General features: G+C 42.1%; 6 protein-coding genes across 8 annotated transcripts in view; 4 read left to right on the forward strand and 2 right to left on the reverse strand.

The window, feature by feature from the left end:
- The first annotated feature begins 1,619 nt into the window (after positions 1-1,619).
- Positions 1,620-15,728, forward strand: LOC113185475 (chemokine-like factor). 2 transcript variants are annotated; one of them, XM_026392637.2, is made up of 4 exons: positions 1,620-1,797; positions 7,966-8,124; positions 12,820-12,915; positions 15,572-15,728. In XM_026392637.2, the coding sequence occupies exons 1-4, from the start codon at positions 1,717-1,719 to the stop codon at positions 15,692-15,694; spliced, it is 459 nt and encodes a 152-aa protein (XP_026248422.1). In that variant the 5' UTR covers positions 1,620-1,716; the 3' UTR covers positions 15,695-15,728. The 2 variants fall into 2 exon arrangements, with proteins under 2 accessions (XP_026248422.1, XP_026248423.1); XM_026392638.2 differs by lacking the exon at positions 7,966-8,124.
- A 488-nt stretch (positions 15,729-16,216) lies between these two features.
- On the forward strand, positions 16,217-40,904 carry LOC144250306 (uncharacterized). Its single transcript, XM_077792824.1, has 4 exons — positions 16,217-16,708; positions 32,063-32,221; positions 39,150-39,248; positions 40,764-40,904. The coding sequence occupies exons 1-4, from the start codon at positions 16,217-16,219 to the stop codon at positions 40,902-40,904; spliced, it is 891 nt and encodes a 296-aa protein (XP_077648950.1).
- A 601-nt stretch (positions 40,905-41,505) lies between these two features.
- Positions 41,506-46,181, forward strand: Cmtm2 (CKLF like MARVEL transmembrane domain containing 2). Its single transcript, XM_026392621.2, has 4 exons — positions 41,506-41,646; positions 41,774-41,932; positions 45,338-45,439; positions 46,051-46,181. The coding sequence occupies exons 1-4, from the start codon at positions 41,506-41,508 to the stop codon at positions 46,153-46,155; spliced, it is 507 nt and encodes a 168-aa protein (XP_026248406.1). The 3' UTR covers positions 46,156-46,181.
- Positions 46,182-51,112: 4,931 nt separating this feature from the next.
- Cmtm3 (CKLF like MARVEL transmembrane domain containing 3) lies at positions 51,113-61,391 on the forward strand. 2 transcript variants are annotated; one of them, XM_077793235.1, is made up of 6 exons: positions 51,113-51,408; positions 51,564-51,763; positions 54,730-54,885; positions 55,766-55,861; positions 56,249-56,369; positions 58,421-61,391. In XM_077793235.1, the coding sequence occupies exons 2-6, from the start codon at positions 51,611-51,613 to the stop codon at positions 58,447-58,449; spliced, it is 555 nt and encodes a 184-aa protein (XP_077649361.1). In that variant the 5' UTR covers positions 51,113-51,408; positions 51,564-51,610; the 3' UTR covers positions 58,450-61,391. The 2 variants fall into 2 exon arrangements, with proteins under 2 accessions (XP_077649361.1, XP_077649362.1); XM_077793236.1 differs by lacking the exon at positions 51,113-51,408 and having other exon boundaries at positions 51,521-51,763.
- A 1,125-nt stretch (positions 61,392-62,516) lies between these two features.
- Cmtm4 (CKLF like MARVEL transmembrane domain containing 4) lies at positions 62,517-119,675 on the reverse strand. Its single transcript, XM_026392646.1, has 5 exons — positions 119,490-119,675; positions 74,681-74,857; positions 68,263-68,361; positions 67,242-67,402; positions 62,517-62,591 (listed from the first exon to the last, which is right to left on the reverse strand). The coding sequence occupies exons 1-5, from the start codon at positions 119,673-119,675 to the stop codon at positions 62,543-62,545; spliced, it is 672 nt and encodes a 223-aa protein (XP_026248431.1). The 3' UTR covers positions 62,517-62,542.
- An 18,025-nt stretch (positions 119,676-137,700) lies between these two features.
- Positions 137,701-142,035, reverse strand: part of Dync1li2 (dynein cytoplasmic 1 light intermediate chain 2) — a 23,672-nt gene continuing 19,337 nt past the window's right edge. The window contains exon 13 of the mRNA XM_026392622.2: positions 137,701-140,673. Coding sequence (XP_026248407.1) covers positions 140,573-140,673 — 101 coding nt within the window. The 3' untranslated portion in view covers positions 137,701-140,572. The remainder of the gene's footprint in view (positions 140,674-142,035) is intronic.

Genomic DNA, 142,035 nt, shown 5'->3' on the forward strand with positions numbered 1-142,035 from the left:
AGGGAGCAGGGGAGTCGGAATTCAGGACAATAAATGTGCTAGATCCCTCAGGAAGGTCCTATCAGTATTCCAATTGGACAGACAAATGGGTATAGGGAAGAAACCTGTAAATCCCACCTATAGTCAGGTAACAAAAATTCAGCCTGGATTTGGGATAGACTGCTTGGTGTTTGTTTGTTTTGTGGTGCTAGGGATTGAACTGCATGCATGCTAGGCAAGCACTTTACCACTGAGCTACATCTGCAACCCTAGACAAGGTATTACAATTGGACCGGCCCAAGCCCAGTAAACACAACTGTTGCCACCCTAGACTATATGAGAGTTTCAGTGGGTAGGTAGTTTTCTCCCTCCTCCAAGTATAGGATCCTGGCAGTCACGCTTGTGCGGAGAGAAAGAAGTCATTTTCAGTCTTAGCCTCTAGATCTGTGACCAGAAAACCACCATCCATCCCATCTTGGGCTTCCTGCCTATCTGCTTTCTATAAATAAATTTCAAGATTAAGGTCAATATTTTTGTGAGTAATTTCATTGGCTTCATTGGAGCATTTCTGGAAAATGGATCTAAGACTGTTCTAGGTATGGAAACACTAGCATCAGTGCGAGGTAAAAGTAAACTATGCAGAACTAACAGACTTACAAACCTAGACTGTGACACCCTGGGAATACAGATAGCATATGAGATCCAGGCCATTAGTTCAGGCTACACAGCTACTGTTTGCCAGACCCTGCAGGGAGAGACACAGACACAGACAGGTCCTTGCTTTTGTGGGATATGTATTATTTTTTTAAACTAATACACAAAAATTGTACCTATTGGGACTGGGATTGTAGCTCAGTGGTAGAGCCCTTGACTCTTATGCTTGAGGCACTGGATTCGATCCTCAGCATCACATAAAAATCAATAAATAAAGATATTGTGTCCATCTACAACTAAATACATTTTTTAATTGTACCTATTTACCAGGTACCATGTGATGTTTCAATACATATATACATTCTGTAGAGTTCAAATCAGTGTAGATTTATCTATTAACATTTATCACCTCTTTGTGGTGAAAACATTCAAAACCCTTTCTTTGAGATTCTTATTTTTAAGCGAAATAGTACATTATCATTCTCTGTAGTCACCATTCGGTGCCACAGAACACCAGAACTTCTTTCTCCTAACTATAACTCGGTACACATTAATCAGTCTTTCCTCACAGGAATCAGCCTTATGATATCAGCTAGAGATAAAGGCTGAGGAGAGAGTGACGGTGACCACTCTGCACAGGGTGATCAAGGGAAATTTTCTCTAAGGAGGTGGCATTTGAGATGCCACAGTCTGCGGAGACACAGCAAGCATTCCTGGGTCACCCTCCCTTGCCTGTCTTCCCCTACCCCAACCCTGTCAGCGCCGGCCTACTGGGAAGCTCCTGGGGAGAGTTATGGTCCTAAGTACCAGGCAGGGCGAAGCGGGCTAACAGGAGGCGGAACCACTTTGTTGCACTCCCAGGTTGGCTTTTGGGCCAGGTCCACCAAGCGGATCGCAAGGCTCCCGTGGAGCGCAGGCGCACGAGTGCGCGGGGGGGGGGGGGGGGGGGGGTGCTGCGCAAGCGCGCGAGGGAGGGAAGCCCCAGAGGGGCGGCGGCCGTTGAGATCCTCTGCGCGAAGCTTGGCGGGGTCGGGTGCTGCGGAGAAGCATCGGAGAAGTGCAGCTGTCAAGTTCGCTGGCGCAATGGAGACCGCCATGCAATTGAAACCAAGACATCGCCCCTTTTGCTGCAGCGTGAAAGGCCACGTGAAGATGCTGAGGCTGGTGAGGGATAAGGCTGGGGACAGGGCGCGGGGCGAAGTGAGTCAGACAGCAAGGGTGCTTAAGGGCCCGGAAGAATGGTCATTAAGTTTACAGTGGAACAACGCCACATTGGTTCCGTCAACTTTGTTTTTATCAAGGTTTCCCAACAAGTAAGGCATTTTGCTCTGCCCTCTAGGGGGAAGGAGTCATAGAGCTCTGCCCTCTCCCGAGAGGGTTGGGGATACAGTCATTAAACAAAGTCCACAGACCAACCTCAATGGCCTACACTTGGACCCCCAAGCCTGCAGATCAGGTGACCAGGGGATGCAGTCATAGCTGTACCACTCAGAAGCCAACAAGATCAGAAAGTTACTTACTGTAAGTCAAACATTTGATGTGATGAAGCTCAAGGCTGATATTGTTCAGAGCAAGGACAAAGACGGAACTTGCCTATTTTAAGGCTTCATACTTACCAGGAGCATTGCAGACAGTTCTGGACAGTGGTTTAGAGGAAATTAATTATCATTTGGAGGGGAGTGGCTGGGCTAGTTAGAGAAGTGGAAACAATCTTAGTTGAAGGAATTCTAGAAAACTCAAGGAAAATGAAAAAAATATTGTTTTAAATTCTAAAGAGTTAACATGGGAGAGGAGGTTGAAATAGTTGAAAGTTACAAGGAAGCAGTTGCACATAGGAAAGAATTTTATATTTGCAAAAGGTCCCAAAGTTAAATGGCCACTTGGGAAGCACTCTATTCCGGGGCAACAAAGATAATATGCACAGAGGAACACTTGGGAAGGATGTTGTAAAGCTTCAGACTTCAGGTGAGTGAATAGAACAAATTGTATATAAGATCATTCCCACACCAAAAGTCTGAGATTCTGAGAAAAACCTATATAATAATACAAATTAAGATGCATATGAGAAGTTCAGGAACCTACACTGGAGTTTTTTTTTTTTTAAGGAGGGGGAGGGAGAGAGGTGGGGGGAGGGAGAGAGGTGGGGGGGGAGGGAGAGAGGTGGAGGGGGGAGGGAGACCTTTGGTTAGGAATAAATAATCAGGTGAAAAGTGACCTGAAGATCTGGAGTGTTGTGCTAGGTACCAAAAGCTCTAGAACACTGAAAGAGGAACAAGTTTCATGAGAAAAGTTTAGTTTTTAACATTATTTCCTTAAGCAAACAATCTGAATATTTAGTGTATTCCAAGTTCTGGGCTAATACCAGGGACAACAAAAATATACCAAGACAAGTCTCTGACTCTTAGGATTCTTCAATTTAGTCGAAGAAACAGCTACAGAGCAAATAACTATATAAAAGGAGATAAGGTAGAGATAGGGTAAAAAGGTAAGGCATCTAACTAAGGAAATAAAGAGAAGTATTAGGAAACTTTTATAAAGCAAATTAGGGTGGGGTCTAAGAGAGCCACCAAGGCATGGAGAAAAAAAAAATATGACTTATACAGCAAATTATGAGAAGTTTTGAATGTTGCCTTATTTATTCATTCAATGGATATTTATTGAATGTATAATCTGTCAGGTACTGTTCCTGGCCCTAGAGAGGTTTCAGTGAACAAAGTAAAAGATCCCTATCTTCATGGAGTTTACATACTGGGGTAGGAGAGCCAGGGAGACAAACACAATAAATTAATCATGTAATATTCTAGGAAGTGATAAGTGCTGTGGAATAAGAGAAAATAAAGCTGGGTAAGGGAGGATACTTGGGTGGGTGGAGGGGAAGGAAGTTTGAAAAGGAAGTTTGCCATAATAAGTTAGTCCTTGTTGAGATGACATCAGAGAGTTGAGGGAGTTATGTGGAGAAGAGTGTTTTAAGTCGGAGGAAAATCCAATAATGGTCCTATGGCAGAAATGTACCTAAGGGGTCAATATTGAGCAAGGTAACAAGTGTACCTTGAGTGGAGTGAAAGGAACACAGTGGAGATGAGAAGGTTTTGAGTAAAGGAGTATATATTTGACTCATTATTTTTTTTCAAATATACTAACAATAAATAGTTTGATGGGAAGAGACGGGTGGGGGGGTTGATGGAGGGTAAAGGTAGAATCAAGAAGGCCATTTAAAGCTTGTTGTGGTATTCTGCACAAGAGATGATGCCACTTGGTGGCTGGTGGTAGCCGAGTAAGTAATAAGAAGTTGTCACATTTGAGTTGGGCGAGGTGGCACACGCCTGTAATCCCAGCAATTCAAGAGGCTGAGGCAGGAGGATTGAGAGTTTAAAGCCAGTCTCAGCAACTTAGAGAGGCTCTAAGCAACTCAGCGAGACCCTGTCTCAAAATAAAAAAATATTTTAAAAAGGGTTCAGTAATTAAGCACCACTGGGTTTAATCCCCAGTGCAAAAAGAAAAAAAAAAAGTAGTCACATTTGAAATATACAAGTTGAGTATCCTTTATCCAAAATGCTCAGGACTAGAAGAGTTTCATACTTTCATATTATTTATATGTAATGAGATATCTCGGGGAAGGGACCCAAGACAAAATTCATTTGTGTTTCGTGTACCTTATGTACATAGCCTGAAGATAATTTTGTATAAAAATTATTAAAAATTTTGTTCATGAAAACAAGTCTGTGCACTCCTTCAGAGATCAGTTGTGGAATTTTCTACTTAAATTAGCAACTCAAAAAGGTTTGGGTTTTGGAGCATTTTAGATTTTCAGATTAGAGATACTCAATATGTATTTTGAAAGTAGTACCTACAAGATTTGCTGATGAACTAGACACAGAGTATGATTAAGAGAGGAATCCAAGATAACACCAAAGTTATCAGAAACTAGAGAAGAAACTAGCAAAGAAGAACTAGAGGGAGCAGTGGGGGGAGGGCAGAAGTAGGAGAAACCAAGAGTATGGTGTCCTGGAATCTAAGTGAACACACTCTCAGGAGGGCATGATCAGCTGCATCAAATACTGATATTAATTCAAGTAAAATGATGACCAAGAAGTAAACTTTGGAATTATCTTGTGGATAAGTTGTAAGACAAGTCTGCTAGAGAAGTAGACAGGAGCTAAATCACAGAATACCTTGAATAGACGATGAGAGTGAGGCTCTGTCTAAAGACCATGTTGAAGGATTTTAAGTAGGTGAGGAAATGCATACACATTTGCATTTTAGAAATTGTACTGTAGCATCTTTGGTAGTTCCAGGAAAGGATGCTGAAGAGCAATAGTTGTAGGAATGAAGAGCAGAGAGTGACAAACAGGTTTAGGCATGAAGTCAACTCAGTTGTCAGGAGTAGGAGCAGGATCTTAGGTGTTTTGGCTTGGATAATAAAGTAGATCGTAGTACCACCAACTGAGGTGATGAATAGAGGAGAGGCAAAAATGAGTTCAGTTTTGGTGAATCCAAGATTCCTGTAAATCTGGTTAGGGTTTCTGAATGTCTAAGTGTGAATTGTGGGCTTTAGAACAAGAACAGAGACTTAGATTTCACAGAGTGGGATGTGGGCCAAATCCAGAGGAATGCCAGCATTTTAAAGAGGTGGGTAAAAGTGGAGGAGCCCACCAAGAGAGAGCCAGTGCAGGAGGCACAAGAACAAGGGAAAGTGACCCCGGGAGCCAGATGAACAGAGAAATAGGCCCTGGATTCCATCCTGAGTAACACAAAAGAAAGAGAAAAAGCGTGTATTAAATTTAATACTTTTGAAATCAGTGATAACAAAGTCAGTTTCCATAGAATACTGAAGAGATTTACAGGAATCTTGAATTCACCAAAATTCAACTCATTTTTGCCTCTCCTCTAATGTTTGAGATGTGAACAGGATATTTAAAAGATAACTGGAAACAAAGGCCACAAGTTTAGGAAAGTGCATCAAGGGAGAACCTAGTGAGACAGAAATTGTATGGAAGTGGGATATTACCAGTGCCAATAACCATGATACATACAATAAGGCCACAGAAGATGGGGACTGAAAAAAATGAGCCTTGATTTTATTTAATTGTTTATTTATATACTTAACAGTATTAGGGATTGAAACCAGGGGCTCTCTACCAGTGAGCTACATCCCTTGCCCCTTTTATTTTTTTGAAATTAGAGTCTCGCTCAGTTGCTCAGGCTGGCCTCAAACTTCTCCTGACTCAGCCTCCCCAGTCACTAGGATCATAGGCATGTACCACCATACCAGGCTTGACCTTGATTTTTATGATCCATGAATTCATTTGAGATGACACATTGCTAAAAGTCATTATAAAGAGTGAAGTAATTTAGTGAAGTAATTTAGTAATTTAGTTATTGGTAGTCAAACTAACCAATTTAGAAATTCAAAGATACTTTGGCACTAATAAAGTAATTGAAAGAATTATGAATAAGTAGCCTATGTAGGCTTAAAGTTAAAAAGAATATGTAAAATGGTACCATCTGGAAGGTATTATAAACATCTAGCCAGGGAAGACTCTTGACTAAACCACTTCCAAGAACACAAAGAGACTTTAGATAGAGCTCTATTTCCTAAGAACTTCATGGCATTGATAGAACTCCCTGGAACTCACCAATTCTTTTCCTTTAATAATTCACCTAATATTGACATATTCTCTATCTTCCTTTGGAAATGAAAAAAAAATTGAATTAGATTAATTATCTTCAGGGGTGTTTTTTCCCCATACTTAAAATGTCCTTAATTCTGTTGGCATTGTGTTTAGTGAGAGAAATCATGTAAAAATGTTCTTTAGTAGTACAAAATATCAAAATGTTTTTTTCTCTGACAACACGTTTTAATCCCCACTGGTATTTTTTCATGTTAACATTCCACTTAAGTTATTACTCAGCAATAAAAGAGAATAAAATCATGGCTTTTGCAGGTAAATGGATGGAGTTAGAGAAGATAATGCTAAGTGAAGTTAGCCAATTCCAAAAACCCAAATGCCGAATGTTTTCTTTGATATGAGGAAGCTGATTCATGGTGGGATAGGGAGGGGGAGCATGGGAGGAATAGACCAACTCTAGATAGGGCAGAGGGGCTGGAGGGGAAGGGAGGAGGCATAGGGTAATTAATGATGGTGGAATATGATGATCATTATATCCAAAGTACATGTATCATGTACCTGTACATGAATTGGTGTGAGTATACTATGTACACAACCAGAGATGAAAAACTGAGCTCTATATATGTAATAAGAATTGTAATGCATTCTGCTGTTATATAAAAATAAATAAAGTTTTAAGAAGATTCCAGATTGCCAACAGTTAAGAAATGATGAGTGAATACTAAGGAATTATAGATAGCCAGTACACAGACATTTTTTTTTTATTGTTGGTCGTTCAAAACATTACATAGTTCTTAATACATCATATTTCACAATTTGATTCAAGTGGGTTATGAACTCCCAATTATACCCCATATACAGATTGCTGAATCACATCAGTTACCCTTCCATTGATTGACAAATTGCCTTTCTAGTGTCTGATGTATTCTGCTGTCTGTCCTATTCTCTACTATCCCCCCTCCCCTCCCCTCCCCTCCCCTCCCCTTTTCTCTCTCTACCCCTTCTACTGTAAATCATTTCTTCGATTTGTATTATCTTACACAGACATTTTTGAGAAGCAAAACAAGTTGTAGAAAACAGAACCGGGATTTCTATAAGGAACAAGATGAAAGGAAAGGGTGTGTGTGTGTTTATTTTAGGAAAACACAACTTAAATTTATTAGGATATCAAGGAAAGGAGCTAGGAGAGGAGGGCAAATTAAAAGCATGAGAGGGAAAGAAGCTATTTGGTGGGAAAAGATGAAGAAAACAGATGTGGGAAACTGTAGTACCAGAAGGACAAGTGAAGCCAGGCACCGAGGTGCATGCCTACGATCTCAGTGACTTAAGACACTGAGGCAGAAGGATGGTAAGTTTAAAGCCACCCTCAGCAACTTAGCGAGACCTCATCTCAAAATTGAAAAAAAAAAGGAGTTGAGGGTGTAGTTCAGTGGTAAAGAGCCCCTGGGTACAATCCTCAGTACTGCAAAAAAAAAAAAAAAAAAAAAAAGTAAGTGGAGTAATTACTTAAAATAAGAGGGCCACCCCTAATCCTCTAAAACACAAAGAGTTTCTGTATTCATACATTTTAGTCATGCTCTTATATGTATGTGTATATGACAGAAGCCTATTTATTTGATCATTGTAGAAATGATCACTTTTACAGCTTAAACTGTATTCAGAAATCATTGAGTAAAGCATGGTTTGTTTGTTTTCCTCCTAGGTAGTAACTGCGACATCGATGACCTTTTTTATCATCGCACAAGCCCCTGAACCATACATTGTCATCACTGGATTTGAAGTCACTGTTATTTTATTTTTCATAATTTTATATATATTTAGACTTGATCGAATGATGAAATGGTTATTTTGGCCTTTGCTTGTAAGTGTTCAGTTTCATCCTTAAGATTTAATTACTTTTTCCTGCCACTGTGACATATTTTAGTAAACTCTGTTGCTTTTTTCTCTTACACCTTTAAGATGGTCTCAGATAGACTCAAGAAAAAGGAACTCTACCTGCTGCTCATGTGCTCTGTACTGTCCTTGGGGGAGGGTCTCTAGGGGATCCTGGGCTGCCACAGAATATAAATTCTCCTCTGCGTTCCATCTACTAGTAGATGTGGCTGGCTTTTCTTTTAAGAGAATTCACTCCAATATGGATCTTCTAAAGAAATTTATATTTAAATTTCTTTAGGATCATGTTAATAAAATTATACAGCACTTTTAATCTTTACTTCCCTTTTAACTGCATGTTGATATGGCCTCAAAATTGGGGAATAGAGATGACAGCAGGTACCTAATATCTATCCTTGTTCATCCCTGGTCACTAAATGAAAAAATCAAACTGTTTGGGGAAGATAAATAAAATACAGTGTTATCTTGCTTGAAAATGTCTATGGGATTTGAAAATATCTATAGTCTTTAATGCCCTTCCCATCTTTGGCTGGACAGGTAGCTGCCATGTCTTTCTCTGCTGTACTTGTCTTGGCCTCTTGGATTCCAGCGTGCTTATATCCAAGCTGGTAACTCCTATTGAGGAGAGAGGACGTTAGAGTTATTCTCTGACTATAAAGGGTAGCTTTTGGGACCACCTTTGAAGGCTAATGATGAGAATCTCAGGCTAATCACAAGCTAAAGAAGTCCCAAACAGGGAGAGCTGGGAAATAGATAGGCTCTTCATAGCCCCTCCCACTTGATCTACACTTCTGAGTTGAACCTGATTGTAGGGAGGTCTAGGAAAAGAGATTACAAGTCTTTTCTCAGATGACCCTCAGTAGCAGAAAGAAGTAAGCTAGATTGTCTAAGGATTTCTCAAGGAGATAAGGAACACTGGTCTACATTTGCTTAAAAGTCATGTAGTTAGTCTTCCTGCTCTGCTTCTCCAGAGTTAATAAAACTGACACATTTTAATATTTATCTCCAAATGCAATAATTTTCTGGAGCTTCTTACATGTCTCAGTAATAAAATTGGAGCCCCAAATTTAACAGAATACACTGAAAGAGTAGCTTAGTAGTCTCCAAGTCTCAGGATCAAACCTTGCCAATGTTGTAATCACTTAGAAATAGTGCTATATGAGCCGGGCACAGTGGCAATAGCCTGTAATCCCAGTGACTCCAGAGGCTGAGTCATGTTCAAAGCCAGCCTCAGCAATTTAGCAAGGCACTTACTCAGTGAGACCCTGTCTCTAAACGAAATATAAAACAGGGCTGGGGATGTGGCTCAGTGGTTGAGCACCCCTGGGTTCAATCCTCAGTACCAAAAAAAAGAAAAAAGAATGAATGCTATATGAGTAGTTAAGCGACTGCTGCATTATGCTTCCCAACTTTTTCTCTGATCTTGATCTAATGAAATAATTCATTCAACAAATGATAAGCACCTGCTAATCCCACACTTTTAAATCTGTTCTCTGATAAAACAAAACACAAATCTTGCGCTTGAAAAACTTTCAATGTAGTCAGAAAGCAAGATAGATGAGAACTCGGTGACTCAGGGCTTGGTCGACATACAGGATGCTGTAGAAGCATCCAGCCAGAAAAGGAGACAATCACAACAGGCTCATGAGGAAATATTGCCTGAGCCAAAGTGGTTAGCAGCAGAGTGCTGGAAGAGAAAGGGGCTTCCTCAGAAGCAGTAACATACTCAAGGGTCTGGGTGGAAAAAGAGCATGACCTCCAGGACCTGCAGGCAGCTCTGAATGGCTGGAGTATCAAGTTGTGATCAAGAAAGTGGGCAGAGGGGGAGGCTTGAGGCAGTAGGGAGTCAGAGCATGCAAGGGTTTCTGTGCCCTGGGCTTTAACCAAAAGGCTGATGGGAGCTTTTCAAGATTTTTAAAAAGAGGTATATGACAAGTTTACAGGTTACCATCATAATCACTGCCACCAGTGTCTATAATGGCTTGAAGAGAAAAAAAAAAAAAACTAGAGGAGATTCTCAAAGACCATTTAAAAGTCTGACATCATAATCTAGGCATGAAAATGATAAAGGCATGAACTAAAGTTACAACTGTACCTAGAAAGGAAAGATGGGTTAATGAGGTAGGATTGATAGGACAGGGGAACGAGGTAGAATACCTGTTGTTTAAATATCTACCTGGAGAAGATATTGAGAGGAAGAATGGGCTTAAGGAAGGGTGGAGAGAGCTGTATGCAACGAGTTTGGGTGCAGAAATGTTGTTTAAGTTGTTTATGGGAAACTTAAATGACAATGTTCACTACAGGTCTGAAGCTTAGAGGGAGGAGCTATAGCTGGGGTTTGGAAGTCATCAACTGCTGATGGTAACTGAGCTTGGCCTGGCCAGATGGGCCTAGAGAGTGTGGAGGGAGCTGAAGGTAAAACTAGGTGGTGAGGAGTGGCCAGGGAAAGGCAGTGTCACAGAAGCCAAGATAGAAAAGCATTTCAAGCAGAAGGGTCACAAAGAAAGTAAGAAAGGTAGGTGCTGAAATATACATATAGTCCTATTCATTCACTGGCTGAATTAATAAAGAGCCCCCTAAAGGCCTTTTCCAGAGCAGTTTGCCCCAAGTTAGGGACAGAGCAGGGAAGGAAAGAAACAGTTGGACCACAGAGGCCACCATGAGTGGAGGCAGTCTGGCCAGGGACATTGAAAGGTTGGCAACAGAATGAAGTCCCTGCAGAGTGGGATGAGAGGCAGAACACAGCTGGAGAATTTGCCAGGGGTCCTTTAACTGCCACTCAACTGAAGGACTCTCTGGTGAAAGATCCCAGGTAACCTGTGGGCGGGGGAAAGGCAACTTTTAAGTACTTGTGCCTTTAGTGATTAGAAGGGTTGTCATCTGCACTTGGATTTCTTATTGTTGCACAGTTGTAGTCCCTGACACAATCTGTAGAGCAGGCCTCCTCTGTTTCCCTCAAGTGTCCCATTATAGAAAGCACACCAACTCAGCCAACCCAGGCCTTGGAGGCTCAAAATTTCTGTGAAATCTTTCTACATATTGATGTTTTGTTTTTAATATGAAAATGATTTTAATTTCCATTAAGGATCATTGATGTCCTGGGGCAGTACACCACTTTTTTCCTGTGATTCTCTGCACTCCATAGAAAATCACTTTTATCCAAAAGCCTTTTATATAGAGACCAAATTGCCCACAGGAGGAAGGGCTACCAGGCTGAAGTAGTAATGTGGCCTTTTACCTTGAATCAAAGCAAAATATTCAGCACACAGGAAAGTTAACCTAGGATAGCCAGTTTCAATATTTCCTGCACATAAGAACTTTCTTGGGCTGGGGATGTGGCTCAAGCGGTAGCGCACTCGCCTAGCATGCGTGCGGCCTGGGTTCGATCCTCAGAACCACATACCAACAAAGATGTAGTGTCCGCCGAGAACTAAAAAATAAATATTAAAAATATTCTCTCTAAAAAAAAAAAAAAAAAGAACTTTCTTCCTGAGTATCTAATCTTATCCTACCCCACCCCCAACAAACCTCTTCCAGCTTTCTTTTGAATAACTACTTTCCTAAGTTATTAGTTTTGACATTTAGTATTCCTGTCTTGATTCCCTCCTGCCTGCTTATCTGCAAACATACATAAACCAGAATAAAGACAAAGTACTTACCCATGTTACCCACACTATATATCCATTCAAAATTGTAAATGGCACATTTTCTTTTTCCTGTATTTGGGGATTGAATCCAGGAGCCCTCTACTACTGAGCTACATCCCGAGCCCTTTTAATTTTTGTTTTGTTTTGTTTTGTTTTTGAGACAGGGTCTTGCTAAATTGACAAGACTGACCTTGAACTTGAAATCCTTGTGCCTCAGGCCTTATGAATCACTTAGGATTGGTCAGGTGCCACCATGCCAGCTAAATTGCACTTCTTAAAACAAAGTTAAGAGTGAAAAGTGCTTTGTGTGGAGAATTTATTAAATGAGTGAGCTATATAAGGCAATATCGTTGGCCAGCCATTGTATACAGATGTATATGGGATTCATCTTGAAAATTACAACTTAAGTACTTATTTGCTGTCTTTAGTTTTATTAGTTTCATTTTATAACAGAGTTGTTTGATATACAATGTAGACTACTCCACATATCTTCTTACATTATTAAAAATGAGCATTACAACTTCCCAGAGTATCTACCCATTCTACCCTAAAACATATAATACATCTCATACTCTCCTAACCAGATGAGTTCTGCTTCCAGTGACATTTATGTTATGTCAAAAAAAAAATAAATAAATGCTAAAGTAGTTAAATGTTTGATGTATTATAGGTAAAGAGAACCACTAGGTGTCATTGTAGACCAAATACTATATAGGTGTCCTTTACTGTAGCACTTTGGCTTCCTGAAAGATATATGCTAAAAAATTTAATAAAATGTAATTTTTGAATTCTTTAAGGAGCTGAGCTTTTTGTTGTTTCTTGATGGACTATTCTCTCTCTCTCTCTCTCTCTCTCTCTCTCTCTCTCTCTCTCTCTCTCTCTTCTTTTTTTGTTGTTCTGGGTGTCACACCACACAAGGTCTTGCACCTGCTAAGCAAGGCCTCAATATTGAGCTACACTCCTATACTTTGGTGGTCCTTTGGTAAAGCTGTATGTATCCTACTCTGTGTTTTTAGGATATTATCAACTCGATAGTAACAACATTATTCATGGTCATCGTATCTGTTTTGGCACTGATACCAGAAACCACAACATGGACAATCTTTGGAGGGGTAAGTAGAGGTCTTCCTAGTTATTTGAAAACCAGAAGTATAGAAAACTGTAATATATTCTTTGGGTTCATAAGCCAATATACGGTGCCTACTGGCTTGATATTCTGTATGAATGAATACATGCCCCGATTCTTTTAACATGAAGAGATATGAGGTTCCTACACAGACTTTATTGGTATAAAGGCTATATCAGACTGAAAAAAAAAAAGCTGGTAGAGTCAGTTTCAATACTTAGCCATGAGAAACCTGATATCAAGCAAAAGAAAAACATGATGAGGTATACAACGAGTCAAAATGCATTCTGCTGTCATATATACCTAATTAGAGTAAATAAATAAATAAATTTTAAAAAAAGAAAAACAGGTTTCGTAGCTCACGTTTTTTTTTAAAAAAAAGATACATATCACTTGTTAAGGTGAGACAGACTGTTCTGATACTTTTTCAGGTGGACTATAATAGATATCCTTATGACAAAGGATGTGGTAGGAAGGCTTGCAATTAAAGGTTAACTTTAACACCACTTGAAGAAAAATAAATCAATTTAATCTGACTTTACCCTAGAAAACAACCAAAATAAAAGAGTCAAGAAATTATATTTCCATCTGAGATTCTTCTGGGGTTCCAAATTATTTGATTTCTAAGTTCTAATCTGGAGAATTGAATTACCAAGTTCTTCTCTCCTGCTTCCTTGTTCTTTCGCAATATGGACCACTTAGAAGAATGGACCCCTCTTAGACAGCCATATATTTCAGAACCCATGGTTTTCACCTCCCTTTGGCCTAAGCAACTTCTGGAGGGACCAGAAATGCTAGAAATGAGGCAACACCATAACAGCAATTTCCCCTAATTGTTTTTTAAGACAATCTTATTATCCCTCTCTAATTGGAAGAAAAACAGCCCAGGCATAGGACTTACATTCATTCGTCTATCTACTTAACTTGTTCATTCATCCTTTAAATGCTGACACAGTAGAGGGCTATGCTACCCCATACAATAGTCACTAGCCAAATGCAGCTACTCAGTACTGGAAATGTGGCTAGTCTGGATTGAGATAAGATGTAAGTATCAAATACACAAAGATTTACTAGCCTGCCCCCCAAATATACTTCATTAATAATTTGATCATATTAACACTATGTTAGATGATAACATTTTAGATATATTGGGCTAAATAAAATATGGCAATAAAGTCAATTTTACTTGTTTACTTTTTTAATGTGGCTCTGGAAAATCTTAATTATGTGGATTATATTGACGACTCACTAGCCCTTTTGAACGGTACTGGGTTAGAGTATGAGCCCTGTTTATCCTCAAATTGCTCAAAGTCTTACCCAGGAGATAGACATGCACATAGCTGCATAAAAGCAGTTGACAGTAATTCTGGGCATAGACAGAAGAAAAAACTGCTTCCCCCTGGCAGTGGAATTGCAGTTTACCTACAATGAGGAGAAGAAAAGGGGAAAGTTTCCAGAGGGAAGAACCAGCAATGTGCATAAATGCCAAAGTCATAAAAGGATTGGCAGCAGGTACTTAGTGTGCTCAGGACCTAGGAGGCAGTGGCTTGAGACTAGGTGGAAAAGGAGACTGCAGGAGTAGGAAAATCAAATTTCCTGGTGGCTGGACAAAGCTGACCTAATGGTATAGAGACAATAACATCTCCCTCCTCCATCCCAGGTGCTAGCTCTCAAATAGCCATCAGAGTATCTAAAGGCCACCTCCTGTTCTATTGGTCCCTTTACCTCAATTTTCTTTCTTTCTTTCTTTCTTTCTTTTTTTTTTTTTTCTTTTTTTTTTTTTTTTGGTACTGAGTACCCCAGGGGCACTTTACCCGTGAAGTACATCCCCATTCCTTTTTTATTTTGAAACAGGGTCACACTAAGTTGCCAAAAGTCTCACTAAATTGCTGAGGATGGTCTCAAACTTTCAATCCTCCTGCCTCAGCCTCCCAAATCTCTACAATTATAGGTGTGCACCACTACTCCTGGCTCAACTTTATTTTCTTAAAGCCTGTTTAGAATCTTACCCCTTTAAGCAGTTGTAGCCCAGCCATTGGGAGTTCACTGAATCATCACTCCAGTTTTCCAATTTTTTTTTTTTAATCACAGTTGTAGTCCCCATGATTTAATCTTGAGCTGGTATTAGCTTTGACACTTTCTGCAGTGGTTTAGCAATAGAGGAGTCAAATAATTGAACACTTGGGATAGAAATGTTGATCGATAACTAAATATGGTCTGTAGGGTTGAAAGGAATACATGCAGGAGCAAGTTGGCAGAAAGACAAGTTGGGTGTGGTAGTGCCTGGCTATAATCCCAACAGCTCCTGAGACTCAAGCAGGAATATCCCAAACTTGAGTTCAGCCTTGGCAACTTAGCAAGAATCTGCCTCAAAGTAAAAAAATTAGAAGGCCCAGGGTTATAGCTCAGTGGTAAAGTGCCACTGGGTTCAATTTCCAGTACAAACAACTTCACTAGTATTTCGGTTCACTTAAATTATCTTTTTCCTTTCTGTAGGCAGAAAAACTTGGTAAAGCCTTTTCCAATTTTAATTTCGAGGGCAGCAGCAGGGAGCAATCTCATCACCCTATCAAAAGGGGAATTCCTTGGGCAGTCCTTGGGTGTGAATGACAGAAGTCAATGAGACCATGTCTTTGTTCCAGGTGTTTGGACTTATCACAGCAGTGTGCTGCCTTGCCGATGGTATCCTGCTTTACCGGAAGCTTTTGTTTAATCCAAGTGGTCCTTACCAGAAAAAGCCTGCTCATGACAGAGAAGTGTTCTAATCTTGTGTTTCTTGTTAGTTGGCAATAAGTATTAAACGTGTTTCTTTATTCCACATATTATCTGCTGTTCTTTTTGAACACTCAGTATGGGAGCTGAAGGGAGAGGTTTCCCAACCCTGTACCCAGCCCGCCTTACTAGAACTCTGTGGGAGTGCCTGGAGCCTGGGGATGGAATCTGGTTTTCCCTGCTTCTGGGTCTGTGCCAGGGAAAGAAGCATCAGGACCCCTCCAAATCGTCTCCAGAACGCTGTTCCTCCCGGGCTGGCCAGCAGCACCCAAGGGTGGGTTTGAAGAGTAGAGATTCTAAGTTTCCATGCTAGGCAGTAGCATCACATCCAGGTGGCAACAAGGGTGGCAGACAGACTCAGCTTGGTGGTGCTCGCGGCAAGAGCCGGGTGCACGCGAGGAGTAGGTGTTCAGCAGCCGTTGGGTTGCGACGCTGGCTCCCAGAGAAAGCTGTGGGGTCAGTGCTGGCCTGAAGTCACAGGGCTAGCCTGACAAGGCCAAGCCTGAGGGCCCATCATGGATCCCCAGGACCCCAAACAGGAGGAGCCTGCAGAACCTGCAGCGGCCCCGGGGTCCCCACAACCACCCGTTCCAGCACCCTCTGCAGACCAGCCTTCTGCAGACCAGCCTTCTACAATCCAGCCTTCTGCATCGGTATCCAAGCCTCCTGAGTCCAAGCCCGAGGTGGCCAAGCGCCCTGCGTCCAAATACCCTGCATCCAAGCGCACTAAAAGAGCCAGAACCTCTGCTCCGTCTGGACGTGCAGAGCCACCGTACCCTGCTCAGGGTCAAGCGCACAGGGCGCCTGAAGATCGCCGCAAACCTACAGAACACCCTCGGACACCACAAGCCCCCCCAAAGAGTCCTGGTAAACCCCCTGTGTCCAGAAGGGCGATGGTAGCTGTTCAGAAGCGTGCAGAGGGCCGAGCTAAAGTCCCGGAGACATTCAGGGACAGCGCCAAGTATTTTTGCTTCTCGCCTACTGGATTGTTGAAGATCCTGAGACTGGTGAGCCGAGAGCTGATGACCTGGCGGGGCGGGATGCAGGCCGCGAGGCCTCAGGGAGTGATGTCCAGGGGTGCCCCCTCGGGAAAGCGTCCATATCCCCTCTGCCACTCTCTTGTATCACCTTACCTTTCCTCCCCACTTCTTGCCCCTTCCACACTTAACACTTACGACTAAATTTGCCCCCTACCTCCTGCCCGTGTCTTTTATATATCTGAGCCTTCCCCTCACAACTGAAATTAGAGAAGCAATGAAGATAATAGAAAATTTGTAAGTTAGCAAACATAAATAATAGGTTTGATTAATGTAAGCATTGTCATTTGAAAGAACTACTGATAGAACTCTGACCAATATAATCCATTAAAAACTGAGCAAGAAGCAGGTGCGGTGGCGCATGCCTGTAATCCCAATGGCTCAGGAGGCTGAGGCAGGAGGATCACAAGTTCAAAGACAGCCTCAGAAAAACCAAAGAGCTAATCAACTCAGTGAGACCCTGTCTCTAAATAAAATACGAAATAGGGCTGAGGATGTAGCTCAGTGGTTGAGTGCGCCTGAGTTCAATCCCCGGTACCACCATCCCCTCTCCCCCCCCCCAAAAAAAAAAAAAAACTGGGGAAGACAGAATATATAAAGTTAGAAAGCAGAAAGAAAATCATCACAAACACTGATGAAAGTGAAAGGATCTATAGGAGATTACAAAGCCAATGGATGTGAATAATTGGATGAAATGGTTGATTTGCTATGAAAATGTAAATTACTCAGACTGATCCCAGAATAGATAAAAATCTAAACAAATATAAACAGAAGAAAATAAGAACCTTATCAAAGTAGTACCTTCCAAAATGAACCAGGCCCAGATATGTTCACAGGTAATCTTTCAGATTTTCATAGACTATAATTCTGATACTACTCAAACTTCTTCAAAGGTTAGAGAAAGAAGAAACACTTCTGAAATGTTTTTACCAAGTCAATTGAACACTGATGTCAAAACCTGATCAAGTTTAGAAAAATAAAACAAAGATCTCACTTGTTCCAAAGCAAAACAATAATATAAATGGGCTGGAGATGTGGGTCAGTGGTAGAGTGCTTGCTTACAGACATAGTGCTGGGTTAGATCCCCAGGAAGACCAATAATAGTAATAGTAATAATAATAATAATTAGCAGAAAATGTTAATCAGTATTAAAAAACATATCACCGGAAGAAACATTAACATGATTCAATATTAGGAATCTATTAACATAATCCACCATGTTACAAGTAATATGAGATAAAATTATGATATTAGATAAAAAATAGGGTTCGGAACACATGACAAAATTTAATATTCCTTTCTGGTTGCCACAAAGGAGGATGAGGAAAAAAGAAGCCAGTAAAGCAGGGAGACATAGGTATTTCATCAACCTTGTAAAAATAAGCATTTCAACCCAAAAGTCAGTATCATCTTTAATTAAACAGCAGAAGTATTCCTATTAAAATGAGGAAGAAAAGGACACCTACTAGCAACAATATTATTCAATATTTTCTCTGGAATCACTAATCATCACAATTGAGAAAAAAGAAATAAGTAAGAACATTTGAGAAGAAGCAGCAAAATATATCATTTCTTTCAGTTGATATGATTGTAAATCTGAAAAACCCCAAATCAATTTTAGAATGTCATAATTTAGGTGACAACTGAGTTAATGAATAAAATAAAAGCTTTTCTGCAAATAACCACCTAAAATATAGAAAATATTTCTTTTCACAACAATAATCAAAAGGATCAAATACCTACAAGCAAATTAAATAAATATGAAATACCTACACAAAGAAAATGTTAAGACTACTGAGAGGAAAAAAAAGAAACACTAAAATAAAGGGAAAGACTTTTCATTTTAATATTCTTTTTTAGTTGTAGATGGACACAATACCTTTATTTTATTTATTTTTATGTGGTGCTGAGGGTCAAACCAGTGCCTTACATGTGATAGGCAAGTGCTTCAGTACTGAGCTACCAGTCTATCCCCAGCCTTTTTTTTTTTAATTCAGGTTTTATTTTTATTTATTTATTTACTTACTTACTTATTTTTGTGGTGCTGGGGATTAAACCCAGGACCTTGTGCATGTAAGGCAAGCATTCTACTAACTGAGCTATATCCCCAGCCCCTATCCTCAGGACTTTTGATCTTTTATTTTAATCAGGGTCTTACTAAATTGCTGAGGCTAATCTCCAGTTTGTAATCCTCTGGAATCACTGGGATTATAGGCACGCACTGCCATGCCAGACCCATACTTGGTTCTTGATTAGGAAGACTGAATTTTGGAATATTTCTAAGTTAGAAGGAATGTGAAATCCCAATCAAAAGACCAGCAGGCTTAGTTTGGGGAACTTGACCAAGATAAAAATGGGAATAAACAGTCCGAAAATGAAAAACAGGAGGAAGACTCGGCCACACAGCATAGGGTGAACTTTCTGATTTTTCAAAAGTACTCAAAGGAGTTGGCGATTTAATGAGAACATTCAGATTCAGGTATATCTGAGAACTTAGCATATGACAAAGATTGGACTTCAGATCCATTGGAAAAACATTGGCATTTCCTAGTCCGTGATGTTGAGATGATCAATAGTTGTTTGGAAAGGAAAAAAAAATAAGGCTCTACCTCACTCTATCAAAATCATACATATTTACTTCACTTTACCAGTATACGTACAGACTTCTTTCTAGAAATATAAACCTGGCAATAGTGATTAATTTTAAGGAGAGAGACCAGGAAACATTCAAGATGGTGGATTAGAAGAAAGTTGTAATTCCAGTTGGTCCAGGGCTTGAGATTCAAGCAGTAGGAATATTGCTTCTCAGCAAGGTGGGTGGAAGAGGGAATTCCCTCAAATTCGATATTAGACAATTGTCACGTCCCACGACTAAACACTCAAGGTCACTCCACGTGAAATGGGCTGGCACAAAATAATCACACAGAAGCAGAGAAATACCTTTTTCTTTGGGTCTTGTGACATCTCCTCTGACCTTAGGGTCTGTGAAAAGAGAAAGAGGAGTACGTGCTGAACCCTTTTATTGGGAAGGAGTCATTCAAATGAGGCAAGGGGTAGGATTACAGGGGAATAGGTGAGTGTAGCTCAACCCCTCCACACACAGGTGATGCCTGCACCTGGAGCCACACTTTGCTATCCGAGCTGGGACAACGCCCATGTCACCACGAAATATAGTGATTGGTCAGAGCCTCCTGCTTCAGGACTGGAATCCCTGGTCATTCAGAACAGCTCCCCACAGACAATCAGAGTCTGTTATAGACTTAAGAAATTTGCATGCCTTGAACAAAGAGCAATAAACAGTACTTTGAAGCCAAGTCAGTTGCAGCAGCAGCAGCAATACTGGTTCACCAAAGAGGGAAGGAATAGCACAGAAACAGCGGATAAAATTGGCACGGAAAACATCTATAGATCAGAAAAGCAGCCTGAACTTTACTGTTTCAAAGGATGCACAGCTAACTGGTGTTTGGAAATTCTTTATTTCTCAACGGGGTGCAGAGAGCTGAGGCAGGAGCCATCTGGAGGCGACCACATTGCAGCAGCTGCTGCTGGAAGAATGATCAGGGCAAACATTGCCCTATTGCCCCAGCAAGTGCCTAATGCATGGCCTAGGGTATATTTACCAGAATGTGAGTGAAACAGGGCACAGAGAAGATTGCACCTGGGGATTCAGGTCAGAAAAATGAAGTCAACGCCAACTCGCTTTCCCTTTGAATCTGGAGGCCCACGTGACCAGCTGAAGAAGGTCAGGAAACTAAATACACAGGGACTGAGCCTAGGAAGGCCATATTTGTGAGCAGCAGAGTGTATGAGAGCTGTGGAAGACTGCTTCCTGCCCTGAGGAGAATTCTTTGGAGGCTCCTGAGCCTCACACTCCCAGCAGAGATCAGCATCTTCCAGGCCCTAGAGGTGTGTTGATGGAATTTCTCCAGAGCAGATAACACCCACCAAAGCCCCTAAGTCCTGGTCAGGCCTAAGTCCCAGTCCTGGAACCCCCCCTCACAGAACTCAGCTGCAGCCTCTCCCTAGGAGTGAATTGAGCTGATATGTCCAGACAAAACTGCAATCAGCAGTATTTCCCAAACCATCCCGCCTTATGCTAGTGAGAAGGGAAGCTGAGAGCTGTTTCAATCAACTTAGGTTTTAGGCCACTCCACCTGGCAGCTCGATGAGCAAGCAACACAAAAAGAGGAAGGGGTTAAACTCTAGCCCTTGCATGTCTCTGTCTCTGTCTCTCTTTCCCCCCATAGTGCAAGAAGAAATGGAAAGAAGGATAATAGGTCATAAGCAGCAACCATCCATCCTTGTCTACTGTTTTGACAACCTCAATGAAGAATTCTTTCATTTTTCATTAATGGTCATCAATATTTATTTTTAGTGTTCTTGCCACACTGATTAGTTCGTAGATACACATACATATTTCTTTTTTCTCCTTCTTATCATTTTTTTATGAGAGTTATTTTTCCTTGTCTTTTGAGGGTTAGGGTTTTGATTTGTTGATCTTGTTTTTGTTTCTCTTTGTTTCTCTTTCTCTCCTTCTTCCACTAACAACCAAATTGTCTTGTTCTCTCTTTCTCTCTCCCTTTGCTTTTCCTGTTTTTATCCTCTTTTTTTAAAGCCAACCCTTTTAGCATCTCTTCTGCATTCTCACTCTTCATATTATGAACATTCTAAACTTCCTTATAAGCCCTACCACATATTCTTTTCTCTTAACTGAATTTTTACCATCCTTTAGAACGATTTGGTTTATGTAACTTACATCCCCACCACTCATATTTTTGCAGTTACTAGCATTGTGCATGACAGAGATGACACCTGTTGTTTACTTTAATGCCAGATCTAGTTCACCATATTTGTGTTTGCTATTGACAATTGCTGACACCACCATTCCTGGTTTTGTGGCAATTAGTGTTGTGAATGTCATAGTGCATACCAGATATTTATTTTGATGTTGTATACTGTTTGCATCCATTGTTACTATTGTTTGTTTCCCCCTTTTCTGTGAGGTGTTGGTAATTTACAGGGAAACTACCCATTCTCAGGGTAGAAACTCTCCTGCTAAACTAAACCCAGCCAAAAGACAATGCACCTTGCTCCACATACAAATTAACCACTCTCAAACTTCAGCTATACTTCAATACAAGAAATTGAAGAAATAAAATCCCCTAGTGACTCAGACCCAAGTAGGAATGGCCTCAGGTCCCACACATGGATATCTACTCCCACAGGGGGAAAAAAAACACAGAGAAAATTAACACAAAGACTGTGAATACCACACCTATGAAATGTTTCAACCTAGACCACTCTAGGACACTTTGGCAAAAGAAAGATGTGCCCTAAAAAGATCCACACAACGAGTGGAAGAAAAATCCATCCCAACAGATGCATAAACCCAACACAGGAATACAAAAAAATATGAAAAAACAAGGCAGCATGACACCACCCTAAGTTTGTAATTTATCAGCTACTTCAAATAGTTTGAATGGATGAAATATCAGCTAAAGAATTCAAAAGTGATTATAAAAATGATCAATGAATTCCAAGAGAACACAGAAAAATAAGGAATTCAATAGAGGTCTTCAATGAGAGATTCAATAAAGAAATGAATACAAAGCAGTTAAAAGTCTCTCTCAGAGAATAGATCATTCTGAAGAATCTCAGACCTAGAAGACAAAGATGGCTGGCCTTGAACATTCAGACAGTATTAAAGAAAATAAATAACCATGACTAGATTATACAAGAACTTCAGAACAACTTAAGAGACCAAATATAAGAATCACTGGAGTTGAAGAGGGTTGTAAGATGCAGGTTAATGGAATGGGTAACCTCCTCAGGGAAATAAAAACAGAAAGTTTTCCAAAACTTGAGAAAAGGATGGACATCCAGATACAGGAACCCCAAATAGACAAGATCAAAAATGAATCACTCCACAACACATTATAATTAAAATGGTTAACATACCAAACAAAGATAGAATTTCAAAAGCGCCTTGAGAGAAAAATGTCACAGGTCAAATTTAAACAAGTCAATCAGAATTACAAAAAGAAAATAGCAGTCAGCCAAGATTAGTGTATCTAACAGAGCTACCTTCCAGAATCAAAGGTGAAAAAATAAAAAAAAAACCTTCCTAGATAAGCAGAAACAAAATGAATGCATATTGACTGAGTCAGCACTGCAGAAAATGCTTAAAGAAATATTTCACAGAGAAGAATTCAAAAACAAGCTCCAGAGCTCGTAAATGAACAAATCTCATTTTAAGGGTAATTAAGCAAATGAGAAACAGGACCACATTAAACATTAGAAAGAAATCAAATATTAGCAGGAACTAATAAACACTTCTCTATAATAACATGAACGTAAATGGTCTCAACTTACCAGTTAGAAGACATAGACTGGCAGAATGATTGGAAAAACAAAATCTAACTATCATATTTGCAAGAGACACACTTTACAGGCAAAGACAGCCATAGGTCAAAAGTTAAAGGATAGAAATTAATATATTATGCAAAGTAGCTACTCTGTATTCAACAAAGCAGACATAAGCCAAAATTAATCAGTAAGAGACAAAGAAGGTAACTTTATATGGGAAAAGGGAATAATCTAACAAGAAAATATAATGCTAGTAAATAATTATGCCCCAAATGTTGGTAAACCTAATTATATAAAAAAAGACACTATTCAAAGACTCAGCTAAACCCCACTACTACAATGATAATAGGTGATTTCAACACAACTTTCTCACTGATAGGTCATCTAAACATAAACTTAGTAAAGCCTCTTTGGACCTGAAAAATATTGTAAATCAAATGGACTTAACAGATATGGATAGAATATTTTATCAAACATCTAAATACACTTTCTTCTCAGTGCTCCATGGAGCCTTCCCCAAAATAGATCATATTTTAGGTCACAAAGAAACTCTTAGCAAATACAAGTAGACATAATTCCTTGCATCTTATTGAATCATAATAGAATGAAATTAGAAACCAACACAAAAAAATCCCTACAAAAACTACATAAACACATGGAGATTGAAAATTCACTTTGAATGATGAACAAGTGATAGAAGAAATTAGGGAAGAAATGTAAAAGTTCTTAGAATGGAACAAGAATAGTGACACAACAAACTGGAACCTGTGGGACACTATAAAGGTGGTTTTTAAAGGAAAGTTTATTGCTATGAGTGTTTACATAAGAAAATCAGAAAGATTCCAAATAAACAAACTAATGATGCATCTCAAGGCCCATGAAAAATAAGAATAAACCAATTCCAAAACCAGTAGGAGGAAGAGAATAAAATCAGAGCCAAAATTAATGAAATTGAGAATAAAAAAATCAACAAAATGAAAGGGTTTGTTCTTTCAAAAGATAAATGAGGGCTGGGGATGTGGCTCAAGCGGTAGCGTGCTCGCCTGGCATGCGTGCGGCCCGGGTTCGATCCTCAGCACCACATACCAACAAAGATGTTGTGTCCGCCGAGAACTAAAAAATAAATATTAAAATTCTCTCTCTCTCTCTCCTCTCTCTCTCTCTCTTTAAAAAAAAAAAAGAAAAAAAAAGAAAAGATAAATGAGATTAATAAAACCTTAACCAAATTAACCAAAAGAAAAAGAAGACTCAATAAAATTAGAAATGAAAAAGGAGGAACCACCACAGACATCACAGAAATCCAGAGGATTATTAGGAACTATTTTGAAAACTTATACACCAATAAATTGGAAAACCTAGAAGAAATGGATACCCTTTTTAGACATATACAACCTACCCAAATTAAATCAAGAGGACATAGAAAACCTGAGCAGACCAATGGCAATTGGCAATGACAGAGAAGCAGTAATAGAAAGTCTTTCAACAAAGAAAAGCCCAGGACCAAAGAAAAGCCCAAGAATTCAGCTGGATTCTCATCTGAATTCTACCAGACCTTTATAGAAGAACTAATTAATGCCAGTGCTCCTCAAATGATTCCATGAAATAGAAAGGAATGGAACACTTTCAAATTTATTCTATGAAGCCAATATCACACTCAAGCCAAAACCAGATAAGGACACATCAAGGAAAGAATACTACAGAACAATATCCCTGATGAACTTAGATGCAAGCATCCTTAATAAAATATTAGCAAATTGTGGGGGAATCCAAGATGGCAGGCTAGAGGGAGGCTGCAATCTGTGTCTCCGGGACCTGGGATTCAAGTAGTGGGAATACTGTATCTCTGTGAGTTATTAGGGGACCCCTGACAGCTGCCTCAGTGTCAGCACAGGACTCCCGACCACTCGTCCACGCAGGTCCTTCAGGTGTCTAAGTAGGACCCCAGCGTTAGTACTCATGCAGGAATTCCAGACACCACTCCCATGTGGACCTCCATCTACCAACGTGGGGCTCCTCCAGTCACCTCCATCTTGGGGCATTGCAACCACCCCCACAGTCCCCTACACATGGTAGCCTGCACCTGGGGACATTGCACTGGGGCAGGTGACAGATGCCAGCCACAATACTGAATGCCATAGAGCTACATCTCTGAACACACTGCTCAATGCCACCACCAAACCCCACCACACATGGCACCCCATTGCTGAAAGTAGCTGTCTCCATCTTGGGACACCTTTATCGCCATTTTTAGTTGGGGCAACTCCCAACTTGGAACACCAGCCAAGGCTTAGAAACACTATCAGGGTACCAAATGTCCCAAACTCCCCCCACTCCCTGGCAGCCACTAACCCAGCACAGTGCCTGCAGCTATGTGGCCAATCTGTAGCTTGCAAAACCAGGTCACAAAACCGGGTACTGAACTACCCAATATAAAACAGCTTTCCATGACAGGTGTGCAGCCCCCAGAGTGCAGCCCACAAAACTCTGGAGAGAAAGGTTCCTGACTAGGAAGTAGAAAGGGAAGGGGTGAGTGAGACACAGTTTAGAGACTAAATTAGAGACCAGGAATTGTGAAGTCTACAGGCAATATAAGGAAATAAGACCAGGCACCCATATCACACAAGTGGGCCCCAAAGGAGATCCTTGAGTGCAGTCTCCCATCAGGGACCAGCAAGTATTATACCCCATCTCCAGGAGCCCTGCACCTAAGACCAACCCTCCCACTCTAATAACCCTCACTATCCTGAGGGTGGAGATACCAGCAAACCACAGACAACCCCACCTATTGGATAACAAGGGAAGCTGGAAAGATTCTGATCTCCAAGAAAAACAATCCTTGTATTTTCCTTGGAAAGTTCTCTCTCTCTCTCTCTCTCTCTCTCTCTCTCTCTCTCTCTCTCTCTCTCATCCCATCCTCACTCCCCCAACATTTGTGAAACCAAGTATTTTTCATGAATTAGGCTACTGAGGACTGGGATGTTTGAATAGCATATTACACTGGTGTTCTATATTCTTTTATCTCCTATTTTTACATTTTTTATTTTTCTTAATATTTATATTTGTTTGTTTGTTGTACTCTACTGTCTTCCCACTTACTTGTATTCCCCAAAATCACTTTCTCTCTCTTCTCCTGCTACTAACCAACTTTTTAAATTCTTCTATCACACGTTCTAAGATCTAATAACTCTATATCCTCACCTCCTACCCCCTCAACATCTCATCCTACACCCCACCCCGGGTTCTTTGTCCCCCATTAGAAACTATAGACCCTTTTGCAAACCTACTGTTTATATTGTAGTTAATAATTGAACTTACCATTTCTGTATATTGAGATAAAACCGTAAACATCTTAAAATAGCATCTATTTGGTTTAAGGTTGTATATTGTTTGTATTGAGATCTGTTCACATTGTTCTCCCCATAAAAGGAGAAGTTTTGGAAACCTGCAGAGACACTTTAAGCCCACAGGGTAAAAACGGTAAGGCCTCAGATCTGCAGTGCTAGAAGGGAAGACACACAAATAACATGAAAAAACAAGGGAAGAAAGTGCCCCTCAAACAAACCAAGATAATACATTATTAGAATCCATGGCCAGCATAACAGAAGAAATGACAGAGAAGGAGTTCAGAATGTACATAATTATGTTCTCTAAATTAAAGTGTGCTATAAGAGAAATAATACAGGCAGCAAAAGATTATTTCAGTAAAGAGCTACATAAGCAAATACAGGAAGCAAAAGATTACCTCAATAAGGAGATAGAGGATCTGAAAACAAACAAACAAAACAGAAATCCTTAAAATGAAAGAAACAATAAACCAAATTAAAATGTCAACAGAATGCATCACCAACAGATTAGACCACTTGGAAGACAGGACCTCAGACAATGAAACAAAATATATAATCTTGAAAAAAATGTTGACCACACAGTGAAGATGGTAAGAAACCATGATCAGAACATTCAAGCATTATGGGATAACATAAAAAGACCAAACTTAAGAATTATTGGGATGGGGAAGGCATAGAATTCCAAACCAAAGGAATGAACAATCTATTCAATGAAATAATATCAGAAATTTTTCCAAACATGAAGAATAAATTGGAAAATCAAATACAAGAGGCTTACAGGACACTAAATATACAAAATCAAACAGATCCACACCAAGACACATTATAATGAAAATGCCTAGCACACAGAATAAGGAGCAAATTTTAAAAGACACAAGAAAAAGCAATCAGATTATATATAGGGGGAAACCAATTAGGATATCTGCAGATTTTTCAACCCAGACCCTGAAAGCTAGAAGATCCTGGAACAGGGCTGGGGTTGTGGCTCAGTGGTAGAGTGCTCACCTACCACGTGCAAGGCACTGGGTTTGATCCACAGAACCACATAAAAATAAATAAATAAAATAAAGGTTAAAAAAGAAGAAGAAGATGATCCTGGAACAACATATACCAAGTTCTACAAGAAAATGGATGCCAAACAAGAATCTTATATCTAGCAAAATTAAGCTTTATATTTGATGACAAAATAAAAACCTTCCATGATAAACAAAAGTTAAAAGAATTTACAACAAGAAATCCTTCATTACAGAACATCCTCAGCAAAATATTCCACAAGGAGGAAACAAAAAACAACAATCAAAATCAGCAAAGGGAGGTATTACACTAAAGGAAATACTAATCAAAGGAGAAACCAAGTCAAGTTAAATACCAAAAATAAACAAATGTGTCCGGGAAAACAAATCATGACTCAATAATAACCCTGAATGTTAATGGCCTAAACTCACCAATCAAAAGACATAGAATGGCAGATTGGATTAAAAAAGACCCAACAATATGCTGCCTTCAAGAGACTCATATCATAGGAAAAGACATCCATAGACTGAAGGTGAAAGGTTGGGAAAGAACATATCACTCACATGGACAGCAGAAACAAGCAGGGGTTTCCATCCTCATACCAAATAAAGTAGACTTCAAGCCAAAGTTAATCAAAAGGAATAAAGAAGGACATTTCATACTGCTTAAGGGAACCATACATCAACAAGATGTCCCAAAATCTCTGGGACACTATGAAGGCAGTACTAAGAGGAAAGTTCATTGCATGGAGTTCATTCCTTAAAAGAAGAAAAAGTCAACAAATAAATGACCTAATATTACATCTCAAAGTCCTAGAAAAAGAACAAATCAACACCAAAAGAAGTAGAAGACAGGAAATAATTAAAATCAGAGCTGAAATCAATTAAATTGAAACAAAAGAAACAATTGAAAAAAAATTGACAAAACAAAAAGTTGGTTCTTTGAAAAAAATAAATAAAATTGATAAACCCTTAGCCATGCTAATGAAGAGAAGGAGAAAGAAAACTCAAATTACTAACATCTGTGAGGAAAAAGGAGATATCATAACGGACACTACAGAAATTCAGAAATAATTATAAATTATTTTGAAAATTTGCACTCCAACAAAATAGAAAATATCAAATGCATCAACAAATTTCTAGAGTCATATGACCTGCCCAAACTGAACCAGGATGATTATACACAAGTTAAACAGATCAATTTCATGCAATGAAATAGAAGATACTTTCAAAAGCCTATCAACCAAGAAAAGCCCAGATAGATACACAGCTGAGTTACACAAGACCTTCAAAGAAGAACTAATACCAATACTCCTCAAATAATTTCATAAAATAGAAAAAGAGGGAACACTTTCAAACTCATTCTATGGGGCCAATATCACCCTGATTCCAAAACCAGACAAAGACACATCAAAGAAAGAAAACTTCAGACCAGTATCTCTAATGAACATAGATACAAAAATTCTCAATAAAATTCTGGCAAATCAAATACAAAAACATATCAAAAAGATCAGGCACCACAATCAGTGAGGTTCGTCTCAGGGATGCAAGGTTGGTTCAATATACGGAATTCAATAAATGTAATTCATCACATCAATAGACTTAAAGATAAGAATCATATGATCATCTCAATAGATGCAGAAAAAGCATTCAACAAAATACAGCACCACTCCATGTTTAAAACACCAGAAAATCTAGGGATAACATATCTCAACATTGTAAAAGCTATCTATACTAAGCCCCAGGCCAACATCATTCTAAATGGAGAACAAAGAAATCAGAAAAACAATTCCATGTACCATGGCCTCCAACAATTAAAGTACCTAGGAATAAATCTAATCAAAAAGGTGAAAGACCTCTTTGATGAAAACTACAGAACATTAAAGAAAGAAATCAAAGAAGACACAAGAAGATGAAAAGATCTGGGTTCATGGATAGGTAGAATTAATATTGTTAAAATGGTCATACTACCAAAAGCAATATACAGATTCAATTCAATTGCATCAAAATACCAATGACATTATTCCTACAACTAGGGGGAAAAAACAGTTCTAAAATTCATTTGGAAGAATAAAAGGCCCAGAATAGCAATTCTAAGGAAAAAAAAAAAAAGGAATGCTGGAGGCATCCCAATGCCTTTCTTCAAATTATACTCCAGAGTTATAATAACAAAAACTGCATGGTGCTATCATGAAAACAGACACATAGAACAATATTACAGAATAGAAGACACGGAGACAAACCCACACAGATATGGTCATCTGATCCTTAACAAAGCTGCCAAAAACATACATTGGAGAAAAGACAAACTTTTTAACTAACAGTGCTAGGGAAACTGGTTATCTGTGATGGTTTAAATATAAGGTGCCAGTTGGGCACAGTAACACATGTCTGTAATCCCAACAGCTGGGAAGTCTAAAGCAGGAGGATCTCAGATTCAAAGCCAGCCTCAGCAACAGGGAAGCACCAAGCAACTCAGTGAAACACTGTTTCTAAATAAAATACAAAATAGGGCTGGGGATGTGGCTTGGTGGTTGAGTGCCCCTGAGTTAAATCCCTGATACCCAGAAGCAAAAAAACAATAAATATGAGGTGTCCCCCAAAAGCTCATATATGAGACAATTCAAGAAAGTTTAGAGGTGAAATGATTAGGTTATGAGAGACTTAACCTAATCAGTGCATTAATCCACTGATAGGGATTAATTGGTGGTAACTATGGACAGGTAGGGGGTGGCTAGAGGAGGTCAGTCATTGGAAGCTTGGCTTTAGGGGTTGTATTTTGTCTCCAGGCAAGTGGACCCCACCCCCTTTCTCTCTTCTTCCTGATGGTCATGTCCTGAGCTACTTTCCCCCTTCATACCCTTCCACCAGGGCAATCGAGTCAGCCATCTATGGAGTCAGCCATCTATGGACTAAGACCTCTGAAACTGTGATCCAAATAAACTTTTCCTTCTCTAGAATTGTTCTCATCAGGGCTTTTGCTCACAGCAGCAAAACATTATCCATATGTAGAAATCAGCTTGAAGTAGATCAAAGATCTAGGAATCAGACCAGAAACAATGCAACTCCTAGAAGAAAACATAGGGTCAACACTCAACAGACAAGCATAGGAAAAGAACTTCTCTATAAGACCCCCAAAGCTCAGGAAATAATGCCAAGATTTAATGAACGGATGGCTTCCAATTTAAAAGCTTCCACAGAGCAAAGAAAACAATGAAGAATGTGAAGATAGAACGGGAAAAATTATTTGCTAGCTACTCTTCTGACAGAGAATTAATATCCAGGATATATAAAGAACCAAAAGAAAATTTCCAAAAAACCCAATTAATAAATGGGCAAATGAACTAAACAGATACTTCTCAAAAGAAGAAATACAAATGGCCAACAAATATATAAAAAATGTTCAACATCATTAGCAATTAGGGCAATGCATATCAAAGTTACACTGAGATTTCATCTCACTCCAGTTAGAATGGCAACCACCGGAATACAGCAATAATAAATGGTGGAGAGGACATGGAGAAGAAGGAAACTTTCATGCGGTTTTTGGAATTATAAAATCATACAACTCCTATGAAGATCAGTATGGAGGTTCCTCAAAGTATGTGGAATGGAACCACCATGTAACCCAGCTTTAATACTTACTACTCCTTGGTATTTATCCTAAAAAGTTAAAGTCATCATACTGTGGCAATACATGCATACCCGTGTTTAAAGCAGCACAATTCACAATAACCAAACTATGGAGCCAGTGTAGGTATCTGTCAATGGACGAATGTAGTATATCTACACAGTGGAGTTCTAGCAGCCATAAAGAAGAATGAAATTATGTCATTTGCAGGAAAATGGATAGAACGTTAGACCATTATATTAAGCAAAATGAGCCAAATTCAAAGAAAGTCACGGGTTGTATGTTTTCTCTCATTATGTGGAAGCTAGAGAAGAAAACGGGAAAGAAAGGGCAGAGGGATCTCATGAAAATTGAAGTGAGACCAGAAAAGTAGAGGAAAGGGACCAGGCGGAGGGAAGAGAGGAGGGGAATGGGAAATACTGAGGAATGAATGGCCAAGTTATATTGTTATGTTACGTGAATGTATGAGGATGTAACAACAAATCTCACCATGACGTACAACTATAATGCACAAATTTAAAAATATGGAAAATAATAAAATAGTAATCAAAAAAAAGAGAGGGAGAGAAACTAGGGTTGGGTAGAGGAGGAGAAAGAAATTGACCTCTTTTTTTTAACCTTTCTATCTTGTGTTCATTTTGATTATTTTCATTTCTTAAAAATATAAGAATTTTTCCAAAAAAAAAAAATGTATGTGCAAAACAATACAGGCAATTGCCATATGATCAGACTTGCATGATTTTTTTCTTTAATATTTATTTTTTAATTGTAGTTGGACACAATACCTTTATTTATTTATTTTTACGTGGTGCTGAGGTTCGAACCCGGGACCTCGCATGTGCTAAGAGAATGCTCTACCACTGAGCCACAACCCCAGCCCCTCAGGCTGACATTCTGACTATTTTGTTGTTATTGTTGTTGTTTTTAAATGGCATGTGCATTTAAAGAAATTCTGTTTCTTTCATTTCAGATTCTCCTCATAGTAGCAGTCGCCTGTTTTGTCTCCGGCAAAGCCCACGAGACATATATAGCAATCACAATTCAGGAAGCCTGCATCGTCCTTGTTTTCATTCTAGTATATGTGGTAACCCTTCAACACTTGCTGGTCTTTTTACATTGGCCTTTATTTGTAAGTGTTCATTTTCATAATTCAAGCATAAGCTTTGCCCTTGGCCCCGAGAGTAAAGGCCCTCCTCAAGGCAAAAACAACAGAGCTTTCTCTCTAGACAAGGACATTAGCTGAGCTACGACAGTGAGGGTGTTGCCCTGGTCCCAGAGGAGAAATCAGCCTAATGCGCAGAAAGGTTCTTCGGACCCCTCTGCCACAGGAAAGCCAACGCCACCCACGCCTACTTTCAGAGTATAAAACCCATCTCTTTAACATACCAAACACATGGTGCTTTGGAGCTCGTCCTCAATGAAATATTTAAGTAGCACATTCAGCAGGTAAACACATTGCTCACCCACTGCTTGTGAACATGGCAGAATTGTAGAAAGTCCTTCAGAAAACCCTGCAAGATCACAGGAATCAACCTTTCTGAGGGTGTTAGAGGTTCATACTTGCCAAGTGGGGAGTTATCCAGAAAAGCTCACTCTGCACACACTCCTTTGGTTGTTCTTCCCAGACTCATGTTCTTTACCGACTGAAAAATTCCTGAAGCTAGTTGGTTGGGTCTCAGACGACAGAGGCAGGTCTAGGTGTCGTCAATGGATCAATGTCCAGAGGTAGTCGTGGATCCTGTTCCTAAACTTGCCCCCTTAATAGCCATGTGATCTTTAGCCTCTGTTTCCCCATCTAAGAGATGTAGAGAGGGAAAGTGTGATGAAAGTAACTACCTCATAGTGTTCCTATAATATTTCAATGTGTGTAGAGCTGGCACAGTAGTTGACACAAAGTACACATTCAATATGAGCGGTTCCAAAAAAAGAAGACCAACCCAATCCACCCATCAGGTGGTTGAAGGCTTTTGTCACTCCATGTTGCACAGTGAACAATCCTGGCTTAGAGCCCACACCTCACTTCCTCATAGCACATTGTTCTAACCTTAAAGTAGGATTGGTTGCTGTTGAACTAAAACTCAAATATTTTCTTCAAATGCATGAGGGGTTTTCTGAAAAGGCTGCTGAGCTTACTCAGCAACAGGAAGCAGACAAAGCAAAATATGAGCAATTTTATTTGGACATTGGAAGACCCTTAGTTATGGAGAGCTATAACCATGGAGAGGTTTCTGTGGGGAAACTAAAATCTCTGTCCATGGAAATTGTCAAGAAGGGAAGGTAAAGTAACCATTTTTGAGCACATACCATGTGCCAGATACTTCTTCCTATATTGCCTTATTTAATTCTCACAACAACCCAGTGAGGATGTGGTCAACCCCCACCCCCATTTAATAGATGAGAAAATTAAAGACATGGAGTTGCCCAAGGTCACGTGTGGGTGCATTGAAACTCACTTTAAAGCCCAGGGCTGTCTGTCTCTAAAGCCCAGACTCTTCCCAGACTTGATGGTTTCTCTAGCTCCATCCTGCCTAACGCCTCCTTAAGGCAAGGAACTCCATGAGACTGTATTTTCCCCTCATCCTCAGTTTCTCTAAATTCTCTCTCTGTATCTTCTCCTGTTTCCTCATGTTTTTCTTGAAATGTGGAGCCAAAGGTGAATCGATTATCCTGCACTGTCAGCTGTAGTCAGGAGGACCAGAGCCCACTGAGAAAAGGATTCACTCAGCCTAGATCTACTGCCATAAAACAGGAGAGCTATTCATGGCCAGCCTGGGCAACTCACAGAGACCTTGCCTATTAAAAATAATTTGGAGAGCTGGAGAGGGTCATGAGACATCAGGGTCCAGGGCCAACGTTCAGGAAGGATCCCAGACAGGCCAGATAGAGGTAGGGTCTCTGGGGATGAACCGTGTCATGTCTCCTCACAGTGATCACAGGGAGCTCACACCAGCTCTCATAGAACTGCAGTCTTTGATCAACTTCAGTAAAGCCAGGTCCCCTTGCCTCATCTGTCTAGAGTACGTGAATCCTCCTTTCTTTGAAGATGGCTATGAGAGTCCAGATTTTGATTCAGAGCCCCTGCTACTCTTCTCTAAGGCACAGGCTAGGGTCATAGCATATAGATATGCCTGGTGAGCTCTCAAAAGCTTCAGAGTGGAGAAACTGTCTTTCCAAGAAGATGGCCCAGTTCTGATGCTCCACTAACTAATCTTGTGTGTACTGAGCAAGCACACAGTTGGTTAGATGGTAAGTGATCTAATTGATTTGGGAGTGCTTAAAGACCCATCAAAAAAAGGACCCAAACTCTCCTATCCGGTCTCTTCCTTTCTAATCTTCCCTTTTGGATTCCATGAGATGTAATATTTGTACATACCCATTTCTCAGGGGATAGGTAGCTACTGCTTGGTAATAATAGGGAGGCCTTGGCCCAGCAGGTAAAGTGCTGGTGTAGTGAGGGGTGTTGGTGCTAGAAGGTGATGACTTGGTACTTCAGACTGTAGGTAGACTTGGAAATGTGTTGACCTTAAGCTGCAGGAATCACTTGGGATCTTGCCACAAGATCAGTACAGGAAGCCACAGAACCTTCAACCTGTTTCATACTGGAACGGTTTTCTGGGCTCTGCACGGGCTCATCGGCCAACAAGAGTCACCCAATACTCGTGGCTGCCACTTCCTTTCAGTCTTTCTTTCCCAGGAAAATAGTTTCATTCCCAGGAGGTAAGATTAGGGTAAGTGGTGATTTCTAACACCAGGGTAGAGTTCCTTGTTTCCCTGTTCTCATTCTTATCTGGCAAAGGACTGAGGATAAAGGTCCCCACCAGGAAGACAGAAAGTCTAACACATCAGGGCTTTAGATCCTCAGCGGGGCAGCTTCAATACTGAATTCAGATACAGGTGGTCTGCTGAGATCTGTGGACTCTGGGATTACAATTTGCCAGGACCACCTTCTGGACAATCTCACACTAAGTCTGAGTTTATCTGCATTTTTTAATAAGTCTGTGCCAGGGACCCTGACACCATGGGGAGGTATCATTTTGAGGGTTATCAACTTTACCTATCATGGTCTCTTGTCATCTGCCAATATAGCCAACAAAAGTATTGTCTTCTGAGTAGCCCTTTTTTAAACATTTCTCTGCTGTCAAAAGTATTACCCAGGATGGTCAGAAAAACTGAGTTCCAGTCAAGGAGATGTTTTTGCCAATAGAAAGCAATTCTTTTTTAAAAAGGAATATAATAAACATAAATTAAAGCCCTATAGAAGTGATGATTCCAAAACTATCTGCAACATCTTCACATTTATAAGAAACAGCATCCACTTTAGAATGTCCCCTTCAGCAGGGCCTGGTTGTATATGCCTGTAATCCCCATGACTCAGGAGGCTAAGATGGGAAGATCAAGTTCAAGGTTACCCTTAGTAACTTAGTGAGACACTCAGCAATTCAGTAATAACCTATCTCAAAATTAAAAATAAAACAGCCTGGGAATGTAGCTGGGTTGTAGAGTGCCCCTGGGTTCAATCCCCTGTAACAGAAAAAAAAATTTTAAAGTAGAATGTCCCTTCAAATAACTTTATTGTAAAACAACAATTTTGGTGATTTCTGGTCAGCTTCTGTCATGTGTTTGGAGAACTCTGGGAGTAAATGAAACCAACAAAAGTTGCCTTTAGTTATTGCTATTGTTTGTAAATTCCTATGGCAAATTCCACATTTTGTAAAACAAATTATAAGTGTTTAAATTTGTTTCTGATATTCAGTGATTTTTAAAAATAAGCATTCAATATTAAAGCATATTTTTTCTTTCCTAGTTACAATTTTACGCAATTTTGTATATCTCAGAGGCTGATTTGGGAGATTTATCTGGAAAATAATAGTCAAGTAGTAAACCTACTTCTCATTTTAGTCAGAGGACACTATTTGAATCAATAGGATATTTGGGAAAAAATGAAAAAGATAATGAGTAAGGACAGCAGCCAGGGAAACCTGAAGTCCTGCAGCACGTGGCTGGGTCCAGCTGCAATCATAGCCCAGCCATCAGGCAGAACACATCTGTCTGTCTGTCCAGATGAGGCCAATAAGGTGGTCTGTGTCTAAGGCAAAGGGAGGAAGATGGTTGATAAGGTGGCCTTGGGCACTGGAGTCAAACTGCTGAGGGTCCTAGCTACTGGCTGGCTCAGCCATCCTTGGGCAAGTTGCTTACCCATCTTTAAATTGGGGATAATAAGAGTTGTTGTGAGAATCAAATGAAAACACGTATTGACAACTTGGCACAATGCATGACACATAGTAAGTGCTCAATAAATGTGAGCTACAGTAGCAAGCTACAAGGCGACTCAGAGTTGTGAGAGACAGTTCAGGACAGTACTTCTTTGTGAGCAGGGACCAGAGCAAATTATTGTGTCCAGTCGTCTACTGAGGAGATAGGACACAGAGTCAAAGATTAGCTGGGCCTAGTCTGTGGCTGGTTTATTTTATATTACTATTATATCATTATTAATGTGCTTTCATCCAAATTCTTAATGATCCTGGACCATGGCTGGTTCATTGGGATTTTTAAAAGTTCACACTCTGCTTCTTAGTTGTAAGCATTCTCATTTGCATCTTTGAACATTTTGGTTAACACAGCCCTCAAGTGCTAAGCCTTCTGCAACACTGTCAACTCTGTGCCTGCTTCAATTAGGCCTACCCACTGTAGGCAGACTTCTCACTTAGCCTGCAGAACCCTACCGGGACTTGCTCTTTCCAGAGGCAAGTCATGTTCCATGATAGAGGTCCTGGCTCACCAACCTCAACAGGAAGAACACCTAGAGTTTGTAGAAAGTTTACTACTGTGCACATTTGGGGGGCAGATGTCAGGAATCCATATTCTGATGCACTCCCACTACCTACTAGAGTCCTATTATCAGATGTTTTCAGATTTGTTATTCCATTTAATCCTCAGATCAATCCAATGATGATTCCCATATTAAATTATCAAATTGGCAGAGGGGCGACAAAACTTGCTCCAAGTCACACATGTAAGAAATGACAGGCCAGAAGAGTTCAACAACAAAAACACTCTCAACTATTTGTTCCATACGTTTTGACCTTCCAGACCCATTCCACAGAAAATGTCAAAAGCGGATTAAAACCAGTCATGGTGGCACATGCCTGTAATCCCAGTGACCCGGGAGACTGAAACAGGAGGATTATAAATTAAGAGGCCAGCCTCAACAACTTAGTGAGGCCTAAGCTACTTAGCAAGACCATGTCTCAAAATAAAAATTGAAAAGGACTGGGGATGTGGCTCAGTGTTTAAGCTCCTCTGGGTTCAATCCCTGCTATCAAAAAAAAAATTAGATACGATACTACACTTTTAGTTTAGGTCTCTGATCAGCGGCAACAGTAAGCTGAGTTCTGTTATTTAATATTAGGCAACTTAATAATCTTCTCTAAGCCTCCTTTATGTTTACTGTAAAATGGGGATCATAATATTATTGACTTTGGAGGCTGCTTTTTGATGGTTAAGTGAGAAAATGACTGGAAAATGCTTGGCACACTGATGAGCTTCATTCGTAACACCCTGATCCCATACACCGAATGGCAGGGCTCCTGTCTCTGTTTGAGCACTAGAATGCTCTACTGCCAGTCAGGCCATCAATAGTTCAAATATTCAAATTAGGTATCTGGGCCATCGGGTGATTTCTAGCACCCCAGGCTTTGGCCCCTACTCACACACGGGTGCCACTGGCTGGTGTTACTTAGCCATGGAAGTGCAACATCTGCTCACACTGCCCTGGCTCACCAACCTCAACAGGAAGAACACCTGGAGTTTGTTCATCCTCACCCTTTCTTTCAGCATACAAAGAGGTAGGTTGAACTATCAGTTCAAGAACTCAATACTGAAATCCAGAATAAAGCCTCGAAGCCCAGAATGGTGGTGCAGGCCTGTAATCCTAGTGGCTGAGGAGGCTGAGAGAGGAGGTCAAAGCCAGCCTCAACAAAAGCAAGGCCTAGCAACTCAGTGAGACCCTGTTTCTCAATAAAATAAAAAATAGGGCTGGGGATGTGGCTCAGTGGTTGAGTGCCCCTGAGTTCAATCCCTGGTACCAAAAAAAAAAAAAAAAAAAACTAAAAGAAACTGCAGATGTGGGGGCAGACAATTCTGGTCACCTCTCAGGAAAGAGCAAAGTCAACATCAAAGCCATTCACTCCAGAAAATCAGTCCTGGTCCTTAGAGGAGTCCACGCATTCTCAGAGCATGTAAACCCAGAGAATGAATGTGACCGCAACTTAAAAAGCATTGAAGATTTAGGAGTAGAATCCAGTCAGTAAAGTGATAATCTAAAATTATACTTCTCCTCCAATATTATTTTTACATTAAAACAAATGTGCTATAAATAGAATGCATACTAGGCATAAGTTTAAAATATTATAAGACTTCAGAAAATCATATTGAGGCAGTGTCAATTTGGGCTAGCCCCTAGACCATTAGGGTTTTTTTTTTAATATATATTTTTTAGTTGTGGTTGGACACAATAACTTTATTTATTTATTTATATGTAGTGCTTTGGATCAAACCCATCGCCTTGCACATGCTAGGTGAGCGCTCTACCACTGAGTCACAACCCCAGCCCCAGACAATTAGTTTTTGTTTTTTTTTAATAATTGTAGATGGACAGAATGCCTTTAATTTATTTGTTAATTTTTATGTGGTGCTGAGGATCGAACTCAGTGCCTCACACATGCTAGGCAAGCGCTTTGCCACTGAGCTACAGCCCCAGCCCCCATTAGGTTTTTTATGCTCACTTTCCTATGCACTTTAAGAAAAGTTGTTGTTGGTGGTGCATTTTTTAATGGTGTTCCAAAAGGAACCCATCTCTGGAAAGTCCCTATCCAAGACAAAATATTACATAAATTCATGTCTCTAGAAAATATAAGAATTTTGCTCTGAGGGTTCTTTTTAATCTCAAAGGGAAAGTGTATAAAAGGCATCATTCTTAGATGTGTAATTGACCAATTTAAATATTTTATGAAATTCCATTTTCATAAAAAGTTGACCATTTTTAACTTGCATTACAGGATCTTATCAACAGTATCATTTCAACTGTATTCCTTTTAGTAGTTGCCATCTTGACAGGGCAAGAAAAGGAAAGAAGGCCATTATTTTATATTGGAGGGGTAAGTAGACTCCATTTGAGATGGGTATTCTAAGACTCTGAAAAAAGGAAACTGGCAGACTATCATTATGCAATTAACAGAACAAAATCCCCACTGCAGTGACTTCTTCAGATGATATAAAGTTACACCAACTCTAAGCTCATGAAAATCACAATCCTAATATGCATTTTTCAAATACAAAAAAAAAAACACCAAGAATTTGCAGAAATCCTTTTGAGAATCATATACACTACTTTTGAAATATTATATAAGATTTTTTTTTGCCTATAAGTAAGACTGACTTTTCTGGGTTAGAGAATTATATTTTAGAAACAGATGAAAAGAGAGATTGTAGCACATTGTCAAAAGTTGAGTAACCCAGCCCCTTCAGGAAGGCACTCCTGCCTCGTGCTCAAGTGCCAGTGGGTGTCATGCACCAGGTTAGGCATGTTCTGACTTCATCTTTACAGACAAAGTTCAATACCTTGCCCTGGGTCACAAGACTGGGACAAACTGGGACTCAAACCCACATCATATGAGAGAACACAAGAAATGGCGCGTAAAGGCTTGGAAGATGGGGGTGGGTGGGACTTTGGTTCAAGGAGTTAAACAATGGGGACAGAAATTAATCCAGAGGGGAAGGAAAGAGTTTAAATTCTTTTAATTTATTCCACCATCAATAAAAAATTTGTCAATACCACTGGATTATGTGAAACCACAGCTCAGTGCTGATAGTAGGGCCCTGTCACCCTGGGGAGCTCACACATGAGCAGAGGCAAGACCTACCAAGTAAACTTCATTAAGCATCCAGGGATCAAGTAATCAAGTGATCATGAAAATAAACATCCAGTTCTATTGCCCTGGTCCCCATCTACTAACTCAGCGACTAAGTCTTGCAGGGGTTCCTACCCATTGTTGTCTAAGTATCAGTAGCCCAACACACACACACACACACACACACACACACACACACGCTCCTCCTTGCTCCAGCCTTGTTCACCTTCCATTTATCCCATGACCACTGCAAGTGGGTTTTTCTGAGTTTCAAGCCTTTTTCTCACCAGACTCTGCATGGGGGCAACCTCAAGTCTGACTCTTCTCTCAGAGGTTTGGCCTCACCACATTCAGGAGATTTCAGTCTAGTGCCTGGGTTCTTTTCTTCCCAATTGGGTCCCTTGGGCACCCCATTTTGCTCTTGCAAACAGAACAAGAATTTTTTCTACTGAGACCTTCTCAGAAGTCCCCCCCCCCCAACCCCTGCAAGAGTTTCCCTGGTGCTTTCCTGATGCCTCAAGGCATGAAAGTTGTAAAGGTGGGGGGATGGGGGCGGGAGTGTTACACTCTGGCAGCAAAATCACCATTTCCAACATCCCCATCTGGAAGAAAGGCAGGGCAGGCAGCGAAAGGGAGGATGGAGGTTACAGGAGACCCCTCTCAACAGCTCCTGCCCTGAGGTTGGGAGAGCCTTGAGGGGTTGGCGCTGAGCTGCAAAGTAACCCAATTTTCCCTTCCCTCCTGTGGTCTTGTGTCTAACAGGTCTTCTGTCTGGTAGCGGCAATCGTGTGCCTCATCGATGCATTGGTGGTCACCAAGGAGATGAGGACTGCCATGAAAAAGGCTGCCAAAGTCAAATTCGTGCTTCCTAAAGCCAAGAAACCCACGCCCCAAGCGAGCTGAAGGTCGTGCCAGCACCTTCGCGGATCCACCCGTTTGTGTCTGTGTGTAACCACTCCCTCCGTGCTACTCCTGAGCTCACACACTGTCATCCAATCCGGCCTCCACGTGAACATAAAATCAGGACTGCTAAGTCGGAGGCACTTCTGCCTCTTGGTGTTGCCTTGTGTGAAAGTTCTGTGCATGGTATTGCGCCGGCGGAGCCCCCAGCCCCGGAGGCTGCGAGGAGGGGCGTGGCCCCAGGGTTCCTGCCTACCGGGGCCCCAAGGCACCAGCGAGCGGCGCCCACAGACCTGGGACTGCCTGGCAAAGTCTGGCTAGGAGGAAAGTTCCTCCCTGAAGTGGGACCCAGTGGAGGCTCCTGCGTGGAGGGTGGACGGATGTGGCCGCCGCCGAGTGGGTGCGACCTGTGCAGGGCCACGCGGTGAGGCAGGCGGGCGCGCGCGGAAAGGGCGCAGGCGTTGGTTTTCGCTGATGAAGGCAGTTAGCTAAGCTGGGGGCGCCCCGAGAGGTCAGTAGCACCAGACTCTCCAACAGGTCCGACCTGGCCACGGACTGCAGGAGAGGTTAGCAGGCCGCGAGAAGGCGAGGGCCCCTGCCAAAGATGGCTGATAAAGCCAAGAAGCCAGAGCCCGCGGATGAAGTGGGTACCAGGACCGGATTTACCCGCTACAAATGGGAAGTGAAACGCAGCAACAAAGAGTTCTGGCGCTCAGGGCACGCAGTGGTCAAGTTAATAAGTGTGGTGAGACGGACCGTGGTTCTAAGATCAGGGATGGGGAGGAGGAAGAGCTGGCTGCAGGGGTCCTCCGAGGGGCTCGGGAGTCAGGGACAGCCCTCTGCAGCTGCTCATGTATATTTTTTCCACGCAGATCTGCCTGTTCATATCACTGGCATACTTCAACGCAGCCACGGCGCATCCTGCCTTGACTCTCATCATCACCTTGGAGGTGTTCATCTTTTTCTTCTTCATTATCGTATACAGCTTTGCCATCCAAAGATACCTGGTTTTCATCTTGTGGCCAGTTTCTGTAAGTGAGGGGCAGTGGGAAAGGCCGGGTTGGTGTGCCCTTCCTATGTCTTTGTTAGCAACTGGAAAGTGACTGAACAGAACAGCCTCACCTCGCTGGCTCGTGCTCAGAACCTAGATGCGGTCCAGGCAGGGGCAGCTAGGCAGGTGGGGAAAAGCTAGGCAGAAAATGCTCCCCCCAACCAAGCTGTGTGTGTTGGGGTGGGTGGTGTAGGGAGGGGACTCTTATTGCCAGTCAAAAGCTTCTCTGTTTTTGAAGGAAGCAAAGATGTAACAACCAGCTCTTCCTCCTAATACGTTTGCTGGCATACACTGATTGGGAAGATCATTGCAGAATTCAAAGAATAAAATCAACCAACTTGTAAGTTAATAAGATAAAATGAGAATTTCTTTAAAATATCACTTCTAAAGCAGCCTTACATCTCCTGTGAGTATTCCCATGGAGGATGTTGAGTTCAGAAGGCTGTCAGCCCAAAGCAGTCCCCTAACTGCTGGGCATCTACTCAGCCTGTTTCCTCATCTATAACATGAAGACAATAATAATCCTTGTGGGGCGGGTGTGGCAGCACACACCTGTAATCCCAGGAACTTGGGAGGCAGAGGCAGGGGGATCACAAGTTCAAGGCCAGCCTGGGCAACTTAGTGAGACCCATCTCATTCATAAATAAATAGGCTGAGGATGTAGCTCAGTGGTAGAGCACCCCTGGATTCAATCCCCAGTTCCACCAAATAAATAAATGAACCTGCCAAAAAGTAAGTGACTTACGTAAAAATTATAAAATTTTTATTAATGGATCATCAAAGATAAACCTAGATAAATGGAGAAATACATCACATTCACAGGTGTGAAGAGTTGCTATCATAAAGATGACAATTCAATTCAGAACTTAATAGGAATTTTCATGGAACTTTACCAGGCAATTCTAAAACTCTTAGGGAAGAATTAAAAGAATTATAAGGGATGGATTTGCCCAACAAGACCTCAGATTTCTTAGCTCAGGGACTGATAAAAAAAATCTAATAGGATTGTTAGAGCCCAAATTTTTGTGTCCTCTCCAAATTCATATGCCAAGGACCTAATTCCTAGTGTGGCTATACTTGGAGATGGGGCCTCTAAGGAAGTAATTAAGATTAAAAGTGATAAGGTAGGGACCCTGATCCCATAGGATTCATATACTTGTAAGTAGAGACATCAGATTGTTTTCTCTCTCTCTCTCTCTCTCTCTCTCTCTCTCTCTCTCTCTCTCTCTCTCTCCCCCCCCCCCATTTTCAATGCACACCAATTAGTGAAGAAAGGTTATATGAAGACATAGGGAAAAAGTCATCTCCAGCCAGGAAGAGCCTTTGCCAGAAACCAATTTTAGCACCTTAATCAGGGACTTCTAGCCTCTAGAGCTATAAGAAAATAAATGTCTGCTTTTTAAGCCACCCAGTCTGTGGTATTTTCTTATGGCAGCCTGAGCAGAGTAATACAGAAATAGAAAAGAGAACTTAGACTCCATTATATGGTGGCTTGATATGTGACAGAGGTGGCATTACAAAACCGTTGAACAGAATAGTCATCAAGTGTTCCTGGGAGTACTGCGGGAGATAGGAAGAGAGAGGGACAGTCTATGTATCCCTTACAATTAAAACTTTACAACAGAAGACATAAAAATTTTAAAACAAACCATATACAAATAGGACAAGGGATGTGAAGAGGAGGTCCACATACCTAAAACATGTGTTTTTCTAATATTATTTTAATATTCATTAGTGACCAAAGGCATCAAAATTAAAATAGCATGGAGGCACCATTTCAATTTATCAGATTGGCAAATATATTAATAATCCAGATGATCCTGGGTGTTGGCAAGGACATGGGAGACAGGAGCATGGGAGACAGGAGCTGTTACTCATGGCTGGTGCAAGTGTAAACGCCACTAGCACTTCAGAGACAAAGCTTGGTAAAACCTAGCTAAGGAGGTTGGCAGGGGTAGGTGGGGTGCACAGACAAGGGGGATTATCATTGCAGCAGAGTTTGGAAGAAGGATTTTTTTAAAAGGTAGAAACAAACTCTCTATTGGTTCATTCCTACAGTAAACTACATCAGCTAACAGTGATAAATATGTTTCTCAATATGGATAAATCTTAAAAACTTTAAAAAGCAAGTGTCTGCTGGGCATGGTAATCCCAGCAGTTCAAGAGGCTGAGGTAGGAGGATTGTGAGTTCAAAGCCAGCCTCAGCAATGGCAGGATACTAAACAACTCAGTGAGACCTTGTCTCTAAATACAATACAAAATAGGGCTGGGGATGTGGCTTAGTGGTTGAGTGCCCCTGAGTTAATCCTCAGTAACAAAAATAATTAAATAAAAAGCAAGTGTCAGAAAATATGCTACCTTTATTTAAACTTTTGAAACACAAAATATATTGTTTATGAATATATAATATGTAGGAATATTCAAACTCAGGAAAAGTGCATATCAGTTTCTGGGAGATGGAGGGACAGGAAGAGGGATGGGAGGATAAGATGGTAGCTCATTCTATAAAGTTAAGGTCTCTTCCATGTTTTTAAGAGATCGTGAAGCAAATATTGCAAGATGTTAATATCTATGAAATTTCAGGGCTTGGTGATCTGGTGGAGGTGGGATGTTGTATTATTTTCTGTGCATTTGAAATGTTTCAAATTCAAAACAAAAGACCTGAGATGTGTGGTGGCCAGGGAAGGACAACCAGCAGAAGATGGCATGATGGAAACCCAGGGGGAAGTGGTGGAGCCAAACATTGCAGGATTGGCAGCCTCTCATGGGCAAGCACGTTTTTGTCCCAGGCTCTCATCCAGGAGCATTAGAAGGGGAGGCTGGTCTGATAATGGTCATCATTTGGCCAACTCAAAGAAGCTTTATTAGTAGGGCCAGGGAGGCAAGAAGATGGCAAGGGCAAGACTGAAGCCGCAGGAATGGAGGGAAAGGTCTACGAAGGAGGCAGCCTTCCTGCCTTAAAGAGGGCAGGGGATATAGGAAGAAAGGCAGGGGCAGGGCTGAAGAGGGAGCTTCCAGGCTCCCAGTGAGGGACCTCCTGCTAGCCATGCAGCTCACCCCTGCTCCAGAGTGCAGGCCCTGAGAGCAGAAAGAGCACGCCAGGCAGTCCTCAGAAGGAACACCAGGAAGTTGTATGTGTGGTGGGGGGACCAGATGTGTGATTTTATAGAGGAGATGGCTGGTGGCAGTTGTGTGTCTCCCCAGGCTGTAGCCCAGGGCAGTTAAGCCTGGACTTTGAATCCCCTATTTAAAGACCCCAGCTGGGAGGCACTGGTATATCCACCTAGCCTGGGCCACATATACCTTTTAATATGTTATATATAGGTTTTAAAAATCAGGAGTTTGAAAAACAGGAAGCTAGGCTGACTCTCTCTCCCACTCTCAGGACCTCCTCAACGACCTGTGCTGCTTCGGGTTCCTTGTGGGCGGCATATTCTTTGCTGTAAACAGTCGAGAAACAATGCCAGTGGAGTACGTCATTGGTGTGGTGAGTCTTGAGTGATTGGGGTGTTTTCCTTATTTAAGGAAAGAGCTCATTTTCACACACACACACAAAAAAAATTGTTGAGATGAAAGCCAAGTTTAAAACTAACATTGGTAAATATTTCCAGTGAAAAAGCCATTTGGTTAATGATGCCCAGGGAGTTGACCCAAGTTAATGGCTTCCTTCTTGAAGCGGCTGACCCCAAAGCAAATGGTCCCATCTGGTTGGTTCTAATACTTTTTTTTTTTTTTTTTGTATTGGGGATTGAACTCAGGGAAACTCGACCACTGAACCACATCCCCAGCCCTATTTTGTATTTTATTGAGAGACAGGGTCTCACTGAGTTGCTCAGCGCCTGGCTTTTGCTGAGGCTGGCTTTGAACTCGTGATCCTCCTGCCTCAGCCTCCTAAGCAGCTGGGATTATAGGCCTGCACCACCACCTAGCCTGGTTGGTTCTAAAGAGAAAAAGAGACTTAAGGACAGGGGAGGGGGAGGATTGAACTCATCAGTGTGGAAGTTTGAGTGGACAAGGGGGTATGTTAACTGGCATCAGTGGATGAATTACAAAACAGGATGTTTTTTGCAATGTTCTGAGGATCCTTTTGTTTTCCAGGCTCTCATGGGTGTGGCAGCACTGTTTGCTTTTATCGATTTATGTCTTCAAAGAAAACACTTTGGCAAGAAGGGCCCTCCAGCTGCTCCTCCACCAGCATCATGAAGGAGATTCCCGTTTCAGAAATGGAAGTGTATTTTACAGCAAAACACTTGGACTGTCTTCCTGGTCTGCTTTCTAGAATGGTTTTCTTTTCCATTTTAACAACCTCCTCTTCTTGGAAAAGAATTTTCTCCTTAAATGAATTTTAAAACTCGAAGTTGATGTAAACATTCTTTGGTTCACTTAACAAAAAGTTACTGGACGTTATGGTACAGAGGGAGAGACCTGAGACCCAGGGCTCCCTGGGATCACTCTTGGGCCAAGGCACAGAGAGTTTAGGGGACCAGATACACCAACGACACTGGTGTTTGTCAACACTGACCAGCCAAAGGGGCCAGAGGAAAATAAGAGATCGGAAAACAAATGAATGCATACATTTTGTTCACATTAATATTCTCATTTTATATTTTTTAAAGCATCCAAGTGGTCATTGTGAGAAAAATAAGTTTGTTGGACTTCCTTGCTCTTACATTGGCTGATCCTCATTTGAAGTTCACTAAAGAGGGGTTGGGGGGAATGTCATCACCTCAGGGCCTAAACTGGGCTGGAAATATGGGCTGAACTTGGGCATGAGGGGACACTGGGGGTACTTCACTCCGAGATGACCAGCTACTTTTCTGGGACCTTGGGACCCGAGTCAGACTCCAGCTAAACCCTGAAGCCACAGTCTCCACCAAGACCCCTGTTTTAGTTAGCTTTTTCACTGTTGTGACTAAAGGACACAACCAGGACAACTGTAGAGGAGGTAAAGTTTGAGGACTCACAGTTGTAGAGGTCTTGGTCCATAGAAGGCTGGCTCCATTCCTCCAGACTCGAGGTCTTGAGACAGAACATCATGGCATAGAGTAGGGCAGGGGAAAGCAGCTCATATGATGATCAGAAGCAGAGAGACTTCACTCTCCAGATACAAAATATACACCCCATAGCCACGCCTCCAATGAACCACTTCCTCCAGCCACACCCCAACCTGTATCCAGTTACCACTAAGTTAATCCCTTCAGGGATGAATTCAGTGACTAGGTTGAGGCTCTAACCTAATCATTTCTCCTCCAAACCTTCTTGCATTGTCTCATGTATGAGCTTTTGCAGGACACCTCATACCCAAATCGTAACAGTCTCCCAGGCCTCCCCACCAGTATCCTGCTCTCACTGGACAGACCAGCCATCCTGGCTTGAGAAGGGCCATTCTCATGAAAAGAAAGTAAGCCTCCGGATGGACGCCTGAGGAAAGGGGTTTCTTGGAGCCCTAAGCCCAGACAGGGACAAAGTGGGAGAGAGGCTGGGAGGAGGGTAGTCTGGGCCTTGGGGGCCAAATAAATGACTTGGGCCTTTATCCCAAGTGACTTGGCACTCCATGAAGATGAGGGAGTGACAGGGTCCACTTTTCTCTAGGAGAGAACCAGACTTGGTTGCTGCTGCAGAGTGGGTACAAACTGGAAGGAGGCTGCAGCTTGTGCAGGTCAGGGAGACGGGCAGCTGGGACAGTGTGAAGACCTGAAATGTGGAGGACTCAGGCCGGCTCCTCCACCCCACCCGTCCACTACTCCCTCCTCTGTGCTCCCAAACCACCCTGTGCAGGCTGCGGGCAGTGTGAAAGCAACTAGAGGGAGCCCCATGATAGGAAGAAAAGAAAGAAAAAAAGAAAAAACCCACCACCCTGCCATGTGACCCAGAATTCCTAAGAATTTAGCCAAGAGGAATGGTACTGGATAAGATAGGATAGATAGTAAATAGACAATAGAAGAATGGGATTCCATTAAGGTTTCTCTAAAGCTATCTGTGAAATTAATCTATAGAAGGAAACCAAACATTCCAACCAACTCTTTTATCCAGGGATAGTGGGGAAAGGGAGGCAAAACAGACCTGAGTATAGGCTACAGACTCAAGGGCTAATCAGTAGTCTTGGTACTTTTCCAATTCCTGATTAGCATAACCAATCGATGCCTATACCCAGTAGCTATATAAGCCTTTAGATTAGTACCCTTAAGAGGCAATTCCTAGTGGGTCCCCCCTTGCCCTCCAGGAGGTATATCTGTTCTCACTTGAACAAATCTTTTACACTCACTTTTCCTTGTCCATGGATTTCACTGTTCAAATTCACAAGACAAGAACCCAGAAAGAAATTATGGGTGAGCTGCTAGGGCATTCTGCAATACTGGGAGACACAGCTTGCCACTGAGAGCTGCTAATCAGAATGGGCTTTCTCAGCTGCAGAATCCTATAACTTACACAGATCCTATCCACTGGCAGAAGCAGAGAATCTGATTTTGTCTTAAACTCCAGTTTCAATACACTGGACTGTTCCTAACAGCCAAAAAACTAGACAGATAAACTGTGCTGTTGTGGAAATCACGTTCAGCAAGAGACCAAGCACCACTCAGGGTTGAAGAACTCAGGTTAGTTATGCCAGTGCACCCAAATTAGCTAGTGCTCTGAAATTCTGGACCCTGAGCTGAGGTAACATGGGACTTTTATAAAAAATGTGACTTCATTTCTTAGCTATTACAACATTGGTGGGTTTGAATTCTTGGCCTATGTGACCAAAGACCATGTACAGGAATTCTCTCGATAAGCAGTTCACAGATGCAGGACAAAGGCAGAGAAACACCTGTGAGTGATATCACAAAGTGGCCTTCACTACAGGCAGCAGTTTCCCAAGATAACTGTAAGCTTACGTCTCTAATATCTATCTATCTATCTAAAAAACCTAGCATAGAAATGTTACAATTTAAACAAGTATTTAAAGGGTACTCTTAGAGACCAATAATTAAGTAACACTCTTACAAAGAGTGCTATAAAGTAATATTCCCCTCCTCAGTGGTACTGTGCCACTACAGCTTATTTTATTTTTTTTTTATTGGTTGTTCAAAACATTACAAAGCTCTTGACATATCATATTTCATACATGTGATTCAAGTGGGTTATGAACTCCCATTTTTACCCCGTATACAGAATGCAGAATCACATCGGTTACACATCCACGTTTTGACATATTGCCATACTAGTGACTGTTGTATTCTGCTATCTTTCCTATCCTCTACTATTCCCCCTCCCCTCCCCTTAAAGCTTATTTTAAAACTGATACTTTTCCCCTTCCTCTTCTCTCTTTCCCCTAATCCTGGGGGGTGGGGAGCAAAAATAACTTTCTTCCCATCTCAGGAGGAGTTATCTGTCCTTTGGCTCACACAGGAAAGAAGAAGTCAAGACTTCAGAGTTGACTATTAAAAATACATCGGCGGTGTTTGTAACGGTCAAGTCTTTGAACACCCACATGCTTTGCTTTCGCTTCTACCAGGTAAATAGCATGAGTAAAATGGCTGGGTCACACAGTAAGCCAACGTTAAACTTTTTAAGAAATGGCCAAACTTTTCCAAAGCAGTGATAATAATTGACACCCCCCATCCCCAGTATAGGAGAGTTCCAGTGACTCTACATCCTCACCTGTACTTAATAATGCTCCCCCATTTTAAGGTATTTTAATAGATATATAGTAGTATCTCACTGCAGTCTTAATTTGCATACCTAGATGTCTAATGAGGCTGAGCATATTTGCACTTTATTGAATATTCATATGCCTTCTTTGGTGAAATATCTGTTCAAATATTTAAAAAATCTTAAAAATTGGGTTCTTACCTTCTTATGACTGAGATACAGTCAGAGCCATATTTTTAATAACAAATCAGAACAGGGTTCTGCTCTTTTAGGACTCCCACCTGGCCTCTTGCCTAGGGAATTGTAAATAAAGTCCAAACACCAGGTTCTCCACAACCCCAACCTGCCCCTTCTCTGATCAGTTTCCTCTTCAGTCCTTTCTTTGATATTACCGGCCTGGCTGTCCTCTGAGCCAGTAGACACCTATTACCAGGAATCATCTTATTTGGAATTCTTTGACTACTTAGGACTCTTTGCTCCCCTGTAACTCCCCGAACAGCAGAGTTTCTCCACAGTCTGGGCTTCCAGCACTGCTATTACATGAACAGATGAATGTTGAGAAAGACTTCTCTGAGGAAATGACACTGCATTATGGTCCCTGAGGAATAAGAATTTAATCAGATAAAAAAAAAAGTTGAGAAAGAGCATTCCAGGTAGAAGAGAGAGCATGAACAAAGGCCCTGCGACAGGAAGGAGCATGGTTTGTTAAACAAACTATAAGAAGGTCAATGGTTGAGAGAGACAAGGGAGGAAAGAGCCACAGGGGCGTTTATCTTGTGCACACCAAATCCTGAGCAAGATGGGAAGTTGCCCAGATTGGGTTTGGTTTGGTTTGGTTTGGTTTGGTTTGGTTTGGTTTCGGGGAGGGTGGTGGTGGTGGAAGTGACTGTGATTGGTGATCTAATCATCCTTCTGGCTGCCAAAGGAGGAAGGCAAGATGCTTCTTAAAGAGCAACCACAATTCAGGAAGAAAGGAGCAGTAAGAAATGGACCAAAGGAGGCGCTGAGGTCAGCACCTCCAATCCCAGTGACTTGGAAGGAATGTCGGAAGTTCCAGGCCAGATTCTGCAATTTACTGAGACCCTGTCTCAAAAATTTAATTTAAAAAAAAAAAAAAAAAAAAGGCTGGTATGGGGGAGTCGAGGGTGTAGGTCAATGGTAGAGCATCCTGGGGTTCAATTACTAGTACCTCCCCCCCCCCAAAAAAAAAGATCAGAAAGTTGGATAGGCCTTGGTAGTGGACTGACTGTGAGGGTGAGGGTGGAGGGGGACAACCCCCAGTCTCTATTTGTGAGACTCAGGACAAATGGTAGTGCCCTTTACAGAGGCCAGGAGGACGCTGAACTCTAGACGCCCTGGAGACACGTGGTGTGTGGCGGGGTGGGGGAGAGGGAGAGAGAGACTGGGGGGGGGAGGGAAGATGGGGGTGGGAAGGAGAGAAATAGGGACAGCAGCGATGCGTGGGCGTCCCCCGGGATGGACTGGAAAACCCCGGTCCGGGGCAGCCAACAAAGAGGCCCGGGAGGAGGAGGCGCTGGACTAGGACGGACGCTCCAGCTCCGAGAAAGAGGAGGGAATGGAGCGGGGAGCTGGAGGCCGACGCAGGGCCAGGGCAGAGGGAGGACGAGGCGGGGGTCTTTGCAGTTGAGACGCCTACGTGCTCGGGCACGGGGACGGGCAAGAAGTTCGACAGACGACAACGACTGCAGACAACCCTGCCCTGGGACGGATGCGGGAGCTCCGTCGGGTGCTCAGGGGCGGGAAAAAGGGGTCTACGCGGCCGAGCGAGGCGGCGGCGGCTGGCCGGGCGGCCTGGTGGCCCGGGTGCGAGAGAGGGGAGGGGAAGGGAGAGGAGAGGAGGGGACCCGGGGGCGGGGCGGGGGCGGGGCGGCGGCGGGGCGGCACGGGATGCACCCCGCGCTGGGCCAGTCTTGCCTTTTTCTCCTTCCGCACGGTCTGGGTTTCCGCTTCCCTCCCAGGCGCGGAGTGAGGAGGGAGGCAGAGCCTCGGCCCTGCAGCCGCTGCCATGTGGCCCCCGGACCCGGACCCGGACCCCGACCCGGAGCCCGAGCCCGCGGGCGGCTCCCGGCCTGGCGCTGCGGTCCCGGGGCTCCGCGCCCTGCTGCCGGCGCGCGCCTTCCTCTGCTCGCTCAAAGGCCGCCTCCTGCTGGCGGAGTCGGTGAGTGCAGCGGGGACCCTGCCCGCGACCCTGCCGAGGCCGCCCGGATCCCCGCCCGTCAGCCTCCGCGCCCCGCCGGGCTGCGACCGCCCGGCTCCTCTCGGAGGCTGACGTCGAGGTGGCGGGGGAACGGATGTCGCGCTCCATCCCCATCTGGGCGCCCCACTCGCGCCTCCCCTTGAAAGCCCCCGAAGTTGGACGGACGCCCGCGAGTTTTGGAAGGCTTCACTGAACCCGAAGCCGAGTCGGCAGCGAGGCGGGTCCCGAACCCAGGCCTCCCCGAGTTCCTCAACCCGCGAAGCCCAAGTTGGGGGCCAGAGGACGCGGTGTGGGGGACCCTGGTGAGGAGTTTGTCCCCGCGGGCGCAGCGGCGCGGGCCTGGCGCTGTGCGGTTTCGGGCGCCTCCACCCTCTCTGGGCCCTCGGGAACCCCGCTTGGCAGCGTGCAGAAAGGATCTGGCTGCTGGACCTTCAGGACTCGCGGCCGTGGGGGAGGGTCTGCTTTCCGCCTGGGCCTCGAGCTGGGGCCGGAGGCTGGGAGGGGGCCGCGTTGAGTGGGAAGACCCGGCCCCGGGACTGGGTGAGGCCTGGATTTCGCACTGGGGGCGCGGGTAGCCCCAGCGGCTCAGGGTGCGGGGCGGGAGCCAGCGGGGTGACTTCATCTCCCCCCTCCCGGCCCTGGCTAGGCTCCTTCCTCCTTCCCGCAGATCCCCACCCCTCTGTCCCCACCCCGCCCGGCAGGGCTTCTTTGTCCCTCCGACACTCCTGATAACTCCCACACTGTCGCGTGTGGGGCGGGGACTGGCGAGGGGCCTCCGGGAGGGGGGAGGAGGAAGAGGCCGGGCAGATGGGAGACCAGAGGAGGGACTCTGCAACTTGACAATACCTGTTTTCATTCCCACTTGTGGATTTGGGGAGAGAATGCTAGCAGAAGCAGTTAGCGGCTTCAGCAGGTGGCTTGGTTGAGGGGCCAAGTTATAGGAGGAGTGTGGGGATTGAGGAAATATTCTGCCCCAGGACCTTTCCCTGGAACCCCATGGCAGAGGGCAAGAGGTGGTTCTACAGCCTTTTCTGACTTGGAGGCAGTGCAGGGGTCAGCAGCCCAGCACCTACTTAGCTCCCAAGTGAGGCGACAGGCAGACCCAGGGACTACACTCCCAGGGACAGCCTCCAGGTTGGCCACCTCTACCTGCCCCCTCACCTCTGGATCTCCAGCCCCACCCCACCAGCACAGCCTCCTGGGTAGGGGGTAGGATTGCCAGCCAGGCACACAGGCCCTTTGGCCTAACTGAGTGCAAGAATGCAGGAGGAGGAGGAAGAGAAAGGGAAGAGGAAGGAAGGGTAGGGGTGGGTACTCAGGATACAAGGGAGATCTTCCTAGTCACTCCTTCCCCCTGGTCACCTTCCTCTCACCCCTAGGCCCAAGCAAGTGGGAAGGGTGGACAAGGAGCGGGAGGGAAGAAAGTGGCCACCAAAAATGAGGGAATAATAAAATGGGAATCAAGGTGGGTTCCCCAGAATCCAGTTTGAGGGGGCATGGGAGGCTGGAAAGGGAGGAACCAAGAAAGCCTTTGGCTGGGGAAATAGGAGCTGTGGACAGGGCCACGCAGAGCCTTGCCTTCCTGGCAGAACCTGGCAGCTTCAGCGCCCCTCTGCCTTCGTTTCCAATCTGTCCAAGATGGCAGTGGGCCCCTGGGGAGGCTTAGCTACCCTCATGGCCCTGTTCAGGGCAGACCAGAGTGCCCTGGGGACTCCCTGGAGTTCCTGCAGCTCATTTGTTTGAAACAGCCACAGTGCTTCCTGTGGGGCATCTGATGTCCTTGTAGGCCTCCATGCAGCCAACCCCTGAGCCCCACTTCAAGCTAGTCAGCCATGGACACTCTCAAATCCAACCACAGTGACAGAAACCAGGGTAGATGAAGGCCTCCAGGGCCCACAGATCAACAAGCCCTGGTTCAAATTCTGGTGCCTCTTATTAGCTGTGTGTCAGAGTCTGCTCATCTATGAATAAGGGCTGTGAACAGCGCCTGGCCAGTGAGTATCAGAGGAGATACCCATGAGTCTCAGCAGGCACTGGGAACAGAGGAACCACTGGCCCATCCAACAGCCCCCTGTTCTTGGTCTGCCCTGCACTGCCCACCATCTGCAGGGCTAGCGGGGCCTCAGCATCCTCTACACATACAGCCTTTTGGGCAAAGCTGCAGTGAACATTTTGAATCTTATGTTCGAGTACAGCTAGCTCCACCTTTCATAAAGGCTGGCTGTATGCAGGCTACAGCAGGGCCCAGGTGTCAGGGCCAACATACCTTCCCTGGGTAGTTTTTTCCTTCTTATTAAGAAAATTTTATGTGACTACATAAAAGAGCTGAAAGATTTATATTATTCATCTCATGCATCCACCACCTGGATTGTATAGTGGTTAATACTTCGCTATATCTGCTTTGTCACCTATCTCCAACCCATTTTTATGTTTTGATGCAAACTAAATTGCAAACCTCAGTACATTTCAACTGTAAACACTTCAGCATGCATATCATTAACAGATCAAGATTTGTTTTTTGTTTTTCAGATAAAATTTATATTCAGCAAAAAGTCCATATCATGGGGGTTGGATGTTACTTTTTTGAAACTGGTTGCTATTTAGTTTTGGTTTGCCCCTGCTAGGCACCATTTGCATTGGGTGGATTCTGTCAGAAAGCCAGTAAGGGGAAGGGTAAGCAGCTCCAGGAAGTGGCCTCCTGGGGGGCTGGATGCACATGGGAGGGTGGGGCTTCAAGATTGGGTGCTGGCAAAGGCCAAGGCTCAGCATCATGCCCAGAAGGACTGAGGCTGCCTGGGTGTGGGCCTGGGCTTCATGAGGGCTTTCATCCTAGCTCTGCCATTTCTAGCTACAGGACTGAGATATTCTGGACTGCAGGGCCTGGACCAGGCAAGAAGAGGCTCTGACTGTGCCCTACTTCCCTACAGGGTCTTTCCTTTATCACCTTCATCTGCTATGTGGTATCCTCAGCGTCTGCCTTCCTCACAGTGCCTCTGCTGGAGTTTCTGCTGGCCCTCTACTTCCTCTTTGCTGATGCCATGCAGCTGAACGATAAGTGGCAGGGCTTGTGCTGGCCCATGATGGTGAGGACCAGGGGAATCAAAAGGGAGGGGTGGGCTCTGATGATATTCATCACAGAGCATCCATATGAGGAATCCAGAGTCCTGCATTTCAACCATGCCCGGTCTTCAGAGAACTGGTGGGACAGTTTGCAGCTGGTAATCTTCAGATAATCCAGGCCCCACCATCCAGCAGCTGGACCTAAAGCAGGTTGTGGCATCTGCAAGGCAGATCTGTGAAGCAGGGAACCTGGCTGGAGGCCGTCTCTGACCACCAGGTGGCGCTGTTGCTCCCAGTGGGGTCGTGGGACCCAGGTCAGCCACAGGAATTCAAGTCATTTTCAGAGGCAGGGCAGGTTAGCTTACTTGCAGAGCTTACCCAGACTTAAACATATGGCATCCTAGCATTGTTTGATCACCTGGGAGCTTCAGACCCCCGCCAGTGGCCTCTGCTAAATGAATGTGCTGTAGAAAAGTCAGCAAAGGCTGGGCTCCAACCCTGGTCTCTTGGCTTTACCTCCAGCATCCATCCTTTCACCCTCTGGGGAGGGCTGCTCCTCCATCCATAAGCAGAAACCAGGATCCATAGAGACTGGCCACAGTGTGTGGCAAAGCGAGGCCAAGGGCCAGGTCTCCCTATTGGAGAATCTGAAAGGAGCAGGTTGACCACATTTCCAGCTTTCACCACCACCAAAGGGCCAAGCCATAGAGCAAGCAGGGTCAGGGTCAGGGCAGTGTCAACCCTGACAGGAGGCATGGCAGGAGGGATGACAAGGTTCAGGACAGGGCAGGACTCCACAGTTGCTGGACCTGGGTATGCCAGGACCTGGCTGCCAGGCCCCCTCCACTCTGTGTCCCACTCCAGAGAGCTCAGGATGGTGTGGCCATGCCCCTCTCTCCCCAGGACTTCCTGCGCTGTGTCACCGCTGCCCTGATCTACTTCGTCATTTCCATCACAGCCGTCGCCAAATACTCAGATGGGGCTTACAAAGCAGCTGGGGTGAGCAGCAGCTCTGCCTCTGAGAAGAGGGTGCCAAGCAGTTTCCCCCTCTGAAGCTCTGATTCTTCTCTGGATACTCAATGGGGTGGGACCTGGGAATATCCTTTTCCTGCTTGGACCTCTTGGGATCCCTGTAGGTCTCAACTATTCCAGAGTCCTCTTATTAGAGATTTATTCTGCCCTGAGTTTTAAAACGCTGATTGTCAAACCAAGCTCACAGCTTATTTCCCCTTATTTGGAGGGTCTGTGCCTATCTGGCTGGGCAGCTTCTTAGTGCCACCCCCCACCATGCCCAGCTTCTTGGACCAGGGACTCCATGCTTCTAGTGATGTACTCTATCTACCCTGAGCAATGTCCCCTGCCACATTCCCTGCGTCTGTCCCACAGGTTTTTGGCTTCTTCGCCACCATTGTGTTTGCGATTGACTTCTACCTGATCTTTAACAACGTGGCCAAATTCCTCAAACAAGGAGACACCACAGAGGAGAACACAGCCCAGAGGGCAGAAGGTCAGTGACTGCCCTGAGGTTTCTGCCAGGGAACCCAGCTGAACACCTCTAGGATCACTACTGGGGCCTTGTCCTCCCTTGGGGACACTTTGCTAATCTGAACCTGACATAGGGCCAGGAAGTGTTTTTATAGCCTCATTGTCATATCCCCTCATGCAGTCACAAAACCTGTCCTACCTAGGGCCTCGGGCTTTCAAGGAGGGGCAAGCTGAACACATGCCCAGACTTTTGGCCCTACAAGGCTCCCATCATAGATGAATCCTCAGGGTAGCCAGTCATTCTCAGGACAGTTCTCCACCTGGGATCCAGAGTAACCACCTCCCTGGATCCTGCTTCCTCTGTAGTCTAGCCTGCCTCGGCCTGGGGACCAGGGACCCAATCTCTCATCCTTTTCTGCAGCTCCCAGGCAAACCAAGGAGTGTTTGGGTTTTATTCCCATGAAAAGTAGAGTAAACATTCTGGCCTATCAAGCCATCCTTGTCCAACTCAGAAAGGCCAGCATGTATATTACCTGATCTCTTAAAAAACAGAAAAAAAAAATTGCTGAAAGTTGGAAAGTTTATTGATCTGTCTGTAACAACACAGCCATACTGTTTTGCCTTTACGTGCTTACGCTCTGCACAAGGCCTGTGTTAAGGGCTCTGCACAGGTTTATCAGGAGGTGCCACAGCTAGTTTGGAACTGCAGCCTTTCCAGGGCCTGCCTCAGTCACAGTCCAGAGAGGCAGGAGGGACTGCATGGATATAAGTGCTGACCTGGAATGGAGTCCTCCTCAAGGGCTCCAAGGCCTGTTGCCCATTTCTCTGCCCTGCCCCCAGGTAGACTTGAAAAAGAGGCCACTGCAGCTCAGAGACCTTGCAACTGGGTTGATGAGATGTTTGGCTCAGCACCAACCTCACACCATCCTGGTGTCCTCTGTGCTTGCCCAGGCCTTTGTGTTACCCCTTCTTTGACCATCATGTGCTGGCATTAGGTATGCACAGATGGACATGAAAACTCAGTCCCAACAGGAGTTGAACCCCAAAGCAGAGATACACTGGACATAGCAGGGCATGTGCCATACTAGGGGTGCAAGAGGAGGTATCAGGGAAGATCTCCAAATGGGGTGCCAATTACAATAAAATGGAAGCTAACAGGTAAGAATAAAGCAACTGAGGGTGGTCCACTGTGTGCCAGCCTTATGGAGGTAACCAGAGACTTAATGGAGGAACCCTGGAAACCCTAGAGCTGGGTCTTGATGGATGTATAGTAGTGTGCAGGAAGAAGAAATGGGGCTGGTGGGAGGAGAGGAAAGCAGAGGATAGGGTGCTTGGTCTAGGTGAGACAATTCTCTGGAGCCATCAGTGCTCATAGCTGGGCAGATAGACAGGGAGCTCTCAAGGCCTATAGGCCCCACCTTGGAGTTGAGACCTTCCCACTGAGTGCCTGTTGTCCCAGGTGGGACCCATGCTTATTAGGAACCACCAGGTTCCCAACAGCTGGGCTCTAGGGCCATGGAGATCTGTGCAGCAAAAGATGAGGTTGAAGATTCTAAGAGTGCTGGGCTGGCCACAGAGGAGACAAACATCTAAAACAGCAACTGGCACTGGGGTTGGGGCAGGAGTGGGGTGTTCTCTTTTCCTGGGATGGGGAGTTCCAGAGGGCTCTGATCTTCAGTAGTGGGATTTCAGGAACCCTGAGTCACACCTCACTGACAGGCCCTTAACATTATAAAACTGTGATCACAATATCAAACAAGGAAGGAGGAGGAAATCTGAAACTATGAAACAGCTAAAAATGGACTGCTGAGTTTTCGGTATATTTTAATTTGGGGAATAAGAAAGTAGTTATTTTTGCCTTCTCCTGCTAAATAAATTGGGGACATCCTTCTGGAGTCTTGTGAGGGTATAGAGAAGGGGCAACCAGACTTCAGTCTGGAGTGGAAGTGTCCCCATCCCCTACTCAGAGACTGCCTGGGGCTCCTGCCAGCGACCTAGCGACCTAGCTGTGCCTCTCCAGGGACTACTCCCAGGCACTACTGCCCTAGAGACTCCTCTCTGCTTTCCTTTCAGAGGAGAATTCCGACTCTGACTCCGACTGAAGGCCTGCCCATGCCAGCAACCTGAACCACACAGGACCTTCAGGCCAGCACCTGCCTGACATGCTGAGGAGCATGTCCAGGGGAAGCTATGTGTCAGGAGGAAGACTGCCCAATGGCCCTCTCCACTGCCTCAAGTTTACATTCCTGAGCCCAGCACATGAGACTGCACTCCTTGGCTTAGTGCTGTTGAACCACTCCACAAGTGAGGGCATCTTGAATATTCCACCTCTTCCCATTCCTGTCTGCATACCTTAAGCCCTTCAACCTCAATACCAAAGACAAGCACAAAGAGACGCAGCAGACAGAGCTGTGTTACTGCCTGCCACAGCAGTCAGCTCCGGCTGCAGGGCTGAGTCAGGGCGGGAGGGGGATGGCCTGTTTCAACTAACAGGCGTGAACAGAGACAGAACCACCGCAGGCCAGCCCACCAGGGCCCCGTGGCCTTTGCATGGAGTGCCCCTGCTCACGCAGCACTTTGGTAAGGAATCTTTTGTTCAAGGAGCACAAGTTCCTTCCTCATTGTGAAACAGGAAGGAAACTGACCTTGGCCTTACTGTCCAGGAGTGGATGATACCCACCCAGCACTTCACACTTGGAAACATCTTCAGGTGAGATAACTGTTCCAAGTCTAACCCTGTTTCAGACAGGAGCTCACAGATGCACAGATCAGGGCAACACAGAGGAAACCCGTTGATCCATGGCAGTGACCATGTCATGGGCAGCTGGGCAGGCCCAGCCAAACCTTTCTGGTGACAAATGTTCTCATCATCCTTCCTTCTGGATACTGGGGCAGGTCTACTGACCACCTCATGAGAGATGAGCCCTCTGTATTTGCCAAAGGATTTTTTAGCGTTATATATCTTTGATGGCATTTTGTACCTTTTTATAATTTTTTATACAAAAGCAGCTTTAACAAATGGCATTTTCTGTGAGGCAAGAGGCCTCATGAATGAGCCAAAGTTCTGACCCATGTCTTGGGCACTTATAACCTTATTCTTCTCATGCATGTGAATCTCCTAACCTGAAAAAAAGCGTTTAATGGATTAAACCAGACTGACTACCTGCTTTCAGTGTGATTGAAAAACTCTTCCACCACCCAGAGCAACAGTGTGCCATATCCTAGCATGCTTCAGCACAAACTGGTAACACACGAATGAACCCTTACAGCTATGGGTCTTAGCAACAAGGCATGCATATTCACCCGTATGCCAGGCCTAGCATAAGAATCTGGCCAGCATTTGATCCTCTTATTTCATCTCATAGTCAAGGAAATGGAGAGAAAGGGTAGGACTCTGGCCCAGGGCCCTATCACACATCAGGATAACCTCCCACAGCAGCCAGACCCTCGGCCTTTTGAACAAGGTACCTGAGTTGCAGCTGGAGGACCCTGGTGAGTGTCTGGCCCAGGCTGATGGGAAGAGGCAACTGACACACACAAAGTGTCCTGAAAATGTGATAAAAGTAGAATGGGAAGAAGCCGACAGAGGTCCCTGGTGGAGTTTCTGCTTCACCTTGCCAGTCCAGCAGAGCTGGTATCACAGAGGCCATTGCATCCTGTGGACTGGGTCTCTGTTCGACCTCCACTGAGCAAGACCATTTCAGAAGCTGGGTCCACAGCCTTTTGGGGGGCAGGGGCAGCAAGGCAGAGAGAAGAGACAATAGCATTTTTATATGTTCATTTATTAAACAAGAACTCCTTCATGACAATTTAATACAATATTTATTAGCGATTAGTGTTGAGAAAATTATTTCCCTCTACATACAAAAATACAGATTTGAACAATGAAAACAATCAAGACAAAGTACCATGAAAAATTGGTCCTTCAAAAGAAAGAAAGGGGGAAGATCTAGGGTAATGTTAGGCTTTGTATGCCGTCAGGGACAAATCAACAGGAGCAAATGCTTTGGGGCCCACAAACCACATCAAATGTGTAGGAACAAACCCAAGAGCCAGTCAGAGCCACAGGAGGCTCACCCCACAGCACCCATGTCTACTTGAGAGGCCAGGATAGAACTCTGTCCCAAACAGCACAAACCAACATTTGTCCAGTGGCCATCACCTCAGAACGCCCCACAGCTGTGTCCATAAACTGCCAAAAATACTTTCCACAAGCAAAGTGGGACAATTAACATTGCCCCCCAAAAGTGCCACTAGCTGAAGTACCGATGAATGATCTGTTGGAAAGTTATTATTTAGCTTTTGACTGGACTTCCGTCATTATAGAATTACACGTTTTGAATCTTCAGAAGGACAAAAAAAATAAAGCTACAATTTCATGTTTCAGTAAATATGTACCTTCATTCTGCAATGGCTCAACTGGTTTGCTCAAGATTATCCTTGACCAGACATCCTCAGTCCTATAAGGGTGGGAAAGCAGAAGGAGCCACTATAGAGTCTGCCTGTGCCCTGGTTTCACCTGTTCCTCGCCGCAAAGCAGCTACTGCATCCAGGCCTGAAACCCCAAGAGGGCCATGAGACGCCCAGGTCATCCATGAACCTACATAAAGTCTGAGAGGAAGTGACGCCTAGAGAAGGCTACTGTGTTTCTGGGAACCAAGTGACACCCAGACTACCCTGGAAGACTCCAGGCCTTAGAACACCTTCAGGTTCCCAGGGGAACGGGACAGGGAGCCAAACACACACTTTCCACCATTTCAGACTCAATGAATGGGAAGTCAGGGCATGGGTGACCTTTTGGAAGCACTTTCCTCTTACTGTTCGAGGTGAGTGACACTTAGTCTCTTCTAACTGAGCAAAGGATTAAATAATACCAAATGCAATTATACTGACTCATAATTGTTTCACAGAAATGTACTATTACTCTCAGACTATTTAAATAAGCAGAAACAAGATGTGGGGGACATTCAGCAGAGAAGAGACAGGAGTAGCAGGGAAATTTTTTTTGTTGTTGTTTTGGTTTTGTTTTCTTTTTTAAAATATATATTAAGTTTAAAGGAAAAGTGGCCCAAACCTCAAGACCAGCATTGTTGAAAGGAAAGCAATATTAAAAGGACACAGTCTAAAATCATACTACAAAAATAGTGTTATCTGTTTTAACTAAATGTACATCTTTTCTTCCAATTCCATGATTGACAAGAGTGCTTATGTGACACATGGAAGGCACCAAAGGTGAAGTGATTATTTATCTTAAAATATACAAAGACAGAATTAACTGCTTTGAAAAAAAAATACAGTCATACCTGTAATAAATAGTTTAGTGTTTTGCCTAAAATTTCAACATATACAAATAGTTTTAATCCCTAGCATTCTCTTAGAGGGAACCACGTCAAACTAAGTCAAGTTCCAAAAGCACTGATTTTATGCAAATAGATCAACTTCATTGTGATTTGAAAACTCATTTTTAAGAGGTCGAGAAGAGAAAGCTGGAAGCAGGCTGCCCCAGCTGGGCCTGGGTCAGTATGGGGTTGGGGGAAATCCTAGGCATCCTGTCCTTGCCCATGTCTTCCCCAGCCCAGGGACCAGGCAGTTTTCCCTTCAAGGCCTGAACATTTGCATTCCACACTTCCACAGAGAGGAGAAGGAAAGCTTGACACTTGTAATATCAATTTGGGAAAAATCGGAAAGGCAAAACAAGAGTCTGGAGAGGGAAGCAGTCATCAGTTAGGCCTGGCCTGGCCTTGGGTGGGCACCAGATCTCCCTTCACTGTCCTTAATTCCTGGTCACTCCTTGGGTGCCTTGCCTTATAAATAGGGGATACTTTCAATGGGGTGTCAGCAGCAGCATCCAAGACAACTCACACTAGATGGTTCAGATTGTTACTGAACCCCACAAATCATCAGAACCTTCTTTCACACCATTTCTTTTTTCAGGCATAATTATGAAAAGAAACTCTAGACCTTGCCCTAAATCGCATCAACAAAGATGATTAAGATAGTGCCAGACACATTCTTACCATAAGAATTAGAACCTTAAAAGTTCCAACAGCTCACCAGAGTCCAAGCAGTATTAACCCTTCACCAAAGGCTCGCCTGAGTTCAAGTCTCAGCACAGTGTGTGAACAACTAGCTCAATGAAACAAATCTGCTAAACTTCATTCTGGGCAAGCTGCCTGTTGATTCAAGCTCACTGAGCTAGTGGGTCATTCTTTTCTTTACTGTTACATTTATGGAATAAGAAAAACTAGAAAGGAAAAGAATTCCAAAGGTTGAGAAATTGTATTCAAATGGAAAAAGAATATATTCCAGACAAAAGAAGGGAAAATATAAGACTGCTGCCTCTGTTTCAAGCCAAGGTGTGTGCGAATGTTTACGGTCATGAAGAAAATTCGGTTTCAGGAAAAAATTCTTCTAGATCTAACATACTGAAGGTAACTTTTAGAGACAGTTTATAAATAAAGGAAACATAAAAGGTCAAATATTTCAAATTACTTTCTCAACCAGACAGATCTTCTGATTTTTAAGGTATCTGCTGAGAAGAAAGATTTTAGAGTCAGAAAAGTTTAAAAAGCAAAAGGGTGGCCCTCTTAGGTCTGTGTCCTTCCTGGGGTGCATCTGAGCCAGGTCAAACCCAGAGTAGATGCCAGGAGGCAAGAGCATGGAGGAATACCAGTCCCCAATGGTCAGCTCTTGTCTTCAGGCTGATTCTGAAACGCAAGATCTCACCCTTCTAAACATAAGAGCATAGGAAGGTGGTGAGCCAAAAACACATTCCTTAAGTAGCCTGAGGTATAAACACACCTGGTGCCAACAAAAGCCCCCTTTCCCTTCCTTCTCACTTCTCACCCACCCCTGTGTTGACCTCATCTGCCCACCAAGTCCCTTGCCTAGTTGGTCCTAGGAGTGGGTACTGATCAAAATCAGACAGATCAAGGAAACAGAAAGACTTGGATCCTGCAACTTCTCAAGAAACTTAAAAGGAACCTGGAGACCTCCTAGGTAACAGCTGTCCCTAGAGCCAGAAACAACTTTTCTTCTGCTCATGAAAACTGCCCAGCAGCTCTCAGCCTAGAAAGTGTGTTACCAGTTCTGCTACTGCTCCACAGACAAGGTCTAGAGAAAATGACAATCAGGTAGTGGCACAATAATTTCATGATTGCTTTGTTTTGGACACAGATGGCACAGCAGTAACCACTTAATACTAACTTGGCCACAAGTCTTCATGCTCCTTTTTTTTTTTTTTTCCTTTTTTGGTTAGGACAGGTCCCAAGACCTACCCACAAGAAATCTGGCACAGACAGACACGAGACCTTGGTCAACCTCTGAAAACACATTGATAGGTAAGGGGTTTCTTCCAAATAGTGCATGCAAAACTAGGAGTAGAGGTGAGCTTGGGCCACACACAAGGGTTATCCGAGGCTCATTCACAGCAAGCAAGAATTCACATACAAGTGCAGATAAGAGTTAGGGCTTCCTCTCCTCAGAGAATGCCTGTGGCTTAACGCACGTCTGAGTCACTAGGAAAGCTTTACAGAAGGTGGATAAAACTGCAAACTTGAAGAGAGTAGGAATGTTTTCACAAGGCTCTTACCAGAATCATCTAGCCCAGGTTGGAGGCCAGATACCCTTGGCCTGTTGCAGGGGATGGTAAAGTGGACCCAGGGCCAAGCACTCAGAGTCTGGCGCCCTTGCTGATTTCCCTGTGGCTGTGCAGCCAACTGCAGCACTTCAGTGACCATTGCTAAGAAAGATGTGGGCTGGAAGTAGGGTCATTACTACCTTTTTTTTGTAGATAAAAAACAATCTCCCTTGGATGTCTCTTTGTTTTAAATCAAATTCCACTGAGAAGATTTTAATCTGTTTGCCCTTACCATAGGCCAACAAGCATTTTTAGGTTTTCATGGCAACAGTCTCTCTGTATGAAAGGAAAAAGGGGTTGCCTTCCATGTCTTCAGCAGTACAAAAAGGGGTAAAGGAATCAGAAAAGAAAAGCACCCAGCTAACAAAATCAACGTCAAAATAAACTTCCTCTGAAGATGTCAGTGTTTGCATCCATCAAAACCGCCATAGGTTCTACCAAGTGCTGTGGATTGCCACATCTCCAGGAACACATCTCCCTTCAAGTTGTACTCCAACAATGAAAGCCAATTCATCCCACCAGAAAACAGAAATCTAAGGTTGCCTTAGCCTTAAAATACCTCAAACCTAAGTGACACTGGTCTAAACTGGAACTACTAGTTGCAAAACTGCTTCTTCAATTTGCTAAGAGATCAATTTAAGACCTCCAAATCTAGATTGTCTTTTGTTTGTACACAGAGGCAACATAAGAAAAATGCAGGTTTCTTTACATTCGCAGTAGACAGCAGTATTCCCTTCATAACTTTCCCTCACCACATTATGGGTATGTGAGGAGACAGGGCTATGCACTACACCAACTAGAAAGTGTACAGGCCACTTCATGGAGAAGCCTCATGACAAATGATATTAAGTAGTTACAGGGACATAAACAGTCCAAAGATTCTGTCACTAAGATGCAAATTAACTCCAAAGTCTCTCTGGGTATAGGCATCATCACTTTTTATCATGCCTCAGCATTTCTGGTCTTGATTGGCCTCAGAACTTTTTTCAGCTGACAGTACATATTAGGAGGCAAATCAACAGTCTCCTTTCATCAGATGATAAACTGGTTTTACTGAAGTGACTTGGAAAACTTGAGCAATGATCTTGCCTGAATGGTTTTCTCTTTCAGTCTCACTTCAAAAGTAGCCTTAATAAAAGGCCAAGTAACTTGACTCCCAGCAGATATCTGATAAAGTTCAGGGTGGTCCTTCCAAGTAGGCCCAATCCAATGCAAGCCTCAGTCTTTGTGATCCTATTTTAAGTGGAATTCTCTTTTTTTAAGTGGAAGATAACCTCAGTTTTGATTATGTAGACTCACTCATCAATGCAGAACAAATATGTAAAATGAATAAATAAAATTCAGATGTCATCAGCTTCCCACACATCATTACATATCACAGGTTCAAAGTTTGTGAAGCATGCTACGTACTGACTCACAACAGGCACGGGAAGAGGGCTCCATCAGCCACACTGCACACTATACCCAGCTGTAACCAGGCCAGGCTGACCTCTGTGGGAGAAGAGGGGAGTAACCACAAGACTAGCTGGGTCATCCCCTGATGCAGACTTGTGCTTGAACATGTGATCTGGGCCACTGTCTGGACAGGAAGTGCACCAGAACTGATCTATACTGGATGTTGGGTTAGGGAGCTAACCTTTAACCTGACCACAAGGCACAGCTTGGCACCACTTCCTGTAGAGTTCTAGTCTAACAGACACCCATCCTCACTGTTGAACAGGATGCTGCTCTTTTCTGAAGAACACAATGCCACATGTGCACTGGAGGGGGCTTCCTACAAATATTCCTCTCCTTACCCCAAACATATACCACCCCTCTTCTCTCTTCTGGGTTGTCTACCTCACAAGACATTGCTAAAGCTATAAACAGTCCTCAGTATAAGATCCTGGGGTTTCTCCAGACTACTACAAAATCCTCCCACCAGTGGTACCTTTTCCTTGGTGAGGGCTAAACACAAAATATGAGAGCTTCAGTGATGTCTGTAAACATTAAACAGTTTAAAGAGTGAAAACCTGACAAACTAAAACAAATTTTTCATTAAAAGATATTAGTTTTTAACAACAACAAAACTATAACATTATAGGGTCTTATTTAACCCTCTCATTCACCACACACACACAAATCTTCACTTTTATCAAGAATCAATCAAAAACCTTAAGTAACTAGGACTTCCCCCAACAACTCCCAAGAGCTGCTATTGATAGTGATGGCGCTCAGGCCCCCAGGGCAACAATCAGTGCCTACTGAAATGTCAGTGGGAGGATGTGTCCTGGTGCAAATTCAAGTATTTTCAAATCCTGGACAAATCTACTCAGAATCACTTTAGAACTCACTTAGAAAATGAACACACACCCCTAAAACAGAGGGAAGTGTTTGTGTGTGCTAATTTGTAACACAAATGTGGTCCATGAAGGCAGCAAACAGGCAAGTGCTTTGGCTGCACTGTTTCTTTTGTGGCTTTTACCTGAGTCGGTAAAATTACAGACACCCCACAATTCATTCTCAAAGTATTTAGGGTAGACAGGAATCTGGAAAACAAGGTGGTCTCCATATTCCTGGAAAAAAATCTGGGACTCAGGAAGATGATTCATTTGAGGAAGAATCAAGTGATTTCTCAGCAGAGTAGGAAAGAAAAAGTGACTCTCCCGTGAATCAGGCAGTCCTGTGGAGCTGTCCCCCCACAGGACACCAGCTTTTCCTGTCCTGTTATGACCAGGCAGAAGATCTACCAGCACATCCATCACCAAAACCCTCAGAGTCTCCTGTGGCCTTCAGGATGTGCTAGCTGCCTGGACACCAGGTGCAGGGAAGATGAGGAGAGTGGATCCTGGTAGCCAGACTCAATCCTGCCCAGAGCACTGGTGACTGTTTTAACCCTAACCTTCATTCCTTGACATGTATTTCCCCTCTTTAGCAGCCCCATTTAACCCAAAGTCTTGACTCATCACAAATACATGACAGGATGGCTCAGAGTCAGATGGGAGCCTGCACTCTGGGACACTTAAGCCCTAGAGTAGACACAGGAGGTCAGCGCGGCCAGAGGCTCCCACAGCCACCCAACACTCGAGGACATGGGTCTTTTCAGGCCACCACACACCTGTCCACTGGGCCACTCTGGATGCCCTTTCCCAAAGTGAACTTAAGAAGACAAAATTCAACTAAATCACATGAAAGTTTGACGTGCCGAGGGAAAGAAAACTTGATTGGAAAGATGGGCATGAGGATGAGAGGAAGGAGGACTCCAGCAATCCTCACGTGTCCAGGCACTGGATCTCGGGGCGACTGTCCACATCTCTGGACTCAGTGCGGGCTCGAATGTAGTCATTGGCGCTCTGCTGGTGGATACTGACTCTCCATTTCTGCACAGCCAGGAACGTGCTCACCGCATAGGCTGCTGTGGCCAAGGAGCCAAATATCTAAAATACAAAGACACAATTCACCTCAGGCATGCAATCCAAGTGGCTTCATGGGGACCCCAGCTAGATGCAGCTCCTTCTAGCTGCACCCCATCTACAGCCCTGTGGAATGTATGGCTGTCACACCTGGTGGAGGTACTCCTCGTGTGATCCACAGAAAATCCTGCCTCAATCAAAGCCAGCCTCAGCAATTTAGCAAGGCCCTGTCTCAAAATGAAAAATAAAAAGGGCTGGGGACATAGCTCAGTGGTAAAGCATCCCTGGGTAAAGCACCCTCAGCCCTCTAGTGTCATCTTTTGTTGTTGTTGTTTACTGGGTTAAACTGCGGTACCCTCCAAATACATTTTGGACCTTTTTTAAAAATCACTTAAGTATCTCTTTTACTGTTTGTATCTTCATGCCCTTTAGTCTCAAATGTGAGAATGAAATGCAGACAAAATGTGATGAAGAGAGAATAATAAGAGTCTCACATGTAAGCCTCAAATCAAGCCACAGGGCTGAATTCCAAATCCCACCCCCACCTGCTGCCACTCACCTAGGCAGCTCCAGATGAGACACGGTGGGGTTTTAATTACTTGGTAAGGCTTGGAGAATCTACTGCGAGGCACTGGGAGAGAAGTCTTTTAACTCTCCCCAACTACAAAAATGAAACTTGTTCTTTGTGAATCAACAGCAACACAGAAGCCTGGTGTGTGGGGAGAGAGCAGGTCCCACGCATCTCCCCACCCTCCACATCAGCCTCCACACTCAAGAAAGAATTCAAGGAGGATGAGTAGTAGGACACATGCCAGAGGACAAAGGATAGAAAGTCACAGGAGGTGTGAAGTCAGCCTGCATTTTACCAACTCAAGTTCTCTTACCATAGCAGCAATTTCTGCTCCGGTTTTGTGGTTTAAAGCAGCCAGTACAATTGAGGCAATAAAGAAAAAGAAAGTGCTGAGTCCAGTGTTGACCAAATCCTAAACAAAAAAATAAAAATAATTTGAAAAGAACAATTTGAAAATCAACTGAAGAACTTCCAAAATAGGACTCACAACATGCAACCTCCAATGGCCCTGAATCTCAGCCTTGAAGACACAGAGATATTGGTCACACAAAGGAAGACAAAAATAATAGTTCACGGTTAATGGTTGCTTGGCAAACTGGCACAACAAAATCCACGTTTTAACCCACCACATCACCAATTCCTGACTTAAACAACAGCCATTATTTACTGTTTAGTGTCCTGGTATCTTTTTAATTTTTTGCAGTGCTGGGGTTAGAAATCAGAGCCTCACAAGTGCTAGACAAGAGCCCCACCACTGAGCTACACCCTCAGCCCTCCAATGTCATCTTTTGTTGTTGTTGTTGTTTAATATTTTCTTAGATGGTGCTGGACCTTTATTTTATTCATTTGTTTATATGTGGTGGAGAATCGAACCCAGTGCCTCACACATGCTGGGCAAGAACTCTACCACTGAGCCACAACCCCAGCCTCTTTGGTGTCATCTTTTTAAAAAGATGCTCACACAATGGTCTTAGTGTGGACCAAGCATCCTAAGGGTCCAAATGTACTGAGACTGATGCAGTCCCCAGCATTCCTCGCCTCCATATGTAAGGTTTAAAGCACATTATTTTCAGACATTGCGAACACATGTTCTTACCTAGATTTTCAAACCTCTATGTCACTAAAGTCACTGCAGAATTTTCTCCTAAACCTCTTGCAAAGCAAATGAAGTTACTTACCTAGTGTTTCACAGACTTAACTTCTGTCTTATTTATGAAAAGACTATAACACACTGATTAAGAGCCATAGCCAGCAGCCAGGCTCAGTGGCGCATGCCTGTAATCCCAGCAGCTTGGGAGGCTAAGGCAGGAGGATGGTGAGTTCAAAGACAGCTTTAGCACAAAGCGAGGTGCTAAGCAACTCAGAGACCCTGTCTCTAAATAAAATACAAAATAGATCTGGGGGTGTGGCTCAGTGGTTGAGTGCCCCTGAGTTCAATCCCTGGTACCAAAAAAAAAAAAAAAAAGAGTCATAGCCAGCCTAGGGTCTAACTAATACTATGACTTCAGATGAACTGCTGTGTTCCTATGTATCTTATGTGGAATAGCAGCCCCTTCACCCCAGAGCTGTTCTGGAAGACAAGCAGTACTATGTAGGTGACAAGCCAAACACAACACCTGGCCACAGTTGGATCCTCTACACTGGTACTTCTGTTATTGCTTTGGCACTAGACCCCAATAGCCTGGGTCATACTATATGGCCTCTATGAACTATAAACGGGATGAAAATTCAGGAAAAAGACCAAACTGCTTAAGTGCTGGTTGACTATACCATCAACACCTGGTGGTTCATCCAGTCTGGCCTGACTTCAAGATTGACTTGCTCTTTTTAAAGATGCAAAGAGACAAGTTTCAATTTAATAGTACTGAGTCTGGGTAGTAGAAACCACCTGGAGTTCCGCCACGCTTCTTCATGGGCTAGGGCAAAACTGTAATGTAGGGACTGTGAGGCTCTCTTCAAAAACACCTGCCAGCAGGACAGGGTTCAGATGTGATCTGTGAAGCCAGGGAAATTTCTCACAAATTCAAGCCAGAAAGTATCTAGAAATACTTGGCTCTGGGATAAGATACTATTGGGGTGAAAAATATAAAACATACTTCCCAAAGCAAAGATTATTCAGAAAAGGAAACATATTTTATGATATAATGTTGGAAGTCAAGCATCAAGCAAAATTGTGACTATGTAAAAATACAGATATGATAAAAAGGGCTAAGAAATTTTTAAAAAATTTAGTTGTGATGAACACAATACCTTTATTTAATTTATTTATTTTGCTGTGATGCTGAGGATCAAACCTAGGCCTCATACTTGCAAGGCAAAGGTTCTGCCACTGAGCCAAAATCCCAGCCCAGGGTTAGGAAATTTAAGGGGAAAAATTTTAAAATTGTAGGAGTACCAGTGATTTTAAACTTGTTTTAGCAACGACAATCAACATTAAATGAAGACTGAAAAGATAAATATGATCAGAGAATATAGTAAAAAAATTTAAAAAGATGTTTTACAAAGACAAGATAATATCCTACTATGATCCCCCACAAGGTTATTCAGCCAATAAGATGAAACAAGGGGGAAAACACAAGCAACTGCTAACATGAGCACGTCGGCCTTCAAATTCCACTGAACTAACCCATTTTTGAGGCTGAAGCCCTCCCCTCAATAATGAACCTGCATATTACTGTGCTTCTAGAGCTGTGCTGTCTCAAACACATGTGGCTACTGGACATTAAACCCACTGAACTACATAAAATAAGAAGTTCCATGTTTCAATCACATTAGCCCGCTACAAGTACTCAGTAGCCACCTGCAGCTCATGGCTGCACACAGAGCAGTACAGATCAGAAAACATTTCCACTGTTGGAGAAGCTTGTTGGCCAGAGTTGCCCCAGAGCCAATAACCAGGTCACACACAAGACAGGGACAGAGGAACAAGTAAAGCCTCACCACCAGGGCGCTTGCAGCTAACTCCAGACTGTAAAACGCTTCACAGGATAGACAAATGACCCAGTGTTTCTAACAAATCAATAAAATAAAAGGAATGAATGGAAGGGGGTTATTTGTGTGAACCTCGTGTAGACTGTGACCTGAATAAGACAAATGTAAAAAGATATTTTGAGACCAAGGGGAAATTAGAGTATGAACTGAATATTAATTAATATTAAAGAATTGCTAATTTTATTGATATAACAATCATATAATGCTATCTTTTAAAAAGAAAGATAGTGAAGAAACAAAGGATTTTGCTAACTAATGAAAAAAATCATTTTAAAAATTTGTATTTTTATTTAACACTATAAACCAAAATAAAACAAAAAAAATAAAAATTATATGAATAAAGCAAAACCACAAAGTCCCATGTGTATGTTTAAAAACCCTTCACAAAAAATACTTTTTAAGCTTTACACCAAATATAAGACATCCAATAAAATCTTGATAAATAGTAAACCTTTAATAAACATTTGATAAAATGACCAATATTCTTAAGAAAATGTAACAAAATAAGGAAAGGCCATGAATAAGCAAATTTTTTTTTTCCTTTGATACTGGGGATTGAACTCAGAGGCACTCAACCACTGAGCCACATCGCATGCCCTATTTTGTATTTTATTTAGAGACAGGGTCTCACTGAGTTGCTTATAGCCTTACTGTTGCAGAGGCTGTCTTTGAACTTGCGATCCTCCTGCCTCAGCTTCCCGAGCCACTAGGATTAAAGGCATGCACCACCATGCCTGGCTATAAATAAGCAATTTTTTAAAAGTATAAATGGGGCTGGGGTTGTAACTCAGTGGTAGAGTGCTTGCCTTGCACGTGTGAGGCCCTGGGTTTAATCCTCAGCACCATATAAAAATAAATAAATAAAAATAAAGATATTTTTAAAAATACAATGGAACTTTAAAAATGAATAAAACTTTTTAAAGTATAAATGGCCAATAAGGAAGAAAAATGTTCAAATTTACTTGTAAGCAAAGAAGTGAAAATTAACTTGGCAATTGCATGCTACTTTTCTGGAAAAGACTACAACTCTGTATATGTATGTATGTATGTATGTATGTGAGAGAGACAGAAAGTCAGACACTGACACACAGACCAGCCAGCAGGGCTCACATGACATAACTTTCAGGAAAACTATTTGCTAATAGGCATACAAGATTTTGAACAGGTTCATATTGTCTACTTATAAATTCCACACTTGGAAATTCACCTTAAGTACTAATAGAAAGTGCTAATATACCAAAGGTCTAAGTATAAGGACGTCCTTTGTGACATTATTTAAAGAAGTAAAAAACCGAAAGCAGGAGCTGGGGCTGTGTCTCAGCAGAAGCGCACTTGCCCATGTGTGAGACACTGGGTTCGATTCTCAGCACTGCATAAATATAAATAAAGATCTATCAACAACTAAAAAACTATTTAAAAAAATAAAAGCAAACAAAATGCTCAAGAATAGGGTATTTTACTAAATAAAATGGAATTTCCATAATAACACCATGCAGTCATTAAAAATAATGATGTAGCTTGTTATAGTTTGGATACGAGATATCCTCCCAAAGCTCTCTATTAATGAGGAAGTAAAATGATTAGATTAAGAGAGCAGTGACCTCTGATTAGGTCAGTGATTAGAACAGTGATTAATCCAGTGGATTAATCTATTTGATGAATTAATAATTTGAAAGAAGTAACTGGGTGGTAACTATAGGCAGGTGGTACATGGTTTGTGCCCTGTAAGTATTCATCTTCCCTGAAGCCCCTTCTCTCTCTCTCTCTCTCTCTCTCTCTCTCTCTCTCTCTCTCTCCTCCCTGACTTTGCCATGAGCTAAGCAGCTTTACTCCACTGAGCTCTTTAGATTACTGGTATCACATACACTGACAAAATGGAATTAGGGGCATAAAGTCTAAATAAGAATGGCATAGTTCATCAATAACACTTGAGAAAAGATATTCTCATACTGGCAGCAGCCCTACTGGTTTGAGAGCTTACTACATGCCTTTATTCCCATTTTCTTCATTTTATATTTAAAACAATCCTGCAAGGAAAATATTATCTCCATTTAACCAATAGTGAGGCTTCACTAATAGAAGGCTCATGTGATTTACCCAGGTTCATGCACAGCCCTTAAGAACAACCCTGGACTTGATCTGACCAGGTCTATTGGCTTAAAACCTCTGATCTTAACCTTCCCAGAAGCTACTTCTTTGTCAAACAGGTCTTTTTATAGGCTGTTGAATGCTCTATAGCCCAGCCTGCCCTCAGAAAGCACCTACTGAGAGGACCTTGGAAACAACAGGCAACTGGGATACCAGCAAACAGGATGAACACCTTGACCTTGTCCCCAGAGTATGCATTAGTTGGGAAGGTTGCAAGGCTCACTTAAGCTATCTGTCTACTACACTATTGGCTGAGGTCACACCTCAAGCATTTTTTAAAAATATTTTTTAGATGTTAATGAAACTTTAGTTTATTCATTTATTTATATGTGGTGCTGAGTATCAACCCAGTGCCTCATACATGTTAGGCAAGCGTTCTACCACTGAGTCACAACCCCAGCCCCCTAAGCATTTTCTTACATATAACACAAACTTCATCTAAAAAACAGTTGAAATGTTTAAACTTCTCACAAAAACTTACAAAGTGCTTCCAGTTATCTTTTGGTTTTAGAACAAAGTTAAATGTAAAGAACCATCACATTTTCCTTAGCTTTCAGTGCTAAGACAAAACTTGTAGAGTTTTCAACTGACATTAACTTTTCCAAATCAGTAACTCTCCTTTCATTTTTCTCCCCAAAACAGTTTGTGGGAGCATTCTGTCAGGAAGATCTTCCTATCTGTACACCCAGGGACACCATGCTAGCAGCCCTGCCAGGCAGAGCGACAGCTCAGGCTTCCTCCCACAGTGTTGCCCCCCACTCTGCATGGAGCACCAGCCAAAGAAAGAAAGAGGTGCTCTGCAGTGCTCTCCTCATACCCCCAGCAGCTGTGAGTCCACAGGCTTCTCTCACAAGCACAGAAGTGTGAGGTGGCTGGTTGTACTTCTGAGTTTCTCCCTGATTCCCCCTGAGCTCTTGAACACGCTTGTTTACAAAGAAATATTAAGAAAACCAAATTATATTAAAATTCCTTCTTGTTCAAGAACAAATAAGGACAACTAACACATTTTAGAAGAGATAGCCTGGGACTGGCCAGCCCTCAGCTTCCCATGCCATCTGACAGGGCTGTCCAAACAGGACTGAGAATTCAAAGTATGGAGACGAGTGGACATGTATCCACTCAAGATTTTCTGATCAAATCACCCAAACCTTCAGTCCTCCTAGTTACTTTGAGTTTAATAATATTCCTAGGCTTTACACAATATTGACATTTTCAATTCTTCCAGAATCAATATTTTTATAAATGGCTTTTGTGTATAGTCTGAAAAATATGCAAATGTATTAATTCCATTTCTTTCCCATATTCTGCAAATACCAGTATAACTAGTCTTCTAAGGTGATCATAAAATAGAAATGACATCTTTAAAAGGACCAACATAATTTTGTTATGTTTCTGCCATTAGTTAAGATTCAATTTATTTATTTTTTCACTCAATGCAGTAAAGAAATATAAAATTTCACAGCTGAGTTATAAAGGAATGTTAAAATATCAAAATAAACTAGAACCAAACATGTCATGGAGAGATTCCAACTTTCCCTTGGAGCCAAGCAGCATTTGATCCTTTCACAGAAAGAATGGTAACTTCTACTCACTGTCAGGTTCCAGTTGATCTGGGGGATCCTCATGTGAAGGTTGAGACTGAACAGAATCAGCAAGACTCCAGTCACCACAAATGCACTACAGCTTACAAACTCAAAAAAGTAGAGGCCTTCACATGGGGAGCACTCCATGATGGTCTCGATGCAGATGAATGCAATCAGGGCCAAAATCTAGGAAGAAAATTGGAAACATACATGCATGTATATATTTAGTACACATCTGTGAACATACATGCCCATCATATTTATGCTCAGCTGCAGTTTTCCTCTGGGGACAGCAGTATAACTGTCAGAAATATGAATTACTTCAGTTTCTACTTAGGTAGAAACAGGTAGAGGGGCCTGAATGAAAGGTTGGAATTCCTAATGTAAACAGCGAAGGCTCTACCACTACACCAAAACCAGTCCTGGGAGGAATGCCCGCCCCGTGTGAGTCACTGGCCCTGGGGAGGAAGGAGGAAGTAGAAAAGAACACCTCTGTGACATTTTAGTTCATCCTTTGCCATCATAATTTCAAGTTGCTTGTTTCCAATTTATGGTCTCTACCACAGTTATGCCAGACATGGAGAGGATGGAATCTTATGCTATCTGCAACTACTTTGGTGATTCATGTTGGGGTCACATAAGCTAACTAATGATTGGTACAATCTCCGCTTTCCTCAAGTAGAAGCCCCTGAAAGAAGAGGCCCCCTAATTAACCCATATGCTTGTGAAAGTGTTATCACTGGACTATATTACAAGAAGATAGAGTGTCAGCTTATTAAAAATTTAAAAATCTGCCGTTAACAGAAATAATTTCTTTCTGAAGGACCAAAGTAACATTATAAGCAGTATGTCTCACGAATGTAAAAATCATAAAGTCAAACAGATAAAAATGGAAATTACCAAGTGAACTTTTAAAGGTAGAGTTCAGGAGAAGAGGTGGCCCAGGGTTAAGCTGTTGGTCCTAAGATCAAGGGAGGTCAAGTAGTCTTGAGCAATGAACAGCGGTTCAGCCTTGGGCTCCTGGCCTCACCTCTGTTCCCCAGTGTCTCACAGCCCACCCCATGTCAAGCCCACACTACCATGTCCAGGCCAATCCCCACCCTGCAGCTCAAGGCAGAAAAAGCAGGAAGGCAGATGTAGGCAGCCCTGACATCCTCCAGAGACATGTCCTCCAGGGCCAGCCTCCCAGCATCCCAGGAGCCTTGTGAGCAATGGGGAAACTCTGCCTCCCTTCCTTGTCCCATGGAGTCAGAATCTGCTTCCTGACAAGATCCCCAGATTAATTGTGAAAAGCAGCCAAGACACAGGCTGTTCTGGGGCTCTTCCCTGCCTACTCAAGTCCTACTCACACATACCAATGCTCCATTCTCAGTGCCACCTCCTCCTCATGCTGTCCCTGAATTTCTCCCTGCCACATGTCATTTTATTCTACCCTGTCCCAAGAAAGCATTTTACTCTTACCCCATGCATCTCTCTGCACCGAGTGTTCGGTATGCAGGCCACCTCTGTCCCTTCCTAAGGCACCAAGCACAGTAACTTGCAGAGTTGGCAAATGTGGGCACAATGACTTGCAAAGCCCCACACCTTCCTGTCAGGGTCTCTGTGTAAAAGGAAAACTGTTTCTGCTATTACCATCAGGGACACTTCCATGCTAATCTTATGTGGTCTTCTTACCTTTCTAGTCCAAGTTAACATATTAAAGATGCAGATCTTGTTGATCAAAGGATACAAGATTTCAGTTTGCAAGGAATAGTTTAAGAGATTTATTGTGCAATATAAGGGTTACAGTTTTTATAACAATGGATTTATTTTGAAAATTATTGAGAGAGTAGAGCTTAAGTCCACTGGAAAAAAAAAATAACTGAGGTGATGCTCATGTTCATTAGCTTGGCTGGACCATTCTACAATGTATACGTATTTCACATCATATTGTACACAATTAATATGTACAATTTTTAGTCATCCATTAGAAAATGAAAGACAAGACAGGGATCTCTAAGTACACGCTTTGTACTTTTCCTAATGACTCTCTTTATAATTTTCCACAGGACCACAGCCTTTAATTCTCCATCTGAATTACATGCTTAACTTGCAATCAATACACAAAAGAAACAGTTCATATAAGGCAAACTCCTAAACATCCTTTTTTTTTTTTTCCACCCCTGTAATCGGATCTACTAATCTTGGGCAAGAAATAACACACTGTACTGATGAGTTACAAATGTTTCTGGTATGTTAACTTCAACCATATTTGTGTGGAAAGGTAACACCTAAATTCTTAAATATTAAAAAAATGGCTTCAAGAAAATGCAAATCCAATAGGCTGTTCGTTGTAATAGTGAACATAACAAACTATCCCTGCTCAACAGCTCATAATTTAAGTGTTTTAATTAAATAAAAAATAAAGTAAGTTAGACAATGATAAGAACAAAGGAGAAAAAGCAGGGAAGGCAAGTGAAGTGTAACTGGGGCCAGGGTGTGAAAACTGTGGACTGTGGACCCTAGAAGGCCCAGCTGAGAAAGAACTACAGGAAGGCAGTAAGGTCCTGGCTTGCAGGAGGGAAGATCAGATACACAGAGCCCAGAGACATGGGCAGACCTGGATGTGATAGCCTACTGTGCTCTGAGTGTGAGGAAAGAACTAGAGAGAGGCACAATCTGATTTGGATCTTAAAAGGGCCACCAGCTCAACAGACCAGAGGCAGGAGGTTAGGGCAGAGACTAGAGAAGAGCTGGAAGGCCTCTGCAACACCCTGGAGAGAAGATGGTGGTATGGATCAGGGTGGTATCTGAAGGTGATCAGCCCAGATGGTGAGAAGTGTTGAATTCTGGGTGTATGTTGAAGGCAGAGCCACAGGATCTGTGCTGACACATGATGGGATGTGAGAGGAAGAGGAAGGCAAGCACATTTCTAAGGTTCCTACTTGAGCAACCAGAAGAATGGCATTGCTGCACAGGGATAGGGAAGCCTGCAGGGGAGCAGGTTTGGGGAGGAGTTCAGTTTGGGACATGCTAACACTGTAACAGCTATCAGGCTTCAAGCGGAGCTGATTATTAGATATGTGAACCTTGAGTTCTGGGGAAAGACTGGAATGGAGATGCAATTGGGAATTGGGGGACAGGATGGAACGACCACCCAGAGTGTGAGTACAGACAGAAAAGAGGGCTAAATGCTAAGCATGTGATACTCCAACATGTTCATGACAGAAATAGCCACACAGCCTAAATTTTAATTTGAGTTTGCTAGCTACCAACTGGGTGTGGCAGCCAGTCCCTCCAAGATGGCCCCAACAAGGAGTCTTCTTAGTAGTCTCATCCCTGTGACACAATGAAGAAGGCTGACCCTCTTGCAGAAAGAACTTCACAGGTTAGGCCTGAAAACTCAAGTGTGAATTCTTCCTTCCTCTCTGTCTCTCTGGGATCACTTACTCTGGGGAAAATGAGCTGTCATGGTCATGAAGATACTCAGGTAGCCTTAGGGAAAAATCTAAGTGCCAAAGAACCAACAGCCAACAGCTATGTGAATGAGGGGTCTTAGAAGCAGGTCCTCCTGTCCCAAGTGGGCGGGCCTTAGGTGATACCATCCCAGACAACAGCCAGACTGCAACCACAAGAGAACCAGAGCAAAGCCACTCTGGGATTCCTGACCCGCAGAAACTGAAGGATAATAAAGTTCTGTGGTTTTAAGCCACTAAGTTAACAGTAATGGATAATATATTAGGGAGGGAACCTCAATAATATTGTAATCACTAATATCAATAAAAATTAACTACCAGTACTGGTTACCTACAATTTCTCACTCTTTACCATTCAGTCCCTGACACAAACCTATGAGGTAACATTAGTCCCATTTTATAGACAAGGAAACAGAGGTCCTATGAGATAGATAGCAAGAAGGAATGCCAGTATTTCACAGCCAAGATTTGATCCTCATCCTCTCTAGTTTTTATTGCCTTACTATGCTATTCTTCTTATCAATTCCTCATCCCCATAGCTGTCTTCTTTGCTTATCTCAAATGGACATTATGTTCAAAATCAAAATATACAAGTGAGAACTCAAACAGTAACATGCTGTATAAAAAATAAGGAAATAAATGGTGTATTAAGAATTGTAATGCAAAAATAAATAAATAAATTTTAAAAATAAGGAAATAAAATTATAACCTATACATACAGTTTTTAAATCAGAAAACATGTATTATACATCTTGTTTTCTAGCCTTTTTCTTTTACATAGTATCTGCAGGCATTTCCTTATAAGAAGAAACATACATGTTATTTTTTTGACTACATAGGATATATAAATACATAATCTATAATTTCATCAATACCCTGTTGATAGGTGTTTAGGTGGTTTCCAATACTCAGCCATTATCACCAGTACAGTCTTTTTTGGAGGGGAGAAGGTACCAGGGATTGAACTCAGGGGCACTTGACCACTGAGCCACATTCCCATCCCTATTTTGTATTATTTAGAGACAAGGTCTCACTCAGTTGTTTAGTGCCTCACTTTTGCTGAGGCTGGCTTTGAATTCATGATCCTCCTGGCTCAGTTCCCTAAGCTGCTGGGATTACAGGTGTGCACAACCACACTAGGCCCAGTATATGTATATATATATATATATATATATATATTTTTTTTTTTTTTGCCTGATATTTAGTACAGCAAAATATCAAAACATCTTCCAGCACTGTGAAATCTAATAATCACTGGTGAATTAAGCCCACCTATTGCCTGATAAGGACTCAGACCAAGTCAGATTGGAAGCCAATAACTTGTAGCAACAGAGGAATCAAAAGTAACCTATCTTCTAAAAACTTTGCAGTGGACAAATATCAAGTATAAAAATATATATAAAGACATTAATGTGAAAGCTAAGGTATTGCTAATCAGAGAGCCTTTCTGTGTAGTTCTTACCAGCTGATCTAGAGTATTTTCGTAGCTGGTAAGTAAATTGGCATTATAAGATTGTCAAATTTACCTAACTGTGGCTAATTAAGGTTGGCAACATCAAAAAGGAAGAGAGGAGGACAAGGGGAGGGCTGTCTTACAACACTTTGTAAATGCTCATAAAGTCCAAAGTTAAACTGCTAAGTCCTTTCTGGAGGCTGTGACGTGAACAGGACTGTTCACCAACACATCCGAGTCTCCTCTATCCAGGCACATGGAGGTGCTGCAGAATTTTCCAGAGGCAGATTTTCTCTAGAAGATGAAGCTGATGCTTCAAAGCCCCTCCCTCGTGTCAGCTCCAGAAATGTATTCACAGGGTTCTGTTTTTGTAAAACCTAAAAAGCAAGTTATTTTAACTGAAGTTAGCTAAGACCACTCCCTACCTCCTTCCATTCCAATTTCCTCTTTGGGCCAGGTGATGATGAAATAGCAATGGGCATTTTGGGGATCCTGCTAATTGTAAGTTGAGGGAGGGATACATTAAATTTGGGGTTAGCTAAAATTCCCACATATGGTTAAATTCCTATAGCCCTCCTAGGTTAAGAATGGCTTCCAGATATGCTTCAACATCCACTGCACTGACTGACCAGACAATGTAAAAAAGGGACAGGCCCCCAAATTCATGAGATAAACATACCCTACAATGCCCAACTAGAATAGTCTGTGAACAGGGGAGGAAACATAAGGAGCTAGAAGCTCATCTGTGGGAAATTCATTAAACTAATAAACTTGAGTGTCTCCACAGAAGCTGTGCCTTATCGGGGATATACTCAGTAATGCCGCATCTCTCTCCAGCCATGAGTGCACTCTACCTTTTCCTCCCTTTCATGGTGGAAATCACATGAAATTGAACTCATTCCAGGGCTTATAGGTCACAAACCTATAGTGTAGAATAGATAGCAAGTACACATGTGGGAGGCTGCAGTTTTGTGTATCTCAATGTACTGTACTGAATTTTGATATTTCTGACAAATTTTGAACTAAGTCTGACAGTTCCAATTAGAATGGCACACAAAAACTGCTTGCAACTTACTGAAACATCCTGAAGAAACAAGTGTTTCAGTGACAAACTCCTACACATATTCACCAATAAATCAATGTATGTAGAAGAGCTTTTGCAGGGGGAAGGATGAGTGCTAGGGATTGAATCAGGGCCTCATACATGCTAGGCAAGCACTAGACCACTGAGCTAGTGCCCCAGCCCCTTAGAAAAGAATACTGATTGTACAACAATGTTCTTAATACAAGGTACTGGCAACTAGAATCTTAGAATTTCTTGTGTAATAAATCTAAATTTCAGAGTGATTTTGTGTACTTTTTCAAAATACCTAATCATACTGAAATTGAAATACAATAGGAAGGATCCATTTTAATGGAGGCCAAAACAAAAACAAAAACAAAAAGCCTTCTGAATTCATAATTTAGTGTGCTTCTTATTCTAAATAAATATTTACTATTGTACCCGGTAGATTCACAACACTGGGATCTACTTCTGGGCTTGGACAATGAAACATGAATTTGTGAAACATCTGTTACTTCTGAGAGTAGCATTTAGGTGCCATGAGCAATTTTACCATGTGCCTTTCCCTAGCCATGGCGGCCAGCAATGTTCCAGACAAGGGCAGAGGGTGAAAGGCAAATGACAAATAAATACATGGACACACACACTCAACAAAAGAAATGCAAATTAGGATATCATTCTCACCTATCTGATTTATAAAAATATAAAGTGGTATATTGTGCTAAAGCAGAACACCCCTACACCAATGGAGAGGGTACAGACTGGCCCAGCATTGACAGTGATCTTGAGATTCTTCTCAAAATTATAAGTGTCCAGGGCTGGGGTTGTGGCTCAGTGGTAGAGTGCTTGCCTAGCATGTATGAGGCACTGGGATTGATTCTCAGCACCACATATAAATAAATTAAAAAAGCTATCAAAAAAATAAAATTTTTATGGGACTGGGGTTGTGGCTCAGCAGTAGAGTGCTTGCCTAACACATGCGAGGCCCTGGGTTCGATCCTCAGCACCACATAAAAATAAATAAATAAAGATATTGTGTCCAACTAAAAAATAAATATAAAAAAAATTAAAAATAAATAATTTTTTTAAAAAATTATAAATGTCCAGCCGGAGAGCAAGGGTTAAATAAGTGATAACACATCTACATACAATGAGAAGCACAAATCAGAGAAACAGGTACTTGTATGTGCTGGAGGGGAAAGATGTCCAGGGATACTTAAAAGAACCAGAGTGCAGAATATTAGGCCTGTAGTAACCCCATTTTTGGGAGGCACAAAAACCATGAGGCTATCTGTGTTCACAAAAACATAAACACTAAAAAAAGTGGAGACTTCTATGAGTTAGAATTGACTAGGGTACAGGAGAATCAGGGAGATTTTCTTTTTTATTTTAAACACTCCTGTAGTATATGAATATATAAGAAAGATGTACACTTAAAATTCATGCATATGCATTTATAATACATGCATACATATTAGAAATATAAATGCATGTATAACCAACATATGTATGTATACATAATATATATAGCACAGGAAGATTCTACAGTAAAATATTAATAGTGAATCCATCTACAGCCATATAGGATAGATGGTTTTATTTTTTGTAGGCTTCTTTTATTTTCTAAGATTTCTACACATAAAAAGTGTGTTTTAATCAGAAAAAAAGTAAGTGTTCCATTATGAACACTTTTGAAATATCCAGGTTTATTTTGAGTTAAATGTCAGTGATCTCTAAGAATCAACCCCTATTTGTTTTGAACTACTCATGAATATTTTACAGTGAAATTAAAAACTTCAATGGAAAATGAAAGCCACCCTGAAAGCCTATGTTGATTCCATTTCTTTATCACAAGAGTTCATCATTCCAGAGTCTCTTTGATGGCATGCAAACCTATTTCCTGGCCACCAACGAACTACAAGCTGATAAAGCAGGTGCATAGTAAGAGTCTCCTCCTCCTGAACACACTGACAAAGACAACCAGGAAGGAACAGTGCCATTAATATCTTGGAAGGCATCTCTGAAAGATTGGTCAAAATTCACTAATTTATCAAAGGATCTGATGAAGCATTTTAAAATATATGTACCTAAAAACAGCAGCATTTAGTACAAATTTTTTCATTCTAAACTACTTGAGAGGCCTTAAACACCCCCAGATGCTAAAATGACTCCCCATTTGAAATGTCTACAGCAACATAAGCCTGGAGTACTGTGATATTCGCAGGTGAGCTTCCTAGCATTCTACAAAACAATGCTTCTACTGAAACTGTTTCTAGGGTCATGTTTCATAAAAACATCACAAACATTGAGAAATAACCTAACCATTACTGTGTAAAATGAATTCCAGTCTGTCATGATAGCTGTAGATGTCCTTAGTGCTGATTATCAGATATTTGATGATCCAGAACATGAGATGCCTCTTCTCACCTCCCCTGAAGTAGAATGGAACCGGGGGATTAATTTTGGCTAATAAGATGTGTGTCAATTTCAGGCAACATAGTTTATTGCCAGTGAGATTTTCCTGAGATCTTCCTCTTAACTCTGCCTCAGTACCAACAAGATTTGGTAGTTAGTCCCGAAGTAAGGATGCATGGAATAGCCTTGGTTTGTTGTTACTGCATTATAGTCTAACTCACCCTGACAGATAAAAGAGATGGGGCCTTCCCCTATTTGGGAATAAGAGTATCTACTAAATCTGGGGTTTTCAGTCCCCCCATAATATTTTAAGGAATGTTAGTCCCCTCATTGGCTCTAAGACACTACATCCTCAAAAGTTCCTTAGATGTCTAGGGCATTTGTCTTTAAATTTTAAAAGTCTCAAAGTAATATTAAGATGATTATTATCCCTTTATTTAGCTAAAATTAACTGATCATCTGCGATGGGTCAGGTACTACTCTTACTCTAGGGAGGCAGCAGTGAACAAACTGCAAATGTGTCTTCCCTCCGACCTTATATTCCTATTTTTTTTTCCTGCCGTGTGTGCGCGTATATCCAAATTTAATCTTTTTTAAAAATATTTTTTAGTTGTAGATTGGCACAATACCTTTATTTTTTTTTTAATGTGGTGCTGAGGATCAAACCCTGTGACTCACATGTGCAAGGCAAGCATTCTACCACTGAGCCACAACTCCAGCCCCCGAAGTTTAATCTTAAACAAGGCTCAGGCATAGCCTCGTGCTGAGTTCACATCCTCCTATGACACACAGTCAGGCCACAGAGTGAAACCATCTAATCACGTGAGACAGAACAAGCTCTTCACCCCTCCTCTTCCTACAGCATGGCTTCCTCTGGGCTCCCAACTGGGGTATACCTCAGAATCCTGATAGAGACTGGCCAAGCACCAGGCAAATTGGAGGCAAGGTAGGACAGCTGTTTGTGTGATCCTGATTGCTCTGTGGCACTTGGAGGCTTGCTGTGCTTGGGTCTCACTCTAACCCAGCCAACCTATCAGCTCTGTTATACACACAAAATCAAATAGCTAGTGAGGTGCCAGGGGCATGGTGTCCAGGAAGGGGTGAAAAAGCATTGCTGCGGTGTGGAAGAGGAGGAGGGTCACTGAGGATTGAGATAGCGGTAGAAGACTTGAGAAGCCTTCCTGGATAGCACTGGACTTTGGACAAGCAGGCAGGAGAATACACAAGCAGGGCCTCACTTTCCAACTGCATCCTTGGCTGGGGGAAGCATGAAGGATTGGGATAAACCTAGTCCCTCATCAAAGCACTTCTGTTTTATATTCCTACTAGCAGTGGTTCCTAAGCTTTTCTGAGCTAAGGACAGATATATTTTAACCTTCTAAATTAATGTCCCAGGAAGAGTGGTTTGCAAAGCATTGCTCTGATTTCTATGTTAGGAAAATATTTCTGTTGTGCTTACTTTGAAACTACTGACACAGGCTGACACTTTCAGTTATGGAGAAGTAGCTCAAAATTCACACAAGTGTGCATGGCTAGGGCCAGAGCAGCCATGCAGCTCTGCGTTTGCTTGTGCTAAGCCCTGTGCTATTTCCACCTTAACTACATCCCTAGTACTCATAGCACATCAGCATCTTAACAGTTCTGAAAAGTGCAGTCAAACCTGTTTACCTTTATTTGATACGTGGATTATGTTACATGGGCCCAGAATTCCCAACCCAGCATACCTATTAACACTTGGCACAGAGGTGTCTGGAGGAAAACTGGTTTGGGAAATATAAAAAGCACACGCTGACCCAGACTCAACTTTGTCAGATCATGCACAATTTTCAGACTAAAACACAGAAACTCATTTACTCAGCAGGGTGGCAATGACACAGGACACTGTTAACTGGGTGATGACCACATGTACACAGAGCAGAGTCCACAGTATCTTCAGAACCAGGCAGAACTCTAATCAGCTCCAGCACATTCAAAATTAAAATGTCTCTTCCCACCAATACTGAAAACATACTTGAGGAGAGAGACACGGTTTTAGTTTGGATTCAGCCACAAAGACAGCAGACAAGTTGTTCCAGCACTGCTTCTGCTGAAAGACCTTGTGACTATACCGGGCAGAGATGGCAGGAAGTGTTGGGGACAGGGATTTCTCTTCAGAAACCAGCTCCATCCTCAGGACTCACAGAACACATTAAGATGGGATCCTGAAACCAGACAAAGAAGGCCTCCCACCAACACCTTCTAAGTCCCTAGAACAGGGATTTTACACTACTATGCATACATCTATGTTGAATGGCAGATCCCCTTAAAATCTAAACAACAGGCCCAGTGCCTGTAATCCCAGCAGCTCAGAAGGTGGAAGCAGGAGGAGCCAGCCTCAGCAATTTAGCGAGGCGCTAAGCAACTCAGTGAGACCCTGTCTCTAAATAAAATACAAAATAGGGCTAGGGATGTGGTTCAGTGGTCAAGTGCCTGAATTCAATCCCTGGCACCCACCCACCCCACCCCCCCAAAATCTAAGCAACCAGGTTAGAAGTCATGTTATATTGTCTGCTAAGAGGCCCAAATTAGCTATGCCTTGCCAGGCACCTTAGAATAACAATAGCTTGTAACTAGAGAGCATGATAATGTAAAGATGCCATCTGGCTCTAGGACCACACATTATCTCTGATCCTCACACATTCAGGAAGCAGATGGCAACTGTGTGTGGCTCAGGTTTGTTCAAGGGCTCAAGTACAGTATCTTTCCCCAGTACCATGATCTCCCACATGTGATAACTAACATTAAGTTATCTGGAGTTTTTTCACACCTTTGGCCACAGGAAAACCATTGGATGCCTTCTCTTCAAGAAACACAGCATGAGAGCAGGGAGGGTAGCAGGAGGAGCCCTGTAGTCAGTGCCACGAGGGTCTCATAAAAAGCACACAACAAGATCATCATTCTCCAAAATGATCCATGGGTTTTTCCCTTTTGAGAGAGGTTATTTCATGAAGAAGGTGGATTTAAAAATATATCCTCTTCTCCCCTGAGACAATAGAGCAAGGAACAAATATTTTTTTGGTTCTGAAACAAAGAAACTGACTGCAGGTGTAAATTATTTAACCTGCAACCAATGTCCCTGCATGTGATCTTTGGTTTCACTGTTTTTATGCAGCTAAATAAACAGTGCCCAAGCTACAGTTTTAAGAGTTGCAAAGGAATTAAAGAATAAAAGAAAACTACCTGCTCCTGAAGGTCAGAAACCAGGAACCAACTACCCTCACCCCATCCCACCCCCACACACTAGCAGTTGAACAAATTAATCAGTAGCAATTAGCTGAGCAAAGGAGTCAAGAGGCAGAGGCAAATAAGTTCTTTATTGTTAAGAGATAAGGACAAAAGGGTGGGGCTACCGAGGGCTCAAGGCCATTGGGAAGAAAGCAGGGGGGGGGGCACCCATGGGAGTTCTCAGAGGACTGCAAGGTGTGGCCCCACTGGGCAGCCACACTCCCAACAGAGCTGCCTTGGCCCCTAAGGTTTTGTTTCCATGAAAGAGAGAAGAGTGTAGGCTGTTAATGCCCCAGGAAGCTGTGCTTGGTTTGATCTGAGCTTGGCCTCCATCACAAATGCCTACTCAACCAGTGATCCTGACAGATTTTTCAAGCTGGGTTCTACTGTGTAAATAATTTTGCTATTTTGGAATCCTAAAGCCATAAATAAATTATGAGTAGAACTTTGAAGATTGCATTCAATTTCAGACTCATTTTTTTAAAAAATTTTATTTGTTCTTTTTAATCATACACAATAGCAGAATGTATTTCGAATCATTGTACACAAATGGAGCACAACTTTTCATTTCTCTGGTTGTACACAATGTAGAGTCACATCACATGTGCAGTCATACATGTACATAGGGTAATGATGTTCAACTCATTCCACCATCTTTCCTATCCCCAAGCCCTCTCCCTTATCTTCCTTCCCCTTTGCCCAATCAAAGTTACTCCATTCACCCCGCGCCCCCACCCCCCCACACCCCGCATCATGGGCTTACCAGAGAGAACATTCAGCCCTTGTTTTATTTTTTAAATTTTTTAATTTGTTTTAATTAGTTATACATGACAGTAGAATGCATTTATGCACTTTGATATACATAGATAGGATATAATTTCTTATTTTTTTAAGTATACATGTTGCAGAATTATATTGGTCATGTAGTCACATATATACATATAGTAATAATGTCTGTTTCATTCTACTATCTTTCCTATTATCACAGGCCCTCCCCTCACTTCCCTCTACCTAATCTAAAATAACTCTATTCTTCCCTAGTGCCCCCCACCTTATTGTGAATTAGCATCCACATATTAGAGAAAACATTCGGCCATTGGTTTTTTGGGATTGGCTTACTTCACTTAGCATGATATTCAGACTCTTTTTTTTTTTTAAATCATACATTTTGAAATTTCCAACGTAAGTAAGCTCTAATACACACATTAAACACATAGGACACTTGTCAACAATAGTTGATCGTAAGATATCGGTTGCAGGCAAAATAGAATTATTTTTGGATATCCAACTACTTAGAGGGTTATCCAATGAAGTGTAAAACTCTTGTTTTTTAAAAAAAAATCCAGAAAGTTTTATGTGGTTTGATGATATAATTGCACATGATTTTAGAAAATCACAGGATGGTCAGCATCTTTCTTGCCAAGAGAATGTCCACAGAATTTTACAGCAAATGCCACCCTGCCCCAAAAGCTCCATTTTCAGACCATTTAGATTAGTAATGGAACAAAAACAATGTACATGCAGAGGACACAGGAAGCACACTGCCTTCAAACCATACACATCTGAAGACATTTAACAATACCGCTGGCATTAGGATTTTCTTTACAGCCTCCCTTTATCATGGTCCTAGTTTTATGGATGAAGGTGAAACCCAGCAGGCAGGCATCCCCTTCTCCTTCCTGTTTTAATTCCTGGGCATCTCCCCACCCCAACATCCCTGAAAGCCCCCATTAGCCAAGTGGAAATAGGGCACTGCATTTCTCACTAAATGAGAAACCAGCAGGCCACAGCAGCTTTTTACTAGAGACTGATTAAGGCCAAGAAAGTGAACTGTACATTCTCAGAGGCCAGGCGTAAGTCTGGAAAGCCCAGCTCACAGAGATCCACTATCCTGACAGCCCACCCAGCATCTCTGCACCATCCAGCTAAGGGAGGTACCAGCCATATTTCTGCCAGAGCAGGAAGCAGTGAGCTATGGAGTAACCAAACAGGGAGGGAGGCATCTCTATGTGCCCAAAGCCACCATTCCTGGAGCCTCCATGCTTAACCTACAGATTGGGGAACTACTGTTCAGCAGTGTTTGTAAATGGTGTCCCCAGCTCCAGGGATAATAGCAGCCCTTAAAATGTGTGACACTATGGCTCTCCTTAAAAATCATCTTCTGCTGTGGCTTTCTACTGTGGGTCAAATGCTGTGCTGGGATAGACACTGCCATAAGCATTCACTCCTTTACACTTTTTTTTTTTTTTGTCTATGCTGTCCAGGATGGCCTCAAGCTTACCATCCTCCTGTCTCAGCCTCCAGGGTAACTTGGACTACAGTATACACCACTGAACCCCATTTAATCTTCATTCCATCCTGTGAGGAACAAGATTGGTTTATTTTTAACTGAAATACAATTTACAAAATTCACAATTCAGTAGCGTTTAGTACATTCAAAGTTGTAGCCATCACTATTATGTATAATTCCAGAACATTTTCATCACTCCAAGAGATACACAGTTTTTGTTTTTCACAAGTGCTGAGGCTCAAGCCTGAGGCCTTGCACCTGTTAAGCAAGTGCTCTACCACTGAGCTACACCCCAACCAGGGAGCACAATTTTTAATCTTCATCTCAGTGATAAGGAAAATGAGGCAAAGATTAAGCAACACTCCCAAGATCACACAGTCTCATTAATAGAAGAGTGAGACAGAGCAGTCCCCAGAACCCTCTGCAGTGCTGGGTATTAGTGAACATCCCCCAACTGCCTTGAGTTCCACTGCTCCTTTTCGTCCTGCCTCCCCTCAAACAGAGGGTGCTCCCCAGGGTTCTGCCTCTGCTGTACTCTCACCGGATACACAGGCATACCCAATAGATTTCTTGCTTCAGACTCCCACTCTCAGATCTACCACCCCAGTCTAAACTCTTCTCTAAGCCCCAGGCCTCAACACTGTCCCCCTCTAAAATTAGGCATCTCTACCCTAACATCCCCAGGCACCCACATGGGAGTACAGAAGTACCCTTTCCTAACTCAGTGGATGCCATCACCACTTAGCATAGCAATTTAAGAGCTGGAGATCTGTGGAGTCCCACAGTCCCAAATTTTGATCTCAGCTCTGCTACCAATTAGCTCTGTGAACCTGGGCACATTTACAAGAAGCAGTAATTTAAATCTGATTTAAATCTGAGCCTCTATTTAAAAAATTGTTCAATGGGTGTTTTTTTTTCCTATTTTTCCGTAAAATTGATCAAGGAACAGTTCTGTGGCTGTGAAGATTAAACGTGAAATACTTAGTGCCATGCCTGGCATACAGAGAGTGTTAATTAATAGTAACCAGTATCATGGTATGTGGAAGGTCCAACAAAACTCAGACACGCCTGCCTTTACCACACTCAGGTCAGGGGTATGAAAGTGACAGGAAATGCATCACTACTGTCTTCCTTTGGTCCATACCACATTTTACTTATCTGTTCATCTTTCAATGACCACTCGGGTTGCTTCCACATTTTAATTATTGTGAATGATGCTATTATGAACATGAACATGGTGTACAAACGTCTGTTCAAATCCCTGCTTTCAATTCTTTTGAGTATACATACTTGGAAACAGAATTGCTGGATCATATGGTAATTCTATTTTTACTTTTCAGGGATCAAAATTTTAAGCCTAAGAGAAAAGAGATGAAAGTATGAAAATCAAAGTAACTTACTTTTTCTTTTTTAAAAATAGCTATATCCACTAAAAAGGCCTAGAAATAACAACTCAGCAATATTGAGCCCCCCTTAGTTCCCAGACTGACATATCTAAATATTGTTTCCAGCTAAAAGGAACAAGGATTTCTCTGTGAAATGGCTAATTCAGGTCTGGAGGAGGATAACATATATATGTTATATATGTATATCCAAATTTTGATTTCTAAATACTAGCATTTTTCACTTAAAGGAACCAGGGTGCCTTAAAAACTTCCAGGACTAGGGTAAGAGTCCAAGATGTATCTGAATACTTTATACTCAGAGAATGAAAGGAGCAAAGTTGGAGATCAGTTTAAAGGGGCTCCCATTGGCCAAATCTGGGACAATGTGAGCATCAAAATAAATAATGGGGGCTTGGGTTATAGCTCAATGGTAAAACATGTGATTACCATGCATAAGGCCCTGGGTTCAATCCCCAGCAAGAAAGAAAAAGCGTTAAGTATAAAAATTACAAATAAAACCCAAACTCATGAGTTCATATGAATATAAATATATTTATATTCATATTTATATATATTGAAAAAGGGAAAACTCTTTCTTTTAGACAAATGTTCAATTAATAAATACAGAAGGAAGGGTAGATTTATAAAATCACCTTTTAGCAACCATCATAACAATACTTGATTAGGGCAATAATCACCAATGAACATTAAAACTAATGGATGAAAATTTGAGAAGTTGCAAAGTATTTCACAGTCTAAAAGTATATCACCATAAAAATATCTAATCATCACATAGGAAAAATAACAACTTCACAATGGAGAGTGCTGGTAGACAAGGCTTTAACCAGGTTAAGATGACCAGTAATGGAACAAATCTACATATTCACCTCTGATATTACTCACTGAAAAGATGTACCGTCATTTCTGTGGTATTCCTGACCATACCACAGGATAACCAGAATCCAAACAGGAGAAAACATCAGACAAACCCAAATTGAGTGATGTTCTACAAAATAAGTGGCCTGTATTCTAAAAAGTCAACAACATAAAACAAGGGATGAGGGACTATTTCAGACACAAGGAGATCAGAATGACATGGCAAGTAAATGCACCACACAATCCAGACTTTCTTTTGAGACAAAGAGGAAACATAAATAAGATCTACAGATTAGCCAACAGTATTAAATCAGTGCTGATTTCTTTGTTTAGGTTATTATATTGTGGTTATGTAAGAAAGTGATCTTTTCTTTAGGAAACTAAAGTTTTTAGAAATAAAAAAGCAAGGGCTGGGGTTGTGGCTCAGCAGTAGAGCCCTTGCCTCGCACGTGCGAGACCCTGGGTTCGATCCTCAGCACCACATACAAAAATAAATAAGTGAAATAAAGGTGTTGTGTCAACTAAAAAATAAATATTAAAAAAAAAGAAATAAAAAGGCATCAAGTCAGTCTGGGATTGTGGCTCAGTGATAGAGTGTGCTTGCCTAGTATATGAGGGTCACTGGGTTCGATTCTCAGCTCTGCATATAAATGAATGAATAAAATAAAGGTCCATCAACAGCTAAAATATATATTTTAAAAAAGGCATCAATCTGCAATGTAGTCTTCAACAGACTTAAAACATACATAAATATATAGATATGCAAATATAGACACAAAGAGAAAGAATAAAACTAATGTGATAAATATTTGATATTTGGAGACTCTAGGTGAAAAAAAAAAACTTATTTTTGTACTACTCTTAAAATCTTAAAATTATTTCAAAATAAAGTATTTTATTTACTTATTTATTTTTGGGTACCGGGGATTGAACTCAGGGATGCTCGATCACTGAGCCACATCCCCAGACCTATTTTGTATTTTATTTAGAGACAGTGTTTCACTGAGTTGCTTAGTGCCTCACTGGCTTTGAACTTGTGATCCTCCTAGCTCAGCCTCCTAGCTCAGCCGCTGGGATTATAGGCGTGCACCACCATGTCCAGCTTCAAAATAAAGTCTTTAATGACCGCCAAATATTGAAATATATTAAATGTGTATGGTTCCACAAGTTTGTATTGAGATTATGAAGGGGAAGAACAATATTTGTCATTTAAAATTACTCATCAACTTTTCACCAAAAGGTTGATGATAGTAACAGTTTGTTATTAGAAAAACTGATAAAAGAGTCAAGCATTTACTTTGCTTTTTCTGAACAAAGTGCACTTCATGGTAATCAAAAGGATGATGAGAAAAATGCCTTAAAGAATTCCTGCTAATAAACACAGAAGGAAAAAAAGAGAAAAATCACCATTTTGTAATGCATCTAGTCCAGGGTCTCTGTATGGTTGCTAGACTCAACCAAAAAATACTCTATAGCTAATCTATTTGCTTACCAAAGTCATCCCCATCAAGACAACTTTCTTCCACTAAAGCTTTCTCTGGTTCATTTCTCAGCCCAGATCATTTTATCTCTAATTTCCTGCAGCCCTTGCTCTACGCCAGAGGTTCATATATTTGGTTCACCTGGGAATCTTTTCAAAGACAGGATACCCATGCTGCATTCCAGAACAGGTTCTCCAACTTGGTCTTATTGCTACTTTAAATGGGCTCAGTCTTTCTTGTGAGGGGCAGTCCTGCATACTGTATGATGCTTAACAGCCTCCACCCACTAGGTGTCAGTACTCAACACACACCAGGGGTGACAACAAAACATGACAAACATCGAAAGGGGATATTGATTGGAAGGGGCCAAATCTCCTCTCACTCCCATGAGAAAGGACTGATCCTTGGGCTGGGGATGTGGCTCAAGTGGTATCGCTCGCCTGGCATGCGTGCGACCCGGGTTCGATCCTCAGCACCACATACAAACAAAGATGTTGTGTCTGCAGAGAACTAAAAAATAAATATTAAAAAAAAAATTCATTCTCTCTCTCTCTCTCTCTCTCTCTCTCTCTCTCTCTCTCTCTCTCTCTCTCTCTCTAAAAAAAAAAAAAAAGAAAAGAAAAGAAAGAAAGGACATGGCCATGATCATCAAAGGCTATTGAAGTCACTAGGTAAAAGGTTGATGAGGAACTGTAAGTAAATGGCCCAGCACCCACCAATCTATCTCACTGAAACTGAGACAACAGTTGCCTGCCTGCTGATGTGTCTGCAGTGGGACACATGTGGCAGGTGATACAGCTCTCTTATACTGCCTCCCAGCCCCACCCAAACCTCCAGAGGTCACCAGGTCATGGGAAATGGAAAAATGAAAGGAGCAGATTAAAACTACACTCAGGAGGCCATTGGTCAAAGCCAAAACTTGGAACCAGCTTCAACAAATAAACAGCACAAAAGGAGGGGAGTGGGCTCTTAACATATCAAGCAAATAGAATTGTGGATCTTGTTTAGATCCTAATTCAAACAAACCAAAAAGGCACTGGAGCAAGTTAACAAATACTGGTTATTATATATTATTAAGAAATTATTATTTAGATGCATTATTGACATAAAAAAAATTTTGGTGTTTTTTGCAGTACTCGGTATTGAACCCAGGGGTACTCTACCACTGAGCTACATTCTGATCCCTCTCTATTTTTCGAGAGAGGGTCTCACTAAGTTGCTAAGGCTGGCCTAAAACTTGTGATTCTCCTGCCTCAGCATCCTTCCTGAGTTTTGGGGATTACCAGTGTGTGCCATCACACCTGGCATAGAAAAAGTTCTTAACTGGTGGAGACACACACTATTTACAGTTAAGATGCAATGCTATCTCAGACTTGCTTTAAAAATTACAACAAAAAAAAAAATGAAGGGAAGAGTTGGTGAAACAAAAATGAAAAGCAATGATCACTGTTAAAGCAGGATGAAGACACATCAGGATTTTTACTAGTATGTTTGAAAATTTCCATATTAAAAATCTAAAGTTTTTAAGAATGTTGAAGAACATACCCAGAATATAACATCAAAACTCAAATAAATAGCAACAAAGTAATCCAGCTAAAAAGTAGGTAAAGCATATGAACATACCACTTCATGAAAGATGACAGAGAAGGCAAATAAGCACATGAAAGACCCTCAACATCCTTAGTCATTAGGGAAATACTAATTAAAACCACTAAAACATTTCACACCCACTAGAATGGTTATAACTTTTTTTTTAAAGAGAGAGAGAGGGAGAATTTTTTTAATATTTATTTTTTAGTTTTCGGCGGACACAACACCTTTGTTTGTTTGTGGTGCTGAGAATCGAACCCTGGCTTCACGCATGCCAGGCGAGCGCGCTACCGCTTGAGCCACATCTCCAGCCCCGGTTATAACTTTAAAAATAACAACTATCAAAGGATGGCCAGGATGCAAAGTAAGTTGAGCTTCACACACTACCATTAGAAATGCAAAATAGGATAGCCACTCAGAAAATGATTTGGCAGTTTCTTATAAACATATATTGGCCACATGGCCCTGAAATCCCACACATAGGTTTTACCCTAGAGAAATTGAAATTAAAATCATACAAACGCCTATACACAAATGTTCATAGGAGCTCTATTCATTATCATCAAAAATTGGAAACAACCCAAAAGTTGTTTAGTGTGTACATAAGCAAGCAGTGGTACATCTACAAAATGGAATACTACTCAGCAACGAAGAGGAACAGATACACCTAACAAGAATAAACCTGAAAGGAACTATGCTAAGAGAACAAAGCCAGACTCCAAAGTCCATACAGTACAATTCTATTTATGTGAAATTCTGAGGAAGGCAAACCCCTAAGGAAGGAATCAAGCCACAGGTTGTCAGGCATCAGCTGCAGAAGAGGGAAAGGACAAGGATGTAGCTCAGTGGTTGTTGTGTCAGCTCTTTTGTTGCTGTGACTAAATGACCCAACCAACACAACTGTAGCAAAGGAAGAGTTTATTTGAGGGCTCAAAGGTCTCAATCCATAAACAGCAGCTCCATTCTTCAGTGCTCAAAGTGAAGTAGAACATCATGGTGGAAGAGTGGGGCAGAGGGAAGCATCTCACATCATGATCAGAAGTAGAGAGACTCCACTCACCAGATACAAATATATACCCAAAGCCATGCCCCAATTCCCACCTCCTCCAGCTACATCCCACCACTCCATAGTTAATCCTTTTCAGAGGATTAAATCATTGATTAGGTTTAGACTCTCAGAACCCAATCATTCTTCACTGAACCTTCTTGCACTATCTCACATGTGAGTTTTTGGGGGCCACCTCCCATCCAAGCCATAATAGTGGTAGAGCACATGCTTAGCACGAACAAGGCCATCGGTTCCATTCCCAGCGTACACACATGAATAAATACACACAGAAACAAAAGCATTACTCACAATGTGAACAGTGCTCATCTCTGATTAATGAGATTCCAGGAAATCTGTTTGCTTCTTTTAATATACTGGTATTTTCTGATTTTTTCCCCTCAAATTGGTGTTGTATGATTTCCTTAAAAAGCAATTTTAAGACAAGCAGATAGAAAGATAAGGAAAAGTTCCTCCGTAAAGCCTTTCCCAATCCCTCACCTATTGTATATTCCTGTCACTGAACCTTTGAACCTTAAGTTTGTGTAGGTTAGAGTCTACCTGTAGCACCAGTCTGGCTAATGATTTTTGGTGACATCAGTTATGCTGAAGCTGAATGCCTGTCAGTTAAGGATGAAGCAAAAGACTTTTAATTTTTAGTGGGGAAGAGGGTTTACAAATCTTTTCTCTTCTAGAATTTTGCTCTGTTTTCACATCCATAGCAAAAATCTATTTATTAATATGAAAAGATATTAATATTAAGTACAAACTTTATTAAAATGGATACTTCTACATGATTCTTACACATGCCAGGAATATCCCAGAGTGATATTTAAAATATTTTCTTACAATAAAAACAAAACAAACAAAAAAGTCAAATCAAAACACTACAACACTGTAACTTATCTCTAGCATAAGCAAACCAATCGGGAAGCCAATAGCCTATTTGCTACAGACAACAAAAACAAATTAGAAAGCTTCCAAATATCACAGTTTTAGGATTTCAGTTCAATTAATGAAGTAGGTCCAACTCCAGCCTGTCTCTCCACTGAATGCTGCTACCAATGATGGAAACAATGCCTGCAGCAGGTTTTCAGAGCAGGATTCTGAAAAATAAATAGTAGTAGGCAGATGGAGAAGATGCCCAGAATTCAAAGCGCTCGTGAGCTAGCAGACAGATTCTTGTTTTTCCTCCAATATCCCCAAGCTTAGACCCAAGGGAACCTCAAATGCAGAAAAGAGAACCAGGTACAAAGCCAGGACAATCCCTCTAGTTTTGGCTAGAGAAGGTATTAAGGGAATTACTGACACTCATAGACATTGAAGAAATCCTAGGTTTTATTTTCCTTTCTATATTTTTTTTCCTAATTTTCTCTTATCTCCTAGACCCCAGGCAATCCTGAGCAGCCGAGGCAGATGCAAATTTCCACAGTTCTGAGGATGTAGAATTTTCGTGTACCTTCAGAGGAACTAAGTTTCCTGTGCTTTCTGCCTTTCCCTGTCCTCCCACCATGCAACCTAGAACACAGAACACAGTGTGGGAAAGGTACAACAGAGCAGGGTAACTAAGCGGCCAGCTTTGTGTTCACAGACCCGAAAGGGGATTCTAAGGAATTGGAGAGTATCTAGGAGATAGAATAAATTGAAAAGCAAATCCAGAAGTTGTTTATAAACTTCTGGACTCATCCCAAGTTTACACATGTAGATCTGACTCTAAATAGCACAACAGAGACTTTGAGAATTTAACCATGGGATAGATCACCACCCAGGTCCCAGACTGACCACTGAAATGAAACATCCAAATAGCATTGCAAAGATTTTGAAAGAACTGATATGGAATCCTCACCCACCAAATGACTGGTCCAAACCGACCACTTGAATCCAACCAGGCTGACTGCTTTCCGAAGCAAAACAGGCCAAAATCAACATTCTTCATAGCATTTAAACAAGACCAGATTCATACATAACCATCAAATGCCCATGATATAAACCAAAAATTACTTGGCAAACAAAGAAACACCAGGAAAATGAATGGAAAGACAGTCTCAGCAAAGACACAGAAGATATAAATAAGAAATAAGTAGAAATTTTAGAACTATAAAGCACATATCCATAAAAAAAAAATGGGTGAGTTCAGTAGCAGAATGTAGTTGACAGAGGAAAAGGATCAGTGAACTTGAAAATAATCTGAATTACAAAGAGGGGTGAAAAGTGAACAGAACCTTAGGGTCTTATGGAACAATATGAGAAGATCTACTATCTATGTAATTTGAGTTCCAAAAAGAAAGGGAAAAGATTACTAAACAGAAAAAGATTTTGAAGAAATAATAGTTTCAACTTTCCCATATTTGGCAAAAGACATCCATTTAAAGATTCAAGCCCAGTGTGATGGCACACACCTATAATCTTAGCGGCTATGCGACTGAGACAAAAGGATTGTGAGTTCAAAGCCAGCCTTGGCAATTTAGTGAAGCTCTCAGAGACTCAGAGACTTAGAGAGACCCTGTCTCAAAAAATAAAAATGGTTGGAGGTGTCACTCAGTGATAAAGCACCTCTGACTTCACCCCCAGTACAATAAAAAAAAAAAAGAAAAAGGAAGAAAGAAAGATTCAATAAAAATCAATTGTGTGCTCAAATGTATCATTCATACTCAAACACTGAAAATGAATAAAGTTTTAAAGCAGCCAGAAGAAAATGATGCATTTTACACAGGCAGACAATTATCTGAATGATTTTAATGATGACGCAGAAACTTATCATTAGGAACAATGAAGGCTAGAAAGAAGTGGAATAACATTTTAAAGTACTGAGAAATTGACAACCTATAATGCTATATCCTTCAGGAATATAGGTGAAATAAAGACATCCTCAAGTAAAGGACAAGAAGAACTTAGCCAGGAAAACTACTGCAAATGAAATGCTGCAAAGTTATACAGATAGAATGAAAATTAATCCAGAGGCAAACCGGGAACATGAAAGAAAAGCCATAGAAATGGTTAAATCCTAGGTAAATACAACATGCAATTCCTCTCAATTTCTTTAAACTCTGTGTGATAGTTAAGAGAAAAATTAGTAACACTATCTAACAGGGTTTCAATGTATGTGACAAATAAAACAAGGGAGGAAAAGGGAACTATGTAGTGGCAAGGTTTCTACATTTCATTGGAAGTAATAAAATATCAAGTATAAAATAGATTGTAAGAGGTTAAATGTAAAGTTAATTATGTATAATGTAATTCCTAGAACAAATACTTATAAACTGTATAAAAAGGCTGGACATGATGGCACATAACTGTAATCCCAGAACTCAAGAGGCTGAGGCAGGAGGATCACAAGTCTGAGGCTAGCCTTAGTAACTTGGCAAAACCAGGGAACCTCCTCAACTTTAAAAAGACCATCTAAAGGGGCTGGGGATGTGGCTCAAGCGGTAGCGCGCTCGCCTGGCATGCGTGCGGCCCGGGTTCGATCCTCAGCACCACATACAAAGGAAGATGTTGTGTCCGCCGAGAACTAAGAAAAAATAAATAAATGTTAAAATTGTCTCTCTCTCTCTGTCCCCCTCTCTCTCACTCTCTCTTTAAAAAAAAAAAAAAAAAAAAGACCATCTAAAGAAAATGTATAGCTAACATCAAATTTAGTGGGAAAGAATGAATGCTTTCTTCCTAGGAAACAGACGTTGATGTCTGCCGTCACCACTCATACTCAACATCATACTTGAAGTCCTAACCAGTGCAAAAAAAACCCAACTAAACAAACAAATAAATAAATAAAATACATACAAATTAGAAAGGAAGCCTGTAATCCCATGACTACAGAGGCTGAGGCAAGACGATCCCAAGTTCAAGACAGGCTCAGCAACTTAGTGAGACCCTGTCTCAAAATAAAAAATAAAAAGGGCTGGCGATATAGCTCAGTGATTAAAAACCCCTCTGTTTTCAATCCCCAGTACCAAAAACAAAAAAACCCCACAACTGTCCCAATTCATAGAAGCATAACTGTCAATGTACATAAGTAGATAATCCCAAAGTAATCTATAAGAAAGCTCCTAAAATAAATGAGTTAACAAGACTGCAAGATATGGAGTCAACATTAAAAAATCAATCACTGGTCTGGGGTTGTGGCTCAGCGGTAGAGCAGTTTGCCTAGTACATGCACAGCCCTGGGTTCTATCCTTAACACCACATAAAAATAAATAAATAAAAATATAAGTATTGTGTCCAACTACAATTAAAAAATAAATATTTTTTTAAAAAATCAATCATTTCTACACTCTAGCAATAAATGATCCTAAACATAAAAAGAAAAAAGTATGTGTGATGTGTGTGCATATGTACATCTCAGTTATCACAGCTCTGAAGAGAATGAAATACTTTGATATAAATCTACCAAAACATGCACAGGAACTAAACACTGAAAACTATAAATCATTGAATAAAGAAATCAAAAGATAGCCTAAATAAGTGAACAGGTCTACTGTGAGCATGGTGGAAAAAATATAATTAAAATAACAATTCTTCGCAAATTAATCTACAGATTTATCACAATCTCAAAATCCTGGCAATGTATCTTTTAGAAATAAGCTGATCCCAAACTTTATATGCAAAGTCAAAGGAACCAAAACCAGTTAGTCATGTTGGATCCCCAGGAAGGCTCTGTCCTAAGAATGGATTATTGTCACTATAAAAAGGACACACAGCAGCTCTGCTTCTGTCATGTGAGCACATAGTTTTAGTTCGTTTCTGCCCCTCTATCTTCTGTTACTTAGGATGCAGTTAGAATGCTTCATCTGATGTTGGCACCTTGATCTTTAGCATTCCAGCTTCCAGAACTGAGAGAATAAATTTCTGTTCTTTATGAATGACCCAGTCTGTGCTATTATGACTTGGTCTGAGTGACTTTGAAAAAGAACTAAATTGGAAAACTCTTACTACTTGATTTTAGTTACTATAAAGCTACGACATTTTTTTTTCCTGGTACCAGGGATTGAAGTCAGGGACACTTAGCCACTGCCACATCGCCTGCCCAATTTTGTATTTTATTTAGAGACCGGGGTCTCATTGAGTTGCTTAGTGGCTCACTGTTGCTGAAGCTGGCTTTGAACTCAAGATCCTCCTGCCTCAGCCTCCCCAGCCGCTGGGATTATAGACATGTGCCACTGTAAGGGATAGTAAAGCTACAATAATTAAGACAAAGAGATGTTAATAAAAGGATGGATAGGCTAATCAATGAAACAGAATAAAGAGTGCAGAAACACACAAATAAAATCAACTGACTGTTGACAACAATGGAGAGATGGTTCAATGAAGAGGAATAGTCTTTTCAACAGTGTTGGAACAGCTGGACATCAACAGGCAAAAATCTAAACCTCAACCTAAACATTTCACCTTGAATAAAAACTTAAAAGAGATCACTGACCTTAATGTAAAATGTAAAACTGCTAGAAAAATGGGAAAAAATCTTTATATACTGACATTCTTAAAAATAACCAAAAGCACAATGCATGAGGGGAAAAAAACTGATAAATTTCATGAAAATGAAAAACCTGTTCTGCAAAAGAGACTGTTAAGAGGATGAAAAGACAAGCCAGAGACAGAGCTAAAATATTTGCAAGTCACATATCTGACAAAAGTAGTAGAATTATAAAAATTCATAACTTAGAAAACAAACTGTCCAATAAAAAAGAAATGACTTGGATAAGTCATCCAAGAGAAAATATACATTACAAATAAGCACAAGATGCATAACATCATTAGCCATTAAGAGAAATGCAATTAAAACCACCATGAGCTGTCACTACTACTACAAAGCTATTACCAATTAGACATGCACATACCCTCTGACCCAGCAATTATCTCCTAGGTATTAAGCCCTGTGAAAGAAAAAGCTATGTTCACATAAAATAATATATGATTATTTATACTAAATATCATAATCATAATCACCAAAAATTGCAAACAACCCAAATGTCCTTCAACAGGATAAATGAGTAAAGAAACTGAGGTACATCTGGGCATCTATACTCCCAGCTACTCAGGAGGCTAAGGCAGGAGGACTGCTTGAACATAAGAGTTCAGGGCCGACCTGGGCAACATGGAAAGACTCCTACTCTTAGTGGGAAAAAAAAAGAAAGTATCTGAGATATATACCTACAATGGCAAACTACTCATCCATTTAAAAAAAAAAATGAACTATTGATAAAACACAACCACATGAATGAATCTCAAGTGCATTATACAAATGAAAGACAGTCTCAAAAGTACATATTGTATGACTTCATTTCTATGACATTCTGGAAAATACAAAGCTATAGTCATGAGAAACAGATGCGTGATCACCAAAAATTGGGAGAGACTATGAAAGAATAAGTGTTGTGGGCTAAAACTCTTCTGTATCCTAATGTGGTAGTGACTAAATGAATGTATGCATGAGTGCATATGTGCATGTATACATTAAAACTCATAGAACTGTACATCAAAATTTTTCAATGTACTGCATATTAATTTTAAAAACAGAATAGTGGAGACGACCACCATCGTTGGCATGTGCCCAAGCTTCTATAATGCAAATTTTTGCCAGTTTATTTATGCTCTCAAAGAAAATGATGTACATTCCCTAATTAGATTTTTTTGTTTAATTCAAATTCAAGATATGACAAATTATAAATTAGTTTTAGTTATTTCTTCCAGATTCAAAAGAGAAAACACAGCCTTCAATTTTGCCACTCAATTTTGAAACAAAAGATGAATTTTCAAAATGGTAACCAAAGCAAAAGCAAGACAGTGTCTACTAGACAGGGCCAACCAGAGAGGCTAAAGCATACTGCTCAGAAATTTGCTGTAGGGCTGGAGATGTGGCTCAAGCGGTAGCACGCTCGCCTAGCATGCATGCAGCCCGGGTTCGATCCTCAGCACCACATACAAACAAAGATGTTGTGTCCGCCGATAACTAAAAAATACATATTTTAAAAAAAAGAAATTTGCTGTACACATGATTTGTGCTCTTTGGTACATATTCTGTATTTCCATAAAAGGTTCTTAAAAGCACCGGGTACAGAGGCACACATCTGTAACCCCAGCAACTTGGGAGGCTGAGGCAGCCTTAGTAACTTAGCAAGATCCTATCTCAAAATAAAAAGGGTTAGAACCTGGTGGTAAAGTGCCTCTGGGTCCAACTCCTAGTTAAACAAAAGTTCTTAAAAACAAAAATTTCTTAAAAGTAACAATGTAAATTTATATTTGTAATTCCAAAAGCCAGTCTGTTTTATACCCAATGATGAACTATAGAACAGCATTTATAATATCCCATTTCTTTAGGTTTGCACACCCAGAAACAAGTCTAGAATGACACACCTAATTACTAATGAAGGTCATTCTCTCTAACTGATGAGAACACTGGCAATTTTTACTTGTTTCTTCATTTTTCCACTATAGCCTGATTTTCTTTTAAACAGACACAAATACTTTTATAATCAGAAAGTAACTTTTTTTCCATCCTGGAAAACGGCATTCAAGTTAAAAATGTGGTATTTATAACACAGACAAATGTGTATATGAATTTAACTGTGAGCTCCTTGACATAAAGGAGCTTTGTAAGCCTCGTCCAGCACCAGATTCCCCAAAGACACTTCGCCAGATGTGAGGCTGGAGCAGGAAAATGGAAATAGGGAAGGTTTCTCAAGAGAAGCAGTAACTTGGAGAGTCTGAATAAAGGGGAGTAAGGAATCAGACCAGTGGCAAGGGTGACTGGATGGAAGTAACAAGGAGGGAGAGTGGCTACTGGGAGAGAACAAAAGTATACAGGGGGACATGGACATGTGGAAGAGGTGTCAGGGAAAGAGCAGAGCTGAAACAAAGGCCTATCATGGGGACAGAAAGAGTGGTTTCACGGAAGACCAGTGTCTGACCCCTCCTGGAGCTGCCCATCCCATCCCTACTCCTTTCTCCTCCTGCCCCAAGGGAAGTGGCCCCAAGCTGTTCCTCACATAGGGTGTCAAGCTCAAGACCCTGAGGTATCATATACAAGGGGGAATGGGTACCTCGCAGCAGGGCACCAACCCCCCTAATTTGGCCTAGCTGGGAAAACTCCACCCAGTCATACACTCTCAGGGATTTAATCACCAACAGCAAACTGGCTTCAAAGAGAGGAGGTGATCAGGAAAAAACATTTTAAATACAGTCTATCAGAACAGATCATCCGTATAATCTATTACATGTAGAAAACGTAATGCCTGCAACTTTACTTTAACATTTAAGACTCCTCTGACCCTTAAGAGTTGCTGGGGGCAGTGGCACACATCTGTAATCCCAGTTGCACAGGAGGCTGAGGCAGGAGGATAAAAAGTTTGAGGCTAGCCTCAGCAACTTAGCAAGATCCTAAGCAACTCAATGAGAACATGCCTCGAAATAAATTAAATCAATTGGGATGTAGCTCAGTGGTAAAGCACCCCTGGGTTCAATCAACACCCCCGACCCCCGCCAAAAAAGTTGTTTTGGGAGGTTTTGCGAGTATAAAACAGAAAATGCCTAAGTGTACACACCATAGATTCTGAATGTTGTACTGCACTGTGTGCAGCCAGTTAACAGTGCAATGTGGCTTGTTCTACTAGGCCTCTTAATAAGGCATTCATTCCTTAAAGCCAGGGATTGTGTTTTCCACTGCAAACGAGTCAGGCAGCAATGTATTTCACATACTTCCCCTTGCAGTCTACTTACTCAAACACAGTATTTTCTCCTCTTGGCAGGGATCCACAGGTCCCGAGAATACTCCTTCCCTTTTAGTTTGCACCTTCCACTTGCTCCTTGACAGACTCCCTCATGGGACTCTTTCAGGCCAATGATGGCCAGTCCTCAGCTGTCTAGACAAAACAGTGCCATATCCTGCCCTCCATATTGGGGCCATAGGCCCTGTATCACACCAGCCGATTTTTGTCCCCAAGTTCTCAGACCAAGGCAGTCAGTGTTCATGAGTCCCTGGCAAGCACAGACAAGCCTGACAGATGGGTAACCCTCCATAAGTTGGCAGCTCTTGGTTGGCCTCAGGCTAAAGCAAGGCCAGAGTGGCACCAGGCAGAGCCAACATCACTTTCAGACAATATCGGGACACAGTCTATGAAGGGAGCTCATGGGTCCTTTGGGGCAAGCTAGAAAGAAAAATTGAGCACTACTGAGTAAAAGTAAAAGCCCCAAGATTAGTGAGCCCCCATTGTTGCCTTCCAGTTTCTCTTGAAGGCCTGGATTTCCTGCAGCAAATCCAAAGGAACCCCATGAACCTACACGTGGCAACTGAGAGCTGACCAGCACCCGCTGCAGTACTAGCAGCAGCCTGGCCATTCACAAAGGCCTCTTGCACATCTCAGCAGAAACCCCAGAGTGGAAAGCCCATGGTAGTTTGCACCCACCTCTACTCCTGTTATGGTTTAGTTGTGGTGTCCCCCCAAAGCTCATGTGAGACAATGCAAGGAGGTTGGGAGGAGAAATGATTGGATTACAACCTTAATCCAATCAGTGAATTAATCCCTAGTGGGATAAACTGAGTGGTAACTGAAGGCAGATGGGGTGTGGCTGGAGGAAGTAGTTAATTGGAGATATGGCTTTGGGGTATATATTTTATACCAGGAGAGTGGAGATATCTCTCTCTCTCTCTCTCTCTCTCTCTCTCTCTCTCTCTCTCCTTTCTGATCATTATGTGGGCTGTTTCCCCTCTACTGCACTCTTCCACCATGATGTTCTGCCTCACCTCAAGCCTCAAGGAATGAAGCCAGCCTTCTATGAATTAAGACACCTGAAACTGTGAACCCCTAAATTAATCTTTTCTCCTTAATAGTTGTTCTGATTGGGTCCTTTAGTCACAGTGGTGAAAAAGCTGATTTAAAAAACTACCCAATGGTAGTTTTGATAACTTAAGTTTTGACATTTGATAACTTAGGTTTTGAGAGAAACGCGGAGTTTTTAATTATATCCAACAAATGAAAGCTCTAGCTAAATAAATTGGCAAGTCATCTGTTTATCTGTATTCATTCAGTCAGTCACTGGTTTTGAATGCATCATCATCTGCACACATGGAAGAAAATGCTGGAAGGTGCTGCATATGCTTATTAATTCAAAATAAATCTGTTTTAAATACTGTATCTAGAGCATATCTGAAGTACACTTTTGCTTGGTTTATAATCACCCTCCTATTTAACTTATCATCACAGTTAAGCCATGTCTATAAAATAAATGTCCCAATTAAATAATCAAGACATAAGCTACTGGGAGAGCATTTGCCTAGTATTCCAAAGACCCTGGGTTTGATCATCTAGCACTATCAAAAGATAAAAATTAAAAATTAAAAAAATAACATAAGCCATTCCATATAGTACTTTTGTGCCAATTCGGAAGAGATCCTGGTCTGGATGGGAGCTTAGCTTGACCAGAGGATAGCAAATTTAAAATGGCAACCCCCTCTGAGCTGACAAATTGAGAATAGACAACCTTTCCTCCCAGCGGATACTCCAGACCTGGGACATATGACTGGACAAACAGAGCATTCAAGTTGGATCTCAGCCTCCCTCATCCTCTCAACTAGACTAATTGTGCAGTACACAACCTGTCCAACTGTGCAAAGTGGCCTTAGACTATAGTGACTTACAGAAGGATGTTGGGGAACTTTCTTTGTTCTTCTTCTTTTTTAAAATATTTTTTAGTTGTAGATGGAAACCATACCTTTATTTTATTTATTTTTATGTGGTGCTGAGGATTGAACCCAGTGCCTCACATGTGCTAGGCAAGCGCTCTACCATTGAGCCACAACCCCAGCCCCTCTTTGTTCTTCTTTGAAAAGAAGATCATTGAATCAATCTGACTAAATTCTATACTTGGAAGGTCTAAATGATCTGTGTGTTAAGTATTAAGAAGTTTACTGTTGCAGGGCACAATGTCACAGTCCTATAATCCCAGCTGTTCAGAAGACTGAGGCAGAAGGATAGCAAGTTCCAGGGCAGCCTCAGCAACTCAGCAAGGACTTAAGCAACCAAGACCCTGTCCCAGGGTCATACACATAAACATAAAAAGAGCTGGGCACATAGCTCAGCGGTAATTACCCTGGGTTCAATCCCCAGTATTTAAAAAAGAAAGAAAGAAAGAAAGAAAAGTAGTGGTTTACAATTGTATACAGCTACATTTTTTTTTCCAAATTTAACTCTGTTTTCATTTATACCAATCTGGTCCTGAGACACAATAATAGATTTTATAATTGTTTGGGAAAAAAAATGCAAGCAGCCTTCAGAACTCCATGGAGCTAGACACAATGTTCTACAAACCACTGGCCCTGCAGGGGCTCCCCTTGGGCTTCATTCAGCCTGGCAACTTCATTCATCTAACTAGCTTGACAATTCCTGGGCCTCTAAAGCTGAAGCTTTTCCAAAGCATCCAACAAAGATGATGGAAGTGAAGTGCAGGCATACGCAGCATCTGCCAGGCAACCTTACCAAAGCCTTGGAGCCAGATACCACAGGAACACACTCACCAACATCCCTGCCATTGCTGTGTACTTCAGTACCACATACACCATCATGCAATGCAGAATGACTTACCTGTGACAGTGGGGACCTTTTTGCCCAGTTTCAGCTCCAAAACCACACTCTACAAAGAATATAGACAAATATGCTGACAAATTATCCTGATCTCACTTCACTAGCATAAAAATTAAGGAACTAAAAAGCAAAAGTACATCTATCAACAAGAAGGGTCTCTTAGGGGCTCGGGATGTGGCTTAAGTGGTAGCGTGCTTGCTTGGCATGTGTGAGGCTCTGGGTTTGATCCTCAGCACCACATAAAAATAAAATAAAGATATTATGTCCACCTAAAACTAAAAAATAAATATATATAAAAAAGAAGGGTCTCTTAAATCCAAGTCTGGGGCTCCTCCCCAGCTGCCTGGTCCAGTATATTCACTCAGCAATTTGCCTAGACTGGAGTCCTTTAAACAGAAGAGCAAAGATGAAGACTTGATTTGTCATATATAGTGTCTCTTTCCTAAGCTACTATCCTAAAAATGCCTAAGGCTCTTCACAATTCATTAATCTCCCCCATAATCACATAATGAATAAGAAAGATTATCAAGGGGGTTGGGGGATGTAACTTAGTGGTAGAGTGCTTGCCAAGCATGTGTGAGACCACCAAAAAAAAAAGAAAGAAAAGACAGAAATATGATGAAAATTCATAAACTGTCCCTGTTATAGTTTGGATTGAATGTTCCCAGTGGTTCCCAGATGGTGGTGCTATTGGGAGGTAGCTGAAACTAAGAGGTGCGGCTTAGGTGAAGGAAGTAGGTCACTGGGGGTATGCCTTTGAAGGGAATACCAGACTGACCCCTTCTTCCCTCCTTTTCCCTTCTCTCTCTCTCTCTCTCTCTCTCTCTCTCTCTCTCAATCTCTCTCCCTCTTTCCCTCTCCCTCTCTCTCTCTCTCTCTCTCTGCTGCTGCCATGAGGTGAGCAGCTTTGCTCCACCATGTACTCACTGCCATATGTTCTGCCTTGCCAGAGGCCCAAAGATAAGGTTGAGTAACCATGACTGAAACTATGAACCAAAATAAATCTTTTTTCCTTTTAATTTTTCTCAGATATGTTGTCACAGTAACAGAAATCTGATTACTACAGTCCCATATCTGGCTTCACAATAAGGAAAGGATCAAACCTGTACCCCAGGCCAAAGGAAAGAACACCAGCCCAAGATTCAGGTTCCAGGACCACCAACAAACTGGGTTGCCACTGGCAAGTTACAACTTCTCTAATGGTCGGATTTCTCACCAGTAGGACAAAGGAGAAACAGTTGTGGATGGTCTCAAAATACTGAGTTTCTGACTGTACTGAGAAACATTGAACTTCCATTATAGATTGCCATCATGCTGTCACCTTCAACATGAATTAGCTCTTTTTCTTTTCTTCCTGGACTTGGGACTTGTACCAATTATCAATCCATCAGACCGAACTTGTATGAGCTGGCAAATACTTGCCAAACATCCAAGAATTCACCACTATGGACCCTGAACAGAAGAAAATAAGGTGCTCGGGGTTGGAGTCATGCCTCAATGGTAGAGCACTGCCTAGCACATGTGAGGCACTAGGTTCAATCCTCAGAACCACATAAAAATAAATATAAAATAAAACAAAGGTATTATGTCCATCCACAACTGAAAAGAAAACAGGGTCCTGCTATGTAAATAAGTATAAACTTATCACAATAAAACAGAGATCCATCATCCAAGTGTGTTCAGAAAGCCAGTGTCTTGAGAGAAGGACATACATGTGCTAGTGCTCTATCACAGTACATCACAGGTCACAGGACATGAATCAAGGCAAAGAATAAACAATGAGGAAGGGCCAGCAGGAAGAGGGAGGAACAAAGGCCTCTGCCTCACCCCAACCCAGTCAATTCTTGGGGTGTCTCCTGGCTGAGCAGGGGGTGGAGCAGTCCTGCAGCAGCAGTCTGCTACTGCAGAGGAAGAAGAAGTTTCCAGCCAGGCTAAGGGGGCAAATATATTTGGATAGAACCTAAAAAGAAGACTGACTGGACCAGAACCTGGCCAGATAAGGCAGGAGGCACTGGCAATCAGTAATGGCTAATATTCACCAAGTTCTAGTCTGGGTTAGATAACTTCCATTCAATCTCACGCCAACACTCTGCTAGCAGGTAACCCTCCTACCTGTACTCCTGACCCTCTGGGCCTCACTTGAGGCTCTTAAAAGCCAGTCTGAGGCCTAAAGGGCATGGTTCTATGTACAAATGGTCAAGATCTACTTTTCTTAAGAAAAATAACCAGAGGGGCTCAGGTGTGGCTCAGTGGCAGAGCACTTGCCTAGCATGTGTGAGGCACTGGGTTCAATCCTCAGTACCACATAAAAATAAATAAAATAAAGGCATGATGACTATCTACAACTACAAAAAAAGAAAAAAGAAAGAAAAGTAACCAGAGAAAAATAAAAACAAAAAACAGTAGAGAAATCTAGAGTGAGGACCAGAAGGCCAAACAGGATGCTCATCCAGCAACCCAGATACTTAAGGATCACCCTCAAGCTACAGGAGCAGAGGAAAGGGAGAAAAGGAGATAAATGAAATTTGAAGAATCTGACATGTATGGCTTTGATATAAATATCTGCCCAAACCCTTTCCTGTGAAGTCACCATCTCAAGATAAACCGAACAATTCTGAAATGGACCAAAAAGGTTACTAAGAAACTTCAATGGAAAACTAGACCCTGTTACTAACTTTCCAAGTTCTAATCCTATGAAACTTGGACTCTTCGTGTCTTTGAGTTATTTTACAACTGTTAAGCTGTATACAACTAACAGCAGTGCAAATGGTTCCTGTCCATAGACAGGCAAATGAATTCTGTCTGAGAAACAGAACTGATCCCACTACAAGTAAAGCTGCATCCACTTGAAATCCATTTCATGGAATGTATACATACCTACTCTAAAAATTTTTCTTTGAAGAGCTTATAATTTTATATATATATATATATATATATACACACACACACACACACACACACACACACACACACACAAATATCTTTTACTTATTTATTTTTATGTGGTGCTGAAGATTGAACCCAGTGCCTCATGCATGTGAGGCAAGCACTCCACCATTGAGGTACAACCCCAGCCCAGTTTGTAACATCTTACTGGCTCCCTCATTAATAAAATCATTCATATTTGCATGAGTCGTGACATTATCCTTTAAAAATTATCCTCTAAAACTCAGAAACCCAGGGCTGAGGATATGGAGTGCTTGCCTAGCATATATGAAGCTCTGGGTTCAACCCCCAGCACAAGCAAAAATAAATGCACAAAAAATGAAAATGAAATTCACAAACCCAAACTCTGTATTAGCTGCTCTAATAAGGGTAAAGGTAAAGGTGAAGTGCCTCTGGGTTCAAACCCCAGTATTAAGGGGGAAAAAAAAAAAAGGAAAAGGCCCCAAAGGTTGATAATTCTTCCAACCCCAATACCCTGCTGGCAAACTGGAGGTCCATCTCCTGTCTCTCTCCCCCACCAGCAATCAGGGGCTGCAGCTTACTCCTGAGTTTTGTCTAAGCACCTAACCTGATCCTGGCACTCAAATTTATATGAAGAAGTATCCACCAAACTGGGTGTGGTTACATATGACTAGAATCCCAGATACCCAGAAGGCTCCAGAGTCTGAGGCTAAATCAGGCAACTTAGACCCTATCTCAAAAACAAAACAAACAAACAAACAAATCAGCAACTACCACTAGAAGAGTTGCTATCCCTGGGTTTTTCTTCCCTTTTCTTTTTCCTCCCCTGACCCCCACAGCCCTGGCACAAAAATCTTTGAGCCTCAAACTGTTTTTCATAGCTGTGCTGGAATAAATGGGAAACCACAAAAATGAAGGCTTCTACTGCTCCCGTCATCAAATCGCAGTGGCAATAAAGAAATTATCCAGAACTCTCCACGATTTAACTTTGAGCATTTTAAGTGTTTGTTAACTCATTTAAGTCCCAAATTTAATCAGCCATATGAAATTTTCAGAAACAAAATTCAAGATTTTTTTTTCCAGGGCGAACCCAGGGCATTATGCACACTAGGCATGTGCTCTACCACTGAGCTATACCCCAGCCCCCAAGTCAAAATTCTGGACTACAGTACTTCTTAGGACCCTCTCCAGCCCTCATTGGGATCACCCCATGGTCTTTACTTTAAATCAGAGAGCTTTGTAAGAACAGCCACTATGACCCTTGGCCCCAACCCCAGCTGGAGTTTTTTACATTTACACTGTCTACTACTCTAAGGGGTCTCAAAATATACTGTCTTGGCAGAGAGGATCAACTCTTTCTTTCTCTGAACATGTTAATCAGAAAGCGGACAGCTTCAATAATGATAGAATCCCTGGTTTTCATTTTACACTTTTCTAAGCAAAACGCTTGGCAAAGCTTCCTATGGTTTCCCCCCACTTTTCAAAAATCTGTCTCCTAAGCAAAAGCTTCTGTTTCCCAGTGGCAGTAGACACTCTTTAAAAAAAAAAAAAAAAAGTTAAAAACAGAAAAAGTCATTACGATAGCATTTTATTTCCATATTTTCTCCCCAATATTTTCCACTTAAAACAGAGTCCTTTAGTTTATAAATATATATTGTTTTTCCATGAATTCCATGTTTTCAAATAACTTGGCCACACAAACTGTGTTAATTATCTATTATTTTTTCTTTCTTTTATCAAAACAAACACATATTCAACTGTTTATCCAGCATCTTATTAGTACCAGGCACTATTTTAGACACTGGGCACACAGCAGAAAACTCAACAGGAAGACTCTGCTCTCATGGAACTTACCAATGAAGAGTAATAAAGCAGCGCAGGAGGACAAAGAGTGGGAGAAGTGTCCTGCCATAAACACAGTCAATAGGGAAGGGCTCTCTTTAAGCAGGTACCTGAAGAACAGAGCCAAGTGGGCATCTTCAGGAACAGGGTGAAGGATGGAAAAATAAATCCCAGTGCCAAGACTGAGGTAGAAGTATATTCATCAAAACATTAACCAATACTAAGAGTTGGGGATGTAGCTCAGTGGTAAAGCACTTGCCATGCCACGTGTGGGGCCCTGAGTTCCATCCCCAGCACCATAAGAAAAAAAAGTTAAACAAAGCATCTGATCCATATGAATAATCAGTACAATAAAATTCTAGTTAAAGAAATTTGCCTTATTTTGCTTAGTACAGTTTATATTAGTGTTTCTGAAATATAATTAGTACTCAGTCCTTCATTCTATCTCAGTCCCCCATAATTTCCTTAATAAATTCTAAGGATGACCCCAGAGAACCCCATTCTGAAAACCAATGACCAAACCCTCTCATTGTATGCAAAACAAATCCACACTCAAGGCACACTGGGTTGAAGGCTGAACCCCTTTTGAAGGGAGAATTTTTCACACAAAAATCCTCCCCATCAGTAAAGTTTTTAAAACAGGGCAGTTTCAAACGCTAAAAAAGCACAATCTTTTCTCCAAGGAGGTGCTACTTTCTGAATTCTGTACCCTTCCACTCATTTGTCCTCTCTTCAACCAGATGTAGCCTCACTCTTGAGCCCTGAACCACTCTATACTGAGTTTAAATTGGCTCTTTGCTGCCACCCAGGATGCTGAGGTCACCCCCTTGGGCAGGGCTGCCTTGCTCTCTACTGTTCTTCCTCCTTCTGAAGTCTATCCTTCCTCCTTCTGAAGTCTCATATTGCTAAGGAATCCAAATCCCATCTCATCCTGCCCTGCTTTTTACTTCTCTTGTATATATAGCCTGTCTCCAAGGAATAATCTTATTTTTCCAAATAAAAATATCAGGACACATTGTAAATACATAGGTATGTGTTACATGAATTGCTATAATACAGTGTCTGAATTTCATAAATTAAAGTAAAATAATTTTTTAAAACTTAAGACTACTCTTATTCATAGTCTGATGAAGAAACATAGGAAATTGGGACTGTTTAGAAAAATATATTATCTGTGATCACTGTCACAGGCCTTCTGTCTCTATTCCATAAAAAATAACTTTATTTTTCCAATGAAATCTGACCTCATCCTACGAAAGGATTTAAAGCTACTTAATAAGGACACAAGAGGCAGTGGTAGCAGCTGTTTGTTAAAGGCTAAAATGCTGCTATGTGCAAGTTACTTTAACACCATTGGGAGGATCACTGAGGGGTTAAAAAAAATCAGCTGTGATTGTCATAAACACTCAGCCCTAATGGGGTAAACCAAGCGAATGGTGCAGCTCAGGTATATCCTGTACCACTTCTAGGCTGGAAATAGGTCTCTCTCAGGCACTCAAGTAAGCATTTGTTTTAGTCAACAACAGAATACCTGAGACTGAGGTACTTGATAAAGAAAAGAGGCTTCTTTTGGCTTACAGTTCTGGAGGCTGAGAAGTTAAGAGTGTTATGGTTCAGATGTGGGATATCCCCAAAAGCTCATATGTGAGACAATATAAGAAGATTCAGAGTATATTTGGCTTGTGAGTCTTAATCAGTGATTTAATTCCCTGATAGCGATTAACTGGGTGGTAACTGAAGTGGAGGGGTTTGGCTGGAGGAGATGGGCATTGAGGGCATGGCTTTGGGGTATATACTTGATTCTGGCAAACAGAGGACTCTCTCGGCTTCCTGATCATGATATGAGCTGTTTCTCTCTGCCACACTCTTCCACCATCATGTCCTGCCTCACCTCGAGCTCCAAGGAATGGAGCCTACTGTTTATGGACTGAGACCTCTGAAACTGTGAGCCCCTAAGAAAACTTTTCCTCCTCTAAAGTTGTTCTGATTGGGTCCTTTTAGTCACAGCAGCAAAAAAGCTGACTAAAACAAAAGCCTGGCTCCAACAGCAGCTTAGCTTCTGGTGAGGGCCTTGTGTTGCTTCAACTTATGGTGGAAAGCAGAAGGACTAAGGAGCATGTACAGGGGAGAGAGAGAACACGAGCAATAGACTTGCTTCATAACAACACATTCTCATAGTAATGAATCCAGTCCTGCAAGGGCGAGAACTCACAGGAGAAAGGCATTAATCCATCCATGAGGGCTATATACCCATGGCCTAGACAATTCCCATTGCGTCCCACCTCCCGACACTGCTGCACTGAGAAATTAAGGTTCCAACTTAACCTCTGAGGGACACACTCAAACCCTGGCTTCATTCATTCTGGCAGAAGAGAAACATCCAAGACTCAGGAGGCACACTCAAGTCCTGTCCTTGCCTCTTGGCAACCTCTGCTGTTCATGACCTGGGAGAGATGCTCACTAATTTCTAATCAAGAAAAGTTCCTTCAGGGCTGGAGTTGTGGCTCAGTGACAGAGTGCTCACCCAGTTCATATGAGGCCCTGGGTTCCATCCTCAGCACCACATAAAAATAAATAAAGGGGGCTGGGGATATATCTCAGTTGGTAGAGTGCTTGCCTCACATGCCAAGGCCCTGGGTTCCATTCCCAGCACTACAAAAATAGATAAATAAATAAAGGTATTGTGTCCATACAAATAAAGAAAGAAAAAGAAGGGCTGAGGCTGTAGCTCAGTGGTAGAATGCTTGCCTACTGTGTGTGAGGCACTGGGTTTGATCCTTAGCACCACATAAAAAACTTAATAAAGGCATGCTGCCCGACTACAACTATTAAACAAAAATTAAAAGAAAAAGCTCCTCCAGAGCTGTCAGGAAAAAAATAATTTGTTCCTGTAATGATTAATCTGAATTGTCAACTTGATTGGATTAAGAGATGCCTGAGATTAAGAGGCTTCCAGGTGAGTCCCTGAGTTTGTGTCTAAGAATGATTGGGATGTGGGATAGCAAACTGAAGTGGAGACCCTCCCTAAGTGTGTGGGCAGCACAATAGGTTGGAGGCTTGGATGGAATAAAAGTTGGAAGAACAAGGAAGTAATAACAGATACAAGCTTTTCTTCTTTGTGAACAGGTTTTTGACTGCTTCAGGGATTGCCTGAGGACATGAGACTCCAGCTCCTTCACTCTCCCAAAGTGGTCTCTGCCAGTGACTTTCCAGCAAGTATCCAGAAGCCTTTGGTCCCAGACTAGGGTAGCATCATTGATCCCTCTTGTTCTGAGGCTTTGGTGTTTTGGACTGCACAGCTACTGGTTACTACAGCTCTCCAGCCTGCAGATGGCCATTGTGGTACTATACAGCTTCTGGTTGTATAAGCCAATCTAATAAACCCCCTTTTATAATCATTCTTATATATACATATATGTATCTCCTGTTGGTTCTGTTCCTTCTAGAGAACTCTGACTAATACAGGCCCTGTGGCAGGGGGAACTATAAGGACTTAACGGAGTTCACCCTTTCCCAGTCATCTGTATATATGGATAATCATATGGGAGACCTGTCATACACTGAGCCCTTCAAGGTAGGTTGTGGGAGAAAATATCAACCAAACCTGGGTTTTATTTTGTTCAATTCTTTGGTAACAGAGATTGAACTCAGGGGCACTTAACCACCGAGCCACATCCACAGCCCTTTTTTGTATTTTATTTAGAGACAGCGTTGCTTAGCGCCTTGCATTGCTGACGCTGGGTTTGAACTCACGATCCTCCTGCCTCAGCATCCAGAGCCTGGGTTTGTTTTTTGCAATCTCAGGGATTAAACCTAGAGCTATGAGTATACTAGACAAATGCTCTACTACTGAACTACATCTCCCAACCCCTTAGCAGTATTTTTTTTTTTAATGTTCAGGAATGTGATGGGGATTGCCCTTTGATGTAGTAAAAGCACTCCTTGAAATTTAATAATGACAAAAAAGTAAGTAACAGTTCAAAAGGGGAATTCAGGCTCTGTTCATGAGAACATTTACTATACAGTCTAATAGCAAAAAGTTTGGAAATCATGGTCACAGGACTTTGCCACAGAGCCTTTGGAAACAAAAAATTCCAAAGTCCTGATCATTTGAGCCTGTCATACTAAGATGATTTCTAACTTTCTTTAATGTTATAATGTTTTAATAAACAAAATCCATTAGCAACAACAAATTTATTAATTACCTGATACTGTACATTTGAGAGAATCTGGGACTGATGAGCTCTACACCTTGGCTATGGCCAGGACACAAAAGTGCATCTTTGTAAATGTGGCTATTTTTACTTCATGTAGTTCCCTTAATTTATGTTCACAATAGATTTTAGTAAATATGCAATCTGGGGTTTTTGTTGTTGTCCTTTGTTTTTTAATATTGTCCCACCCCAGGACATCCTCCAGAAAGCAATTTTCAGTCAGAATTGTATTGACTGTCTTGAGATGAAAAACTGACAAAATTCCCATCAAATAAAAGATATGCCATTACCCAGCCTGAAATGCAAATACCTCAATTTGCCTTTGAGCTACCTAAGAAAGCATCTTATTTTAACCTCCTAATTCTTACACTTCCTAAAATTCCCAAATAAGTCAGAGGTGATATGGTTAAGATTTCAAAATCAATAGAGCTTAAAAACTGGGGAAGGTAGGGGGTAGTGGAGATTAAACCCAGGGGAACTTTACCCCTGAACTATTTCCCGAGTTCTTTTTTATTTTGAGACAGGACCTCACTAAATGACTGAGACTGGCCTCAAATTTGTCAAATTTGGGAATACTCCTGCCTCAGCTTCCCTAGTCACTGGAATTATAGGCATGTGCCACTATGCTTGGCTAACAAAGCTAAAATTTTAATTTAACATCTCCTATTACCTATCTTATGTTATACAAAGTCCTAAACAAAGTATTGGGCATGGAGGGACTCAATAAAGGGATATGAAGCAACCAGGGGTTTCTGAAGGATCTTTCTGGAACGGACTTGTCTTTGAGAAGCCTATCCCCTAGTTCAGTCAGTGGAGGAGCGCAGCACCACAAGGGACCTACAAGCTTAGGAATAGCCCATGAAGAAAGTAAAAACCCTTCTAATCAAGTCTATCACTCCAGCACTGGAAAAACTGACCCACAGGATACTGGGCTGCCTAACGACCATAAAAACATCTTGATCTGGACAACTTCACTCTTTAAAAAGTCTTGTCCTATCCAAGGCCTGTTCCTACATCATAGTCTATACTATAGTATGCCCATATCATCCCAAGAGCAAAACTCTACTTTCAACCACATTGATTAAAAAATAATAAGCAAAAGGTCTACATACACTACACATATTTCATTAAATGGCATCTGGGAGCTAAAAACCAATATGCTCTCACAGAATTCACACTTGAGGAGGATGGGGATAATGTAAGTCAATTGTTCAAATCAACTTTTTCTACAAAATGTGAACATTTATTGTTTGATAGAAACACTGTTGACATTGTCCCCAACAAGAGATAAGTCCGGGTTTTGTTCTGAAAAGATATAATCTATGCAATTGCACTGATTAATTTTCATAATAATTCAGATTAGTGTTACTATTAAATGACATTCCACTTAAAAATTTAAATCATCAGAAGTAAACTACATTTAATTAAAATATATAATTATGATGGAGGGGCAACACTTCAATCACATTTCCTTAGAGACAGAAAATATTAATCAGCAATAATGACAGTTAACATTTATTACACACCAATTAAGTATCTAATGAGATAGCTGCTGATTTTTATATGTTATCTCATTCTCTTAATCTTTCAAGAGAGGTACCAGCTCATTTTCCAGACAAACCTCGGGCTTATGGTTGACTTTTATCATGAGTGGTACTGTTAGAGCTGGTTGTAGCAGCTATGGGAGATTTTTTTTTTTTTTTACCATTAAGATGACACACACAGGTAAGTCTCACACATGTTTGACCACCTGGGGAATTTTATTAAAATGCAGATTATGATTCAGAAGATCAAGGTAAATGAAGCCCCTGATTCCAAGAAGCTCTCAATCTCAAGGACTGACCTTTGGGGCACTTTACCACTGAGCTACATCTCAGGCCTTTTTATTTTTGAGACAGGGTCTTGCTAAATTGCTGAGGCTGGCCCTGAACCTGTAATCCTTCTATCTCAGCCTCCCAAATCACTGGGATTACAGGCATAAACCAGCACAACCCAGACAAAAACCCAGATTTTTATCAAGGCTGAGCATCCAAGTACAACAAGACCACCAAGACACGCCCTTCAAGTAGGTAGGTCCCTTTCTCTCTCTCTCTCTCTTTCATATATATATATATATATATATATATATATATATATATATATTTAGTTGTAGATGGACACAATACCTTTATTTTATTTTTATGTGGTGCTGAGGATAGAATACATGCTAGGTGAGCACCCTTACCACTGAGCCACAACCCCAGCCTGCTGGCTATCTCTTGATGTTTAAATTCTAAAGAACAGACAAATTACAGAATTAGGAGAGATTTTAGGGGCTGAGCCCCAAAGTTCTTTCAGATTAAAGCCCCAAAAACCACAATAGTACTTTTCTGAAAGGTAAATAAATACCATTGACTTCCATTCCTGGCCATAGGTAAAATGTCCCACTAATGAGGTGATAATGCACACTCTGTACAAACTACTGAATTTCAATTATTTTACTAGATCTGTTGAGTGGCAAGTTAGTTTTCCAGTGGCAAGTTCGAATTTACTTTCAGAGGCCCACAGAGTAAACAAAGCAAGGTACTTGACAAGGTATTGTATTCCAACCAGGTCCAAGTTCAGTCCTACTGGGCCCATTTCTGATCATCTGTACTGTATTCAAACACTGGCTAGCTGCTACTTTTAAAAGTGATTATAGCTCCTCCCCACCTCCTACATTCTCTTTGCTAACAGCAATGATACCTAACTACAAAACCAATATACCTTTGAGAACATTCTGGTTTACTAGATTAAGTTCAGTTTAAAAGTCTAGACAGATAACCTACTCCTTTTATCTTTCTTCAAAATTCTTCAAAAATACCCCCAGCAATCATCAGAACAAGCCTCTCATCCATGACAGAGATAAAACAGTCTGTGATTCTGTGATTTACAAACATTGGGACCTTTATTTAAAGGGTGTTCACACACGATATTATTCCCAAAGAATGTTTATGTATGCACCCAAGTAAGTAAGCACAGGAGGACCAATGCTTAAAGCAATGAAATACTCATACATTGCAGTTCCATACAAATGGCTTTTGAGGCTAGGGAGGTCTACCTGTGTAGAGGAGTATGTGGGACACACAGGTTTTTCAAGCTGCAGTATGCCTTGTCCACAATTGAGCTAAGCAACAGCCCAAAGAGCCTTGTCTAAAAGGAAAAGAACTGACAGACCCATCCCCTGAACACCATGAGGCTAAAAATCAGGACCCTGAGAAATGAGTTCTACTATGGACAAGTCCAACAGAAAGTTCCCTGTTTCTGTTACCTCCAAAACTGGCTGCCCTACTGGAGTGAATTAACTCTGGGTATCAACTGGGCAGTGCCAGACATCGGTGTTGGGCAGAGGATTCCGGGATGCAGAGGACTCAAACCTCTGCAGTAGAAACTGGAGACAGCAGGCAGATCTAGGCAGATCTAGGCTCTCCACTGCATTTGGGCTACATGCCTCCCATTCAACAAATATTTACTGAGTGTCCACCCCTTCTAGGCGCCAGGGAAGAAAGCAAGCAGCAGTCCTCAGTCTCCAGAGGCCGAGGCAAAGACCGTACGGTGGCTGAACGGGGCCCCTAAAACCTGCCACAGGTTGCTAAGCCAGAAAACCGCAAGATCCCTGGCGCCAGGCTCCACACATCACCAAGTCCAGTAATGAAGGCGGGAGTGGACAGGTAGGCCCGGGGACAGGTATGCAGGTAGACGACACACCTGAGGCTACCAGTTTGGGGAGTGCAGGCTCTGGCCGTGGGCCAAAGAACGGGGTAAGGGAGGACGGCCTGGGAACCCTGCCCAAGAGAGGGGTACGAGAAGCAGGGGCTCTGGCCCCGGGACGCGGCGGAGGCCGGCGGGGCCTGCGCCCCCGCAGCGGGAGTGGGAGCGGGGCGCGCGGAGGGAAGGCGCGAGGCTAGGCCGCCGGCCCCGCACCTGGGGCCCCACCCGGCACCTACCACTTGGGCGACCTTGAGGCGGCCGAGCGTGCCGCGCAGGTAGTCGGGGTCACAGCGCAGGCCGGCCAGCCCGCGGCGCTGGCTCACCGGCTCGGTGGTGGGCTGGTACGGACTGCTGGCGCCCGAGATCATGGAGGTGCTCGAGGCCTCGCCCTCGAAGCCGTCCAGCTCCTCGCCGCTCCGCATGCTGCCGCCCGACCCGGGCCGCCTCGCGCGGCGGGCCCCTGGCGCCAGGAGCGGGCGGGCTCAGCGGGGACGCCGCATCGCCGCCGCCGCCGCCGCCGCCGCTGCCGCCCGACTGCCCGCCGCGGCCCGCCCCGCTGCCGCCTCTGCGCCCGCCGCCCGCTGCGGCCGCGGCTCGGTCCGCTCGGGCTCGGCTCCCGCCGCCTCGGCAGCGGAAAGGGAGGGAGGCGGGAGCGGGCGCAGAGGGAAGGAGGCGGGAGCCTCGCGCCGGCCGGGAGGGGGCGGAGCGAGTGCCCGCCCGCTGGCCGCTCGGCGGCGCTCCGCGGCCAGGCGAGGTGCAGGCTGAGGGGCCGCGCCTCGGCCTCAGGGGCGGGGCGTCGTCTTCTTGGCCCCGCCCCCAGCCCCGCCCTCACCTGCGCCGCGCTCTGGCCGAGCCACTGGTGGTCGCCGGTGGTCCAGGCTCTCGAGAACTGGGATTCCGGAAAACCGGTCGTGGGGACCTGGAGGAATCGAGGGAGGGTCGAGGAGGGTCGAGGAGGGCCGAGGAAGCAAGGAACTGCTTTCCTAGGGCCTCAATTTCTCCTTTGGAGAAAGTGGAGTCCTCAACAGGTAGCTGGGGGACTTACCGGTGAGGACTAAGATGAGATGTGCCACCTGAATGAAGACAAGAGTGACGGACCAGATGGGAAAGTGTGTGGGCTTCTGCACGGGGCGCCCTGCAATAATCCAGTTCTGAGGAACAGCAGACTAAAGTGAGGGGTCGGGATTAGTAGAGTCTCCAGGACCCACACAGGTCCCGTCTGAATTCTGGACCCCTAGCCTGCTGAACACAATAGGTTCTTGGTGACTAATGCTGTTTCCTCTCTTGCCTCAAAAGGTTTTGCTACCTCTGTCTCAGCATCAAGCCAGGTTAAACATAGATTTTGCCCTGAAGACATTAATTAGGGACCAATTTGCAATTCAAGTGTGAAGACTAATTTTAAGTTCAAGTAAAACGCTAGCTTTCTAAGAATTGTCACTTGAATACTGAACCCTTCCACACCACATATATCTAGGGCTTCCCTTGCTCTAGGCACTGAGCAAGGCACTTGGATAGGGTGTTAGTATTATTGCTATTTTACAGAAAAGAGGACTAAAACTTCCAGAGTGGAAGTGGTTTGTCCAAGGTCCAAGGTCAATTGGTGGGCAGAGCATAGGTACCAACTTTTTTCAAAGATGGAAGGATAACGACTAATAATTTATTCAACCAACAAATATTTTGGGGGCACTTACTGTGCCTTAGGGAATATACTAAGAATTGAGGAGAGAGTGCCAGTTCAACAGTTAAAATAGGGCTGGATGTAGGCTTTGACGTCTGCTGGTGTCAAGTATATCTAGAAGTTGCAGGTAAATACAAGAACAAAAAAATAAAATGATCAATTGAAAACTTTTTAAAGAGAGATTTTCTTTCCCTGGATCCCCTTCCAAACCCATGTTCTGTCCTGGAGTTATGTTCTCTGAAGGAAGTAAAACAGAAGGTCTCTAAGCCAGGGATCACTCAGCACAATGATTACCCAACACAGACAGTTGAGAAATCCCACCTACAGGCACAGACCTTCCAATGAACTTTTTAGGGCCCTACTTTGAAATATAAATGACAGCTAAGAGTCACCAAACATTTGAGAATGGCCTGTAATATAGTAGAGATCAAAACACAATAAAAAGTAAGGAGGAAATAAGATATATGTCATGAAATGTTTTATATATATATATATATATATATATATATATATACACACATACACATATACAAACCATTTTATATATACATCAATACATTACTGTATGTACATGTATATCTATATGTAGCTGTAGATAAATATTTGTATTTTCAGATAAAATTAGAAGATGTTGTAACATAAAAAATTAGAATAATCTGGGGCTGGGCATGGTGGCACACAATTGTAGTCCTAGCATTCTGGAAGCTAAGGTGGAAGAATCACTTGAGCCAGGAGTTCTCAACTGGCCTGGGCAACATAGCAGGACCTCATCTCAAAAAAAAAAAAAAAAAAAAAAAGTGCCATGTGTGAGTGTGCATCCTGTAATTCTCAGTCACTCAGGAGGCTGAGGCAAGAGAATCCCAAGTTCAAGGAAAACTTGGGCAATTCAGCAAGGTCCTGTCTCAAAATAAAAAATAAAAAGGGTTGAGGATGTAGCTTGGTGGAAGAGTTCTTGTCTAGCATGCATGAAGCACTGAGTTCAACCCCTAACACTGAAAAAAAAAAAAATTTAAAGAAAGAAAATGAGACAAATGATGAGAAAAATAGAGAAATAGTCAAAAAAAATAATAGAATAAGACTTCCATAAAGTTAGAGTCGAGGAAATGGAGAGGAGAAAACATAAAATGATAATTCAGTAACATTCATTGAGGATCCACTAGTGCCTAGTGAATATAAGTGGACCCACACCCAACCCACTCAGACCAATGAGGCAAAGAGAAGATACCTTGAATTTAAAAAAAAAAGAACAAAACAGATTTCATTATAAAGAATCAGGAATCAGAAAGACATCAGACTTCTCCACAGAAACTTTGGAAATCAGAGTGGAGCAAAGCAGGGCGCAGTGGCACATGCCTGTAATCCCAGTGACTCATGAGGCTGAGGCTGATGCAGGAGGAGCACAGGTTCAAAGCCAGCCTCAGCAATTTAGTGAGACCCTAAGCAATTTATTGAGACCCTATCTCAAAATTTAAACAAAAGATAAAAGGGGCCAGGCGCAGTGGTATATGCCTGAAATCCCAGTGACTCAGGGGGCTGAGACAGGAGGATCGCAAGTTCAAAGCCAGCCTCAGCAAAAGCAAGGTGCTAAGCAACTCAATGAGACCCTGTCTCTAAATAAAATACAAAATACATCTTGGCTCAGTGGTCAAGTGCCCAGGAGTTCAATCCCCAGTACCAAAAAAAAAGATAAAAAGGTTAGGGTGTAGCTCAGTGGTTAAGTACTCCTGGGTTCAGTCTCTGGTACCAAAGAGAGACAGAGAGTGAATGAACAAACCCTTCCATATCATGATAGAAAATAAACCCCACCTAGAAGTCTGGCTCATCTGAGTAGAGGCCAGGTATAGGGTTACTGAAAGACTCTTGGATGTACAAAGATGCCTTCTTTCTCAAGATGCTGCTGGAGGAGGACACCAAAACAAGGATTTAAACCAAGATAGTGGAAGATAAACAGGAAAAAGTGGATGCAGCAAGAGGGAGTGAAAAGGGACCCTAGGGTGAAGCAGCAACAGCCACTGTGCAACAGGGCTGGGGTCCAGATGGAGGGCCAGAGTCTTTGAGAGAGACTGCTTTTAGACAAAATTAAGAATGTGTTTGATAGCTGGACTTCTGTAGTTCTAGCTACTTGGAGTCTGAGGCCCAGGAGTTTGAAGCCAACCTGGGCAACATAGTTGAGATGCTGTCTCAAAAAAAAAAAAAAAAAAAAGCCTAAGTATGCAAGGCTCTGAAGTTCTAATCCCCAGCGTCAAAAAATAAATAAATAAAGTACTGGAACACACAGTAAAGAAAATACATAGTTTGGGGATAGTTTGAGATAAATGAATGATAAATGCTTAGAAAACTAAGCAAATGTCTATATTAACTTCCAGGAGAAGAAAATGATGAACAGAAAGGGGGAAGTAAGAATGGCATAGCTCAACTGTGAATAGTATTTGCATAATTATAATGACATAAGTAATGAATGCATAACTTACCTAAAAGACATACTCAGAGGCTAAGGCTGTAGATTAGTGGTAGAGCACTTGCCTCGCATGTGTGAGGCACTGGGTTCAATCCTCAGCACCACATAAAAATAAATAAATAAAGATATTGTGTCCATCTACCACTAAAAAAGTATTTTAAAAAAATAGGGGCTTGGGTTGTGGCTCAGTGGTAGAGCGCTCGACTCACACGTGTGAGGTCCTGGGTTCGATCCTCAGCACCACATGAAAATAAATAAATAAAATAAAGATATCATGTCCAACTAAAAAATAAATGTTAAAAGAAACAATACATGGGAAACATTATTTAAAAAAATACATACCTATATTAGGAAGAGAAGAAAGTGAAGTATGTTTGTCTGATAAGGAGAAGGGAAGATGGGCAAGAGACTGGAACACTCTTCATCCACCTAAGGAGATCAGCAGATGCTTAAATTGAAAAATCTAGGGTAGCAATATATGTGTTAATTAAACCTACAAATATAAGACTGGTGCAGTGTGGCAGCCTCTAACCCCAGCAACTCGGGAGGCTGAGGCAGGAAGATTTCCAAGTCTGAAGCCACTTAGCGAGACCCTGTCTCAAAATAAAAAGTAAAAAAAGGGCTGGTAAAGTGCCTCAAAAGAAAAGAAAAGTAAAAAGGAAGAAATACAAAAACTAGTCGGTTAAAAGAGTTAAAAAAGTGTTGCCTCTGGGAAGCAGGAAATGTCGTGGCCATAATGGGCCTTTTAGAACTATTTGATTCTCTTAACTATGTGCCCCTGTTACTTTGATAAAAATAAAGGTTGGGCTAGGGGTGTGGCTCAGTGGCAAAGTGCTTGTCTCACACATGTGAGGCACTGGGTTGGATCCTCAGCACCACATGAAAATAAATAAACAAAATAAAGATATTGTGTCCATGTATAACTAAAAAAAAATTAAAAAATAAAAGTTAAGTTTAAAACAAATTTTTAGAAAAGGATCTCAGGAGTCGGTGTTAAAACAAGGCAGACAAAGTCCCCTTCAGGGACATGGAGAGCAAGTACCAAAATCTGTAAGGAGAGCAGAGTGTGTGCTGAGTTGTTGAGGGAAGGTGTATGAATTAACAGCAAAAGAATTTAATTACATCTGAGGGTCAGAATTTAAGCTGAGATCAGAAATATGAGCACCAGCTAGCTAGACAAGAGGACAGTAAGGGTTGGTGGAAGAGTATTCCGGGCAGAGGGAGCAACATGTGCAAAGGCCCAGAGATGAGCACATTCAGCAACACTGAAGAACTCAAGTGCAGAGTTAGTTCAAGGAGAAGAGACAGAACTGAAATGGAGCCATGGACCAGTGTTAGGAGGACCTTGGGGGCCATGTTAGGGGGTGGGCTCCAACCGGAAGAGTATTCAGCATGAGGGCCGTCCCAGGAGGCCTGCCTCGTGAGATGCTCTCTCTGGCTTTGGTGCCAGAGGACACGGATGGAGCAGAGGCAAGACTGGAGGCTCTTCTCCAGGACTCATTAACTGCTCTCTGTTCCTGGACACTCGCCCAAGTTTATTTTTAGTTTGAGAAACAGACTCAAATTTTTCTCTTCTGATTTTTAACAGAAGTTCACAGACTTCCAAAGGGTGTTGTTGGGAATCCCACATGGATCCTTAAATAGTAGATAAAAATTAGCATTATGGTTTCTTCCTCTGTGTTAAATTGTAATACATCACAAGTCCCTGGCAAACCTGTGCTTCTGGTGTCTACAAGTGCTTAAGACAAAATGAAGACAATAACTGACAAAGAAACAGATGGCCCTTGGACAGGTCCCCATTCCAGGATCTGGCCCACGTGTCCAGGGCTGACTAAGGCACCCAGACTGAGAGGAGACTGATGAAGAAGCCAGATGCTACTTTATGCATTGTTGCCAGAGTACAGACCCGGCCAGGTCACAGACTCTTTATCGCAGACCCTGAACATATCCTGATGTATCCTCTGAGCAGCCAGATTATGTGGAGGGATAGCTCATGCCTGCAGACAGACGTGCTTGGGCTTTAGGAGACTCTTACAACAGGGTCTTTTTCAGCCTGGGCAGTTTTTGGATGCTGACAAGTTCTTTATCATTGACCCTTTCTCTGTGTTTGCAGTTGTCTGTTCTTTGTACAATGCTCAACTTGTAGCATCTTTACTTCTGGATACTTCCATTCACCTGGATCAGATTTAGCACCTCCTCCCATTGAGCCCTGGCTTAACTCCCTCCAAGAGCAACAACCTCCAAATCTGGGAATCCCCCACACTATCCACTCTGTACTCACACATACATGCACCCTGATTCCTTTGAGCATCAGGACTCATGGAGACCTCTGATCTCAAAGCATTGGTCTTATAAGTTTGGATTCTAATTCCACAAAGGCCTGTGAGCAAAACACCTTCTCAGATTCTAATTCCTTCATGTTTTGTCCCTAGAGGCAGTGTCTGAAAATAATGAGAGAGGTTCCCACTTCATTTCTTAACTAGGCCTCTCCTCATTGTATCCTTGCCAGTGTTGGGGGTAGGGTAGGTTTTTCTGTAACTTCAATTAAGCAATTGATCTAATCTTCTTTTAATAAACTCAGTAATTAGCAGAAGCCCTTAGAGACTTCTACCTCAAACGGAAAATACAGGCAGTGGTCCTAAGTAGATTTCAAGCATAAAGTATATAATGGAAAACCTGATAAAGTTTATATTAACAATTATCAACATTAAGCAAAAAACCAAATGCACAGTGAATTGTATATTTAATGTTTCAAGACTAACAACTTGGTTTGAAATGATTCTACTTCAAAAGGCCTTTTTAGGTACCAGTATAACATCCATATGTCTGAAAGATTAGACTGAAAGATGTAAAGATAAAATCCATTTTTGTGTTTGAAAGGACCAATGTCCCATCCCTCTCTTCTGTGGCAGTGCCAGACTCCTCCAGCAATGTTCCCACATGCGTAGGGCAAAGGTCCAAGGCCTGGGCAAATTCCAGGCAGGAATGGTTGAGGGGTTAGAGTTAACTGCGGCTTCTGCAAGAACTTGTGTCTTCAGCCGGAAAAATGCTTTCCAAGTCTCCTCTAAAAATAGTGCTTGCTGGGATTTTCCAGTTTGACATTCCTTTGGCTCCTATGATCAAGGACAACCCAAACAAATCCATTTTGCACCCCTCACTGTAGCCTTTAATGGCATCTTACCTTATAGGACCCCAATTTATGGTTCCTGACACCCCCAAGCCCTGCTCGTGCTTGGTGATACAAGGGAGAATTCATCTGCGCAGGAGCTGCTGAGCTTCACTCCCTCTTCCTTCCACCAGAGAGAAAGGGAGTGTTTTTCTGGGGAAGAAAAAGTTGAAAAAGTGCCCACAAGAAACGTGGGAACTGCCTTCATTTAACTCCAGTACTGGTGTTATTAGCCCTGAGGTTCACTCAGGGAGCCACTGAGGTCACCAGGAGGCAAACATCTCCTGATGTCCCACTCCCATCAGCCAGGTATTGAGCCATGTGCTGAGACAGCCAGGCTCTTGACTAGAGTGCTGGGGTTGGGAGAGTAACTGTGGAACTATGGTGGTCCATTCAGCATCCATTCCCGTCATCGTTAGGCAATAGTAGCCCTCCCTGTTCCTGGACAGGTGGTGCCTACCCAGAAAGAGTGAACAGCTGACCCATGATTCCCTTCCAGCCTAAGGATCAGCTCAGGATGGGTACAGGACCTGGGTTGAGCCAGTAAGAATCCTACTCTGGGATTTTTCTCTCTAAAATGGAGGGATTCTCAAATTTAAGGTGCACAGGAATTACTCAAGGGGTAGATTCTCAGTATCTCCTCCAGATACTCTGATGTGTAGACCCGAGAGGGGGACAGGTATCTGCTGCTACAGGTATTGATGGAACTACAAGGTCAGTACAACCACCCGGGATGGGGAGAGCAGGGAAGCCTTCACTCAACCGTGTGTGATCCTGCCAACTGCCCCTGCCTTCCCACTGACTTTTTGGTGCTAGGGATTGAACCCAGGGCCTCCAGCATGTCTCCTATCCTCTTGAGACAACCTCCTTGCTTGGCAAATAGACCCCAGATAGGATTTTCCTCTCTGATAGAGCAGGACATGACATTTACACAGTGCCACCTTTGTACCAGACACTACTTGGTTTTTATATATTAACTCACTTAACTCTCATAACAGTTGAGTGAGGAGGGCTAACTCCTGCACATCCTCTAGGGCTCAGCTAAATGGGAACACTTTCCTGAGTCCCCAGGTTCAGTCAGGTACTCCTATCCTGGCTTTCCACAGTCCCTTGCATCAAAGAATTTATTACACTATATTATGATTCACAGTTTCCTTATTTATATGCTGTCCTTCTAGAACATGAGTTCCTAGAGGGCAATGCTTCATTAATCTCTGGCCTGGTTCAGGGCCCAAAGCATGGCATGGCAGTGTAACCTCAGACAAAATATTAAACCTCTGTGGGTCTCAGTTTCCTAATTTGTAATTGTAAACAGTTAACACTTGTGCTGAAACAAAGTCAACACTCTGCAAATGCCCACTCACTGTTGGTGTCATGGTTCTGACCAAGGAAGACAGGGCAAGGCATTCTGGAAAGAGGAGCCTGTTTTAAGCTCAGGACCTGGTGGAAAGGCCAAGGGGTTCAAATGGAAGTAAGTAGTCTGGGTTTTTGTTGACACATGGGGAGGGTTCAAAGGTATGTGAAAGGAAAGGAACAAATGGGCAGAAACAGTAAGTTGGGTCAGATTCTGAAAGATTGCTATGGTCCCTCAAAGGCCCATGTGTGCTGGACATGGTGGCACACATCTATAATCCCGGTTACTAGGGAGGCTGAGGCAGGAGAATCTCAAGTTCAAGGCCAGTAAGAACTTGTTTCAAAATTAAAAAGAAACAAAAGGGCTGGGGAATGTAGCTCAGTGGTAGAGCACCCTGGGTTCAAATCCCTAGTACTGCCAAAATAAAAAGTCCATGTGTTAAAGGTTTGGTGCCCAGAGTGGGAAGTGGTTCAACCTTTGGAAGGTGGGGCCTTGCAGGAGGTCTTTAGATCACTGAAGGTGTGCCCACAAAAGGGAATTTGGGACCTGAATTTATCGGTTTTCCTCTCTTGCTTCCTGGCATGAGCTGAGCGGTCGGTTCCACCATGTTCTCCCAGCATGTCCTTGCTATCCTAAGCCCAAAGCAGTGGGATCACCCAATCTTGGAACCTTCAGAGAACTATGAGATTAAGAAACGTTTTCTAAGTTAATTGTCTAGGCATTTTGTTATAGTGATTTAAAAAACTGATTAATACAAATCCCTTGCAGTCAGGGAGCCACAGGAGCTGCACTTTGTTCTATAGGCAAGGAACCAAAGTGATTAGATTTGGGTGAAAACAATAAGTACAGATGAATAATTCAAAGTCTTATCTCTTTAGTATCAAACAGATAGTAGAGACACTATTACTTTGAATAATATATAGAGTCCTTTTAGAGGGAAAAAAGACTCAGGGACCCTGAGAGTACGTCTGTGGATGGTCAGGGATCCCCAGACCTATTGGGGGAAACCCTGGAGCAGCTAGAAATACACCAAGACTTCAGGAAGTCAGCTCCATAAACAGTTGAACTAAACTTTTTTTCAGTTTTAATTTTTTTTCAAGATACACATGACAGTAGAGTGTATTATTTATTTATTTATTTTTAATGTGGTGCTGGGGATTGAACCCAGGGCCTTGTGCACACAAGGCAAGCACTCTACCAACTGAGCTATATCCCCAGCCCTAGTAGAGTGTGTTTTGACATATCATACATATATGGAGCATAAATTCCCATTCTTGTGGTTGTACATGATGTGGAATTACACTGGACGGGTATTCATATATAAACATAGGAAAGTTACATCCAATTCATTCTACTGTCTTTCCTGTTCCTATTCCCTCCTCCCTTCCCCTTATTCTCCTCTGCCCAATCCAAAATTGCCTCATTCTTCCCTAGCTGCCCCCCCAAAAAATTATGGATCAGCATCCACATATCAGAGAAAACATTTGGCCTTTGTTTTCAGGAGGTTGGCTTATTTCACTTAGCATGATATTCTCTAGTTCCATCCATTTACCAGCAAATGTCATAATTTCATTCTTTATAACTGAGTAATATTTCATTGTATGTATGTGTGTATGTATGTGTGTATGTATGTATGTGTGTATGTATGTATGTGTGTGTGTGTGTATATATCACATTTTCTTCATCCATTAATCTGTTGAAAGACACCTAAGTTGGTTCCATAGTTTGCTATTGTGAATTGAGCTCTATAAACATTGATGTGGCTGTGTCACTATAGTATGCTGATTTAAAGTCCTTTGGGTATATGTAGAGGAGTGGGATAACTGGGTCAAATGATAGTTCCATTACAAGTTTTCTGAGGCTGAACTAAACCTTGAGAGAAAGATGGGCCTTGGGCAAGTAGTCAAAACAGGCAAAGAACACATGGTGGTAGGACATAGCAAGTCTCTACTAAGAGATTGGGGAGGAGTTGAAGAATATATGTATTAAAGAAGCAGTGGGGCTGGGGGAGGTTTCAGGGGCCATTGTGAAAGGCCTGTCATGCCAGTTTTGTTCTTAGCCCACATACATGGGCAGACCTGAGTGTTGATTATTTTAACTTATTTATTTGGAAACAATCTCAAACTTACAAAAGGAAAAAGTAAGTAAAATACAAAGACCACCATTTTTGCCCTGAATTATGTTAGAGTAAGTTAAAAACTAATACCCGGGCTGGAGATGTGGCTCAGCGGTAGCGCGCTCGCCTGGCATGCGTGCGGCCCGGGTTCGATCCTCAGCACCACATACAAACAAAGATGTTGTGTCCGCCAAGAACTAAAAAATAAATATTAAAAATTAAAAAAAAAAAAACTAATACCCCATCAAATACTTTAGTGTAGTGTTTATTTTTACAACCAAGAATACACAAAAAAGGAGGAAATTATTACTGATACATTATTATCATTATTATCTAAACCCTCAGATCCAATTTGAGTTTTGCCAAATGTCTTTTATGTTTTTTGTAGCAAAATGATGCCATCAGGAATCATAGGTTGCCCCTCACTGTATCTATAGTCTCTTTTAGACTAGAACAGTTCCTCAGATCCTCCTTGACTTTTATGGTCTTAACATTTTAGAAAATGACAATTATTCTCTTTTTTTAATAACTTATTTTATTTATTTGTATGTGGTGCTGAACCCAGGGCCTCTCACGTGCTAGGCAAGCGCTTTACTGCTGAGCCTCAACCCCAGCCCAACAATTATTTTCTATAAACATTTTTTGGCAGAAATAACTTCAAAGTGATATATTCTTTTAAGTGCATCCTATTCAAGAGGCTTATGATTGTCATTTGTCCCATAACTAATGATGTTTGCTTTGATCAGTTGATTAGACTTGTGTCTACCAGACTTTTCCACCATAATATACTTTGTAATAAATACACTCGGGATAATTTGAAGATCGAAATAAATATGTATTGTAATGAATTTCAATAAATCTTATAACTTTGATGTTTTCTTTATTTTTATTTTTGAAGACAGGGTCTCATTAAGGTGCCCAGGCTGGCCTTGAACTCTTGATCCTCCTGCATCAGCCTCTCAAGTAGCTCAGATTATGGATTACCATCAATGTGCCCAGCTCAACTTTGAAGTTTTGTTAAGGGCTGGAATGCTGTTTCACATGGAACTTGTTCTTTTACAGTGCTGGGGATCTAACCCAGAGCCTCACACATACTAGGCAAACACTACCATTGAGCTACATCCCCAGCTCCTGGAACTTTCAATTTTCTTTTTTATATCAATATAGACACATTATTTTCTACTTCATTTGCTGGTTGATAATCCATTACCTACTTTCTTTTTCCTTTTGGTACTGAGGATCAAATCCAGGGGTGCTTTACCACTGAGCTCCATGCCCAGGCCTTTTTATTTTGAGACAAGGTCTTGCTAAGTTGCCAAGTTGGGTCTTGAACTTGTGATCCTCCTGCCTCAGCCTCCCAAGTTGATGGGATTACTGGTGTGCACCACTGTGCATGGCTTGCTTTGCTTGCTTATTTGTTTATTTATTTATTTAAGTGCTCAGATTGTCCCTGGTTTGGCCAGTAGTTTTGTTTTTGATATGTCTTGCTCTCCATATTTCTTTATGCTCTTATTTTCTGGCACAAATGTTCCAAACTCATCTTGTGCTTTTCTTATTCTAGCTCTGGCATCTGTCATTTCTCCAATGAGCCCCAAATTCTTTTTGAGGTACTGAAGATTGAACCCAGAGCCCTCATGCATACTAAGCACATGCTCAACCACTGAGTTACATCCCAGCCCCTCAGTTTATTCTACTGGAAAATGATATTTAGAAACCAAGATCTTGGCACAAGATGTGCTCATTGCTATTGGGCTGCTGCTGTTCCCAGGTTCTCTCAGTGAAAAAAAGCTAAGGGATACATGTATGCACATGAACACATGCATATGTGTGCACATATTTACGTCTAATTGTTTTTATGTCCTGTGTGTATAAAACCATGATGTCACACTTACATCTCCAATTCCAATCCAAATCATAGGGTTCATTCTAGTTTTCCCTCCCTTGTCCGCCAGTGAGAAACCCCCTATTATCCTTTATTCATTAACTTACTGGACCAATGTCCATATATTTAACTGATCTCACCCCACTGCCATACCCATCCCTGCACAGATGTCCTGCCCACACACGATGGGGCCACCCAACTAGGGTTCTCACACCCATGCTTGGCTGCTCTACTCCATATGGATATTCTCACCCAACCTGGGCTTTAACAGTCTGCACCTATCCCACTCTGCAGGAAGTATCTCCACCCTGCTTTGACTAACACTACATGGCAGGCCATTCTCCCAAACCCACTCATAGGGACACGCTTCATCCTGCTTAGGTTCCAGAAATCTGCTCTGGGTCTTCACAGATCCCCACTCCCCTCTGAAGCACATACACCATGCTATGCCCACTTAAAGGCTTTAGGGCCAATTTGTTCAGGGAGAAGAACCCTACAAAGATTTTGGCTTTTTAGTAGGGAAAAGCTGACTATGGTGTCAGAGGTCACTTGGGTAGTCACTTGTTCCCAGGAGACTACCAGCTCTTATAAGGGAAGGGCCTCCCCATTTCCTGCACATAGTGTGTCACCAACCCATCCCCACAACTCCTTTCTTTTTTTTTTTTAAAGAGAGAGAGGAGAGAGAGAGAGAGAGAGAGAGAGAGAGAGAGAGAGAGAGAGAGAGAGAGAATTTTTTAGTATTTATTTTTTAGTTTTTGGCGGACACAACATCTTTGTTTGTATGTGTTGCTGAGGATCGAACCCAGGCCGCATGCATGCCAGGCGAGCGCGCTACCGCTTGAGCCACATCCCCAGCCCCCCACAACTCCTTTCAAGTAGAGGTAAGGAAGAAGCCCCAGGAGACCACATACTTCAACCACATACCCGCATGCTCATGCATTCAGATGGCAGAGAGCTGCCTTGCCCAAGAAAGCAGGCAGTTGCCCAGGTGATGGAATTTATGGTTTTGAGAGCTTGTCTGCCTTAAAATAGCTCTCTTGCTCAATCTAAAGTAGCAATTCATTCTTTCAGCTTTAAGACTGGGGTTTGCACTGCCTGGCCTGGGGAAGTGGGCAGAGTGGGAGAGGAAGGCAACATGGTAACACCAGCATTCTCTAAACCTGCTTTTTGTGGATCTTGGCAATAATCGTCCCCGCCCCCCTCCCTCCCCCCCCCCCCGGGACCTATTTTCCCATCTCTAAGATCACAATTTTTAAGATCTTTCTAAGAACTTTTAAGGTTTCTCCATCACACAATTAGTTCAAGGCTGGTTCTGCTTCAGGACCCTTTCTGCAGAGGTACTGCACTAAGCACTCATCTCAACTAGTTTATCCTGTCTCCCTGGGAAGTAGGTGAGAGTCTCCTTGCCACTCAGAGGACGATGAGATCTGAAGAGGCAAAGGGACTTCTCTCCAGTCACACAACTGTTAAAAATCCTAGGGCCAGAATTCAAACCAGTCTGACTTTGGGTTCCCAGCTGAAACTGCCCAGGTGTCAGAGCTGTGACTGTGGGCTAATTTCCCTTTTGTCAGAACAGTTCTGGTCCACTTGAGTGCCAAAAATACTGATGTTCCCAAGTATGGGGAGAACCATCTGGCAGGCAGAGTGGCTAGACTGAGGCTGTGTTTGGTGATGCTTCCCACAAGGACCCAGCACCAGCTGCAGGGAGATGTTGGCTTAACCTCCCTTTGTGCCTAGGACAGTAGTGCCCATGGGTACGACATGAGAAACCAGCTCTTGGGGGCAAAAACTGCCAGGGATGTCCTAGTCATAGCAAACCCACCAATTCTACAAATGCTGGTTTCCTTTAAGGTAACAGAAGGAGGGGCAGGAGAGAGGGTACTGAGAAGCTGCACGATACCATCCATTTGGCTGTAGAGTTCGAATCTCAAATATCATAGAAACACGGACCTTTGCAGAGTCTCAGAACCTTGCATGTGAATGTTCTCAAGAACATTCTGTGGGGCTGGGGAGATAGCTCAGTTGGTACAGTGCTTGCCTTGCAGGCACAAGGCCCTGGGTTCAATCCTCAGCACCACAAAATAAAAAAAAAAAAAAAAGAACATTCTGTGGAACCTGAAGGTTCTCCACAGTCAAAGCTAGGTGGAAAATCCCAAACACATGCCTTTCTGAAGAGTCACACCAGTCACCAATAAAATAAATTAAAAAATCTGTTCAGTTTTGAGTATTCCAAAGCTGCTCAACCACATGTTAGAAGATGTCCTCAGAATACCTTTTGGAACACCTAGACTTCAGCTTTTACAAATGGGAATAGGACTGTCAAGAAGGAGGCAGCCAGCGAGGGGCAGAGCCTGTGCCAGAACTGTGTGCGCTCCAGTACTGTGGTCTGTTCGCCTCCTCTGGGCCTGTCGTGAGAGAGAATTCATCCTCTCAAGGTGCAAAACCATCTGACGTGAACTAGAACCTCTGAAATGCCATCTCAACATGCATACATTTTCTGTATGCAAAAGTTAAATGATTTGTTTAGTTTCCTATATACACCCAAGCTTAATTCCAGGCCAGCGTTTGTTAGATGAGTCTGTATAGGTCAGAAATGGATTCATAGTCAAATGATGCCAAATATTTTAAATATCAAGGACAGATGTAACATGACACAGGCTGCTGACAGATGTACCAAGGCACCCTTACTCTTTCAAATAAACGACTGCCTTAAAAAGGAACATAGTTTTAAAATTGTTGAGTTCTTCCCAAAACAAAAATGCTTCACTTTGTGTTTCTAGTAAGACTTTAGTTCTTTGCAGATGCTGATGGGATGAGCAAGTTGTAGGGAGGGGGAAGGTCAGTGGGGAGGATGGAGGAGGCTGATGATCACTTTGGAATGCTGATTCAGTTTTCTATGCAAAAAAAAAAAAAATAGGTTCCATTAAATAAATGTCAACAGAAAAATATTGCACATGAAAATACCTCACTGTTTTCATTTATCTTTACTTACTTGATAAAAACAAGATGGGACACAAAGTATTATTAACAGTACTGGAAAAATCTGTAATTCTACCCCACAAAGAGATTTCTTAACAGGGTTAGAAATACTTGGAAGGGCTGGGTATGGTGGTACATGCCTGTAATCCCAGTGACTCAGGAGGCTGAGGCAGGAGGATAGCAAGTTCAAGGCCAGACTCAGCATTTGGCTGCAACTTAGCAAGACACTGTCTCAAAATAAAAATTAAAAATGGACAGGGCTGTAGCTCAATGGTAGATATAGCTCAATCCCCAATACCAAAAAACACTGCCCATGAGTGGAGAAGAGACTTCCTGACCCACACACAGACATGATCCCTACTGTTCCAGAACCCTATCAACAACGCTTGGCTGTAAACACAAGCTTCTGTCCCTTCAGGCCATGAGATACTATGGCCTGGCTTATTGTTTGGCAGCAGGACACACTGCCTTATCTTTAGTAGGAGTTTTCACTTCTTCCTTCCTCTTGCTCTCTGGACCACTGCTGCTGGCCTGTCATCTTGGTCTCCCATTAGAAAACACCATCTGTGCCTCACAGCAGTCAGAGAGCATCAAGACAGCAGTTGGCATCCTGTTGGCTATCTGCAGGCCTTGCAGGGTAAAGAAAGCAATACCAAATACCACTGTCCTTACTTACAGAATTCAGTGCTCAGGTGTGGCATCTTGTAGGAACTGCACCAGGAATTTTGAACAAGGTATCAATTCCTCTACCTCCATTTTCCTGAGAGATGAGATTAAACTACAGACTGATTCCACAAACAAAATGGGTGGGTCAAAGGATGGAGTTGCTAGAACAATGTTAATTAGGGATTACTTTCAATCAGCAACCACACTGAAAACCTACCATATGCCAAGCATATGTGCACCTTCTGTGTTCATGACTGGAAAGAAATTTCATGCCCATTTTACAAAGTCAGGGAAAGAAGGCTCAGTGGGGAGAAATTTCCAATTTTGTTTGTGTTACTTTGTTTCTTTATCAATTTTCTACTCTTGTCTAAACTGTACTTGTTTGGTTCAATGAGAGAATGCACAGGATTAGAATCCACTTGAGCTCAACCCTTCCAACTTCAGTTGCCTCCTTTCATGTGCTGCTCCTAATCTAGAGAAGGCAGGCCAGGGAATCCAGAGTGGGTTACCAGTGTGTGTGTGAGGCCCCCTAAGACACGTAAGTAGGAAGACCAGCTCCCTGGCCTAGCATGCACCCCCAGGGACATTCACACAGGTAAAACTCAGGGCCTATTGAGGGCACTTACCAATGGTAAGCCCTGAAGTTCTTGCCTTAAGAGGGAAGTCCTTTCTAGATACGAGGGTGGCAGGCAACTCACTCTGACTTTCCCAGTAAGATAATGTGACTGCAGCCCGTTTTCCCTTTGCACAAATGCACTGGATACTTGCTCTTTGGATACATTCTGTCATTTTTGTCCACCTAATAAGAGTAACTCTTGCACCCATGACAACAAGGGAAACAGGTGGAATAGCAGCACACAGCTACAGAGGACCTCAGATGAGAACACTTTCTTTTTCTTTGGCAGTATTGGGGATCAAACCTAGAACCTCACACATGCTAAGTAAGCAAGCATGCTCCCACAGAGCTACATCTACCGTCCTTTCATTTCATTTTAAGTCAGATCTCACTATGTTGTGAAGGCTGGCCTCACATATGATCTTCCAGCGTCAATCTCCGAAGTAGCTAGGATTACAGGTGTGCACTACCACAACCGGAGAACACTTTCAATTGCTGTATTTCACCATCTGCTTTGAGGGAGCAACACAACCCTAACAGTATGCCAGCAGAGCATACTGTCAGGGTTGAATTCTGGCCCTAACTTCAGCAGCTGCTAAGCCCATCCATGGCCTTAGGGTCCTCATCTGGAAACTAAGATGGTAAGAGTTATATTTGCCTCACAAGAGATGTGAAGATTAAATCAACTTGTACAAAACATCTAAAGTGTGACTGGTGTATAGCAACCTCCAATATAAGTATTTGGTATTACAGTGTTACTGGTAGTATCATAAAATGAAATAATCCCTCATACCACCCTACAGATTGCTTGAGACCCCTGAGGTACATCACCTTAACCAAGAATCAAACCAGCATCACCAATACAGGGTCAACTCAATGTGAAAGTAGAACATGTACAACCTCATCTATGCAGTAGCATTCTTACAAAAATGTCAAGCCAGAATCAAATCATGAGGGAAACACTAAGATGGAACTTTCTATAAGACCACTGGCCTGACCTCATCTGATATGTTTAGGGGTAAAATATCCCGATGTTAAAAACTGATGAATCTATAAAAAATAATAGGGGTGTTCAATACATTCTTTTTCAACTTTACTGTAGGTTTGCAATTTTTAAGTTGAGGAGATAATTTGTATGAGTGCAACAGTAAGATACGCAATTCATGTATTTGAACATAAAAGCTACAAATTTTCTTGAGCAAATTTTACAGTGCAAGTGGAAAGCATTACAATGTAGTTACTCTGAAATTCCTCTATGAATCCTTAATGCTTTTAAATTGGCTAAGTGCAAATCACTCAAAATGAAATATTTATATAAGAGGCCAGAAAAACAAGACAGTCTCTCACAAACCCTCCTGCATTCTACACACAGCTTTGAACTCCACAACTTTCAAACTATGACTTTAAATGTTTTTATCAGAATTCCTGAATTTTTAAGTGAGTGGTATTTTTAGCTACATGATCAGATACGCAAACAATGGTTCTCCAGTGGGATGATTTATTTATCAAATAAAAAAAAAAAGTCACCAAAATCGTAAGCAGTCTGGATTCGTGTTTATTGAAGCCAGTAATTAGAGACATCTTTTTTTTTTTCCCCAGCACTAGAGAGTAAGGTTCCACAAGACTGCATACTGCACCCGGATAGAGCCACACCTCTGGACTAAGGCTGGTGGGGGATAATCTGCAGTCCTATTTTAAGTTAAAAACACCAATGAACTTAGCATATAGACGACAGTGAACTTTCACTTACAGCATCAACATTGTTAAGGTCATGATGTACAGAGCAGTCACTTTCAAATTCATTAAATTAATAAAACATGACAATGTTTTCAGTTTAAATACTGATTTTAAAATGCCAATTAAAAAAAAGTGCAAACAAAATAAAGTAATCTAGCAGCATACCTGTTGCATTTTTAGGAAAGACCAATACATGGCCTTTATTTGGGCCACATCTTCTAGGTTGGGCTTATTTTTCTTTGATTTTTCCACTTTAAAAACAAACAGCAGATGTAACCACTATAATAATGTGTATAAATAAGTCATAAAATTGTCTTTAACTGTCTACCTACATGTGTAGTCTGCAAATAAAATGAATTTTATTTTAAAAAGTAAAGGCTGCTTATTATTTGGCCTTTGGTTCCAATGCTTGAAAACCCCCAAATAACAGAAATCTTCTCCCCTCCCACCCTCTAAAAAGAACCCTGAAGCTCCCCCAAAGTTGGTAGACTTTGGCAACCACTGAGCACATGACACTATGCATCAGTTTCTTCTGATACTAGGAACATCCATTTGTCATGAGAATAAAAGTGGTCTCCAAGAAACCTTCCTTCACAAGACCGGCACCTTAGTATTTTCATAGGCTTTACAACATCTTACACTGACACAAAAAGTGCTTATCAGTTCAAATGATTAAAAAAAAATTAAATTTTGCATTACTATTTATAATCACACTGTATCCCTCTTAGGCATGTGCCTTTCCAAGAATTTTTTTCTTGCTTCTGAGGTTATTCATTTTGCCCCCAGCTACTACAGAGGGATTAAGTGACCCCCACCTTTAGCGTGGCCATGAACTGTTTGGCATCTACTGGTTGCTACACCACAACTACCACTCCACAGTCAGTTTACTGCCATCACCTAGACAACCTGGTAATTGGAAGCCACGATACATGTTAAAAAAAAAAAAAAAACTGAATTAAAAAAAGGAAAAAATAATATATTTCAACAACAAAACTGGCACAAGAAACATTTTTTCATTTGTCAGAAAGGCAAGTGAATACGCAGCTTTCTTCTTAACAGTGTTCAGACCTTTACAAAAGCAATTCAAGACAATTTTAAGAGTTTTGTTATATAACATAAGGATATTAAGTTATGCCCAGTATTATGTTAGTGGTCAACCAAATCTGGTATGTAAAAGTAATGACATTAGGGAAGTTATGCTGAGACACAGTACAACAAACATTTATATAAAAAAGTAAACGCCACGTAAGTGAACTGTGGTATTTCCCTTGGTTTGACAACAAATGTTTTATACATTAAATTCATGGTAGTGTTTGCATTTAAATGCTGTGTCATTTATAAAATTAAAAGTGCCATCTCAAATCCACAGAATTCATTCCCAGAATGGTGATGTGACATGACATTGTGCATGAATCTGCCCCAAATGGGGAGACACCTAAAACACTCACTTCCGTAAGAAAAAAAAAATGCTACATTTTATGAAAAACACAAAAGAAATTATATCATTTTTGTTTTCACTATAAAACATTCACACTTATTTGTTCATCTGATAGCAATGATCAGACCAGGGAGCTAGGACAAGACCTTTTGCATTAGTGGAACTCCATGAAAGTTTCCACAGACTGTAAGGCAGGGATTGGTGCAAGACAATTAACCAGAGTACAATTACATTAAAAACCTCCCCCAAACTTTCTGTAGCACATTGCATTATGGTAGAATGAGAGGTTGATTACCCATTTTCTACTAGTAGGCCAGCCTGTGGTAGTTTAAAAAAATAAAATAAAATAAAGTAAAATAAACAATAACAAAGCAGGAGCTATTTAGAAAACACAACTCAAAGTAAACTAATTTTGCTGACTTTGATCACAGCCCACAGTGACTGCCTGCCCCACGATGCACATGCATGGAACCCAACATCTCCCCAAGGACAAGGCTTGAGCCAGGCATGTGGGTCCTGGGCAACTGACCATCTTCCCAATCCTGTGTCAGCTCCACCTGACTCAGGCCCCCCACACTTAATGTATCCTCCATAAGCTAAATGCATTCAGAACAAGTCTAAATCCCATTTTTCTTAGTGTTTAGTTTGGAAATGCTTCTAATTTTAATTCTTAAACAATGATTATTTGACTTCTACTGAACACACAGTATTTACTAACACTGCTCATCTCTCTTTCTTCCTCCACCTCCCTCCACGTCCGGCTTCCCCTCCATCACGTCTCTCGTTTCTCATTTCTCCTTTCAATCTTTCTCTTTTCTGGACTTTCTGCTACTTAATCTGCTTCCCAAGAACAAGTGAATTTGCTAACACGCAACTGGTCAGACTAACCACCAACTGATAATGATTTCCTGGTCTCATTTGCTCCACCCCAACAGAAAAGTGGGCCCCCTTTCTCTGCACTACAAGAAGCCCAGTTACGCTCGCTTCCCACGAGAGCCACATGCCCGAGAGTCCAAGGGTTATCCTTAACAAGGGGTCTGCCACGTAATCTTCCTAAATGTGCATTTCACACTCGGACAAGCCAATAAAGTTTTTTTTTTTTTTTTAAAGAGTTCATCTCCCCTTCCCCAAAAAACTGATAGCATGTGCCATATCAGAAAAATCCTGGTCTTAGCAGATCAATATACATAGTTATTTGGTCATTTGACATGTGCACTTTTTCAGGAGGATCAGGCTTCATTTTCTGTTGAAGAGTTTGTTACCATGGAGTCTGGTTTTCGAGTCATTCTATCCAGTTCTTCCTGAACATTTGACAACACAGTCTTTTGTCCTTAAAAAAGGCAAAAGAAAAAAAAAAAAAAGCAGCAATGTGAGAACAGGAAAAGATTTTTAAAAAGAAACATTTAAAATTATACAGACTTCTATAATCACTTGTGGTGAACAAAAATGGGAAAGCCATTTATTCAAGAATCATGAAACAGACCCTAACTCAGTCTTTTTAATTCTAAATGTCACAAGTCTGTGCTCCCCCAACCATGTGGCTGCCTCTAGCAGGGGTATCTCTGTGCCAAAAGCAAGGGCCTTTCTGAAAACCGTCTCACCCTCCAAACCCACCCCCTGAGCACTCTCACTAACACCTTCCTAGAAATGGTCATCTGAGTTTCAGGTATATGGCAAACTGCTTTCTTTGCCCTGGGCAGATAAGTATTCAGGTTTTTTCTAATCACAGCACTATGGACTGACTCACATGCACAGCCTGAAAACACCATGTGTCAATATGAGATGAGACCAAGACCAGGCAATTCAATCCTGCACAAAGTTGGTGTTCACATTTTTCTGTTTCAAACACTAACAGGGCTTAGAAAATGACCCCAAATTCTGATAAGTGAAAAATGGTCATGGCCATGGCCAAGGCCACCAGACTTTAAAAACTTTGGAGCTGCCAAAGGTCCAGGCAATGGAGTGATCTCCTAAGGGTTACATGGGCTCTGGAAACATTAATTAGGGAAAACACTGTATTAATATACCTTATAGTCAGTGGAAAATTAAATGCAAAGAACCCCCCCTTTTTTTCCTTTTACTTTTGGGTACTGGGGATTAAACCTAGGGATACTATCACTGAGCTACATCTCCAGTCCATTTTATTTTTTGAAACAGGGTCTTACTAAGTTGCCCAGGCTGGCACTGAACTTGTGATCCTCTAGCCTCAGCCTCCTGAGTCTCTGAGATTACAGGCATGTGCTACAGCACCTGTTGTAAAGTAAAGACCCTTTTAAAATATTCTTTTAGCATGTGCAAGACCGTAAGTTTAATCTCTAGTACCACAAATAAAATGAAATGTCGTCCAGCTTTCTGAGAAAATGTGTGATTCTCAAGGAACTTGGTTCTTTTGTTTCAGAGATCTCCAAGAAAAACTTGGCCCACTAGCCCATATGGAAGGATAGGTGGGTGGGCCACCATAGAGTTCAGAGAGGAAGAGATGACTCTCTAGTGAGACCGAGGGTTCACAGGCTCTAGCCCATGGCAAGACTAAGAGCAGAGGAGTGAATAAAATCCTTCAAAGTATCACAGAAAAATAAACAGAATAAATAAAATGTCAATAGTTTACACGAGGCCACAATTTCCAGTGATGAGAGCTTCTATAATAGGGTCACAAGTACAATTCAGGCTGTGCCTTGACTCACCTAAGAGC

This window comes from Urocitellus parryii, chromosome 15 (assembly GCF_045843805.1).
Source record: "Urocitellus parryii isolate mUroPar1 chromosome 15, mUroPar1.hap1, whole genome shotgun sequence".
NCBI lineage: Eukaryota > Metazoa > Chordata > Mammalia > Rodentia > Sciuridae > Urocitellus > Urocitellus parryii.

Coding starts and splice junctions, on each gene's coding strand:
- LOC144250306 (XM_077792824.1), top strand. CDS start 16,217: ATGGATCCCCAGGACCCCAAACAGGAGGAGCCTGCAGAACCTGCAGCG. Junction 16,709..32,062: donor TGTTGAAGATCCTGAGACTG/GTGAGCCGAGAG, acceptor CTTTCATTTCAG/ATTCTCCTCATAGTAGCAGT. Junction 32,222..39,149: donor TTTTACATTGGCCTTTATTT/GTAAGTGTTCAT, acceptor CTTGCATTACAG/GATCTTATCAACAGTATCAT.
- Cmtm2 (XM_026392621.2), top strand. CDS start 41,506: ATGGCTGATAAAGCCAAGAAGCCAGAGCCCGCGGATGAAGTGGGTACC. Junction 41,647..41,773: donor TGGTCAAGTTAATAAGTGTG/GTGAGACGGACC, acceptor TTTTCCACGCAG/ATCTGCCTGTTCATATCACT. Junction 45,440..46,050: donor TGGAGTACGTCATTGGTGTG/GTGAGTCTTGAG, acceptor TTTGTTTTCCAG/GCTCTCATGGGTGTGGCAGC.
- Cmtm3 (XM_077793235.1), top strand. CDS start 51,611: ATGTGGCCCCCGGACCCGGACCCGGACCCCGACCCGGAGCCCGAGCCC. Junction 55,862..56,248: donor GGGCTTACAAAGCAGCTGGG/GTGAGCAGCAGC, acceptor TCTGTCCCACAG/GTTTTTGGCTTCTTCGCCAC. Junction 56,370..58,420: donor CACAGCCCAGAGGGCAGAAG/GTCAGTGACTGC, acceptor CTTTCCTTTCAG/AGGAGAATTCCGACTCTGAC.
- LOC113185475 (XM_026392637.2), top strand. CDS start 1,717: ATGGAGACCGCCATGCAATTGAAACCAAGACATCGCCCCTTTTGCTGC. Junction 1,798..7,965: donor ACGTGAAGATGCTGAGGCTG/GTGAGGGATAAG, acceptor TTTTCCTCCTAG/GTAGTAACTGCGACATCGAT. Junction 8,125..12,819: donor GGTTATTTTGGCCTTTGCTT/GTAAGTGTTCAG, acceptor CTGTGTTTTTAG/GATATTATCAACTCGATAGT.
- Cmtm4 (XM_026392646.1), bottom strand. CDS start 119,675: ATGCGGAGCGGCGAGGAGCTGGACGGCTTCGAGGGCGAGGCCTCGAGC. Junction 74,858..119,489: donor GCCTCAAGGTCGCCCAAGTG/GTAGGTGCCGGG, acceptor TTTTCTTCCTAG/ATTTTGGCCCTGATTGCATT. Junction 68,362..74,680: donor AGATCAACTGGAACCTGACA/GTGAGTAGAAGT, acceptor TTTTTTGTTTAG/GATTTGGTCAACACTGGACT.